Source organism: Cupressus sempervirens, chromosome 2 (assembly GCF_028749045.1).
Source record: "Cupressus sempervirens isolate cs-2001-9-10 chromosome 2, ASM2874904v1, whole genome shotgun sequence".
NCBI classification, from domain to species: domain Eukaryota; kingdom Viridiplantae; phylum Streptophyta; class Pinopsida; order Cupressales; family Cupressaceae; genus Cupressus; species Cupressus sempervirens.
This window is the reverse complement of record NC_143119.1, coordinates 399,113,217-399,257,395: the sequence shown is the minus strand read 5'-3', so window position 1 is coordinate 399,257,395 and position 144,179 is coordinate 399,113,217. Positions and strand designations below refer to the sequence as shown.

At 36.7% G+C, this 144,179-nt stretch overlaps 1 protein-coding gene across 1 annotated transcript; it reads right to left on the bottom strand.

Moving 5' to 3' along the window:
- Positions 1-25,908: 25,908 nt before the first annotated feature.
- Positions 25,909-142,709, bottom strand: LOC149572821 (clathrin adaptor complexes medium subunit family protein). Its single transcript, XM_089813898.1, has 8 exons — positions 142,457-142,709; positions 142,004-142,132; positions 111,149-111,481; positions 83,696-83,994; positions 82,669-83,570; positions 61,051-61,107; positions 26,553-26,600; positions 25,909-26,347 (listed from the first exon to the last, which is right to left on the bottom strand). Exons 1-8 carry the CDS (start codon positions 142,519-142,521, stop codon positions 26,276-26,278), a joined length of 1,905 nt encoding a protein of 634 aa, XP_089670024.1. The 5' UTR covers positions 142,522-142,709; the 3' UTR covers positions 25,909-26,275.
- Positions 142,710-144,179: the final 1,470 nt, after the last annotated feature.

Here is a 144,179-nt window from a genome sequence, read left to right as displayed (position 1 = left end):
GAGAGAAAAACATGTGGCATGCATCTTGAGCTGAGCCTAGTAGTCGTGTAGTCGATAGTAAGTTGGTGGTTGCGACAACACAAAGCGATTTGATTATCAATTTCGCACAGTTGGCGATCAACGAAGCAATTTCAGGCTAGTAGTTGCGATGGCACTACATTGTTAGTTTGGTGGTTTTGCATGGTTAGCAATTAAGGAAGTAGTTAACGAGGCTAGTAGTTCGAACCGTGCAAAGTGGTTTCACGTGGTTGGTAGTTAAGGAAGTAGTTTCACGCTGGCGGTTTCGACAATGTGACGCGGTTATTCTAACAATTTTGAATGCTCGCTCTAATTAGTGCGCAATTAGTGTTTAGAGCTGCAAAGACACAAGATAATGACATGTGGCATCGTGGGCCCTTCGAGCAGCTAAGGTGACAGATCCATGAGCCAATCAGGTAGCACCATGTGTCAAGTGGTTGGTCAACAAAGTTTGACCCAAATTGAAAATGGAGGAAATTTTTCAAAATTGCAAAAAATGATTTTTTATACATTTCCTTCATTTTGAACATACAAACATTTAAATCAAAATTAGTTTTATTATATAGTTTAGACTTTAGATTAAAGTTAATTTTTTGCAAGATTTCAAGGTTTGATAATCATTTTTGAACCTACAACTTCAAATGGTTGCCCTGGGCATTTCTTTGAGGCCACTATAGGCTTATCATATATCGTGAGAAAGCTCTCAAAGTCTACTTTCTAGATTTTCTAGTAGTTTTTCCATAGGTGTTAGAATATAAAATTTATAATAAGTTTTTCCCAAGGTATTCTTTTTTAAGTACATCCTGGTGTAAGCAGTTCATATTCAAATTATGGCTAAACGGTTATATGGGTATGTGCCAAATTTGGAGAAGTTCATTTTATCAATATTATTTTGTCTCCAAATTAGTTTCGTAGGGGATTTGGAAAATTTGGTCAAAAAATCATATATTTTACCAGACATGGGTTTTTCCCATTATTCAGAGAGATGTTTTCAGAGTTGGTTATATAGAATGATGGGATTTCATCCAATTGTCAATTGAAGAGAGAAGAGAGAGGTTTGGTGTCAACAGATAGAAGAATTTCAAGTGGACAATGACATCATCAGATTGGATCTGGGATTCCTCCCTTCTTCTATATATTTCTTTCTTCTTTCAATGTAAGGGTTTCCAAACTTTTGGACAAGTTTCCATAGTTGTGATACCACTAAGGTTGGATGTTGTTCATTCCAGACTATTAAGTAGAGCTCTAGCTACGATTCCACCATTCTCCTCAGCATTTTCTCTGTATGAACAAAAATGATGAAGTATAGACCATAGTTCTGTTTATTGTGTGTTTTTACGAGTCTTTCATGCATCTTGAATTTACTTGTTTCAAAGGAATGAATACAAAGAGCAACAAGTTATTTAGTTTCATTTTGAGTCTTGTCTCCTACCTCTATCGTTTGCAAACTTTTTTGATATGTGGACAAATAACATTGGTCCATTTGCATCTCATTTTGAGTTGTATATCTTGATCTGTTTTTCTTTTCGTTCAAAGAATCAAGTAAATGCTTGATATATTTTAATAGGTTTGCAGATTTCGTGAGAAGGATGTTCGATAAGTATGAGGTTCAGTATGAGGTTCAGTATGAACATTGATGATTTGATTCACAAAGTGATAGGATAGATCTAATATCTTAATGTATGTGATAGATCATTGATATCCTGGATGTATGTTGTGATTTGTGGAATACCCAATGGATAGGGCATTCATCAACTACAAGATCAATTTAGTTTGTTGTTGCATATGTGGGGTTTTGTTGATTCAAATTCAAATATATATCTTATTTATTTTCTCTTTCTATTTAGGAGTTGAAAGGATATGCTCACTCAGCTTGTCAATTTCATAGGTTTTGTAACTTATTATTGCATACCTTTGTTATTGTATAAGTATAGGAGAAATAAGGGTTTAATCTATTTTGTATAGATTCAAATGTATGTTTTAAACTAGTACCACCCGCCTAGGTTTTGCAAAACTTGGAGTAGAAGAAGGAGTCCAGCCTTATAGTTGACCTGGGTTCTTAAAAAATTGTGTCCATCATAGGAGATAACTTCCCTTAGATGCAATCTTTTCTTGTCTACCTAGTAGTTGAAATCATAGTTAAATCAAGAGCCAACAATTTGAACCTTTGGACTTTGAACATTGTGATGTTATCACAAAACCTAAGACTCCATTTGTCTTACGAGGTGCCACATCTCTTACATCTGATCACGAATCATTACTATTTTGTTGCAATGTTGTTACACATTCTCGTGCCAAGATAGTACTCAAAGGCCCTACACCTTATACTTTTGCAATAGATCAACACAAAAACAAACCTATTGCTGGTCCATCTGAAAAAAAATACAAAAATCACAACATCCTCCACAGTTGCAAACTATAGAATCTTTGAAAAATTGCAATGAACAAATGCTTAGATAAATATCTTGGAACTACTTCAAATCTCGCCTGTTGATAGGTAGATTCTTGACAAAGCCATCAATGAGGCAAGCGTACCTCAAGATCTTGATCTTGACAGGTTTCAATCTATGGTAGGTCACTTGACCTCACCTCATTATTTGTCCTTTTCTGAAGAGGACAATTATTTTGAGTCATCTTCATAATTAATCGTTGCATATTGAAGTCATGATACACCAATGTGTATGTCACGTGCTTATAGACAAGGAAGCTTGTCTTACTATTTGTTCTCCTATTTTGCTCAAACAATTGGGTTATGATGAAGAGTCTATTGATCCTCACCACAAAGTAACCATCAAAGCGTATGATAAAGTAGAATGCAAATCCCTAGGTCTTGTTGTGTTGCCTCTTCGAGTTGCTCCTATAGAAAGAGATGTTATATGTTAGGTCCTTGATATTCTTTTAGCATACAACATATTGTTAGGAAGACCATGGATTCATGAAATGCAAGCAGTACCTTCAACATACCATCAATGCATCAAGTTTTCGTTCCAAGGATCAGAAGTTACTATACCTGCTAATACCAGTTACACATGTAATTACAGTATTACCAGACAAAATTAAAATCTATATCAGGGATGGCCTAATTTATTTTAAAATAGTATCTTTAACCCCTTATGGACAATCTCCCCATCAATTTTAATATAAGAACTTTGAAAAGAAAGAAACATAAGAATTTTTAAAGACAAGCACCTTTCAATAGAACAACTCATCAATACAATTAATGTTATTGATCTAGAAACAATGGGTTTTGAAGGGTCCTTGAAATGTAAAGCAAAGATCCAAAGAAAATAAGCATTGAAGCATCACCTAGACAAAGAAACAAAAAGAGAAGTGTTGGTAGAAAGAAAAAAGACAATAGATACAAGGAAAAAAAGCCAAAAATATTTCATCACCAAAACAAAAAGTTGCAACACGAAAAAAAATATATACTAGACTCCATGTTGCAGCCCCAAGCTAACCCAACTACAATTTTCCTTTCATCTTTCCCTATGGGAATGAAGCGTCGTGTTAAAAGAACACTGAGGAGATTTCCATTTTTTTTCCTTTTACAGTAACCCAAACCTCTTCCACCCTTGCAACAACATCTTGCCAAGAAACAACGTATATTATAGAAGCATCCCCTCCCTAAGAAGGCAAGTGAATTCCCAAGGAAGGACCATCAACAGTAACATTTATATCATTAATAGGAGAAAGTGAAACAAAACTAGCAAACATAGCCCTATCATACCCTGTGTGGATAATAACATCTGCCACATTAGGGACAATCCTAACAATTTCAATAGTATTACTTAAAGAATTTAGTAGCGTAGCATTAGCAGAGATAACAACCTCCCTAACAGTAATGGATTTCTTATAAATTCTCTGGTCAAAGCTAGCAAACTCAAGTCTCTCTGCAATATGGCCAGGATTATTCTCCACCTGGAGTTCCACTGCAAAAGGAACTGCAACCAATGTCATTTTTGGGGCAAAAATAATAGTAGGATCTTGCACCTAATCTAAATCACCTTCTATAAGATTTTCTTCCCCTTGACAAGAATTCTCAACCACCATATAATGTTGTGAAGAAGCTCCCTTCCACTATGAGGAAGACATTTAAGGTTTAACTCTCTCCACCTCGCATTTAGCTGCAACATGCCATGTCACGAAGCACTTCTAGCATCTAAAATGGATACCCTCATAGTCCAAAGATTGGATCCAAGTACCCATAGAGGGCTTGAGCTGGGTTTCAGTGGGAAATCCCTTAGAGGCACCAATCTCCACCAAAATGCAAGCAAAGTTATAATGCATAATATCAAAGGATTCCTCATCAACCATGAGAAAATCTCCAAGAGCAACTAACAACTTCTTCAAGAAAAGAATCCACCCAGAGGTGAAGGGGTAGATAAGGAAGCTTGAACCCAAATAGATATCTTCCATAAGGATCCTAAAGAAGGGTTCAAATCCTCGTGCCAATTTTCGTAATCAAAGATAAATGATTCTCCCAAGTAAAGAAATTATTACAAAGAATGGCATGTCTATCCAGAGCTTCATCAAACTTGGAAACAAAAAATTCCCTAGCTAAAGGAAAGATATGTACCAAGGTATAAATGAGGGGCTCATAATGCATGGTAATACACTTATGGAGAATAGGAAGAGGGGTCCAAAAATTGCTAAATCTAAAAAATAATTGTTTGAGATGACAGGTCATAAACACCTAATTAATCGCAATCACACTATTCTCGTGCAATGTAATGAAAATAGAGTGACAGATGGAAATGGCCTCATCTCAGCTCTATCGGTTCTAGCCCCACTCATCAATAAAATTAATGTTAGTATTATAGAAACTATAAACATTCGAACCCTCAACAAACCTAAACTAGAAAACACTATGACATGTTGGGATGGGATTATAAGGAGAAAAGGGAAGCTTTAAAGCTCCCAACCATTATTGGCTCAAGGGATTTGATAAGACCAAAGCCAAAAAAGATATGCAGATGGACACCTCCCAAAAAAGGATGGTTTAAGTTTAATTTTGATGGAGCCTCCTGACGTAATCTACAAAAAGTGAGTATTGGATGTGTTATTCATAACTTGACAAAGGTCAGGAGGTAGCATCACTATCTGAACCCCTACAAGTAACAACCAATAGCTTAGGAAAAATACAAGCTTTAATAGAGGGACTCAAACTAGGTAGGAATTTGAACATAAACATGCTAGAAATAGAAAGAGACTTAGCCATCATCATTAATGCACTGAGGCAAGGGTGAATCCCAAATTGGAAGATTAACTCCTGAACAATAGCACTCAATTTTTTTCAACATACAACTTTTAACCACATTTATAGAGAAGGAAAATTGAGAGTGTATTGGTCCCAACCGATACTAAGAAGGGGGGTGAATTAATACCCACTTCAAAACCGATTACTCTTTTAACCATTGTAACTATTCTTAGTGTAAGCCACTTGAAAGTTAAAACCAAGATAAATATTGTAAGGTAAAATCATGTAAGTTCAAACACAAAAACATTCAAGTTGACACATATTTTTATATGTGGAAACCCTTGGCTAGAGGATTAAAACCATAATGGGGATAATATACTCACTAGCCCTTATAATGCATGTAAAGGGTTGTCATGTTAGGAGCTACAAGTGTTTCTTTTGGAAATGCATTCTATTAGGAATGCCTATAACCTGTCAGGGTTATGAAATCCTATGAAAGCTACCTCGATACAGGAGGTACAAATCTCCTTCTGAGAGACACCTTGTGAGAGTATTTTCAATTAAGATTAGTAATGAAGCTTGCCTTGGCAAGAGATACAAATAGATGCAATGGTAAGAAAGCAATCTAATGTACTTAGAGCTCAAATGTGGCAAAGGCTAGTCGTGTAGATCTCCACTTTGTATCCTCGAAGATGCCCTGGTTTCTATGTTCACCTGGTGAGTTTTCGTGTCTCGCTTCTCCCCTTGATTGTTTGTAAAAGCCTTTAGTTGTATTCTCTTATTTTGGAACCTCTCTACTTGCTAATCTTAGATCTATGTGTTCTCTCTCTCTCTCTCTCTCTCTCTCTCTCTCTCTCTCTCTCTCTCTCTCTCTCTCTCTCTCTCTCTCTCTCTCTCTCTCTCTCTCTCTCTCTCTCTCTTCAACAAATAGTTTCTTCATCAATAACAACAACAGTTGTAACATTTAGCAATTTGATGCTTCTATTCATTTTGCATTATCATGGCACAAATAACCATAACCAAATTATCCTGCTCATTTTTTATTTCAAATTTTGAATCCCATATCTTATTTGTTCACAAGAAACCTGTAACCCCTACACCTAGGATCTAGATTGGTAGCCCTACCAATCCATCTGTGAACAAATGGTAGCCTTTTTCCTTGCTTGCTTGCTTTATTTCACTCTTTACATCTGTCAAATCTTCTCTACCCATTACTCTTTTATCACATCCATGGTGACTCACTTAATCGATGACCTGGATCAGCTAACTTGCATACTAGTCTGTCTTCATTGGCATTGTGTACATAAAGTGCATATCAATTTTCTCTTCTACCGGTAATCAAAACTCCTTGCATCTTCTTCTTCCTTTGATTGGTCACCAATCAATGACTTTGTCCACCAATGACAACACTCCTTACGACCTTTATGCCAATGGGAATTATAAGGTCAACGATCTCCCACATTGGTATTGATGGAAAAACATCCTTTTACCAACAATCTCCCCTTTTTCTTTGTGAAATTTCCTTGATGGAAAAACCCGTCTTCTTATGTTTATCATTCATTCACCTATACTGGTAAAGACTATGTCATTGGTAGATGGACATAGCATTGTTTTGTTAGATCTCCCCCTAACAATGTGCTTGCCTCATTCCTTTCTCTCTTCTTTGCTCCATTATTCTGCTTCTCTTCATGTTTTGTCTCCCCTATCTCTACTCTCCTCTTTCTTTTTTCTATTTCATATGTTCTCCCCTTTAGCTACTCTCTCCCTTTTGCTCTTTTTTTGTATTTGTAATTCTCACCCTTTCTTTGTTCTCCCCCTTTTTATGTATTCTCACCATTTTCTCAATCTCCCCCTTTCAGCTAACTCTCCTCATAGCTAATTTATTCCTTTGTTATTCTCCCACTTTGCTATGATTCTCCCCCTTTACTACTCTCCCCCTTTTTTTCATCAATAACAAAAGGTTTTGTGGGGTGCCTACAAGTTATTAAATACATCTTTGTATTGATCCTATGTGCTGGGAAAATGGGTATCCCATGATGCCTTCAAGTTCGTGAGAGAAATGGTCTCACTCTTAATGTCATCCAAGACTGCTTCAAGTTCACTCATTGTGTTGTCTAATGCTCTGGTGACCAATGCATTTGCATTTGCAATATGTGCTTGAATGATGCCTATCATTGGGGATAGCTTGCACTAAACTTGCACTAGCCCAATTTCTCTTTTCTCTTGTTCTGCTCTGATCTATTGAATTAAATGTAATGTCCCTTGTGCTTGGGACAAATAGTCAGCTGCAGAATCGATGGCTACATTATAATTACCTTGTAGTGCATATAGCTCATGTTGAGCTTGTAGCTTTTGCTCTAATTTTGGTGAGAGTGAATTTGGATCTAACAACTTCTTCATGACCGATGTTGAGGTTTGTGGAACTTCAATCATTTTGTCTTTAGCCTCCTATAAAGTAGCCTTCTTCTTATCTACTAGGTTTTTCAATTTATCTAACCTTTTGCCTTCCATCTTCTTTTCTACTAGATCTTCAATGCTTCCTTGATTATCTTTGATATTATCAACCAAAGTGGTGAGTTGATTGATGAGATTTGTATTAGGATCATATGTAGTATCTAAAGCCAATTCAACAATATGTATGGTTATTACCAGTGTGTTTTCTCTCTGTTGCTTCTTGAGTTCTCTTTGCCTTTTTAGTTGTTGCATGTAATCATTACTTTCTTCTAGATCCATGTCTTTGATTACACACTTCTTCTCACCAATGATGACATATCGTTTCTCATTTTCCTCTACTACTCCAGCATCATTCTCAAGGAATTCTCTTTCATTTTTTAAGCTTGAGGATGAGGATGAAGATGATGAAGATTCCAGTATCTCATTGGGCTTCTCTTCTTTCTAGCATATTCACCTCTCATTGTCCTAGACATGCTAGGTGCTCTGTTTTGGAATGTTTTCCCAAGTAACCTACTCCCAAACACTCTTGATCTTGAGGATGTAGGCTCGACAATCATGTATTCTTCTTGTTGCTCTTCCTCTTCTTGCTCTAGTTCTGGAGAGTATTCCTTTTGGGGGCTCCTCATCTAGTATTTGGACAAGTTCTAGTGTATCCTCCTTTTCACCCTTGTCCTAGACATGCTACGTGCTCTCTTGATCTTGAGGATGTGGACTCAACAGTTCTTCCTTCTTCTTGTTTCTCTTCCTCTTCTTGTTGTAGTTTTGGAGACTTTTCCTTTGGGGGATCCTCATCTGGTATCTCAACAAGTTCTGGTGGATCCTCCTTTTCACCCTTGTCCTTTTCTAGAGGTGAATAAATAGTGATGGTGGTTACCTTGATTGTCTCGTCAATCTATTGTTGACTCATACATGCAGGTGACTTGACTTGCTCCTCTACAGTTTGTTTTCAATTTGAGGAACCGGTGGGGTAACTATCAGTTGTCCACCCTTTCTAGCTCTAGTTGCAAGTGCTCCTTCTTTACTTGACTTGGGTGCAATTGACTCTACTTGAGTCACATGTTTTCTCCTACTTCGGACTTCTTCCTCTCTAAGGACTAGGAGTTTTTTGTCTGTTTTCTTCATCTTCTCTATCTTTCTCAACTCTTATGCTTAGTTTTGCCTCTACTTGTTTAGAATTGGTTGCCTCTCTTGCCTTGGAACTAGATGGATCCTTGTTGTGTCCTTTAGGTTTGACTACCCATCACATAAGTGTCCACTTCTGGCATCATCTCTTTCAGATGTTGGGCATTGCTTGTTTGTGCCTAGTTGGCTCGACTGATTAAGATGTATATGACACCCTTTGTGTTTTTTTAACTTCTTTTGTATACTTCTATGCAAAATGCTTTTTTAGACTTGAATAGGTTTGGTCTTATTTTGATTAGAGAATCTTGTACCATCTTCTCACACTCATACTCCATTTCTCATTCAATTATTTTCTTAACTCCTTAGGCATCAACAACTCAATAATTTATGGCTTTCTCTCTATTTCTTTCATGCTAGCCAGTACAACATTTATGGCTTTGAATTTGTTTCCTTTAGAAAGCCTTGAAAATTTATTCCTTAAAATAGAATAATCATACTTTTTTTAATTGTATTTACAATTTCTCCAATAGGGATATTTTTAGATTTTTTCTTACCTTTCTTCGGTGCCCTTGATGCTTCTTCTTCCACCTCCTCGGTTACTTCAATAATTATAGTTACTTCAGCTACATCATCTTCTAATTCAGTCTCTTCTGCCTTTGGTTGATCCTATGGGGATTCCTCTTTCTCTTGAGCTTGAGTCGTTTGTGGGGGACTCAAAGCTAGCTCTTCTTCCATTTCTTATGTTCTCGTCATTTTCAATGATTTTATCTTGAATGGTTTAGATACCTGACTCATGGTTACCTTCTATGGAGTTGGTTGTTAAGATTTCTTCTTCTCCGTGAGAACCCTATTTCTTATCTCTCCACAAGTGCAAAATCTTGGCAAGATAAAACTTTCATCCAATGCTACTAATTGTTCTATGTAGGGTTGTGCCTCTTCCTCCTTTACTTCATAACCAAATGTTGTCAACCACTAAGTTCTTGGCTGAGTTGCATATAGATGCACTTGTTTGTGCTTGTCAGGTAACAAACTTGGTATTTGAAGTTATTGAAGTTATCCACCAATATTGTGGGTATCCTTTCTCTTTGATTCATCTCTTTCTGGAAACCCTTGAAGTATTCTCATAGTGTGGCATTCCCCTTGCCTTCCAATTCCCTGTACACTTCACATATTTGTGTCATGATTGGTAGCCTTCACTACACTTGATGAGTGGGGATCCAAACAATTTTCCTATTAGATAGAGAAATAGATCCAACCCTTAGGGTTTGATCCTTGTGATCATTCATGATCTTTCATAGGTTCTCCATTATTTGCATGTGTAGATATCCGCATAAATCAATTTATGATTTGTCGTGGATGGCCTAAACTACTATGTATGCGATGTTGTCAGGGATATAATTTTCTCGAGTGGTGTGGCACATCTTGTAATCCAATACCATGGTTGCAAACCTTATCTTTGGGTATGGGATCTCATTTGTTGTGCAACCCATTCCATCATGGGTTTTATTTCCTCTAGTCATCAAAGTCCCTTGCCTCGTCAATATTACATTCATTGACAAATTAATGCCAAATATATTGAACCTAGTTACGTTTTCTTCAAGGGCTTGTGTGATCCTGTATGGTTTGTACAACCATACATATTGTTCATGAATTCTACTCAAAACAAATCTTACCCATTCTTTATGAAAGAAATTGGGTATGTCCACCGCTCTTCTTAGCATGGATCTCTCCAGATCTTTGTGTTCATCCTTCACGGCTCCTTTGGAGAAAAATGTACTAAATAGCCCATGTATTTCCTTATTGCCTTTATCATGGATTTCAACCTAGAGATATGCACTTACATCTTCGATAAGCATAGCATCATCGTGAAGCAATGATAGTGCGATTCCATCTTCCACCTCTTTCCCTTTTTTTATAATGACCTAATACTTTGGATGATCGCTTTTTTGATTGTTGATCAAGTTGACCTTGTTAATTTCCTCTACCATTGTTCTTGCTTGATTTTAGAGTTATTTTTTGTGCAAGATTGTGAGAGATTCTTCTCAGAAGTGACCCTCTTGTGAATTCTCTTATGAGCTCTTAGGGTTTTGCAATTTTAAAACACAAGTGATTTCAATAATGTAAGGTATCAAATGACTCTCAATCCTCATATGCATGTCAAGAAATTGTAATGTTAGGGTTACAACAATCAATAAAAGATTTACTTACCAGAGGACATATGTCATTAATGCTATTGATCTTTCTACAACGGTTACTTTTTCACCTTTTGATCTTACATCAACAGGTTTGTATTATTTTCCTTGGCAGTAGCTTCTTCTCTTTTCTCATCTTGTGTATATCAGTTTAGACTAGGGGACCGGTTTATGAATATTTTGTTTTATCATCTAACCCATATAAGCTTCATGATTTTAGTCGGTTTGTGAGGTCTCATCACTGACCATAGTTTGCAACCTCATATGGCTTTGTTTCAGCCACTTCACTCTTCTTCGTCAACTTGGTGGGAAATTCATTCTCTGGTTGTTTCATGGTCTTATTCTTCTCTTTCCTGACTCGAGATTTGTTGCCTTGTCTTCTACTACTTCTACAAACTCTTGCATGATGATGAATCTTGTGGCAGATGTAAGAGGTCATTTGGGTACCCTTCCATGGTCTGATGTTGTTCCTTGGGTTCATCCTTAGCTTGCATTGTGTTGCATGATGACCTTTGTTTCCACTAGTCATGCAAATCGGTGTGGAAAACATATCCCTTCCAATGGGATGCATTGCCTTCAAAGACCTTTGATTGTCTCTAGCTCTTGTTTTGTAGTCTTATGTTCTATGTCCATACTTGTTGCCATAGTAGAAATATTTGTCTATCTTTTCTCATTAATATAGTAGAAATATGTGTTTATATTTTCTCATACACTATTGTGTAGTATGGTTGTAGAGATAGGTACATTGTTGAATAGGTGTGATCTACTTCAACCAACACACACCAAATATGTGCCCTTTCTTACCACAGAAATGACAAGTGGGTTTAGCAATAATCTTATCTTTTGGAGATGTGTGTCCTGATCTATTATTGCTTAGGTTCTTCACTCGAAAAGTCACCCCTTCCTCAATCTTGCTCTCACCTTGATAGTGGAGACCGTTGTGCTCTTGTTTCTTCATTGAGCCTCTAGCTACTCATCAATCTTCTCAAAAATTTCATTGAATCTCCTCATCTTTTCATTGCGCTAATTCATGCTTCTTAGCTCTTTAGTGAGCTTGAGTACTTGCTCTGTCAGTTCCATGAACTGCTCAATATTAGGATGGTTGCTCTCCTCAATCTTTTGCTCATCCTTTCTTATTGTCGATGTTTTTGCTTCAACCCTTGCTACAATGGCAACATCTCGTTCCACTTGAGCTCTAATAACCTGTTGGGTTAGCTCTTCCTTCTCCTTGTTCAACTGTGAAATGGTTTCCCTCAACCAGTCATTCAAAATCATCAACTCAAAGATAGCTTCTTCTAACTCCTCTAAATCACTATACTCCTTCAAATGTTCAATGGCCTCTTAGCTTTCGCTGAGCTTTTTCATCAGCTTCTTCCTCTTGGTCAAGGACTTCCTGAGTTTGTTCTTTAGGTCTTCAATGGTTTCTAGGGCTTTGTCCAAATGTCTTCTTAGTGATCCCATTAGATCTTCTGTCAAGTTTTTAGACTTGTTGCAATAGGGATCAGTGTTGAAGGGGAGGAGGCAATGGTGGTAGTGTTCTCTATGTTGCAGGTAAAGCCTCTCGAAGTGGAAGGATAATCTGGTAAGGTGGAGGAAGGAGAGATTGTTGAGGAAGATGGGGAGGACCCTTTCTTTTCTTGTTAGGCATTGAAGATCTCCTAACAACCCCCCTGGTGACTATGGAGAAAGAGCAAGTAGGAGTAGAACTAGAGGGTGTGTGTAAGGAGATTAAGGAAGATAGTGGGATAGATTTGGTGGATAAAGAGGTGTTTGTATGCTTAATTGGGATTTTGATGGATCCCCCTTCGGTTCCCAGTTGGTAGATTCAATGAGAGCCTCAACCTTGGCTTTAGCCTCCCCCCTCGGAGTGGACGAAGGGATATGGTAGACATAGAGAAGACAGACCAGAGTGTCAAAGAAACTGGATGTGGGGAAGGTGGCAAAATTGAATGAGGGGAAGGCGATGAAGCAAAATAGGAGGATGAAGTAGATGGCAAGGGAGGTGGCTAGCAATAGGCAACCAACCTTGGAGGCTACGACCAAGGGTAGGAAATGATTGTCCTCTCTTGGAATATGAGGGGGTTGAATAGCCCTCAAAAGTAGTTTGCGCTTAAACAACAGTTGTCTAATACTAGGGTAGATATCCTATTGATTTAGGAAGTTAAAATGACCTTGGGAAAAATCTAAATAAGATTGTTGGTTAAATTTGGTCGGGGGCTAGTTTTTGCTATAGTCAAGTGGAGGGTGCTTCGGGAGGGGTGGCCACCTTTTGAAACCCTCGTGTTGGTAAAGGTAGATTTGTTCACAGTTCTAAGTGCTACCTCATTACAAAGTATAAGATGGAAGAGATCTGGAATATCATTAATGTTTATGCTCAAAATTCGAGAAATGGCAGATGTCGGCTCTGGGAGGAGTTGACAGACTTCATAATGCAATCCAAGAACTCCTTTTGTATGGGTGACTTCAATACTCCCTTGTACCCTTAGAGAAGTTTGGGGGTGCGATTGATTTTACTGATAGTATGAATGACCTGGCAGAGTTTATAAATAATAATGACTTTATGGATTTAGAGTTGAGGGGAGTCAAGCTAACATGGTTGAATAACAGGAAGGGGGAGGACCTTATTCAAGTCAAACTGGAAAGACTCCTTGTCCTAGCTGGTTGGAAGGGGTTGACTTCTTCTACACTCACGGGTCTCCCTAGGACAGTCTCGAATCATGCCCCTATCATTTTCAACTAGAAGGAGGTGTTGTTGTTGTGGGGGTGGAGCAAGGCCTTTTAGATATGAAATAATGTGGCAGTCCCACCTAGACTTTAGAAAATTTGTGTAGTGGTGGAATACAAAGATAAAGGGTACAACTATGTTCAAGCTCACTGCTAAACTAGATAATGTTAGAAGGAATGTTTGCCCTTGGAGTAAGAAGTCCTTTGGAGATATCTTCAAAATCAAAAAGGAGGTGGAAGGGAAACTGGAGAATATCCAAAAGGCGATGGGGGACGGACTGGCCTTAGGTGATATGATTCTTGAAGAGGAAAAATGTAGGGGTTTTTGGAAGGACACCCTGGCTAGGGAGGAAATTTTTTGGAAACAAAGATCGAGAATCCTTTGGCTGAAGCTAGGGGATAGGAATATGACATTCTTCCATAGGTCAGCCTCTAATCATAGATGGAGAAATACGATTGAATCGGTGGTGGATGACCAGAACAATAAGCTGACTAAGATGGAAGATATTGGTGGTTGGGCAAACAATTTCTTCCAAAATTCCTATAGGGAGTAGTACAGAGATTCCAATAGGGAGGACAGGAAGTGGCTAATTGATTCCATGCCTAATGTGATCTCGACGGAAGAGAATGTTGGCCTGCTTCAACAAGTTACAGAGGAGGAAGTGTGTAAAGCTATTTTTTCTATGAAGGCCTATAAAACACCGGGTCCTAATGGTTTCCCTCTAGCCTTCTTACAACATTTCTAGGAAGTGATCAAAGTAGATGTGATTAGAGCTGCTAGAGATTTCTTTAGAACTGGGAATATGCTTTGAAGACTTAATGGATCATTTTTTGCCCTTGCCCCAAAAATTAAGGACCCAGTGGCTCTCACTGACTTCAGACCTATCAGCCTATGTAATAAAACCTATAAGATCTTCTCTAAGATTTTAATGAACCACCTAAAGCTATTATTAGACAAATTTATTGGTGAACCACAGAATGGGTTTGTCTTTGGTCGCCAAATTTTGGATGCTGCTATTACTGGTGCTACACTCGATGGATAAGAGTGGTAATCCGGGAATGGCTCTAAAGCTGGATATTTTGAAAGCCTACGACAGGGTCAACTAGTCTTTTCTCTATGAAGTCTTGGAGAGAATTGGTTTCAACCAAGGAGTTATTAAAATTATTTGGACTATGATCGAGACTGTGAACTACTCGGTGTTCGTGACTGGTTCGCCCTGGGGAAACTTTGACGTGGAAAGAGGTCTTAGGCAAGGGGATCCTATTTCACCATACCTGTTCATCATGGTTGTTGAAGTGTTGGATAGAGCTTTCTTGAGAAAGGCAAACATGGGGGATATCAAAGGTATCAAACCGCTCACCTCCCTCTCAACGAAGGTTATACAACAATTTGTTGATGATACCTTTTTGAGTGGGGATCTGTCGATGTCTCAAGCGAGAACCTCGAAACATATCTTGGAGATCTACACGGATAGTGTTGGTCAAAAAATCAATCTAGGTAAAAGTAAGATGTTTTTCTTCAATAGAGCCCGATATTCAAAGGAGGGTTCTTAATATTCTAGGGTGTGTTAGTTTGTGGTGACTAATCAGGAAAGTACTGTACATACTTCATAAATTCTTTGAAAAAAAATTGGGCTACTATTCGCCAATGGCACAAAATTTTGGGCTATTATTCACCAACTAGCTATTGTTTATATTCGCCAATGTATGGCCGACATGTTGTAACTAATTTTAACCCTAAAGTGGGAAAAATACTTGTATAAAAGGGCTTAGGGTTAGGGATTGTTACATAAGGTGATGCGAACATTGGTTCTTGCGGCGGTATTGAGCTATAAGGGATTACAGATGTAATCAGGTTGTAATAACTAGATCATAATAATATTGGACTCGTTGTTTGGTGGACGTAAACTAGGATTTGGGTGAACCATGTTAAATTTTGGTGTCTTGTGTTCTTTTTTGTGTGATCTATTGTTTTCTAATATTGTTTATATTTGCATGCAATTATTATTTATGTCTAAGGTTTAAACTTAACAGGGTGCAATATGGCCTTCCTCCCAGATACTTATATTGGTCTCTCGTTGACTGTTAAAGAGGTTTCTAATCAAATTTGGAATACTATCTTTGAGAAAATGCAAAAGAAATTGATTGAGTGGACAAGTAAACTCTTGAGTAGTGCAGGGAACCTCCAATTACTTGCAACCTCCCTCCAATGTATTCCCATTTACTTTCTTTCCCTTTTCAAAATCTCTCAGGCTATGGTGGAGAAACTAGAGAGAAAACAAAGAAACATCCTATGGTCGGGTGGGGAGGAGAAGAACCGGTTGAACCTGGTTAGTTGGGATACTGTGTGTAAACCTAAATGTAAAGGAGGGTTAGGTATCAGAAAGATTGCTGATTTAAATAAAGCTCTCCTTACTAAGGTGGGTTGGAAGTTGTTGAAAGAAGAAGCTAGTTGGTGTAAGATCCTCAAAGCTAAGTACCTTGGGAATACAAGATTTGTGTATTGTATTTGGGATAATGAACTTCCCTCGAGATCTAGGGTGTGGATAAATATCATCAAGAATAGAGGCCTTCTTAGGGATGGTTTGAGATGGTTAGTGAGCTTGGGTAGTAAAATCAGATTCTTGGAAGATTCTTAGTTGGATGGTAAACCTTTGGTTCATTCAAATTTGGGGTTCTCAAGGATTGTCTTCAGTCGATGAAGAGAAGTAAAGTGAGATTATATTGTGGTTGGTAGGAGGTGGAGGAATTTATATTTGACTCATAGGAATTATAATGGGCAGATCCTGGTAGGGGACCTTGATAAGTTGCTTAAGGGGTACAGAATCCCAGGGATAGTTTAGAAGGACACTTTCGTATGGAGGTACACCTCGTCAAGTGAATTTTCGATTGACTCTACTTATAAGATGATCTTAGAGAAGGATATGGCTCCTAAATGCTGGCAAAAGGTATGGTTTAGTCATTTGATTCCGAAAGTCAACATCTTCTAGTAGGTTACCATGCATGAGAAGATTCTAACGATTAACAACCTCAGAAAAAAAAAGACTTCCAAATACCCAGTAGATGCTATCTTTGTAAAGAGAAGGAAGAAAGCACTCGCCACCTCTTCCTGGACACTAGCTTCACCAAAACTATTTGGGGAAGACTTTTCCAAATGCTAGAAGGGGAATGGGTCTTGCATATGGGAATGGAACTTTTTTTGTGAATTGGTTGAGCCCTTACCACTACTCTCTCCTTATCCAACTGTGGAATGTGCACCACCCCCCCCCCCGGACCCATGTCTGCTGGGGTATTTGGAAGGAAAGAAATAATAGGGTCTTCAAGAATGAAGAAAGGAATGGGGAGGTTGTAATGGGATTGATTGTTAAGTTGTTATGGGAGAACATGCAAAATAATAAGTGCAAGAAACCATTGTCCCTCCCCATGTGAAGTGAACATAGGGTTACCAAGAATTGGAAACTCGGAGGGATTTGCGAAGGTCAATAATTCAAAACAGCTCGCTAGAGCAAGGACAAAATGGTGCCTCATTGGTGTTGGGTGGGAGAATGTGGTCATTGAAGGAGACTTGAAGGTTATCGTAGATATTGTGAAGGATCATATGAATGTGGGTTGGGCATTCAGGAGGGTGATTGAAGAAATGTGGCATTTATTAACGACTCTAAAGCGATATGACTTGCAACATATTTACTAGGAGGGGAATGCGGTGGTTGACGTGATGGCTGTGATGGGCATGAAGGTTCATGGCTTACGTTGTTGGAGGGATGTTGGGGTGTTATCAAATTTGGTATTACCTTTGATGAATAAAGACAACCACTCATGACTGGGTCTATGTGGAGTTGATTTGTTGATAATGGTGACAACTTAGGGCTGAGTAGACTGTTTGGGTGGTGTCACCTCAGATAAATGGAGAGAAATTATGGAAAGAGTACTCCCAATACTAAAGATGTGAGGTTCAAGTGGGAAAGAAAATTGAAGTATTATTTGAGTGTATTATTTATGATTTTTCTATTAATGAACTTGTACCTGCCTTCAAGTAATGATTCAAATTTCAAAAGCCATCGAGTTCTCGATGATGATGAGACAGAGTGGAATGTAGGAGGTGGCATATGGCACGTGACAATAGAGTCGAGTAAAGTCACGAGGTTTTATGACATTAAAGGCATTTATGAATTTGAGCTTTACTTAGTAGAGCATCTTTTTTTGCCAGTATGTTAATGTAGATTCAATCTACGTTTCTGGTCCATGACTCAGGAGGGCGTGAGCAGTGTTGTGAAGGATATTGCAATGAGGGGCGACCTACTTTGTATTGAACCCTCAGTGATATATGATAGTGCTCAGAATCCTCTCACCTGGTACATGTTAGAGGAAGGGGGTCTAGTCTCATTTATGGAGGCGATGAATGGTTATGATGAGAGTTGTTTGCTTCAGTTTGTGAATTTTTGGGATGACAGGAGAGTGACAGTGAATGGTATCACCTTTCAACTATTTGAGGAAGTCATTACTTTGGCTACAAGCCTTGCTCTTACAAGTAGAAAATGGTAGAAAGTGACCAAAGTCATGAATGAAGCTAGTTTGAACCGTTTCTTTCGAGAATGAGAAGAACGTGTTCACCACCATGGCGGGTTTCTAAGGGAAAAGCTTCCCGAGCCTCTGAACGATGTTTGTTTAGTGCTAATGAAATATCTCACTCTTGAAGAGAGGTATGGAGTTTGTTATTATTACCATTTTCCCCTCCTTAACCATTTTAGGAACCATGATAGCCTTTCAATTCCTTTCTTTTTGATGCATGAGCCAGTGGACACTATCATGGATGTGAAGGAAAAAATGAAGAAGGGTGCTAATACCACTATCTTGCACTAGGGTTTAATGTTTTGCCTCTACCATTTTCATTTAACCCTATTACCCCCCTAGAATTGTGGAGGTTGGCAAGATCCCTACTTCTCATGACCCTCGCCCTCCTCATGTCCCTCTGAGAATTGCAGGCCCTAAAGCTCCCAACCCCCCAACCCTCTCCTAGTGTTCTGCCTACTGAGATTAAGAGGCCCCCCTGATGTCCATTTGCAAGAGGGTGAGAATGGAGAAAGGGAAGGAGATGGACCCAGTTGATTCTAAGGAGGTCAGAGGTGGTAGAAGAAGGTTCGGGAGACTCACAAAAACAAAGGCTAAGAAGAGGTTGAGAACCACTATCTCGTAAGAGGAAGATGAGTCGGATTCTAAAGATACCCCCCCAAGCAAAGGATGAAATGAAAAATGACAAGATACAAAGCGGAGAAGGATGAGGATATAGAAATGGAGGTGGATATTCGAATTCCTCGACATCGGGATTGGGAGAAGAGGAAAAAGAGAACAAAGAGGTGACTCATGTTTTTGCGTCCCTCACAATGAATACGGTGGATCTAATGCGGGATCAATTCCCAAAAACGGTGGATGATAAGGTCCCCTCTCCCATGACGACCTCCTCCCTAGCTCGAGCAAATTCTAAAGGGAAGATGATTTTTGACTCCCCATTTTTGTAGGTTAATACCATCGAGGTGGACAAGTGCAAGTCGTACTGCTCTTTGGAGCAAACGGTGGTGGTTTTGAACGCAGATTGCTTCAAGGTAACCAAGATGAGGGTCTGAACCAGGAGGATTCCAAATTACTATTCAGGTTCCTAACGAAAGATTGGGCGAATGTCCTCCTCGAGGGGAACGGTGATGGGAAGGCTAACTAATGCCTTGTCCCCACGTTTAGTTTCTTTATGTGTTCTTGGTTTTTTTGATGGGTCACTAGCTTGGTTAGTTTTAAGGCAGTGATGTCTTTGTTTAACAACTTGTTATGCTTGAACTAGTGTTGGTTATGGTACTATGATATTTTGTCGGTTGTTTTGAAAGTTTATCTTAGGTTATTTGAGTTATGTTTTTGGTGTGGGTTTAGGTGTTGTTTTTTGTCTGCTTGCTCAGTTGGTAATCTGTTGGTTTTTAGTTAGTTTGACTGTTTGTAAGGGTCAAGCCCCTTGTTTTGGCTACTTAATAATTCAAAAATAGGGATTAGTGCTCTGATACCAATTGTTGGTCCCAAACAATACTAAGAAGGGGGGTGAATGAGTACCCACTTCAAAACCGGTTACTTTTTAACCACTTTCACGATACTTAATGTAAGTCACTTGACATCTACAACCAAGATAAAGGTTGTCACGTAAAACAAGTAGTTTCACACACAAAAGCATTCATCAAGTTGACACAGAAATTTTTATGTGGAAACCCTTGGTTACAAGGTGAAAACCATGGTGGGGATAATATATCCACTAGCCCTTATAATGCATGTAAAGGGTTGCCTTGTTAGGAGCTACAAGTGTTTCTTCTGGAAACACATATTATTAGGAATGCCTATAACCTATCAGGATTACAAAAGCCTATGAAAGCTACTTTGTTAGAAGACTTACAAATCTCCTTCTGAGAGACACCTTGTTAGAGGATTTTACATTAAACTTACTAATGAAGCTTACCCTATCAAGAGCTACAAATAGATGTAATGGTAAGAAAGCAATCTAATGTACTTAGACCTCAAATGTAGCGTTGGCTTGCCATGTAGATCTCTTCTTTGTATCCTCAAAGATGCCCTGATCTTCTTGTTCGCCTAGTGAGTTCTCACGTCTCACCTCTCCCCTTGATTGGCAACAACCTATACATGTATTCTCTTACTTCGCAACTCTTTTCTTGTTGGTCTCGACTATGTGTGTTCTTCTGCACACTCTTCTCTCTCTCTTTTTTCTTTGTTCTTCAACAACCAATTTCGTCATCAAGAACAATAACAATTGTAATATTTATTGTTTTTGCCGCTTATATTCATTTTGTGTTGTCAGTGCATAGTTACCCATAACCAAATTATCCCACTCATTTTAAATTCAAATTTTGAATCCTATATCTGATTCATTCACAAGAAACCCATTACCCCTACACCTAAGGTCTAGACTGTTAGCCCTGTCAATCCATCTGTGAACCAATAGTAGCCTTTGTCCTTGCTTGTGTCGTTTTTCTCTTTGTATCTATCACATCCGCTCTACCCATTACTCTCTTGTCACATCCATGGTGACTCACTTCATCAATGACCTAGATCAACCAACTTGTATACAACTCTATCTAGGTTGGCGTGGTGAACATAAGTGCATACCAATTCGCTCTTCTACCAATAATCACAACATTTTGCATCTTTTTCTTCCTTCACTTGATTGTCAATCAATGACTTTGTCCATCAATAACAACACTCCTTACAACCTTAATGCCAACAAGATGTGTAAGGTCAACAAAGTGGATGAACTAGCAAACCAAGGTGTAGAGGGGTGATAAACAATGATCCCTTTTAAGTAATTAAATACTAATGAAGCTTAGCAACCTCACTGAAATTAAACCATTAAATTAGCCCCACCCTATAAATACTGCCCACCTAGCATAATTTCAGTGATCCATATATTTAATAATGACTATGGATGTAAGATAAGAGGATTTCTTTTGTTTTACACCCATAGTTAGTATTAGGCATGAGGTGCAGCATCATGGAACCGTAGGGATATGCACTTCTTTCGAGAGTGTCTATCTCATTAGTATCATGTACTTTGGTTGAGTTGGTGGATTTATATGCTATTTCGCTCATTTAGATCTTATTGGCAATCACACTTAATAATCACCCTTATCACATGATGTACATATTCTCGATTTTGACACATAGCCTTTATGGATTATACCATCGGGCTTTTACGAAGGTGTCATTCACTAAAATCTCCACCCAAATTTTGGGTGCAAATTTCTTTATATTCTCTCAGTTCTCTTCATTTTAGCACTAACCATTTTTTCAAGATCCAACTATGGACACACATATTCGCATGAAACCAAGGTCAAGGGAAATGATAAAAGCCAAACACAGATTAATAATTCAGACAATCATGAAAATAGTGGGTAATGAGTTTTCCATGTTAGCAAGTAGACCCAAGACAAATACTGACATTGTAGTTGTCTTTGTAGCCACCATCTTAATATTGACAGGGCAAGGTGACGATTTTGGAGTTATGCCACAGCTTGTTTAAAGAAAAGTTTCCGAGGAATTGGACTTGGTTCTGCAAATTGTTAATGACGACCTCTACATTCCAAAACGGACCGAGTATGGGATTAGGAGCCTTACGGTGGAAGTCTTCCCCATACTAATCATCCCTAATCTCCATTTCTTTACGGAGCGGCTCCCCTTGGTTAAAAGGAACTGACATTTCCTTCTAAGCATTATGCATATTGAGGTGAGCCCAAAAATGGAAGGGGCTTGAATGGTTGGATAAGCTTGGACCACATTAATGACAAGACAGGGGAATAAGAGTTGGATAAGCTTTTAGTCTAGTTTTTAGATATGTAGAGGCTTCTTTAGAAGACTAAGTTGTTTTTTATATGTATAGATAATGCTAATACAGTAGATGGTTTCTGGACATTATAACGCTCATAGTTCCATTTTGTTGTTGATACGGGATAAACTTTGCGACCCTTAATTACTCTAATACAACTAATGAATATTAAAATAAAATGTATCTTGATATGTTCCTCTATATTTCCTTTCTATTGCTATATTGACAAATGAGTATACCAGTGTTTGTCTGTCCTTCTCTGTCCTTCTCTCCTAACCTAATAGCTTTAGCCTCTTTTGTGGGATGGTTGGTATTTTACTTTTAAGCTTATGATTATTTAAAAATGTAAGTCTTCATGAAAACAAGCATCCTAGGTATGTAACTAATAGAATGCTAAGGTGAGAATGCTTACCGTAGGATTATACTTTGTCCAAAGATTATGATCTTTTATAACTTGTATTTGGTAAACTTTTTGTCTATACAATTGGTGCATAACACTAAGTTAGATTAGGCTTTCTCTAAAAGATAGCACCCTTTAGCAATTGTTTGGCCTCCGCCCCTGATTATTATATAAGGGAAACTCCTAATCGGGTTATATGTTTATGTTTCTCTTTCGAATTGTCAGATTCACACATCTACTAAAAGATGAGTGTGGGTCAGTTGCACTTCAGTTTTGAGTTTTGATTATAACTAATAAGATTGTTTAATATGAATACGCTAGAAGTTTTAGGCTCCTCGTAAATGGAAGGCATTCGAGATACTTATTTTCTGCCAAAACTAATATGTATAAAAATCAGATGTTAGAGGTCCAATCGCTCTAGGCTCAGTTGTTTTTCCTTAAGAATTGACCCAGAATTATATTTAAAATGTGGGACTGGCCTGATTGAAGGATTGCTTTTACTTTCTTAGGATCATTTGGCTTTACCCTTTCCATATATCCTTTAGAACTGTACTCTTATGTTATACTATGTTTGTTCAAGGTGTGATGTCTAGCCTGATTCAATAAGTAGCATTCATAACACTTAATATCTGATGCTATCTCGTTGACAGTTCTTTACTTCTATTTTTCACGAAATAAAGGAGAAGAATTAATGTTGTGATTTTTTCCTCTTATTGGATTCTTTCTTTTGGACACCAAGATATCCCCGAGTTGGATTGTTTTTACTTTGATTCTATCTTTTCTCGGCCCTAATTTGTTGCAACCTTGATAATCTCTTACCTTGGAATTATCACACATTCATGGCGATTTCAAGACGAAATGTTAAGGCTACAAAGACTTCACGGAAGGTGAAGGCTACTAATGGATTTCTTTAACCCTAGCATCACTCCTACTTAGAAATATCCTGACAAGATTCTAACAACTACACGGTTTTATGATGATTGGAATTGAATGTTACTATCTTTTAATACTAACTGGTCTTAGATCATTGTGGAAGGTGTTTTATATGGCAGGATGATTCTAACTCCGGCAACTTAGTAGGAGGCAGCTCACAGAATAAAAGGAATATTTGAAGTCACCAAAAACATTGTAAATATAATCCCTCTACGATGTATTTCTATATCTCTAAATGTACCCTGCCAACAAAGGCAGTGGGATGTACGCAGTTAATCTGCAAATGACAGTGTAGAAATGTATACTTAGGCCAAATTCGTTTGCATATGACCAATATGACCACTAGTCTAGGACATATATTTGAAGTACTCATGTTATCAAGACTGAATAATCCCGGACTTCATTGAGGCAAGATTTTAAGGCAATGATATATATATATATATATTTCTTTTTAAATTTTCTAATTTTTCCTTTTCTTTTCATTGTCTGTGCTTATTTCTTTTTTCTTTTTTGGGCTTATTTTTGTGTTATTATGCTTTAGTTTTAATCTCCTGTGTTTGTTTTGTTTTAAACTCAATCTTTTTAACTATTTTTCTTTTTCTTATCATTTTAATGTTTTTTCATTTCTTGTTAGTATCTTGTGCACTTTTAATTAGTTTGATATCTTTGTTTTTATGTTTTGGCCGATTATTTTACTTTGTGCAGCTCTATTTTGTTTATTCTTGAATTGTCTTGGTTGGATTTAGTTTTTCTTTTTTGGTCTAATTGTTTGTTTTATTTTCATTTTGCCATCTCATGTTGTTTGCTCTTATTGTGTGTTTCAATTGTTCTGAGTTTTTTTTTCTCTTAAATTTAATCTTGGTTTGTCTTCTAGGCTGGTGGAAGGTCTTGTCACCATGGGTTTTGTTGTTTGTCTCCTCTCCTCATTTTTCCTTTCTTTTTGAATGGCCTCTTATTCTGCAATCTATCTCACTTCTCTTTAGCTCTCCATCATACTAATGATGGATCATGTAGTGTGAATCAAAACATTGATGAAAAAATATTTACACAATTGAACCCATAAATTCAACAACATTCTAATGTATTGTGAAAATCTTATAGATCTGCTTATAATTCATGTGTAAAACTAGTAGGATCTTCTGCATTTGCAAATCATAAATCTTGTTGCTCTCTTGAGATTGCACTGATACTAATCATATTTTATTATTTTTCAAACGAAAAGCATAGACAAGACTTTGACTTGAGAATTCAGCTAAACCTAGACAGAGCAAGTTTTGAATACATATATATTCTGCAATATCATCAATCTTTACAAACTTCAATACAGTACAAATTAACATAAAAATATAAATTCTAAGAAAGAAAGAAACACTGATAATTATAAATGGATCAGAACACAGCCGGCTTGCAAAAACCACTAAAAGATAAAAACCAAGCTCTCGTGTACTCTTTAATACATCAGTGATTCATCTAGGCTGGCGGGCCAATAGCAAAGCCACCTAAGCTGCAGCTTTAATGATGATCGCTCCCATCCTTGCATTATAAATTTTATATGGAAGTGGCCAAAGTAGTAAAACTAATTCTAGAAATCCAAAACAACTTATGCACCAATATTTTTGTGAAAAACTTGCTGACTGCTATTTTGACTGAAATTTTCTAATACTTGCCCAATATTTTCCCTATAAAGATTTCAAACTGTGATTTTCTTGCTATTTCAATTTTATTCAACCCTAATTTTCCTGGCAACAAAACAATCTAGCAGTCTCTAATGTCAAATGATTTTGATATCTGTATGATTGTTGAGGGAATTGTACAGCAAGAACTTGGGCAGCCACAACGTCTTGTGATAGTAGCTTGCACATAGTTATTGCTACACAAGCAATTTTTGTACAAGCTACAGTTGCTGCAATGCAAGTGGTTGCACAAGTCTATGTTACAAATAAGTCAGTATCCAGTGGAAGTAAGAATGTCTGAGCTTTGCCAAAAACCCTGCACATTTTTTAGGAAAGGTGTTATAATGGTGCTATTATAGAATGTTATGAGCACTGTAGAAACCAGATCTGTGTTGTAAGCAATGGTTTAGGATATGAAGATAGTATCATTGGCATTTATGAGAAACATAGTACCTTGCTATTTCTGCTAACTAAAGACTTATAAGATCGAACCATAGCATAAAGATTGAATAAACTTCAACAGATTCCTTTGTACTAGATTTACATCAATTTAGGAAGGTAGAAACCCTTGTATTATATAGTACCTTGCTATTTCTGCTATCATTTATGTTGTATATGATCACATCCACCTACCATAGGACAATTCAATCTGTTACCTTGTTCATATGAAAAAACCTTCATGATCTAGCATTACTTTGTATACTCCATTGAGAAACATCAGGAATTGCAGCCCCATAGCTCACTATACTACATAGCATCTAGCCTCACTGTCTCTGCCTGCGTTATGCTACTTTATAGCTTGATATTTGTAGTTTTTAGTGTGCAATTCATTTTCGAATTTAGAAGTCGAATAATTTCAAAATTAATGAGGAAAATCTGAATTACAGTATTCATGGTGTATACTGTTGTTGATTTTCACTCACTCTCTTTGCAATTTGGATGGCTTCAAATGTGAAAAAAAATCAGCTATTACTCTCTCTTTTTTAATTTTTGATTTTTCCACAATTTTCTGGGCCAGTAATAGCATCTCAAGAAATTTAGAATATGCTTCCAAGATATTCCCAAGAACGATATTTGCTTCTATCCTATTTTATATACATCCAATGGCAAACTATAAAGTTTGAAAACAATTCCTTGGATCAATGACACCAACTGGCCACAAAAGTGGTACTTTGGCTTACTCAATCAAACTATTGGTCACACCTTAGGAGATGCTGCATGTGGATACCTTCCTAGTGAATTCCATAGAATATATTCTCCTGCCAAGACCTGTTGGTTTGCAAAATTGCTATTAATAAAAAGCTACCAACTAATGGATTTAGCATCGTCACAAAGAGATATAGATCATATGATCAAGGGCACCATGCAAACATGAATTTTCATCACAATCACCAAAATCAATTTAAAACTTTACAAGATTCAATCAACATAGCTTTGTAATTAAGCATTTTCATTTGGTTCATAACTCATGTACCTGTGCTGAAAACTCACACGGTACTTTTGCAACAGGATATATTGTAACCTGCATGGAATCCAGGTAAAAGTTGTTAAAAACAATCTATCTAATCAAGAATAGAGGAGTTAAAATTATTGATCTGGACTTAACCAATGCACCAAAAAATAAAACCTTACTACTAATAGACCTCATCTTGCAAACTAGTAATATCAAATAGTAAAACATATAGGTTGACATTGACAAAGGAACCTTCACTCATAAAGCACAAGAGGAGTTTAAAATGACTGGATACTATATAATGCAATCTTCTTTGTGTAATATCCTGATTGTACAGATCACTAAAGCCTTAGGTCACAAACAAATAAAGAAAAATCTAGATTGAATGCATACAATGACTCTTCCCTATAAGCACATCAAATCAAAATATTGCCATGTCTTGGAATTGAAAAAACACAGGCACCAATAGTAAGACAGAGGTGAATTAATATAAGGGACTTTTTACTTATTCAAACTTAAGCAATCACAGATCAATAATCAACGATTCAAAAGCATCTTCCGTTCAAGTTATGGGCACCCCTTATGTTTCCCTTCATAATTGCTCTTCACTGATTAAAAATTTATAGCCAACATTTTTGAAAAAGTGACTCAATGTCAATTCCCTAGTTAGTTCTCCTTGTCGGATAACTACAAGTTAGTTAAGTCAGACAGTACTCAACATCAATTCCCACATTTGACTCTCTCCCTATCTTCTCCATCCTGAACTTATATTTTGTTTGGATGGTCCGTTCGGACAGAAATCAATTTGTTAACTTCTTTCCATTGAGGACATCAACCCCATTTAGATGGGTGATATCTTCAAAACCAGGGCCCTTCCCACACCCTCGCTCAGTGGATAAAAGGGCATATGTGTGTCAAGACTCCAACAAACTCCAAGGATAGCACTTAACTCTCTAACTTCCTCCACCAACAACAAACTATTACAGTTCCCCTACTATTACTCGGTCAACTACCTTTCTAGCTGAATTCTCCTTCCATTATCAGGGAGTTGAATTCTCCTTCCATTATCCATCTAGGAGTTACTTCCTTCAATTGTTAACTCATTAGGTCCTGGGTAGCTAACGAGGGCCAGGTAGCAGGTATTATAGTTGGGAGTGAACAATCCTTCTAAACTCTATTCTCCAATCAGCCCTCACCCCCAGTGGTGCAACGATGAAGGCTGGAGGGAAAGTAATGTTGGTGTCCACTCAAACCCACGGTTGGAGGAGCATACACTAGTTGGGAGGCAATAAGAAAATGAAAGCATGCTCAAGTAAGATCAAACAATTGAGAGCATGCACAATTGAAGTGGGGACCCTTGGGAGAGAAAACCACAGAAAAAATTGCTTATATTTTGTAAGAAATGATAATGTTGAGCAAGGAACGAGAAACAATCCAAGTAAGTTAAGTGTGAAACAATGTTACCATAAGATAAGCAAACTCCAAGAGCATACACCAAGATGGTTCAACAATGGAGACAAGGATTTATAAGGGGAAAGCAAAGAAAACCCCTTGTGAGTATTATGAATGAAGGCAAATGCCTAGAGAAGAGAGAGAGAGAGTGTTGGAGCAAAAGTAGCTCAATACAATAACATCAAGTGCTAAGAGTGTAAAGAAGAAAGGAGGAGGAGCATCTCTTATATAGAGATGAGAGAGGAGTTGCATTTGTAACTCTCATTTCTATGAATGCCACATTCATAATAGGTGTGTGCAAAGTGTCACAATCCTCTTAAGGAGGATAAACTAAATAAAGAAATAAACAAGAGTTGTCCTTACATGTGGAATAAAGGACAAAACAATGACATGTCCTCCATGTGTACAAGAGGAACAAACTACATTTAGGGACCCTTGGAATATCCCAATTAATATATCCAAGGAAAGATTAACCTTTCTAACACCCCCCCTTAATCTTTACTTGGGGAGCTTACATCAACGGGTTGTAAACCCAAATTTTTACAATGGAACTGAAATCTCTCCTTAGAAAGTGGTTTGGTTAAAATATCAGCCACTTGATCTTCTCCTTTACAATAAAGAAGAATAATTTGCTTGTCTTCAACTTGTTCTCGAATGAAGTGATGTTGAAGTGAAATATGTTTGGTTCGTGCATGATAAACTGGATTCTTTGCCAAGGCAATAGCACTTTGATTGTCACAATGTATTGGTGTAGGTGATTGTTGAGGTAGACCCAAATCGTCAAGAAGTCTTCTAATCCACAAAGCTTCCTTAGCTGCATTGGTACAACCTTTGTATTCAGCTTCAGTTGAGCATAGGGAAATAGAGTGTTCTTTTTTGCTTTTCCAAGAAATTGGACCTGAACCAACAAAGAAAAAATAACCACAAGTGGATTTCCCATCATTGGGATCTCCACCTAGATCGGAATAAGTATAGCCATGTAAAATAAATTCAGAATTTGCATCATAAAATAATCTCATATTAATAGTTCCTTTAATGTACCTTAAGATGCGTTTAGCAACTTTAAAATGAGTTTGTTGAGATTTAGACATAAATCGAGAAACTAAACCAACACTATAAGCAATATCAAGTCTAGTAAGAGTTAAATAATTTAAACTTCCTACCAATTGCCTATAGAAAGTTTCATCAACAAAAGGAGTATTCATATCATTCATTAATTTAGTTCCTAATTCACATGGAATTGAAACATGGTTAGAGTCATTCATCTTAAATTTTTGTAAAAGATCATAAGCATACTTGCTTTGAGAAAGAAAGATACCTTTAGGAGTTTGGAAAATTTGCATACCTAAGAAGTAATGTAAGATACCTAAATCAGTCATCTGAAATTTCTGTTTAAGTTGAAATTTGATATCAGAAATCAAAGTGTCTAAACTAGAAGTGAGTATTAGATCATCTACATAAACAATAACAATAATAATGTCATCGTTAGTATGTTTAATATACAAATTTGGATCATTTTGACTTCTAGCAAAACCTTGAGAAATAAAGAAAGAATTAATTTTAGAATACCATTCTCTAGGTGATTGTTTAAGACCATAAATAGATTTGTTCAATTTGCAAACCAGATTTTCACTACCTTTCTTAACAAATCCAGGAGGTTGAGCCATATAGATTTTTTCCTGTAAGTCACCATTTAAGAAGGCAATTTTAACATCCATTTGATGAATGGGCCAATTCATTTTAGATGCTAAAGCAAGAACTAATTTGATAGTAGGCATTTTAGCAACAGGAGCAAAAGTTTCATTATAGTCTAATCCTTCAATTTGGGAAAAACCTCTAGCAACTAGTCTAGTCTTGAATTTACTAATTTCATTATTAGTATTGAATTTTGTTTTATATAACCATTTACATGAAACTATATTCTTTCCATGAGGTAACTTGACTAAGTCCCAAGTTTGATTAGCAATTAAAGAATCATATTCCTCTTGCATGGCTTTCTGCCAATGAGGTTGAGAGTTAGCTTGATCAAAAGACTTAGGATCGTTAGAATTCATAATAGTAGTCATCAAAGCATAATTACAATAATTAATCCTTCTATGTTTAATTCCACCAGATCTAGAAATGTAATCATCACCTTCATTGATTAAGTTTTGAGCCCATTTAGGTTTACGTTTAGTTGTAATGGAATTATCACTAGAGGAAGAATCATTAGTAATAAAAGTATCATTAGTATCTACTTGAATATCATGAGGTGTAGTTGCAGAAATAATAGGTGGTACTTGATTTGAAGGATTAAGAGGAGTAAGGTTGAGAGAAGGAGGTTGGTCCTCCACCAGCACAATTTTAGTGCCACTGAATTCTGCATCATGTGTAGTAGAGCAATCATGGACTCCATTTTCTGCAATACAAACATCTCTAGCAACTTGAACTTTGTTAGTAGTGGAATCATAAACACGATAACCTTTAGTATTTTCATCATACCCAACAAACATATAAGGAGATGACTTAGCATCTAATTTATGCCTTTTCTGTTTAGGAGTATGAACATAAGCAATAGAACCAAAAATCCGTAAATGATGTAAATTAGGTTTCCTACCAGACCAAGCCTCTTCTGGAGTGATAAGTTTGAGAGCTTTGGTAGGAGTCCGATTAAGGATATAAGTTGCACAAAACATGGCTTCAGCCCAAAATTTATAATGCAGATTCTTAGCATGCAACATGCTTCTAGCCATTTCAACAATGGTCCGATGCTTTCTTTCCGCCACACCATTTTGTTGTGGTGTATAAGGAATAGTAAGCTCGTGTTTAATTCCACATGATTTCAAATAAGAATGAAAAGCATTATTCACATATTCCTTCCCATTATCAGTTCTAAGAATTTTAAGTTTAAAACCAGATTGCCTTTCAACATATAACTGAAATTCAATAAATATATCAAGAACTTGATCCTTGCTATGCAAAAAATAGATCCAAGTTCGTCTAGAAAAATCATCAACAAAGGTAAGGGCATACCGAGAACCTTGGATGGAGTTATTCTCCATGGGGCCCAAAAGATCACTATGGACAAGATGCAACTTATGAGTTGCCTGCCATGATTTTCCACTTGGAAAGGGCTCCCTATGCATCTTACCACTCATACAACCTGTACAGGCAATCTTGGAAGGAATAATGTGAGGCAAGCCATCAACCATATTATGCTTTTGCATGAAAGTAATATAATCGGAATTTAAATGGCCAAGTCTCTCATGCCATATATTGAAATCAATAGAAGTATGTAGTGAATATCGTGAACTAGCAAATTCATGGAATTTAAACAAATTGTCATTATCCATTTTAGCATGAGCAATCACTTTTAGAGTTTGAGGATCTATGATATAACATGTATCTTTGTAAAATTCAACTTTATAGTTCTGACATAACTGTGAAACAGAAAGCAGATTAGTTTTCAAGTCAGGTACATATAATACATCATGCAATTTACCATTAGGAATAGTAACATCACCTAATCCTTCAACTTTACAAGTCTGATTATTGGCTAACTGAATAGGAATGTTAGCAATATCAGGTTGTAAAGAATCAAAAATTTCTTTATGAGAGGTTACATGTTGTGATGCACCACTGTCAACAATCCATTCTAAAGGTCTACAAAGATTAAAGCTACAAGTAAAAGCATGACGAGAATTAAAACCAGTAGAGTTACCTTTTTTATGATTTGAGTTTTGATTATTGTTACTATTATTCATAGGTTTTTTATCATTTTGCTTTTTAAAACAGTTATTGACAATATGACCATCTTTGCCACAATAAGAACAATGAGGTTTGGAATTGGAATGATTCCTTTGATTATTAGTATTACGAGTGTTATTAGGATGATTGGTATTATTATTATATTTCGCATGAAATTTATTGTTGGAATTATTTGAATTAGTATTATATTGTTTGTGGTTATTATTATTATTATTAGAACGAGAATTATTATTTGAATTTCTAGACACAAATGCATGTTCAGTTGATTTAAGGGTACCAAACTGAATTAGCTTAGCTTCTTCCTGTCTTAATAAAGTTTGAAAAATAACATAAGTTAACTGAGAAGTTAAAGTAGGAATAGCAAGCTGTGCATGAATATTAGTTATAAACTGTTGAAACTGTCTAGGAAGACACTTTTTAAGAATAAGATGAATTAAACGAATGTCCTCTAATTGAACACCTAAGGCAATAATTTGGCTTTTAAGAGAATCAAATTTTAACAGAAATTCATCCATACTTTTAAAATCTGCATACCTGAGATCTTCAAGTTGATCCTGCAACTGTATTTTGTGGTATTCATCTCCACTGTCATACTTGGTTTTCAAGATGGACCATGCATCATGAGCCTTAGAACAGTGAGCAATTAACACATATAAATCTGAAATAATGAAAATACCAATTAACCCTAAAGCTTCTTCATTTTTAGATTTCCAAGTATCTTTCTCGTCTTGGGTAGCCGCTGAACCGGGTTCAAGAGAAGGATCAGTGGCTATTTCGAAGAGGTGTTTAAAACGAAAAATAAATGAGATATGATTTCTCCAAGAATGATAATTAGAATAATTAAGTTTTATTTCTGGAATTAAGGTTGACATGATTAGAAAAAAAAATTCTTTTTTTTTTTTAAAAAAAAAAACCTTAATTTGAAAATCAAATTAATTGAGAAAAAAAACCATGTTTTTTTTTATATATAAAATTAAGAATATATTTTTTTCAATTATTTATTTGAAAGAAAACAAAAAAAAATTTATAAAATGAAAAAAAATTATTTTTTTATTTTTTTTAATAAAAAAATGAATAAAAAATTATGTGATATAATAAACGTTGTATGGTTTTTTGTTTTTTTTAAGAAATGAAACAAGATTTTAAAAGGTCGGTGAAAGGGCGAGCAAAGAAGGCGGAGTTTTTTTTTTTTAAAAACGCGCAGTGCGCATGTGGAGGATGAGAGGGGAGCGGAGCGCAGGCGGCGGCTGCCGCGTGGTCAAAGCGGCGGAGGTGGTTGGTCGGCCCTGGTCGGTGGAAAAGGGCGGAGTTTTAAGTTTTTAAAAAACGGTTCAAAGAAGATATCGATGAAGCCGCTGGCGTGGCTGCGCATGCGGCGGTTGACGCGTGGCCTGAACGCAAGCCGCGCCTTAGGGTTTACCGCGGGTAAGAAGGGGGCGGCGGAAGTGGTGGATCAGCGGTGGAAGAAAAACAAAAAACGACAGAGGTTTATGTGCGCGGCAGAGGACGCAGTGTTGGGTGCAGGTTGCGCGCGGCAACGCTGATAGCGTGCGGCGGTGATGCGACGGCGCTGTGTGCACGCGACGGCGCTGACGGCTCACGGCGGTGCGTGGGTGGCACACGGGTGGCACGTCCGTCCAAACAAATGTGAATGCGCGATTTTAAAAAAAACAATTAAATGCAATGTATATAGATTTATAAGGATTAAAATCCTATGAAAATATCTATGTTCTATGTTTGAAATTTTCCAAAGCATACAACAAATAGATATAGAACAATATATTAGAAGTTTTTTTTTAAAGAGAAGGAAAAAAAAAATTTTAAAGGAGTAAGAAAATTAGAGACTTATTGAAAACTTTACTCATGTAATACTTCTTGTTTTGGCGGCATGCCTTCCAAAACAAGAAAAAAAATTGAAATTTAACAAGACAACCCTTTGGCGGCAAGCCTTCCAAAGAGGGTTAGTAAAAAAAATATGAAACCTGCATACACAAGATATGTTAAAAAAGAGCTAAAATCACAACACAAACTTCTTCTCTCAATAACGTCTCCAAATAAGGTGTGCTCCAATGAACGGCAACCTTCAACACAAAACTTAAAACAAGGATTAGATACCCAAGCTCTGATACCATGTAAGAAATGATAATGTCGAGCAAGTAACGAGAAACAATCCAAGTAAGTTAAGTGTGAAACAATGTTACCATAAGATAAGCAAACTCCAAGAGCATACACCAAGATGGTTCAACAATGGAGACAAGGATTTATAAGGGGAAAGCAAAGAAAACCCCTTGTGAGTATTATGAATGAAGGCAAATGCCTAGAGAAGAGAGAGAGAGAGAGTGTTGGAGCAAAAGTAGCTCAATACAATAACATCAAGTGCTAAGAGTGTAAAGAAGAAAGGAGGAGGAGCATCTCTTATATAGAGATGAGAGAGGAGTTGCATTTGTAACTCCCATTTCTATGAATGCCACATTCATAATAGGTGTGTGCAAAGTGTCACAATCCTCTTAAGGAGGATAAACTAAATAAAGAAATAAACAAGAGTTGTCCTTACATGTGGAATAAAGGACAAAACAATGACATGTCCTCCACATGTGTACAAGAGGACAAACTACATTTAGGGACCCTTGGAATATCCCAATTAATATATCCAAGGAAAGATTAACCTTTCTAACATATTTGAATGTTCTTACAACTTTGTAGGCTTAAACTCACAAGAGACACCAATCCCTTTGAATGAGAGGCACCAACCTCCTAATCTCTGAAAATAGAGGGCACCAAACTTCAAAACACAATAATATAATATGTTTGTGACTTACCCTGGGATCTTCCCTAAATCAACTTCAAAAACTTCTTGGAAGACCAAAATATGCCTTAAAATTCTGCTCCCAAATCTGTAAAATATCTCCACTCAGATCTGCAATATTATTTTCAATGAGTGTTCATGAACCTGAAATAAATTTTCACATAAATATAACTATGTTGATCTGCTTTAATATTGTTAGTATAGGTTTTCATTTTCTTAGATGAGTTACTTATTTTCCTATAGTCTTTCCTACACTTCAATAAGCTTGCTCAAATTAATAAAGCATGTTTACCTACCTTGGTGGGTGTTGAGGTATCGCTCTCTTCCTTGGGATTTACACTTGCTATTATTAGCACTTCCTAGTGGTCACTATGTTGGCTAAAAAATTTGTAAGTCACTAAAACTGCAACTTGCAAAACTATGATTTTAGGCAACATGTCATGAGATTTTGAAATTACAAAAAGGGGCAATGCTTTCAATCAATTCCTCTTTTCTCAAGAATGATTGACAAACAATTACAACTTTCAACTCTACAAAAAGTGCCTATTGCTACATTAATACCGGTCGCTTGGTGGTTAAAGTAAGAACAACTCCTAAGACAGCAGTTAATTATAATAATTTAGTGAAATGACAACAAGAACCCAACGTTTCCTGCGACCAATTAGAATTTATGATTCAACTAGAGTAATTAACAAGGCACAAAGTCTCTTTCCAATTATCTTTAAACTGTAAAATAAACTACTTCAAATTAAAGCACAAAGTCTTAAGCTCTTAGTAATTTGCAATGACTATCCACTATAGCAATTTCTTTCCTTGAAGCTCAAAATCTTCAAGAAACTAAACTGATAACTAAAATGATTCACAAGGGAGAACTATAAATTGAAATAAAGCGAGATCGATTGATGTAATGTACGAATACACCAATTAATCACAAGATCAACAACACAAAAATTGGAAACTCTTGTTTCTTCTACTCAATTCAGAAAAGTTTGCATCATGAAACACAAAGTTTTCAAGACACGAGATTCCAGCATAGTCTTCTTGCCCAAAACTAAAGATCCATATTTACAATGAGCTCTCTTCTTTATATAGGAAAAGAGGAGAGAAAAAGGTGGAGTAGAGAAGAGGAAACCTTCAACCACCTTTACTTATTCAAAAGAAAACTAACTTTGACCACAAGGGTTAGACCACTTGCAATCTGATTGCACGAAGTGACTATATAGGTAAATGTTTTCCTGTATATACAAAGTATTTGTGCTCTACATGCAATCTGTCAATAAAACTACATCTATCATGTAAAACATAAAAGAATCAGCACCCAAGACACTTGAGAAGTGTCTTCAAAGAGTGTCAATAAAAATCTCTCACTTCTGCAGAGACTCACATACAACTGTTGGATCCAGTTCACCTGTATGTTGTGCAATGCCAGTTACTTTCCGAACTGTGCTTGCAGCTTCAGAGATAACATTGTTATATTGTGTCAGTTTTCCTTGTAGACCAGGCAATGAAGTTTTATAGCTTGTCGATGTATCAATCATGCTGAAACCAAAATTATCCGCCTCAAGCTGTAGACGAAAAACTCCTAAGAACTTTATCAAAAAATCTTCCTCCTTGATCAGCTCACCATTTTCAGGAATTAATTAAGTTATCATGTTTCGTCCCTACACCCCCCAGACCAGCAGACATTTGAACTAGTTCGACGTTTGGGTCTGGTTCGATGTCTAATCCAAGCAGGGTGCAAAAATTTCCCTGCTAGTTTGAACTGGTTCGAAAGAAGTTCCAACCTGGGTGGACAACTGCATTAAGCATTGAACCAAGTTCAGAACAAAGGCATTTATGGGCCCCACGAACAGCGATAATGTGTTTTGTTTGCAAAGTTTAATTAGTTTGTCGTGTCCACAACACTAAAAGGTTGTTATTAAATGCTTTTCATGGCCTCTTATTGTCATTTTTTTTTCCAAACAGGTTATTTTGTCTTAAGCAAGAGCAAATAGGTGGTTGAGCAAGAGTTTAGTTGTGCAAAAAAGAGTTCGAAGATTTGTTTGTGGGTGTTCTTCAAGTGTTTGTGCCTCATTCCTACACATTTGCAAGCATACAATGGCTGGAAATGGTAAGTTATTGTTCCATTTGCTTTTGTTTTTGTTCTAGTTTTTTATTTTTCCATTTCCCTTTCATTCTTCATGGGGTCTTTCCATTTTTTTCAGAATTTTTCATTTTCTTGCATATAAATTATAAAATGAACATGCATCTAATCTCTTGCCATAGGAAAAGGAACCACAATGGCATCTACCTCTTCATCAGTAGCCAATATTGAACATAGAATAGAACCCCACTCTGATTCTCCTCTATGGAAGTATGTAGATATTATAAAACCCCTTCCAAGAGGTGGTGCATTCTGATGGAGATGTTGGGGTTGTGGTGTAGAAAGAAATAGTTCTTACTATCGTATGATAGATCATTTGTGTGGATACACCGGAAGAGGAGTCAAGAAATGCCCTAGCAAAAAAGATGCCCCTATACCAAATGAAACCGTATTAAAAATATATTGAAGAGCATGAGACAGAAGAAAAGAGAAGAATGTAGGGCAACTGAACTCAGTAGCAATAAAAGTAAGAAAATAGAAAAGAGAAAGAAACCCCCCTAGAGGTTATGGTACAAGACCACCGCAATAGACACTAAGACTAAATCTGTACCCCTTACACACAAAAGAAAGGAACCACTAAAAACTGCTTTTCAAAATAGGAGTTAGGAAATTGTTGACATTAAGTTGGGAAGATGCATGGGTTGTCCTTTAATGTCGTTTGCTCTCCATTTGGAAGGACATGTTGAGGGGTGCCAATGAAGCTCAAAGAGGGTACTGTGGCCCCAAGTTTGAGAAAGTACGCACCACCTTGTTGGATCAAGAGGTCCAACTAATTAAAGATCAATTGAAGGCCATAAAGGATGCATGGCTTGAGACAAGAGTGACAATTGTTTCAAATGGGTGAAAGGATTCTAGGAACTATCCCTTGATCAATGTCCTTGCGGTGTCCTCTAAAGAGGCAATGTTTCTAAAAGCAGTGGACTGTGAGGGCCAAGTAAAAGATGGGCCATTTATTGCTAATATCTTAATTGAGGCCATTGAACAAGTTGGTGCTAGAAACGTTGTACAAGTCATAACGAACAACACAAAGAATTCTAGAGCTGCTTGTTTGTTGGTTGAAGTGCGATATCAACATATCTTTTGGACACCTTATGCAATCCATTCATTCAATCTTATGCTACAAAAGATTGGGAACCAAATTGAGTGGATCAAAACAATGTATGAAGAGGCTGAGGATATCCAAATGTTTGTCAAAAACCATCACATGACTCAATCCCTTTTCAAAACCTACTCAAAATTGGAGCTACTGAAGGTAAATGAGCTTGAACTCAAGTTAGTAATTTAATATTTAATATTTGACAATTTCTGATTTTTCATATTTTGCTTGTGTAATGTATATGCTTTTCTAAAATTTGCATCTAATAGTTGTTGTTCTTTGCTCTATTTTATGTCACAGGTTGCTAAGACCCATTTTGTATCAAATATAATTGTCTTGAGACAACTTGTGCAAGTGAAAGAAGCACTGCAAGGTATGCTAATCAGCCACAATTGGGGTGTATGGAAGCAAAGGAACATTGATAGGCAAACAAAATAAAGCAAAGGGTATTTAATGACTCATTGTGGTAATGTGTAGAATATCTCCTAAAGTTCATTGTGCCCATTATGACCATTCTTAGGTACACTGACATGGACAGGCCTTGCCTTAGAGAGATCTATGATGGTATAGACTCAATGTTTGAGAAGATCAAGAAAAATATAAATGACAAGGAGCAAAATCTGCAAGAGACCTTCAAACAATTGCAAGCAATTATTGTTGACAAATGGAATAAAATGACCACTCCACTACATTTGCTTGCCTATGCCTTGACGTCCAAATACTATAGCTCTCAATATTGTGATCTACTAGGAAGGTTACTGCCCTATAGAGATATAGAAGTGTCTGACTAATACCAGGCATCATTTAGAAGACTCTATCCTGATGATGATATGAGAGATGTAATCACAGATGAATTCATAGAGTTTGTGAATGCTAAAGGTCTAAGTAACGATGCTCTTCGTAATCGGTTCAGGAAGGATGCTCGTAGTTGGTGGTACCTCCATAGCCAAAGATTCCAAACATTGCAGCCCTTTGCAATCAAAGTTACATGACAATTAAGTTTATTTTTAAAAGTCTAGCTCACTTTATCTTCAAAGTAATCACAAATAAAAAGTAATTTTAAAATTTTTACAAGATTGATTGTGCAGACATATGGGGATTTTCCTCTCCAAATAACTTATTATTATTATTTTACTTCTAATTTTTTTGTAGATATTCATATATTTTTTCAATGTTTTCTCCTTCAGCTATTTCTTTCTTATCACTTTCCAATTTACTTGTTTCCTCCTTAATGCTCCTTATCCTTTCATGGTACATTACGTAGGGTCCATGTCACACATTATTCAAGCGATCTATGTTGTAGTTTATGGAGTGTTTGGTCGCCTACTCCTCGTAACCTGGTTCTGCCGGTCACTATGCATTTACTTATTCTTCCCAGCCTTGTTATATGCAAGAAAACTGTCTCTCTCAAGGATTCCATGTGGATTCTTGGTAAATGTGCGAGTGATGTATCAGTCTGGCTTTTCTTCAGCATTCTCATTGTTTTGTCGATCACTTACAATATATGGTTGTTTGTGTTGATCTATTAATTATGTTGGATGATATTCTAACCTTCGTAGACTGCAATAAAATTACAAAGACTGTACTTTTTGTTTGATGTACAAAGTATGGCAGGGTCTATCCACTATACCCATCTTTGATTTTTCTGCCTTCCTTGTTCGTATATCATTTTGATATGTCCTTTCAAATTCTTGTCTTTATTTCTTCTAGTACATTTGCAGTTTGGCTCTGATAACATGTTGAAGTAACATAGATCGTTTCTGCAAATGTAATAACATGACCATTGTAATTGATGTCTTCCAAATGCAAGTTTGAAGACTCATAAATATGAGAGGAGACATGTCTCTATAGTTACTCATCATTAGTTAATATATTTATTATATAAGTAACCATATGTATAATATATATTATATTATATATATAATATAATATATGTAATATATATATAAAATATTTATCTAATGATGATTTACCATCAACAATGTATCTCATGATCAAATCAATCTAACTACAACTACAAACTTAACAAATTTTCCCTTCCGCTAAAAGGGGTCGTGCAAAGCCTTCCCTCTGCTCATGAACCCTAGGTTTGCCTCTATACTAAAGGAGGTATGTGATGGTTTAGAGATCTCAACACTCAGCGGCTCTCCAGGTGACCCTATAAAATAGTAGGGTGCCATTGTAACAATTTGAAGGTAGTTTGATTGGGACATGCAGCCAGTTGAGTTAAGTTCCTCTTCTGGAGCAAGGTTTCTAGTGATCATGACTTGAATGGCCCGAATGGAATAAACCAATGGTCACCCATCCACGTCATAATAGATTACCGCCTTCAAGATACCAACTATACCTTTCCTTCAATGGAGGTCTGGTTAAAACAACTTGCTAGTGGTGAGGATATAGACTAATGTTTATACATTAACGTATACTCAATACATTTCAATAGATGAGCTAACTGAATACATAAGCCGAATGGGCTAACTAAGACAATCTCGTACAAAGACTTAAAACTACCCTTTCAATATACTGGCGAAGAATAAGGAATAGGATGTGGAATGGTTAGTAATAGCAGAGGATTAGATTACTCCGATATACGAATGCGGAATGGTTACAATCGTTAGGAGGATGGTTCCTTCAAGGCCCGAGTTAGTTCTTTCGCAATGGACTTGTGTACTAGAGGGATCAAAACCATTTAAGAATGAGTCTGACACCCTATTGACCTCATTATTACTCAATCGGTCATTCACGTGATGATGCCAGTTGTTGAGGCAAATAGCTTTGGTTCAGAAAATTGCCTTGATCTCATGAGACCATACTCATGTATATATACATGTCGATATGCAGAATATCAATATGTATATGTACATGAATATTGTCTGAATATTTTAATGAAAATCATAGCATTTAGAACTGCTGATGCATATTATTATTGAAGTAATATCTCAGATTTGAATTCTAGAAACAATCGTATTTATACTGATTGTTATCAATTGCGAATAGACTTAGCTAAAGTCTTAAATGGAATTAGTTCTTGTTATGACTAATCATCAGGTGTGACCATTCCACTGATCAGGCACATCGGTGAATGGACATGTCTCCAAATGGAGATATGCCCATTCAACCATGTACCCGTCCACATCATATATAATGTATATGCCGCCCGATATTGCAACATAGTAATTGATTAATGTGTGCAGATCGAAGGCATCTTAGATGCTGATCTTGAATAATATTTATCATCATTTTGCATTGAGTTTTATATATACTGCACAACACTTGTATACTTCATTGGCATTGACTGTACCTGCAGGAAATATACATAATTCAGTAGCGAAAAGGAAATCTATAAGTAAACTTTACACCCATGCATCCCCCCCCCCTCCCCCCAATTCTACCTCGATTCTAGCCCTTATTACAGTAGCTTAATCTAGCAACTATCGAGTATTGATGCGCTGGTGGGCTAGCAAGTTATTCTAGCAGGCTGCCTCCCTCCCAATTTTATCAACTACCCTTACTTATTCTAGCAGACTAATTAATTTACTGGGGTCCTCTTAAATAATATGAGAGGGGGGTCATGTTCACATACATACCCCTACAATAATAGGCGAATGGGGAGCCCTATGACGTGTAAGGACTAGGCCCCCTTTCACATTATTGAGAGGGTCTCTTTCATATTATTTCTAGCGAGAAAGTTTAGTTTAAAGAATGGTCAAGAGGCATGCAAAGAAGAGTTGTGACTTCCTCAACACAAGATATAAAAGGGAGAAGAGTCCAAGAAAAAAGGGCCATGGATGGAGTAAGGAAAATTGGAAAATGAAATAAGGAATAATAAGGTTGGAATTGGATAAAAATTCAGAAAAAACCCGAATCAGAAACAAAGAATGACAATTAAGATCAGTTAAGGAGTGACTAAAAAAGTGGAAGAGACACTGCTCTTGAGGAGAAATATTAAGAATTTGTAGAGTGCATTTGGAGGGAGCAAGAGTTTATTTAAGACTTACATTTACAGACCTTCAAATGATAAGATAAAGCTACTGATTTTCATGGATCGCTTGCAGATCTAGTAGCACTGCCATATTGGTATGTGTTTTCCAAATGGCAGCGACCCCTTATTTATTAAGATTATATTAAGAGGAGACATGTCCTTTCATGGGACATGTCTATTCATTAAAATGATAACAACATAATTACATATATAATATCTCATATATATATAATTTATTATTTAATTAACTACACATGCAAATATATATATATATATATATATATATATATATATATATATATATATATATATATATATATATATATAGTGTGTGTGTGTGTGTGTGTGTAACTTCAGTTTAGTCTCATGAGTTTATCCAATTGAAGCTACCAAACATCAACAAAAGGGAAGATCATCAAAGAAAGGTTGAAGGCACGATTATAAAAAGAGTTTATAACAGAAGTATAAGAAGAGTATATCAGATATAAAAGAGGAATATATGCGGATATAAAAGAAATGTATACGCAGGGATAGAAGAACATGCTGATGCGAATTGAGATGACAATTACATGCAAACTTCATGGAGAAGATACAGTGAGGTGGTGTAAATCAAGAAACAATTAATGGAGATGAAAATAATTAAGTGAGAGGTTGTGACAATAGCAAAGGCAAGGCATGATAAAGAGGAAAGAAAATTTTGAACTTTAAAAATTATAAAACCACACAAAATATATAGAGAGCAAAAATCAAAGTTCTCATGGAAAAGCCTTACAGGTGAAAAACTATGTTCCACAATTTCATGGACAGGAAACAGGGGACGGTATAGTACGCATTTTCAGGAAGCTTCCTAAAGAGCCAAAAATAGGGGACGGGAGTATACAAATTTTTAAAAACTGTGTATGCGTGTGTGTGGGGGTATGGATGAGAATTTTTCAAAATATATTAAGATATTATAGATAAAGAGAAGGAAAGAGAAATATGCATAGTTACACCGCCCTAGGAGACGAGGGGACGAGGGGACAGGGGGACAAGTTTCCGAGACGGGGGGACAGAGGGACCTTGATTTGGGGACGCCGAGGGGACGGCGGGGGGACGGCAGCTAGGGACGAGGGGGTGGCGGAGGGAGCAGGGGTGTATATACTATACATATGATACTTAAAATGCTAGTTATGAAAAGATGTACTACAATTATACAATATAAGATACATAGATGTAAAAAACATAAACATTGAACATTGCACTGAAGTTTTCAACTAGAACGTCATGATTCATGATCAAATAAGTTATAACAAACAAACAATGAACATTGAACATTGAACATCAGAAAATATTCAAAATAATAAATATTAGTCTATAAGACTATATATCAGTCTTTAGATCAATAGTATGAGTATCTAGATACTACTATCTAATAGTAATCAATGATCATATGAGTCATGACTCATGACATAAAGATGATTACAATTAAGTATCATGTACCATGAACCATGATATCAAAATAAGTATATAATGCAAACAAAAACTACGAGTCTCCAAGAGTTCAAATCAAAATGCCAAATCAATGATCATCCCCTGGAGGTTGAAACTCATCGCCACTGGAACTATCAGTCTCTCCAAGATCAAGAGCTGAAAAGGGAACACCAACTAGCCCTATGGTTGGATCTAAAGCATCCTCCTCATCAATCTGCGATGGCTCCTCAGGCTCTACATCCCATCGTGATGTTGGGCTTTCCTTGTACACACTTGTGGTGTGGTCATTGATATGCAACACATTGTGTACAGCCACTAGCTTCTCTACTCTTTGAGAGGTAAGTCTATTCCTCTTAAGAGAGTGGATGAAGCTATATGTAAACCAATTCCCCTCAGAAGCTGAGGAACTAGAAACCTAAGATGAAAAATAATTGGCTGATGTAAGACTTGGGAATTAGAAGTTGAACAATGATCATTGAACAATAAACAATAAAAAGTTAAAAGTTGAGGAACTAAGTACCTGGGACAGCAAACGAATAGCTAGTGTGGTGGTTGTAGATTTCAATCCATAAGCTGACCACCACAAAATGGGATCCTCTTGTGCCATAGTCTTGATATCCGCCTTTGTCGCTTGTCTGTAACCCCTCAGAGTAGCAAATTTGATCCACTCAATGCGAACCTTAGCTGCTGTCTCAAGGTCATACATCTTGTCTATGCACTTGAAGAACCCTTCCTTCACCTAAAAAAATTTTAAAAGTACAAATTATTAGCAAATAGAAGAATCAAGATACAAGTAATGTAAATGATTTTAATTTATAAAATGATAAGAATCTAAGTCTTAAAGTGTTATATAATAATAATATAAATCACCTCATCATCATGAAGTGGTGTAACTCTACCAGGCCTAGTCATGTACCACCTCGGATTCAATGCATATGCAGCCATGTGTAAGGGTGTGTTAAGTTTGTCCCATCTACGCTGAATAATAGGCCGAATGTGATCATTGTAGAAGGCTAATGTGGGGTCCTTCTCTCGCACAACTGCCCTCATCTGCCCAAGCATAGAATCAATGCACTCATACACCTCTCCAAGTGTGGGCGCATCCCCATCTCCATACCTGATCACCTCGAAGACTGGCCTAATAATAGAGACAATGTATTTTGCATCGCTCCAAAATTCATCACTCTTAACTATATCCTTCACCCTCATCCCCTGCTCTGACCTGGAACCATCCCACCTATTCCATTCATTTGTCATAACCATTAGTTGCAATGGCTCCTACAAATCAAGCATTCTCTCCAAGAGAATGAAATAGGATGCATATCATGTCTCAACTAGCTTCAAGAACTCCTTGTTGGCGAAGTGTTAGGAATAAGGTGTCTCAACCTTGTATAATTCCTATTCTTATTATTTGTTTTGTAAAATTGTATTTCTTGCAAATAATGTTGATGTGTCGACATCTTGAATTGTGTGTAAGGAGAACATGACTAAAACAATTATGACAGATTCCTATGACACGTAAGAGCTATGTTAGGAAGATTCAATGACAGGTGAAGACATATGGCAACTAAGATATTTGAGTACTGTACACTCTACCCCATTTACCTTTGGGAGTAGCCCTAAAGTGAAGTGCATGTTATAAGTGTTTTTAGGGTTGCAAAGAGATGCGATGCGAACGAAAAGGGTGTATTATTGGTACTACGAGTAGCTACTGGAGTCTTCTGTTGTTGATGTTGAACTTGCATTGCAAGTGTATTGTAATCTTGTGTTGAAGATAATACATTGTGCAGGTTCTGAAGGGGTGGGGTTGTTTTACCGAAAGGTTTTTCCCCACCGGCAAATCCTTGTGTTATGTGTTCCTTTCTCTGTCTATTTTCTGTATGCATGGTTGGCTGCAATATTGTTGTTTACATGATATTGAATCTGTAAGTGTAGAAGATTTTAATAGGATTTGCATCATACTTTCCTTATGAGATTAGTGTAGGAAGCTGTTTCCGCACCTGAGTTTCCTTACACGAAGCTCCTAAATAGTGCATATGAGGTGTGGTGGTTGCAAATATACACTTGCACATCTCTAGCATCACTCACCACTCCCTTTATCCAACTAATCTTCCCCATGTCCTTTAGAGCATTGTTCATAGCATGCACACAACAAGGAGTCCACCAAATATGCTAATATGTGGCCTCAATAAGCCTCCCTGCAGCTCTGCACACATGAGTTGCATCTGTCACTACTTGGACCACATTTGGTGGCCCAATCTCCTCAATGACTTCCCGAAGAATCTGAAACTGAAAATCAGCATCTTTTCGATGCCCCGAACAATCAACCGCCCTAAGAAAGAATGGGCCCTCTATACATGTGACTATGACATTGATGAGTGGACGGTGTCTAATGTCCGTCCACCCATCCATGACAACGCTACACCCCAATTCCTCCCAAACAGCCCTCATGGTCTCCATGGACTCACCAATCTTGGCATACTCATCATCCAAGATTTTAGTCCTCAATTTGTGCTCACCTGGTGGCACATATGATGGTAATCCCACATTCGCTACTTTCTGAAATGCCTCCTTAAAATAAGGAGACCGAGCAATGTGAAGTGGAACGCCATTGGCAAATAACATTCTCCCAATGTATGCATCTAACTTCTCTCTCGTCTGGGCTGCAAACAATTTTGCTATAGGGTTGTTGTCACTAGACTGTGCCCTGCGTTTCCCCTTGCTCGTCTCAGCTGCTGCTAGACCTATAGAGCTATAAGTAGAGGAAGGTACGGAGGCCGCCCCTGGCAATGAAGTAGATGAAGCTCTACGCTGTGGTCTAGAAGAAGACATGCGTCGATGTTGTTGCCCCTGTATTTGTTGCTCATGCACCTCCTGCATAGTCTGAATCTGTTGCCTACCAGCCAAAGTAGTAGGCACTGGAAGGCCCAAGTCCTCTGGAACTTCCCAAAGCTTGTTGAATGCAACTCTAATCTTCAAGTTTGTGGATTCACCCAAAAACTTACATGGTTGGACACCTTTACCTGTCCAAAAGAGGAAGTGTACATTCACTCTAGTGATGCTACCATACCAATCTTCACCACAAATATTGCATCTCCACTTTCTTGTGCCACCTATTCCTTGTCTGCTTGTTATTCTAGTGGCAAATTGTTTTAAAGGAGATTTTGGATCAAACTTACCCCTAGCCCACTGTGCCAAAGCTGGGGAGGGGCAATCAGTAGATGGAGTACCAGATAGTATAAAACCAGTACCCATGGAAGTGGAACTAGTTTGGGCCCCTTGCTGATTTGGCCCAACCGGAATCGCAATGTCACTCTCATGGTCACCCCTCTCAACAGTGTCATCATCATCCTCAGCCCCAACCTCAGGCCCAGGCTCATATTCTGATTCACTGCCACTATCTGAATGAAATTCCATCTCATCATCACTATGAGTATTCATTGTGACACTGCATTTCACAAAATGAAAAAACAAAAATTAATAATGCTAAATTATTGAATTTATAAATGATAATCATAACCGACGACTTCCACTCTCTTCCCACTATATTTGGAAAAATATTAAAATTTAAAAAACAAAAATTTATAATTAAAAAAAAAAACGAAAATTGACTTCCAATGGTTCCATAGGATTTGAGCTTTTCTGAGCCGATTTCAATATGTAAGAATTAACAAAAAAAGTTTTAAAAAGCCCAAATCCTACGGAACCATTGGAAGTCAATTTTCGTTTTATACTCTGTTTTTTTTTTTTTTTTTTTTTTTCCCAAATATAGTGCGAAGAGAGTGGAAGTTGTCGGTTTAAACAATCGAAAATAGACATTTCAAACAGTCCAGAGATAACAGAGGTCGTCTAAACAAACAAAAAGTAAAACATTCATAAACATGCATTTCAAAATCATACAAATACGTTAGAAACCCTGCCTTTTGCTTTAAAAACTTCAACAAGATTCGATGAACCGGAACCCAGAACCACCCTCCTCTTCTTCTTCTTGCTCCTAAGCTCTCCTTTTTCACTTGCAAACACTCTCTTCACTCTTGCACAAACCCTTATCTCAGCTCTTCACTCTTCTTCTTCTTGCTGTTGCAAACAATGAGAAATGCAAATGTGAATCAAAATGAAGAATAGAAGGGTTTTAAACAGAGGAGGAGGAATGGATGGGCCCCACAATCCAATACAATAAATAAGAAACATTAAAACATTTTAAAAATGAGTTCAACTTTTTGTTTTTTTATGTGTCTTTTTTGCTTGCCGCGGGAGACGTCCAGGCGTCCCCCCACAACAGAGGAGACTCCTTGGCGTCCCCCCGCACCCGTCTTGGAGACATCTCCCCGTCTCGGAGACGTCTCGCCGTCTGCAGTGGCGATGGCGCTTTAAGTGGCGCCGCCCGAAACTTCGAGACGTCATCCCCCCATCCCAAGGTCGTCCCCTTCTCCAAGACGGCCTAGATTTTGGGAGGGGACGTGTCCCTGTGTTACACTGGAAATATGTCAATAATTGATTATTAACAATACAATATTGTTATATCCCAATTTTTGGTCCAATTTAAAAATACTCATAACCCTTGAGATTTCATGTTATGGTGTTATTATAATGCATAGTTATACTGCCCTAGGGGACAGGGGAACGGCGAAATGGGGGACAAGTTTTCGGGAAGGGGGACAGAGGGGTCTTAATTTGGGGACGGTTGAGGGATAGCAGGGGAACGGTGTTGAGGTACGAACACTGACGATTTAACACCAAGATGTTCCCCATCCTCCATGAAGGTGGCAAAATCTGGTGGCACCGCTAGGGATGGGGGAACGGAGTCCCCAAGTCCCCAATGTGTCAAGGTCTCCGGGACGTAGGGCAAAAAGAGGGGGGACACATCCCCATGTTACTAAGTTATAATGTTACCTTGAAATCTCAGAAGTTGGTTATTCATCATGAATTCATGGAAGTGAAATGGTGGTTAGTTGTTATGATGTTTTATGAATAATAACTTGTTATAGTAATTGTGATTATATTGAGGAATATGATATTATTGTGGAGAATTTCTTCCTTGCAATAGCATGTCGGGGGGGGCGCATTGCTAGGAAGGAATTGGGCATAAGCGCACCACCTATATCTGGGCAAATAAGAACAAAGTCCTGAACCACCATGGCTAAGGGTAAATGGCTAGGCAAGCAGGGGTATATGTTGGATGACCATGAGCTAACCAGTTAAATTATATATCACTTAACAACAAAAAAATAATCATTGAGCATTTAATTAAAAGGACAACTTGTTACCTTTTTATTTGAGATTATTGTGGAGCCTCCTGTTATGCTTATTATATCGACACCATGATATCAAGATACCTATACTTGCACATACATGTATTTATATATGTGCATAAATCGAAATAATGGTACAAAAGAGATAAATGATTAAATTTATGCACATGTATGTATACGTGTACATACAAAGTAATATAGCTACCACAATGCCTATATATTTTAAAATCTTTTGGAGGGAGAACCTTTATAATTATCTTTAATATTTGCTCCTTGTTGTTTTGAGCGATTGCCCATCTTTCCATTGGGCTTTTATTTTTAAATATTCCAATCGATGGAGTTACTTTTTTTTAATCAATTGGAAAAGTAATTCTTTTTGAACCAATAGCTGGCCTTGCTTCCGCCACCTCTACCTTTTCCCGTAACTGAGTGTGTGCTTGCAGGATTGTTTCATTTATGTACTCACCAGGACTATGCAAGCATTCATTACCCAAGCTTCCTTTATGCTCTACGATTTTCATATATATCTCATGACAATAAGCCAAGGTCTGCAGTACTCCGTTTTTATTCAAGAGACTAGCATATAGTCTCAAACCTGTCAAACTTCGTTGCCATCATTTTACAATGTTAGCATTCGACCTGTCAGACGGGGACAATGATCTCAAGTCTGCACTAGGCAACACAACTCTTATAGCAGGTTATGCATTCATTGTTCCTCGTTAGATTGATATACATAAGGATTGTTGGTGTTAATATTGTTGGGAAAATCATAAGTCAACATCATGATCACTGCAAGTAATCCATATTTATATTCCACTTTCAGATTTTTTGTATGATATGTTTTATGCAAGCACCGAATACTTATTGTGCATATTATTATCCGTGTTGGCTTATACAGAGGTGCTAGCAATATGCCTCTGAGATAAGAAGAACATATGGTGCCATGAAAAGGATTTTGTACAATGACATTGAATATAGAATATTCAAATTGATGCCAGAATTGAATATCATCTCAGGATCTCCTAGGAAGCACCCATAAGACTGAAATGGTCAAGCCAAAAGGGTGGGAGGAGAGAACATCCCTGCAAGAAGAAAAAAGAATCAGAAATGAAAGTTATCTAAATACAAAACTGCATAAAGAAAACTAAGTCAGCTTCTAGTAGTCCAATGTTTAAATCTTGTTGTCAAGAGAAGCAATGGTTGATACTTTAGCACCAAAATGCTCAGTGGCTAAACAAGGTGTCCCATGTCTATTTTTGGGTAAGGAGGGCACTTCTCAATTGAGATTGTGTGGGGTTACTTAAGGGTCTGCAGGTGGGAGGTTAAGCCCTTGACAATGCTTCTCCTCTCCACCAGATGCCAAGGCTTGCACAAGACAAAGATAGGATTTGCATTCAATATCTTCTGGTAATAGGTATTTTACTTTTGTGATATTTGAAATCTCAACTTAAAGAAACCTTAGATGGTTAATATCATTTAATCAATTATTCCTTCCAATGCTTAGAAATCAATTTCCTTTTAAATGTATTAGGAAATCAGTGAAATCAGTTGATTTTATAAATTGATCATGAAATTTAACTGCATGTATGAGATAGGCTTACTTGATGATTGTTATAACTGTCCTTCATTCATGCGAATAAAAATATAGACGCATCTCTTAGTTAATTTTAATTGTCATAATTAGCAATGGGAAAAATAAATGTTATAGTAATTGTATTCCCTAAATGGTATTGGTTATTACGATACCGTGGTATAACTTTTGTGCCCTAAGCATATATGTGGACTAACCCAAGATTTTGCAGGAGGATTCCAGTTTCGGAATTTAGGGTATTGCAAACTTAAAATCTTCAATTTAGTTTTATTTGATTATGCCTTCAATTGTTAGTTATGATATTTTAGTTAGACTAATTGTATCCATTAATCTCTTTCACATGAATGTGGAAGATAATTTTGTTATCACTGCCTTTTCATGAATGTGAAGTCGTAATTGTATTTCGATAATATGCTAGTTGTTAGCTAAGGCCCGGAAAAAAGGGATGTTACAAATATGCAAACAAATCACCAATTCACAAGTTACAAAAGTAGTATAACAACATAAATGATAATAGCAGCACTATAAATCAGTACAATAGTCTTGAAAATCAAAACCATGGTCTATCAATCTAAATGTCCAAATCAAAACATCTCAAACATGTATCCAAAAGTCTCAAACATCAAAATATAACAGGCTACATGCACAACCTATGAAACTAAGCCTCATGTTAGAAAAAAAAATTTAGCATGTTTTTTGTTTTTATCCATGTTTTAATGGAAAAAGCTTATTTTCTTAGTATGTAAGCTAACTAAGGAATACTTCTAATTTTTTCAATTTTATTTTTGTCTTTCCTCTGCTTTATGCTTTGAGGAAGCCTATATTATTATAATTCTTTCATTGTAATTAATGAGAAGTTTCATTTCTCATCTTTTGTTCTGAATTTTTTCTTTCTACAGCTGCATATTTTGTTCTATCATTCTAGCTAGAGTATTTGCTAGTTAATTATTTACACTTCATTCTGGCTATAAAATTTCCAATCGCTTAGAATCATATAAATTACTATCTCCCTCTAACAGATATGGATTATCCAATGAATGTCTAAAATTTAAATTCAATGGCCTTACAGCTTATCTGTGTGTGTGTCTCTAAACAATATTACTTGAATTGTTTTTTTATTCTAATAATTAAATATTTAAAAGCTAGCAATTACTATAATATATTTTTCTTTACTATCATTTTTTTAGCATATGTTTATTATCACATTGTGATGAATATTAAAAGACTTAAATAATTAAATTACATATTAGATTTAAAATTTTAATATATTCTAATTATTTATGATTTAATATATAAAATTTTAAACATATTTAATCACGAATTTTATTTTCCGTGGGCAAGAATTCAAACCTTGTGGGCTCCTTACATTGTCAATTTGGCAAAAAGAATTTTTTTGAAAAAAGTGTTTTTAATTAATATTTAATGCCAGCAATCATCTAAATATTTTTGGCACACTTTATGTTTCGAGGATGGATCAAGGACATTTCCAGCGTCCCTTAGGCATTTTGAGGACAAATTCTCATCCCCAAATGTCAAGGAACATTTCCTACAATTTCCTATTTTTTTTGAAATCGAGGATCGTTGGGTAACATTACCTTTTCGTCCCATTGTCCCTGAAACATTTTGGGGATGAAAACAAGTCCCCTAGGGATAGGAAACATGTTGCCCTCTAACATAGTTTAAAAACTACAATACATCAATAACTTTCATTAATGATATAATCACCAACACAAAATTACATAAGTGAGTACCAACCCTCCTCAAAGCACCAACTTCGATTACCTAAGGCACCAACCTCAGTTTGAGCACCAACTCAAAAATCAACATCTCAAAATAACATAATAAGCAATTTATAAGAGTGACACTCAACTCATTCGATCCCTAAGATGTATATACAACAACACACATCTCCTTGAAAAATCTTCAACTCAAAATCACATCCCCAATAAATACTCATTCACCACTTGCAGTCTTGTTCGTTCAATATAGTTATGTCCAGTAAACCCGAACCAAGAAAAAATAAACACCCATCATTATGCAACTACAAGGAAGAATCTTCAACACCCTATAACAAACTCAAATACTTCTTACTACTAACTGTTGATGTCAGTTTTGTACCACTACATAACATATAGGAATTGAATACTTGATATGGAATATCAAACACTCAACCTTCTCTTGAAAAGTAAATACTCATGACGAACATGAGAAAAACTCCAAGGTTCCTTACACCTGTGGATACTAACTTAGTAATATTAAAGTGATTTGTTGGCTAATCACGTAGGCGGGCTTACGTTGTTCTTTCAAGGATGTTGGACTTTTGTTGTGATGTTGATGAAATCTAGCTTTGCAATGTATATTAGCGCCAAATGATGTTGATGGCGATGATGGAGTGTATATCTGCCAATGATGCTTTCCCTTTTCTAACTTTCTTCTTGAACGAACTCCAACTACTAAACTACTTGCTACTTTACCTCTACTCCTATGAATGGAAAGATTAACAAATGGACAGGGATCAAATCTAATGAAAGCTTACCAGCGATGCTACCTCCATAGATGCAATGATTCAAGGAAAAAATACTAGATTACCACGCAAGGCTTCCTAACAAGCTGCTAGGATGCTAGTGGCCTAGTTTATGGATCCCTATCAAACATCCACTAATATCACCATACAACTATCCATCTATTCTTACTCTTGCTTAACAACTTTCTTGAAATAAAATCTACTTTAACAACTTCTATGAAATTTAACTTTAACTATTGGAAGTAAAAACCATGCAATAACACCAAGTGTTCTTAATCACTGTGCAAGTCACAACAATGATAAGAGAAACAATTTTGGTATTATCTTAAGTAACAATTTTCTTCAACCCTTTACAAATGAGAGTAAATGGCCTTATATAGAGGCCAAAATTACAACCAATGGTAGAGATTAAGAGGCAAAATCAACAATCCAGATCAAATCCCGGAAACCCTAATTGGGGTTGCCACCCCATCAGCCAATGAGAAGATGTCATCTCATTAATGAACCAATGAAAAAAAGGAAAAGTGACAACCAATGAGAAGGCACCAAAATGGTAGCCAATCAGAATCAGACACCTATCCTACCCAAGAAGAAAGGAGAACTTGCCACTTGGGCTTACATCAAATGATCTAATATAATTCTACCCTTTTCTTTCATCTTTTTAGCCAAGGCAATGAACTTGGCTAGCCTATCGTTTACTTCCTTCATGGGAGGTTAAGGCATGTGCTTCATCTTGAGCTTACCTGAATTAATCAAGTTGTTCGCTGCTTGCAATGTCTTCTCATGATCCTTCTCATATTCCTTCACATATCCAATAAAGGCAATGAGGGAGGCAAGGGTGCCCAAATATTTCTTCTTGATGGCAACCTTCACCAACTCATCCAATCTCGATCCAAACTCTATCTCATTGACGTTCTCTTCTTTGATATCTTCAAAGTGCAACCCCAATATCGCCCAACATGGTTGAAATGGAGGTGTCAACGCCTAGGCTATGTTGTACAATCTCATTCTGTATCTCTTCAAGTATCCTCAATCTGATGGTCAAGGCAATATACCAAGACTCCACCGTACTCATTCCTCCTTCATCCACCAATTTGGTTCTTTCCAAATATCTCTCCAATAGCCCAATAAATGTTCGTAGCCTAGGAACGACTAAGTCCTTGACTGGAAGGAAATCCTTCCACTCCCCTTCAAATGTTCTAAATTTGTCTCTAATAACCACTACTGACCTAAATGCCAAGATAAAGGAAGGCAAAAAAATTCGCCCATCTTGAATTATATCACCGATCCAATCCTTGATTTCGTGTAGCTAAGCCGATATCTCTTCTATGTTGCTCCCGCTATCTTGCGAAAGGGTTGCCTGATGCAACTGTTGGATAGGCTAGCAATCTCTCTAATACTTGTTTTTAGCCTCCAACTCTACAATCCTCTTGTGCGCCTTCCTCAACCTTTCTCTAATTGAAACCATGCCTTCCTAGATCTCCTCACACTCCATGTCATTCACAATTCTTCCCAAGTTATGCTCTACTATCTCATACTCCTGGGCTACAATCTCATCCACTGCCTTGCTAACCTTTGGTATAGCAATCTGAACCTTTTGGTGACCCTCATCATCACTCCTAATTACCTTTGCCACCGTTTTTGCAATTTGTTTCTATTTCTTACTATCTTCCTTTTCCACTAACCCCTGAATATTGTCAATTGTTCTGACAGTCACCACCTCACCTCTTGGCATAAGCATTTGCTTTAACCATAATGGTGCAATGCATCTCCCCAAATCTAGATTTGGTTCAACTATCAAAGCATCACCAACGGCCTCAAGCGCCAGGCTTACTTCCTCAATATCAATTGGCCTATCCTCTTCTACACTAGTGACTATCATACCATCTCCATGTTGGTTCTTCGAGAGAGGAGAGTATTTGATACTGTCACTGTAACCACTTGATACCGAATCAGAGATCACCTCTATCAAGACCCTTTGTCCACTTGTATTAACCTCTTGGTTCCTAGCCTCAATTATGCTCTCCCTTGATAGCGCTGCATTTTGTCTCTTTGCTGGAGGCTCCTAATGCTCTTTATTTTCTCAACCTCCAAATTTATCTTCTTGCTCTTAACTGCTCTTTGTTGCTAGCTACTACCCCTACCTTTATGTTCGACTGACTCCGCTAGACCTTCTTCCTCTAGTTTCATCTTCTCGTAAGTAAGGCGTACCTTCCGAATTTGCAATTACCTTAACTTCTCATTTTTCTATGACTCAGTGTGTAGATCAATTGTCCTTATAACTGCTTCTAAGGAAGGATCCTGATGATCAGCCCAATCCACTAGACCCAATTTTGTTCCATCCACTATATCATAATCTTCTCTTAGCACATTTTCATCATCTTCTAGTTGATCAGGAAAATCAAGGCCTCTCCATCTGATTGCCCTCATCATGCCCACTGACAACCTTGAGAAAGCTAGCTTTCTCACATGAAAGTCATCCTATGCATTGGCCCAAAAATCTTCTATAGTAGGAAGATGTTTGAATGTGTTTTCGTGAGATGCCTTCATAAGACCATTAGGATCGAATCCCTATCTTGCTCTATACCATCCTAGAGGATACCATTCTAACTCCTCTGCAGCTGCAAAGGCGACAAGATTGGGGAAAGTATAATTGCCTACTCCAAATGAGAAGGTAATCCCTATCTCACCTTTAAGTTTCATCATCTTGTCATAATGCTCAATTTGCCTAGCCAACTTCATCAAAACTATCTTGTCGGGTGGGTACCTTGGAAGTCTCTTGGGACAAACTGTACTCCCTGCCAATCTAATATATGTGAATTGCGGAAATTGGATGAACCAACTCCCATACTTCTTAACTTTTACTTCGGCTCCAATGAGAGCCTCCTAGCAGGTGTCCCTTGTAATATTCTTACCATCTTCATGGAAAAGGCATCATAAAACATCTTATGATCTTTGGTGGTGTCCAAATGAAGTTGTGGATAGCACTCATGCACCAAACATTGCCCCAGCCCATTACCAATCACTCCTAAGGCCTTCAGTCCAAGATGTTCATATAGTCTCGCAATCAGATAGAAAAGATAGAACCCATGTAGAATTGCTTTTAATGTTGCACTGTCCTAAGTTGCAACTCTAAATTCTCACTTATAATTCTAGCCCAATCAAATTTTCTCTTTCCATTTTCAATTTCATCAATAAAATAGTACATCCAGTTCTCGAATTGCATACCTTGAGCCACGCCCATGATCTGGTTGAGAAGCACAATAAGGTCACCATACTCTGATTTGAAATCTGACCGGGTGAGCTTTGACGACTTGGTAACTCCCTTCTTGCCTTCGTGTAATCAATTCTACTTTAGATGAATGAAGTAAGCATCCTAGTTATCCTGAAAGAACTTGGCCGCCTGATCCATCATTACCACTGTCATGCCTTTATACTAGGGAATATTGAATACTTCTTCGACCACTCGTTCACTAATGTTAACCAACACTCTCTTCCCTTCATCAAAAATGATGCACTTGGTAACAATATAAAATCGAGATGCACACTCCATTATCAATTCTAGACAAGGCAAGGTAGGAGGAAAAGTCGTCACGTGTACAATTCCACTCTTGTAGATCTTCTCCATGGGGGATTGTCCTTCCTTCAATCTATCCTTCAATTGTACCATGTTCATGGTGTCGATATTGGTGTCACTTAATCGCCTCACTTTCGAAAAGTTGGTCTTAAGCATTATGTCTTTCTTGTCCTTTTTGGTATTCGTTCCCTTTGGGTTCTTGCTTGCACTAACATCTACCATCCTAAACATTTATTTTTGCCCTTTCGTTCTAAATGATATAGACTACACTTATCAATCTCCAAACTTCTTTCTATCAATGGAATCTAGCTTATTTCTACCTATCCAAATCCTATCTCTACACTTATCAATCTCCAAACTCCTTTCCTAAGGGTGGGACTACCACTTATTTTTGTCTCTTTGTTACCTTAGGATGGACTACATTTATATCTCCCAACTTTAGTCCTAGGGCGATCTAGCTTATTTCTGCATCTCCAAGTGTCCTATCATGAAATCTACACTTATCTCCCAACTTCAATGGAAATAATGAAGTGGTGGATGAAAAGTGCAAGAAGAATATAAGGGAAACGAACCAAGCAAGAACAAGGAATAAAATCCGCCTTTAAAACCAATCTTCACTTTAAAAGATAAACAAAAATCTTACCTTAAATCTGCTTTCTACCAACAATCGGGCCTCTTCAAATTCAGATCTGATCTCAAAAATTTCAATCCTTCTCCAAAATGTGATGCCCTAGCAAATGAATTACTTGCAAAAATCTGCTCCTCTCCAAATTTCAACCTCCTTGAAAAAATCGTCCAACTTGAAGGAAAATCGCTGCCCTATGGCAAAAAAATCTGCTCCAAATCAGAATCTCAACCCTCTAAAATCACCCACACTTGCCAAAAATCAAATCTCAAATCACCTTACCTCTCCAAATAAAATTGCCATAGCTGGAGAAAAATCGCTGCCCTAGGAGGAAAATCTGACCCCAAAATCGATGTCAATCTTGCAATAATCAGACCTTCTCCTCCAAATTCGCCTTAGGGCAAAAATCACCCATCTCCAAGGAAAAAATCGCTGCCAACGAGAAAAAATTAGACATCCAAAAAATCACTGCCAAGGACAAATTCGCCCCTTTGGAAGAAAATCGCTCAACCTCTAGCAAAGGAAGTGGAAATGAATGAGGAAATAAGAGGGGGGAAGACCCTTCTTATATCCTCTTGTTGATCTCCAAAGTGGACCGCCTTGCCTAGAGGGAAACAAAATTCAAGTTCAACACTCAAAGATGGCCCAATTTTAAATTAAACATGAAGATAACTAAGCCCTATAGCAAAATTGGCCCATTTAATTGCCAGTTTGACCCAGAATTGCAAAATAGAAATAAGGTAAGCCTAGGAGATGTCAAAATTTTCATTTAACAACATTTTGGCAATTAAAATATCATTAAAACTGAATCTAGCAAGCCAAAATCAATTTTTAATTCTAAATTACCAATTTCCTTTAACATTTCTAAAATCCTCTAGGCAAAATTTCAACCAAATTAATGAGATTTTGCAATTTAATCCAATTTCAATTTTTTAACAAAATAAATCCTTTTCCTAGCAATCAAAATTCAAACTCCAAATTCAATTTCACTATCAAAATTTATTTTCATCGAAAAATTTCAAAATTTCCAAAAAGACTAAATCTAAAATTCATTTTGAAAATGCTCAAGCTTATACAATTATATCAAATTTTCAAAAATTCATCTAAATCCAAAATTTGCAAATTTTATTCTGCCAAAGATCATTTTAACCATCGAAGAAAATGTTGTTTGAATTTTGTTTGGCCTAAGGACAAAATTACATGTTCTGGAAATCAAATTTAGCACCTGGTGAAAACAAGCCAAATCCCTCCTAGAGACCAAGATGTCCAAGGTGTAAAATTGCCAATTTGAAAACCTCTAGACAACTCCAAATTTCGCTAAGGCAACCAAAAAATTCTCAACACCCACGAAAATTGCCAAAGCTTGCCCGAAAAAGGGGTTCCCTAAAAATTTTGGGGCGATGGTGTGAAAACCTCACAACACTAGCCTATGATTAGAATCTGTTGTCAAAAACATGGCTAACAATGCTCAACTCAATCCACAACCTCATATGAAACCCCTTTTTTATACCTCGTCTTCTTCAATCAGCTCCCACACAAAAACAAGTCACTATAAAAATATATGCAATTTTCAAACTCTCCTTAGTTATGTCTCGTGCTCACACCAACATCCGATCAATTACGAATATCCTCACGTATTCCTCTTGTCAAACTTTATCCCTGCCCAACTTTTTCTCCAATAAATGTCTTCATTATTTTATTTAGAGCACGATACCATCATATTCAACTACTATATTAGATACAAAACTTCATCATTTCCAACACCCACACTTACACAAATCGGCAAAGATAATTCCTCTACACACAATCACCCTTATCAAGCCAACACAATAAACTTTCACTAATTATGCTTGCCTTTTTCTACAAATAGAAATGGAACACGAATATTGTGCAAAAAAAAAATTACAGCCCATCAATAATTAAACCATACCTCAAATTATCATCAATTCATAACTACTCAAACCAAAAATACACCTCGAACACAATATGCAAACTGTTTCATTGAAAACGATTCCATGAACGAAGGCTTAGCTGATGAATATTTTCATTAATTGTTGACTTGGCAATCTAACCTAGCAAGACAAGCCAGCAAGCAGGTGAAGTGGACAAGCAACCAGCTGAAGCCACAACCACGCAATTCAAGCACACAACTAGGTAGCTCAACCACACAAACAAGCCACTGAAGCACGCATCCAAGTATCTCAAGAAGCTCAACCAAGTGACCAAGTAGCTCAACAAACAACCAAGTAACAAAGCAGCTCAAGCACAGAACCACGTAGCACAAACAACTCAAGAAAACAACCAAGCAGTTGATTCCAGTTCTCTATTACTTTGAGCGATCCTTCAGAATTTATACAACCTTGATCATCAACCTTCAAGATCAATGACAAGCTATTCAACAGCTTATTTCCTCAAACTGGCATTCCAATTCCGCTCTGATTTCAAGGAAGATGAGGAGATCTTGAATGAGCTCTACAGTCATAGAGCAGATGATGCCTTAATGTAGTGTTTAAGCACAGACAGTCCACAAGGATCAGATTTTTAGACTTGCACAAGGAGATATATTTTCTCGTGGTACGTGCAACGCAACTTGGTCATCATTGTATCTAGGTAAAAATCTATTTAGCATCATTTGGATTTAAAATAAAAACTTTTCCACTTTAATATTATTATATTAAAATTTAAAGGTCTTTTTGTTATCTCAAATTGATGGTGGGAAAGATTTGGTACTAAGATACCAAATCTTCTGAGGGTAGTAGTTTGAATGTTGTGTCAACCATGCAACATTTTGTATTGTGAGCACACTTGGAGTATATTTGAGCACATAAACTCCAAGAAGTGTAATTGATTGTCCATGCAAAGGTTGAACAATCTAATTTATGTTCATAATCCTAGAAACTGTCTTCACCAAAAACAAATTTTGGGCATTGACTTATCCCCCATAATGCTAGAGGAGGTCGATCCACAATCCGATTCGATTACTAAGGCTGTGGATCCTATCTTTATTGATAAAGACCTCAATTGGGTTGACCAAGTGAATAAAGAAGCTAAGGTAGTAGCTATGGCAGAGGAGGATAGATCACAAGCATACACTTTGGATGTCAGTGTGTGTCACTGAGTCTTCATTGAGCCATAGACTTCTAGCTTTTGTTTTGATATTTGTTTGAAAGCTTTGGTGTCATATAAATCATATTCCATGATTTTTGTATACAATTGATAATATTTATATATCTAACTGTTTTATTTCCTTTAGCTATAATTTGTGTTTATACTTATTTTACCAAAGTGTATGTGTATGTGATCAAATTAGATTGGATTAGATGAAGTTAGCATGTCTTCAACAATTTTTTATTGAAGGGTATATCAAACAAGTTTTAAACTCTGCAAAAATAATTGAATTTCTTGGGATTTTCAATTTGCTGAGACTAGGCAGTGAGTTCGAGTTCAAATCCAAAATCAGCTTGCTGAGTCCAACTCAAGTCAAAGTCTAATTACTATGTTGTATACGGACTACTTTGGTCTATCACTATGGCTGAACTTACATTTTGACATATATATATATACTCTCAAACCAATTATACAGCAAACTTCTAAGTTTCTAATTTTGTTTGATTCACAGTTCATAAGTTACCGGTACAAATGTTTCAATTTTCATACTCTTGGGCTTGCAGCTCTACCAAAATGTTGAATTTTGAAAATATAATCACCATTAGAATTCCATATTTTTTTAATTAAAAATACATATTATATTTATCATCCCATCTTCCTAAATCCAGGAAAAAAATCATCATGACAGAAACACATAGCCATCCCCCTCCTAAAACACAATTAACTGACAGTAACATTCATATGCTAGTTCAATTTTTCTACAAAAACCAATGCTAAATTACATTTACAAGCACTAAAAGTCAACACTGTCAATGCATATATCATAAAATGTACATAAATTGTTCCAATTTCTTTGGGTAATGTAACACATTTTGTGGACGACCAATCTTTCACATGCATGACTTCTAGGGCCAACTGCATCAATTGTATATTGCCAAAACACTACAAAAAAAGCACGAAAACATTATATATAAAGCCGATGAATCAGTTTTTCCAATGTTAAGACCAATAATATAATAGTGTCTGAAAGTGATATGTTTTCAAATCAGCTATTAGATAATTGAGCCAGAGAAGATGAGTTAAACAAAAAGAAATATAGTAAAAGAAAATCTAAATAAACTAGATTAGAAAAGAAGATGGGCATACAGCTTTTGGATCAACAGACATTCCTGACATAGTACCCCCAAGAAGCTTAAACGACACCTGTAATATGCATAATTTACACACAAAAAATAGGGTTAGCATTCCCACATATTAAAAAAGTACTATGTGCAGGAATCACACTAAGTTCTTGATCAAACAAATGACATCAAATTAAAGAATACCAAACAAATAAAAGAAATCTCTTGTATTGATGTGTAATTTGCTCAGTCATACCAATGACTAATTCAAGTACATAGACCATACAGAATCTTAGGACTTAAACTACTATGTATGTAATTTGTTTAATAAGCATAAAGTTATCCAACTGCAGCTCTTAGCAGAATGTAGAATTGATTGTGAAAACATCAAAAAGAAAATTTAGTGCAGCAGTGTATAATGTCCTCACATTTGAGTTTCACCTGGGTTCACATTAATAACAAAATCCAATAATAGAAAAGTCCAGAAAAGTCCAACTATGAGCAGTTTTATCCCTTGGCATCCCAAAAGCAGCAGGAGTGTCCAACACCAATTCAATCCCTTGGGGTAATCAGATTGCCTCTCGGCCCACAAAAGGAACAAGCATCCAGCTATGTTCCTTGAGATGGCATACTTAGTTCGAAGGAACCGGTAAACCACATCTCTATTACGATAATAGATAACTTCTATTATTAGTTAATGGTTATCTATCTGTAAGCAATTGTAAATATTAGAAAGTTTCTAATATTAGTTAGTTTATAGCTTTCTTTTAGCTAGAATACAATGTTTCTATTATTTATGATCGTTTCCTAAGGAAACATTGTTCAATTCTTTTGAATATATTGACCTCTCGGTCTCTGTTAATAAAAAGCAAGTATTTTACCAATTACATCGTAATATGGTATCAGAGCTAATTCTTTGAATTTTTTTGAAAAATATTATAATTTCTTATTTGAAATTATCAAACCAATATTTTTCGAAATCATTTTCTGTGATATCTGCCTCTTACGGCCATTTTTCTACAATTGTCGTCTGCTTTTTATGCACATTTCCACCATTTTTTGTGGTTTTTTTTGCAGCAGGACTGTTTTTGTTCAAAACCCTAATTTTTGTACCAAATCAAAAAAATCTACAGATTTTTGGTGGGTTTTTCGAGATCTCAACTATTTGGGTGCCTCAATTTTTGTGTCTCAATTTTTGATCTAGCAGATCTAGAAACCGACAACATATTCTTTCTGGGTTTTTTGAGCTCTCTTCTAGGTACCCCTTCAAATTTTCTGCGTCTTCCATTTTTTGTCTTGAAGTACGTGCCTTTGCAGATTTTCACGCTTTTTCATTGAAAAACATGCTATGGCATCTCTAACTAATTTTTTGCTTGAGAGCAATTCAAAATTCAATGGTCGAAATTATGAGACTTGGAAGTAGCAAATAATAGCAATTTTTGAATATCAGAATACTGATCATATTATTCTGAGTGTTACACAACATCGACTGCCCTTGGTACTGATCAGGATACATGGGATCTGAATAATCGGGAAGTGGTGATGCTTCTCAAATTATCCATATCTAATGATCAGCTCTCTCAGATTCCATCCGGCAAGGCCACTACCAAGATATGGGCGCATTTCAAGAATCTTCATGAGACTTTTGACAAAAGTAGAGCTTTCTTTTTTAATTACACTATGTTTTCAATTATCATGGACGAACACCACTCTAGGCTCACCTGAATAGAATTCAAGAAATTCGTTATCAGTTGTTTGCCATTGATCAGAAGATGAAGAGGACATTATGGTTATCACTCTCCGAAGTTTACACAAGTCCTGCGAGCATTTTATTAAGACTCTCAAGATCACCTCTTCTGGTGTTGATCTGAAATTCACAGATCTATGCACAATTTTGCTTTAGTAAGAGCAATGGAAGCAACACTTTGGTAGTAGTTCCAACTCCACCTCCACATAGCAAGCCTTTGTTGCTAATCCTTTCAGAATGATAAAGGCAACTCGTAGCAAAAGTCCTCGCACTAGCTTCAGAAGGCTCTAGGAAGAAGAACGTTCAATGCAACTATTGCCACAACTTTGGTCACATGAAGGTTGAATGTCAAAAATGCTTAGTTGCCCAATCTAAGCAATCGGGTTCGCAGCCAAAAGCGAACTGTGTAGAGCACACTAAGTAGACGGAATCTACCTTTTACACCTTCATGGCTAAAAGGTCTGTTGATCATGTGAAGTCGTCTACTTGATACATTGATTCAGATGTCTCTCGTCATTTCATCCCCCGCAAGGACTGGGTCACTGACTACCAACCTTATTCAAATTCTATTATTTTTGGTGGCGGAGAAGAGTATATCGTTGTCAACAAAGGCAACATTCAAATTTAGTCTGCTGGGAGGAATCTCATTTTCCTCGATATGTACTACGTTCCAACGATGGAGCTATAACTACTCTCAGTCAATCAGTTGCTGTAACACTCTCCACAATTGGATGTCACCTTCAGTTCACATCAGTGCACCATTAGTGATAGGGCAACTCACTCTATTGTTGTAGTGGGTCTTGAGGATGATGGTCTTTTCTGACTTGCTGATTCAGGTGATTCTCGGGACTTAGCTATGGCTTCTCAACGGTCTTCTGTTAGCACACTTTGGCATTAGTGGTATGGGTACTTAAATGTGCATTATCTCTCACAGCTTGGTTGGGAAGAGCTTGTCTTCGGTTTGCCAGAGATTCAAACTCAGCAACATGTAGTTTGTGATGCATGCTAGGCTGGGAAGCAACATTGCACACCTTTCACCAGTGGTGATTCATGGCAAGCTTCTCAGGTATTTCAGCTTGTTCATGCCGATATCTTTGGCCCTATAGTTGCTAATATTCTTGGGTTTAGCTATTTTTTGTTGTTCATTGATGATTTCAATAGAAAAATGTGGATATACTTTCTTAAAAAGAAATCAGTTGCACTTATCGTATTTCAAAAGTTTAGACATTAGTTGAAAAAGCATCTAGGAAATCTATTAATACTCTTAGATTAGACAATGGGGGGAATTTTGTTCTAATGACTTCTCTAACTTCAATGATACTCATGGCATTAGGTGCCAATTAACCACATCCCACACACCACAACAAAACAATGTAGTTACGTCGGAACAAAACAATCACCGAAATGGCTCAATCCATGCTAAAACATAAACATGTTCCAAAGAAGTTCTCGACATAAGCAGTTAACACTGCATTTTATCTTTTGAACCGGTCACCCACAGTAGCGGTCAAAGGTAAGACTCTAGAAGAGACCTGGTCAGATCGCAAGCCTAGAATCAATCACCTGAAGGTTTTTGGCTCTATTGCTTTTATTTGGATCACTAATGCGTCTCTCACCAAGTAGGATGTCAAGAGTCAAAAACTCATTCTTGCTAGATATAGTAGTCTTCAAAAAGCCTACCCCTTGATTGACACTAAGACATCTCGTCTCCAATACAATCGTGATGTAGTCTTTGATGAGCAACAAGGACCATTCATGCATATTTCTCATGTTCTCGATCCAGCAAACCAACCTATGAAGGCTCATGATTTGGGAGTTAGACTTCCATTAGGTCCACCTGATGGAAGGACTCCAATAGCTCCTGCAACTCTAGTTATACCAGTGATCCCTGTATAGACACCTTCAGCTTCTCCTGCAGGATCACCCAGACTCATAGATGTCTCACCTGAGTTTGATCCAGATTCCTCTAATGAGAAACCTAATCATAGAGCATCTCCCCATACTCATGTTGGTCATTCTCCTCTTCGGCCTAAGTGGTGGGCTAAGACACTTGCTAATCTTCGTGATGATGAGCTCATTGATGGGAGAACTGCTCGAAAAATGAGCAAACCTACAGAGTCTGATAACTTTTCTCTCATGGCCAAAATTCATAGTGTGTTTGAACCTCAAACATATTCCGAGGCTAAAGGAATTCCAGAGTGGGAATAGGCCATGATATCTTAACGCTAGAGCCTGCCAAAGAATAACACCTAGGTCCTTTCTGATCTTCCACCAGGGAAGAAACTCATTGGCTACAAAGGGGTTTACAAAATCAAATATAAATTTGATGGTACTTTGGATAAGTACAAAGCTCATTTAGTTGTAAAAAAATTTCACAACGTCAGGGTATTGATTATAAAAAGACCTTTGCTCCTACTGCAAAGATAAGCACAGTCAAATTAGTCCTAGCCATGACAACACAGTTTGGCTAGAAGGTCCATCAAATGGATGTCAAGAGTGCTTTCCTAAATGATGATCTCCACCAAGAGGTCTACATCACGCAACCTCCTAGTTTCAAGGTTGCCAGTAAAGAACATCAGGTTCTCAGATTAGTGAAAGCTCTCCATGGCTTGAAGCAGGCCCGTCGGGCATGGTATATCAAAATTGATAAGTACCTCAGTGATCAAGGCTTCTAGAGGTGTGTGTGTGTGTGTGTGTGTGTGTGTGTGTGTGTATCATCCTTTCGGTTATTTACATGAATGATTTGATCATCATTGATACTTTGGCATCTTTGATTCAGGGAATCAAACAAAATTTATGCCAGTCTTTTGATATGACTGACCTTGGACGCATGCACTATTGCCCAATTGTTGAGGTTTGGTAGCAATCTTCTGGTATATTCATCTCTCAATCCAAATATGCTAGGGTTTTGTTAAACAAATTTCGTATGCAAGATTGCAAGCTTGCATCTACACCCATAGACAAAGGTCTCAAGTTATCAACCAAATCTAATTCTCCTCCCGTTGATGATACTACATATAGGCAACTAGAAGGCAGCCTCATCTATCTCTCTACTACTAGACCTCATATCAGCTTCACAGCTAGCTACATCTCACATTTTATGACAGCTCCTAAGGCTGATCATTGGATGGCAGCAAAGTGTGTGCTTCGTTATGTGAAGGGCACTACAGATTTTGGACTTCTTTACTGGTGTAGTAGCACCTATCAAAAAGGAACAAAAAGAGGATGCGTGAGGATGACATACTTTATCTTCTAAATGTATTTTGAGTCCATTCGAATCAATATGTAAAGCTAAATAAAGCCATTTGTAATAGATTGCCCAAGTTGTCTAGAATGGTAAAATTATGAAAATAAACCCATGGAAGAGTAAAATGTCATCAAATGTCATATAAAGTCTATTTTGATATGTTAGTAGGGGTTTTATAGAGTTGAAAGGTCATTTATCGGAAAATGCAAAAGTTTATTAAAATATTGTCATAAAAAGTTGACAATATGTAAAGTTGATGTAAAGAGGAAGGTCAAGAGTCATTAGGAGGTAGACAGTAGGTTAAAGGAATTGAAAAGACATTAAAATATCATGTAATGCTCGTAATTTATACATTTAAATGGTTGGAGAATAGAAATGAGAGGAAGTTTTGTTTCGCAAGTTTTATGTTAATTTTTTGTATAATTTTCCACAAACTCAATTGTTGTTTCTATTAGTACAAATTCATATGAAAAGCTACAAACCTGAAATTTAAATTTTCATAAAGGTATTTTAGTTAGCTTTATTTTGGTTTTGGTTTGGTCGAATTTCATTGTGATTTGACGAATTTAAAAGCATTTGAGTGCAAACTGGTTTGAACTTGATGTACGCAATTGGAAGAAGGGTAATAACTTTGATTATGGTTATCATTTTGAGCTATAACTTTGGAAAACGTATTTAACTAATATATATACTCTCTCATAAAATGAATTGGTTTTATCTCTTCATTTGTGAAAGTTTTTGATAAGAAAAACAGGTTTTGGAGGGACTCTGAAACCCTTTACAAATCTAGAAATTTTCAATGAAGCCCAAACCAAACAAAACAACAGACCTAAGGAGAAACAGGTCACGGAACAAGACATAGTGACCAGAGTGGCATCACAGATAACACAGTACTCATCAGCCACACAAACAGGTTTTGAACGGGCAACTGTAACCTGAAATTCAAGGTGAGACATGTCACCAAGCAAAAGAAGACCAAGGTGGTAACATATAAAAACCAGTGTTATGGGACTCGGACTCGCCTCTGACTCGGAAATTCAAAATCCGACTCGGACTCGGACTCGGCCAGGACTCGGCAAGGACTCGAAAAATCATACAAGTATAATAACGAACTTTTGAAGGAAAAAATTGAATAACATAATATAAAGTTGAAGATTTAAGATTCAAGATTCAATCCTTAATAGATTCTTGACATGCCACATCATTTTCAGAATTCATATACATTGTAAAAAACATCTTCCGGAAATCTCTATCTTTTAAATTTTTTTAAAAAATTTTAAAAAAAGAGTCCTGGGCTCTGGACTCGCCCAGGACTCGGCAGAGTCCTTGGACTCGGCGAGTCCATGTGGACTCTGCCAGGACTCGGCCGAGTCCAAGTCCAGAGGCAGATTGCCTCGGAAACATGGACTCTGCCTCGGACTCGCAGAGTCCTGGCATGACTTGGCAAGTCCCGTAACACTGATAAAAACACTACAGCCACAAAAACAGGTTTTAACCGGGCTCTTGAAATCCCATGGTGAAACACACTACAAAGAACAATAAGCCAAAAGAGCCAAGGGACAACTAGAAAAAGCCAGGAGAAAGGCCAACCACTTCAAACTTTCCCTTTTGAACCCTTCTTATTTGACCGTAGTGCCATATCAAAAGAGGGAATAGATGGCTTTCCCTTTTTTCCTTTTACTGTAGTACATCCATCCTCCACCAAACTAGCAGCCTTCTACCACTGAAGATCATCACCATCACAACCAGAACCTATAACCCCCGAAGCCAAGGAAAAGGTCATAGAAGAGGAAGAGACAGCAGAAACCCGAGACTGAATATTGGCACCCAGAGAAGGAACCACAGGAGGAACTGTCTTGGATACACCAAAAGACAGACTAGCAACCACCACACAAGGAGCTTATTTAATAGTTTTTTGAAGAGTTTATATTTTGTCCTAGATGATTAAGTGGGTAAAAGTTCCTTAATTGATGTGTAAAAGCCCAAAGTTGAAGCCTCTTGAATATTAATCCCAAAAAAGATATTTTAAAAGGTGTACCTCTGCATCACTTACTCTCAAAGTTATAATCCTAAACTCGGTGGGTTCACAAATTCAGAGTGGGCAAGCTCTATTGACGATAAAAAGTCAACTTCTGTATATGTGTTGAGTTTGGGATCTGGTGTCGTCACATGGACCAGTAAGAAGCAACAGGCAATTTCTCTCTCCTCCATAGAAGTTGAATACAGAGGGAATTTTAAGGCGAGATGTGAAGCTGTTTGGCTTTGTCGGATGCTTGGGGATATGTAGATGTCACCAGCACGACTGACCACTTTGTTTGTTGATAACAAAGGTGTTCTCAAATTAGAATAAAAAAAGTCTTCCATGAACGAATCAAGCATGTAGATGTTCACTATCACTACATACGAGAGCTGGTTGAAGACACGATAATAGACTTGCAGTATGTTCCTACCACGAATCATACTGCACACATTCACCAAGCCTCTTGATCGTGATAAGTTTGTTAAATTCAGAGGACAGCTTGGTGTTGTGGATAAATTAACCATTAAGGGAGGGTATTACAATAATAGATAATATTACAATAATAGATAATTTCTATTATTAGTTAATGGTTATCTATTTGTAATCTATTGTAAATATTAGAATGTTTTTAATATTAGTTAGTCTGTAGTTATTTGTTAGCTTTCATTAAGTTGGAATAGAATGTTTCTATTCTTTACGATCGTTTCCTAAAGAAACGTCATTCAATTCTTTTGTATATATTGACCTCTCAGTCTTTGTTAATAACAAGCACGTATTTTACCAATTACATATTAACAATATCCCTACCTTACTTCCTCCAACTCATACATGATTGATTACAGAATTGAGAATACATATATGCATATATGTAAACACGTAAAAAGAGTATTAATCCTATTACAGTCAATAACTTATAATGTGTATTACAGATCGTTGGTATTCAGTACCTAGTAATACATTTGACAAGATTGATTTTATATAGGTAGATCAAATGCATCACTATCTAAAATTTGCATATAGGCAGATCACATGTATTATTATTTATTATTGCACCAGGCAGATCTAATACATTAAACACTTAAGTTCGATACAAATTTATGGATGCAATGTGTTGTGAGGTTTTTACCCTCGCCCCATTGCATATGGGGACCCCCTCCTTTTGTTTAAGAAGCGGTAGTAGTGGTCTTAGATGCACTTCAATGGTCTTAGGTAGACTTGGTGGTGATTTTCAAGTCTCCAAGTTGACGAAATGATTTTGGGCAACTTTGGCCTACTAGAGTAGTCAAGTTTATCAATAATATGGGTGAGAGTTGGGTTATGCTAATCAAGGATATGGAGTTAAAACCAAGAGATTTCACACAGAATAAATTAGAATCATTAGAATCTTGAAATTTTGCAAATGACATGCCAAAGGCATGTCGAATATTGAAATTTGGCTTTCTAGAATTTTGAAAACTCCCAAAATCTTGAATCTTTATTATAACTCCTACTAAGCTAAAACCTATTTCAAACATCCTAAAAATATTTATATAAAATATAACATAAGTATAAGAAATGAAATAAATGTAACTAACATAAATCCCCTCATCCTTTGAGCTAAAGAAACTAACATGCAGAATTTGGGAATTTAACTTATAAATGAAAAATCCTAGCTCTAAGTTGGAATTTGGCCATGTCCTAGGATATATAATTCTAATACCCCCCAAAATTTCAAACCTTGTAACAACTTTCAAGCACAAATTGTTGAAAAAATGAAAGAAAGTGTAAAATGGTGTTTTGTTGAAATGAGGTTTTGAGACAATGAAAGAATCCTTCCGAGGTGGTGGAATCTGCCTAACTCCTAGGATAACCCAACCTACAGAAGGTAAGATTTATGCCTCCTTTGAACATGTGCAATGTAAATCAGACCCAATCCAAGTCAAGGTGAGATCAACCAAAGAAGAGATAAGAGGTGTTGCAAGGCAACATTGGATATGAAGTGAACTCGACAAGAAATTTCCTTTAGAGGTGGCAGATTCTTCCACCCTCCAAGGATTCTCAATCCTCCCACTCACCTAATTTCCACCTAGCCATGGGGATGAGAAATATGGATATATGAAGGGGTGAGGTAGAGGAAAAGATGCAAAGTCATGAAGAGTTTAGAGAATTCTAACCAAGAGTAGAGCAAGACAGAGTGATGAGATGGTCATTTTCAAAGTATGGTTAGACTGAATTGGAATCGATGACGATAAAAATGAAAGAAAAATCCTTGGAAACATGAAAATTCTGCCTTAGTGGATGCAATTCAATGATTTGATTTAAACAAATACAAAAAAAACTCAATAGAGGCATGATCAAAGCATGAGGAAGAGTTTGGAAAAAAGCAAACTCCTTTGGAGGTGGCAGATTCCACCACCTTCCAAGGATTCATAATCCTCAAGATCCACTTATTTTCACCTTCAATCTTTAGCTATGAATAGTACTATGTTCACAAACCTACATAGGTGAGGAGACAAAGTTAATGATGAACTTGCAAGTTGAGGAGTTGGAATGAAGAAAAGAGAAGATAAGAATCAAGACTCAACTAGAGAGGCAATAAGTTTGGCAAAATGAAAGAAGAAAAAATCCTTTATCCATTGGAGGTGGCAGATTCCATCACCTTCCAAGGATTCAAAATACTCTAGACTCCTTCAATTCCGTCTTGCATGGAAGGTGGTGAAAGCATGTACTAAGCTCTCCAATTTGTATTGTGAGGAAGGAACATAAAACAGTGAAGAGTAAAAGGAGTAAAACCAAGGTTTAGAAAGTGAAAATCCTCAAACAATCATGATTTTTTTCTTGTCTTCATAAGGATTGAAACACAAACTAGGTCTTCAAAACATGCAATGAGGACGGAACGAGAAAGCAATAACATGGAAATGATAAATAAGATCAGTTTTGGGCCAAAGCCAGTTAAAAAGGCATTGAAGTTGGCGATATTAAAATCAATGAAATTCCTTGACGGATGTAGGATTCCGTCATCCTCCAAGGATACACCCTCTAAGATATTTAGCTTCTGCCTAGAGTTCATGCTTAGTTAATAAGAAGATGAGGGTGTGACTCGAGTGACAACTAATAACTCATGCATACCTTAAATCCCTCCTAGATAACTTGGCTTGCACAAGGGAGGAACGAGAATGATGAATTAAAATGTTTAATTGCCCAAACTAAAGAATTGGCCCCTTGTAGAGGCATGCCCCTTCAAAACATTCAATCACCTCTATAAGGAAGGCAAGGAGTCATTTTTACAATCAACAACAAACAGATTTGTTTCTACCATTTACAACGCTCCTTCCTAGCATAAGCAGTGAATTATCTCTTCATTAGCAATGGTTTCCTCCTTAATTAGTAGTGACTTCCTTATAAATAGCAGCAAATTGTCTTCTGTACGCAGCGAACTATCATAACGAAGAAGTGAATCATCTATAAGAGGGAGTAAATCATCTCGAGGAGATGGCAAATTGTCTTGTGGAAGCAGCAATTACATCCTTCGTCAACAATTTGAAACATCAAAAGGAGTTGATTTTGGATAGTTAAGGCTGATTTTCTCTAAAAATCAGAGATAAAAGTAATAAGAAAACAAGAAATCTGGCCATGAACGTGCATTTATAAATCATCTTAAGTCCAGATTTTAAGTGAATTCCTATCAAGTTGCAAGATTTAGATAAGTTTATCTAAGTAGCCAAATCGAGTACGAGTACATTTTGGAGGAGGGGTTTTGCGTACATTTTGGGTACGTCCATATGTGTGTGTGCGTATGCACGCACGCTACTAAAATACATGACAATACCAATACAAGTATATAACAGGGTATTATAACTATCTGTGCTGCTAAAAAACAGATTTAAGTTTAGAATTCACATACCAATACATATGCTAGCAGCTAAAAAAAATGTCAAAAGTTCAAAGCCATTAAAAACATCAGATTTTGAAACATAACTAATTTGAATTGAAATTCAGTTTTTTATATCAAGATCGAACTAGAGTCCCATGATAAGATAAGATAAGATAATCTTTATAATCTTTGTTTATCATGGAATAATACTACGAATCACTGATCAGTTCACTAATCAATACCATATGGGTCATCAACAATATCAAGACCATCATCAACATTGACATTAGATGATTGAACCCCACTATTACTTGTACTAAAAGCATGCTGGCTACTTGACTCCTCCATTGTTAAAGATTGTGCAGCAATAGAAAGATCCAAGTCAGTCCGCTCCGGTTCTACATCCCACAACTTTGCTGCCCCTTCCTTGTACTTGTCAGTTTTGTGAGTAAGAAGGGACAAGTTTGAATGCACATAGACTGAATCCCTAGCTTTGCTTGATGCCAACCGATTGCGCTTCACTAAATGAATGGAGTATGTTCTCCAATTTCATTCAATGGAGTATGTTCTCCAATTTCATTCATCTGAAGATGAACTAGCAACCTATTGAAGCAAAGGCAGATCTCATTGGTGACTAGAATTTAAATAAATTGTGTAATTTCAAAATGACAACAACATTCAGAGTGGACCAAAATTCATAAACTTTCTTGTGATAAAACTTTGATCACGAGGACTTGTGTTGCGATTTGTGGCCATTGAGGTACCACCAAGAGTGAGCATCCTTTGTATACTTGTCATGTAGAGCAGCAGCAGCACTAGACCAATGGATGTTGCAAAATCAGAAAATTCACTTGTAACTACATCTTCCATTTCATTATCAGGATTGCGTTTCGAAACAGCTTTCCTAAACCCATCACCTAGTTCTGCATCACAATATGGTGGCACCCTTGTTGGTATAGCAAGAATAGATAAGTAGTAGATATTTTTCACAAGAAGTCAAATTATGATATTGCTATTAGGATTTAACTGTGTAGTTTTTGAGCCAAGTTCATTGACCCATGTTTCATGAGTAGTGATTCACACAAATCTATCTCTCATGAGAATAAATGGAACACTTAGGACTCACTGGATCTAGGTGAAGCATTGGTACAACCTGGGAGATCACCCATCCCAGCACTACATCTTAAGGGCGCCTAACTTTTGTAGCATTGAGCATCACCTAGATTCACTGAGTGCTAAGTGTTCCATTTATTCCCATGAGAGAAGGATTCGTGTGAATCACTACTCATGAAACATGGGTCAATGAGTTTGACTCAAAAACTACACAGTGAAATCCTGATAGCAATATCATAGTAGGAAGAATCTCTCCACTATAATATTTGAGACTCAATGAGAAAGCAAGAAGATGGAGTGGGGTGGTTATGTTGTTCCATCTCTCAACACAAATTGATTGCACTTCTTTAAAGAAGGTTTCTTTAGGATTTTGCTCTTTTGCATTTATGATTAATCTCATATTCTCAATCATTGAGTCTATTCCATCATAAACCTCCCCCAAACATGACTTATCCATGTTAATAAAGCAAATCATACCTAAGATGGGCTCTATGAAATTAAGACGGTATTCCAGACGATCCCAAAAAATGTCATCCAAAATCCTTTGCTTGACATGAGTTGCTCTCTTAGTATTGGATTGCCTCCATATGTTCCATGCTTGACATTTGTTGCTCTCTCGATACAAATTCAAGGCAAGATCAAGATGGAGTTCAAGAAAGCAAAGGCATATTGAACATCACCCAAAGTTTCTTTCTGTTAGTGTTTTTTTTAATTTCCTAGTGGGTTATTTATTTTTCCCTATATTGCTAGGCTTTTCCTACACTTTTAATAATCTTGCTTAAGTTAATAAAGCATGTCTTATTTAGTAAGTGGTTGCGAGGTGTCACCTTCCTATATGTGAGCATCCATTAGCTATCTTAAGAAAATACTTTGCTATCTTTAGTCCAATAGATGGTTGCTCCTCCTTGGTCGGTGTTGTCACCTCCTCCCTCTTCCTAGTCTATATAAGCATGCTACCTGGCTTGCATTTGTACTCGATTTCTTTTGCATCCTCTTACTGCTATTTTACTTCTAGCATTTGCATTACTCTCTTGGAGACTAACTCTATGTTGCTATTTTGATTTTGTATCATTTGCGTTCATGGTTTAGATATCTATTCTTTGCACTAGTTTTCTAAATCTGAATCTGTGTAGCCCACCAAATCAAGCTCAATACCTATTGCATAGAGAATCCCATAACTGTGAGAACCCTAAATGTAGTGAAGGATCCACTTGGTTGCTTTCTAGTGCAGCTCATGAGGCTCCTGCATGAATCGAGAGACCATGCCTATAGCATAAGAGATGTCAGGTCTCATATGAGCCAAATAAATGAGACTCCCAACAAGTTGGCGATACAAGGTGCCATCGACAAGTGGAGAAGAACACTGAGCCTCAATTTTGACTCCAGAAAGGAAGGGGTCGGAGCAGGCTTACAGTCAGCCATATGAAACCTCGAGAGTAAATCTAGAGCGTACTTGGACTGTGTGATGGTGATCCCGGAAGGAGATTGAAAGATCTTAATCCCAAGAAAGTAATGCAACAAGCCCAAGTCAGTCATCAAAAAACTGTCCTGAAGGGCAACTTTGACAGTCTTAATGGTGGGTGAAGAACTTCCTGTGATCAGCAAGTCATCAACATACAAAGCCAAAAATAGGAGTGAATCGCCCTATTGCAAAATGTAGACATTAGGATCAATATGGCACCGAGTGAACCCAACTGAGAGAAGGAAGGAGTCCACCTTGGCATACTAGGCTTGAGGAGCCTGTTTGAGGCCATAAAGAGACTTCTGAAGGCAGCACACAAGTGAAGAATCCTAAAGGAAACCCTTTGGCTGCTCCATGTAGATCTCCTCATGAAGGTCACCATGAAGAAAAGCACTCTTCACATCCATTTGATGTACTTCCCAATGATTAGTTGCAGCAATGGCAAGAACAAGTCAAATGGAATTCATTCGGGCAACTGGCGCAAAAGTCTCAGAGTAGTCAATCCTAGGAACCTAGGAGAATCCTTTGGCAACCAAGCAAGCCTTGTGCTTGTCAACTGACCCATCTGTTGCAAATTTTGTCCGATAGATCCACTTACATCAAACAAGTTTTCCTCCCTTAGGAAGAGGGACAAGATCCCAAGTGTGGTTCCTCATCAAGGAACTATACTCTTCCTACATAGTTGTATCCCACTCAAGAATACCAGAAGCCTCATGAAAGGATTGTGGATCTAAGGCAGTAGCAATGAAGACATGTAGAGCATCCTGGAACTGTGAACGAGTCTGCCTAGTGTCTAATGGATGCCCAACCCAATCACCTGCAGATTGTAAGGTCTGTCTAGCCCAAAGTGGACCGGATGATGGAGAATCTAGAGGACAATCATCAACCTGTGAATGATGACTAGGAGAGGAAGGAGGTGAGTCCTTTGAATCACTCTCTGCATGGGAAGTGGAGGTAGAAGACTACTCAGGTGAATCTGGCTCATCAGAAGATCTGTCATGTATTCCAAGTGACTCCAACGTCAAAGTAGGAGTTGGAGAAGTGATAGAAAGGGAGCTTAAAGATCCCTCAAACTGAACACTCCTCTCAATGAACAACTCATTTGTAGTAGGGTGGAGCAACCGAATACTCTTCACACAATCAAGATGACCTACAAATATGTAAGGTCTTCTCTGTAGATCCAAGGCTTTGCGTTTCTCTAAAGGAATGTGGGCCCATGTAGGAGAGCCAAAAACTCGAAAGTGCTTAACTGATGGTTTCTGACTACTCCAAGCTTCAAAAGGAGTAACTCTCTTCAAGGCTCGATGAGGAACACGGTTCTGGATATAACAAGCACAGTTAATGGCCTCTGCCCAATACTATGGTGCAAGAGATCTAGAGTGAATCATACAGTTTGCCATTTCCTTCAAGGCTCTATTCTTCCGTTCTGCAACACCGTTCTGCTAAGGATTGTATGGAACTGAATGTTGTAAATCAATCCCCTCTAAAGTGCAAAATCTTTCAAACCGATGGTTGACATACTCACCACCATTGTTTGTGCGCAAAACTTTGATGGATTTCCCGGATTGCTTCTCTACAAAAGTTTTGAAGTTCTGAAAATGTTCAAATACCTCTAACTTCTATTTGAGAAAGTACACCCAAGTATATCAAGTAAAGTCATCAATGAATGTGAGGACATATCAGGCCCTACTGAAAGAAGGATGCTGAAATGGACCAGCCAAATCACTATGAACTAACTCTAGTATCTGTGAAGCTCTCCATGCCTTACTTTTGTCAAACTTTTCCTTAGGATGCTTACCAAGAATGCAACCCTGGCAAACACCGCCTGAGAATTGAACTGAAGGCAACCCTATGACCATGCTCTGCTGGTTAAGCTGATGCAAGTAGCAGAAGTTAAGATGGCCAAACCGCTCATGCCATAATTTACTCACATCATTAGAGTGAGTGAGCAAAACAGTCGAAGGAGGATCAAGAACAAAGTGAGAAAACAGATAGAGTCGTGACTAATGATCTGCTCTCCCAACTGCAACTGTAGAATCATTGTGCAACTCACGTATCTCCAATGAATCAAGAGTGAACTCAACCTGCTTGCCTGAACCTATGTGAGTGATCTGGTATACAGATAGGAGATTAGTTGATAATGAGGGTACACAAAGAACATCATGGAATGTGCCATCCCCCACATCAACAGACCCTCTCCCACACACCTCAACAAGAGTTTCATCACCCGTCAAAATAGAAGGCATAGTACACGGCTCCAAGGATGCAAATTCTCCCTTAGATGAAGCCATGTGGTGCGAAGCACCCAAATCAAGAACCCAAGTGGATGGTGAGGAAGCAATTGCAACAAGGGCCTTGCCCTTTCCTTTCCCCTTGTTTTCTTTTGCCTTGTTAGACCCTTCATTCGAACTTTGTTTGATAGACTTAGGAACACTGATATTATTCTTCTCAAGAATGTGTGTCAAGTGATCAATTTGTTTCTTTGAACATTTATGTTCATCATGACCAGGTCTTTTACAATAGGCACATTGGACCTTTTCTTTCTTAGGCTTATCGCCCTTGGAAGATGGGGTATCAATAGTTGCTTTTGAAGCAACTAGTATCTGATCCTTCTTCTCCTTGCTATTCTTTTGTTTCTTATCCTTACTATTGTTGTTACTACTTTGTCCTTTTTGTTCTTTTGTGCCTTGGTTGGCAACCAAGGCATGTGACTTAGAGGACTTAAGAGTGTGCATCTGGATTAGCTTGTCCTGTTCTTGAGTGAGATTGACAGCAAAATCATCTAAAGATGGCATGGTGAATTGAGTACCAAGTGTACCCTTAGTAGCATAGAAGGTAGAGACAAACACAGAATATTTTGAACTTAGCTTAGAGAGAATACTAAGAATCAGTTGTTCATCTTTCTTTTCAATTCCACATTGTTTTAACTGCAGCCTTAGTGATTTCAATTTCATGAAAAAATCCTGGATTGTGTTGAAATTGCCTGGACTTAAACTAATTAGTTCATTTTCCAACATGTGACCCCTCACTGAATCTTGTGTGCCAAATAGTGTTTCTAGCTTTGTCCATATTTCATTTGGTGTATCCAAAGACTTAATGTGAAATAGCAAGTCAAGAGAAACAAACAAACACAATGTTTCATATGCCTCATCACATTTGTTAAACCACTTAGGCTTATCTTCATCTTTATCAGGTTCAGTTTCAAGTCTCATAGTTATCCTATTTAATCCAACTTTTCTTAAGTGAATTGTCATACGTGATTTCCACTCGAAATAATTCTATGGAGTTAGGATAGGCATATTTCTTTGATCCATGATGAAGAAATGCAGAAAAGAAATGCCAAAAAAAAAAAAAACCCAGCCACGACAATGCCCCTCCTTTTTTACTCAATCAAAGAACCCCCCCCCCCCCCCCCCAAAGAAATATGATTTGGCACTTTATTTTAGTGCATTTAAAACTACCACTAGCAAGAAATACTAAGTGATATTGATTTCAATGCATTAAAGAACTCTCACGAAAAGCATATTCTAAAAGTGAAACTTGGGCAGAATACTCAAGGAAAGAAATAGCACCACTGCAATCTACTCGAAAAATCTTGCACTTTCAAAAAAAGGATAACCTCGATACAAGTTTGTATGAGAAAGTTATGATCCTCCGAAGTTTCCAAAATGAAAATTGTGCAAAGTCACGGCCAAGAATCTGCTATTTCTGAAAAATTAATGCATGAAAATCAAAAAACAATTGCACTAATAGATAGAGCACAAAAAATAGCTAAAATCATAACAAGAATCGTCAAAATCAAAGTCTGTATGAGCAAGAACAAAGCATTTGAAAACTGCATTCAAATCTGCGACTGCCAATGGAGAGGGGTATGGTTGTAGCTTTCCGTGCTCAATTCTACAAAATATACAGATTGCATGCAAAATCTAAAAGATTTTCAAATGGTTCTTTGATGCTGCAAACAAAACCCAGAAAGCGTTTTTCTTACTGATGTACAGAAGATGTAGCTATAGTGTAAATCACACCTGTAACAACTAAAAACGGCCCCAACAACCAAGAAACGACCCCAGCAACCAAAAGACGACATACAAAGGTTGAATCAGCTACCTAAGTCAATCAATGGCATGCTGGAACCTGCAATACTGATTAAAAACACCAAATATGCAAGTTGGTTGTCAGATTTGACATTGAAACCCCAGAGATTAAAAATGTTTTTGTCAAACTTTTCTAATTCTCAAGATCATCCGAAGATGCAAGAGAAGAGCATACTGGATTTTTCAAAACCTATAATAAGATTTATTAGCCCCCCGCCCTCGCCCCCCCAAATCTCTCAAATAAGGAAACTAAAACTACTCTTGCACATAGAAAAGCTCTAATACCATGTTACAATCTAAAAAGACTGATAACCCAGAAAACTAGTGCAAAGAATAGATATCTAAACTATGAATGCAAATGATACAAAATCAAAATAGTAACATAGAGTTTGTCTCCAAGGGAGTAATGCAAATGCTAGAAGAAAAATAGCATTAAAAGGATGCAATAGAAATTGAGTACAAATACAAGTCAGGTAGCATGCTTATATAGACTAGGAAGAGGGAGGTGGCAACACCGACCAATGAGGAGCAACCATCTATCAAACTAAAGATAGCAAAATATCTTTAGTACATTCAGCGTACCAAGGGTCTAACATGTCAACTGAAGAGACTGTCATGACAGCCATGAGAAATGAAAAGACTATAGTTACAAATGAAAGCATCTGCCAATATAGAAATACATCTACAGTGACTGTGTTGCTTCAACTTCAACAGCAAATACGTTAGCAATACAAAACAGGGTTGACTTCAGCAATATTTTATTTAATTTGAATTTAGGAAAGAAAGATAACTCCTAACACCATAACATCAACAAGCATTACACATGTGATGAGCTCCTTACTTACTACACTTCTTATCAATGGACTGAAAAATATAATATTGTCTTATGCTTCAGCATTTAAGTAGTTTAGAGATTATTGCAGAGAGTTCATAGTTTAAGTGACATTATCAACCAGAAATGGTCGTTATGTATATGGATCTCTCAGCATAAATGCTTGTCCTATGATATCTTCCCTTAAGACTTGACGCATCCATACTTATATCAAGTGCATGCTCATTGTAAAGAAAAAATTATTTAATCTCTATATTACTGGCCATTACCAACAATCTTGAATCAACATTTTGCTGGATAGGAATAGTTTGTTGTTAGTCATTTTGTTCAAATAATATATTAGAGATGATAGTTGATGTGTTTTCCTCTAACAAGATTCATTAAATAGAACAAGCGATATAGTATTTGGTCATTTTAATCCACAGTTTCAATAGCCAACAATTAGATTGTTTGCATTTTACTTAAGGTTTTTAGTATAGGTTGATATATCGAAGTATATTTTATAAATTGACCTTCATATTATGAGTATCAGTCTATCAGACAGATTATGGAATCAGCGGATTGTTATTGCGTATTCCATGCACTCTATTTACCATTTTCTTCTTACTTTTTAAAGTTTGTTTAAATTATTTTTAGGTATTTATATTTTTTACATTTTTTAATTTAAAGGTTAATTTTATATATTATTTTATAACCATCCCCAAATTCCAGAAAAAATTGGCGTCCATGAGACTCAGAGAAACACGAACACAATCTATTGTTTAGAAATGTTATTGTAAATTGATGTTATTGCAAGTGTATTAAACAAAGGAAATGAAAGCTCCTTATATAGATTTACAAAGACGAAGATCCTAAAAGAAACAATCGTGAACTAAACACAGAAATAGAAACTACCTAATAAACTAAAGATTCACTAAGATGACCATTAAAAAATATTATAATATTCTAATACCCTCCCTTAATGGTCATTGTCTAACATTTGTCTTTTGGTCACAAATTCTAAAAACAAAAATTGTTGTTGTTGACACGCTCCCTGGATCTACAAAATGTAAATGACCAAGAAGCCAAAATCCACCCAAAAACGAACACTTAAGGGTGCCCCTTATTCAAAATGCTTTGCAACAAGAGACAAGAGCCCGCCACTGACTCTGCCATTGAGATGAGTCTACCACTTACCCTCCCAAAATCAGCATAACATCTCACTAGGAAACATCAACAATTTATCCAACCTAATGTTGGATAACAAAGTTGCTTTTCCCTAGAGACAGAGACAAACACTGAGAACAGCTAGTATGATTTTGAGGACAAATCGGCAAAGCCTTCAAACTTTGCAGATGAGCACGATGACCCAAAACAAACTGCAAAAAGCCATGATTTTTTAGGAGAATAATCGAAAAAATCAAACACGATTTTTGAGGTGAAAATTTGATCAAAACCCAGCATGATTTTTGAGGTGAAAAATAAATCAAACCAAACAATACAAAGCTTCATTCTTTTTTGGAAAAAATGGTAAAACCCACCAAATAATTTTTGACGAAAAATTTATACACCCACAAAGGAACCCCATACAACTTTGCAAATTACAAAATAAGATTTTTTTTTGAGGGAAAATTTATGAAAACCCATCAAAAATATTTCAAGGGGAAAAATAATGAAGACCCACTAGAATTTTAAAGGGTGGCAAAACACGAGACTTCGCATGGTAAACCAGAACATGCAAGAACATGCAAACCTCAAAAAACAGAGACTTTTGCTGCAACCAAGTAATCACAAGATCAAAACCCTTAACCAGGCTTGCAATTTCCAGCAAAAATCCTCGAAGATGAACCACAAAAGTTTCATAAAATAACTCTTTAACAATTTTTATTTCTAAAAATCATTAAGCAAATTTGTGGAAAAAAATCCAGAACAAAAGAAACTTGAATTTTCCTTAAAAAATCTGCCAAATTTTATGAAATCCCATCAATCTGCTATAATACCATGTTATGGTAAATTGATGTTGTTGTAGGTGTAATAAACAAAGGAGATGCAGGCTCCTTATATAGATTTACAAAGACGGTGTTTCTAAAAGAAGCAATCGTGAACTAAAGACGGAAATAGAAATTACCTAATAAACTAAAGACTAACTAAAATGACCATTAAAGAAACATTAGAATATTCTAATAAGAAAGGGGTGTCTATAGAATGTGAATTTCACACTCCATATCTTTTTAAGGTGGCACGCCCTTTGGATTTTTAAAAACCTTTAAATTATTGCAATAACACATTCATTTTCTCAGTTCTGTCACTCTTTGTTCTACACAAAATTTATTTAGCTGTGGTTGCCACCAGAAGTCAGAATCCATTTGTTTCTTGACCTGAGGCTGCCTACAATCAAGTATTCTGACTATAGTGCAACAGATTAGTATTTCTGTAGAAAACATACATTAGAAATTTGATTTCCTTGAGAACCTTCATGTTCAATCAGGTTTTTGCCAGTGCCATGAATCACAAGTAGCTTTGCCTAATCCCTTTCTTATCCTATTGATATCTAACATAGTAAAATTCAAACAAAAAAATCTTACCTCAATGTTTTCATTGCCTGCTTAAGTGCCATAATACAAAACAAAAGATCAAACTGACCTAACATGAGATCCGTGTCCTTCGAAGTTTGCAATATGATTCGGCATATTAGCTGTATACATTTGTTTACAAATATAACTAACACTACTATATTTTTCCTCAGGTCCAAGCAAATGTAGTCAAGGTAATGTTTGGTCACTTTGCCTCAAGAGCTCTTACAACTATATGTGTTAGTGAAAAAAATGTACCATATTACCAAATTCTGGAAATTTGTAGTGATAACCATTACAAAAAGAGAATTTTCAGGCCATGCTCAACAAAACTATAAGAACATGTAGTGGTATCAAACGCAAACAAACACTCATGCCATGTTCAGATTGTTTTGATAACTGGAAGGTTTAGGAAGAAGGCTTCCTATTTAAAGCCATGATGGAGGGAGTGAAGATATTCTCATGCAACTCGAATCTGAATTTAAACATTAACCTTACCAGTTCTATCCTTCAAAAGATAATAAATTACAATGATTGTATTAACTTGCACAGTATTCACTTAATAACAAACACCAAGATTCAAACCATAGAAACAGAAAGCCCACAAGATTAAGGAACTAGATTTTGAGATTGAATCCCAGCAGTGCCTTAAGAAAAATTAATATATATTCTCTTCCAGTGAAAAAAATAAAGTGACGGAACTTTCAAGGTTGCTTAACTTACTTTTGCAAAGTTGTAAGCTTCCCAAGTAAAAGGCTCCTCTAATTCAACTGCATTGAGGTCCTTGTTCATTTTTTCTTCCAAGAACTCTTCTATATTGTTCATACCATTTGAACCATCACCCTCAGAATCACTCTCCTCTTCAAACAAAGAAACTTCTGTTAATTTTGATCTGTGTGAATATCGATTAGTAGTCTTTGGTGCAAACTTAATTGTGCCTGGAAAAGTTGCTTCTATGGATTTTGCAGTCCCACTTCGCCCACTGACAATGATCTTCCATTCAACTGAATGTTCTGTTGTTGAAACTGTTCCTACTGAAGGATTTCCATCAATTAAAACTATTTTGCGCCTTGGAAAAGGCATAGTTACCGAACAGTACTCCATGACAAGAGGTGCCTTGTAGCCTTCCATTAACTTCAACTTGAATAAAAATGCACCTTCATCTTCTGAAACCATTGAAAGCTGATAAAACCCCTTGATGGGAGGACTTAAATTTGAAAGAGAAGCCTGATAACGCACTAACACAAAGTTTCCGAGTGGTGGTGAAAATACTAGAGCTTGTTTATCTACACCCTGCTCAGAAACCTGGGCACATGGATGAAAAGACACTGCCTCAACATGAGCAGCATTCATGCCTGTTAAGGGGAGAGAAACGTCTGGCAAGCCTTCTAAATCTGCACGACAGTTTATCTGGCCAGAAATGGATATAATGTCTGGAACATCATCCCTATCATACATTGCTGCAGACACTAATTCATGAATCATAAACAGTATTCTTTGCTTTCCTCTAAAGAGATATGGCTTCCATGCTGGCTGTTTCAGATCTGTAGGAGGTAAATCCAATGATGAAAATCCGTTTGCTCTCATAGTTGAAAGATTAGTGACACCAAGATCCAAAGGAGTGCCTGTATAACATGCAATTTTGATGTCAGCATCATCTCAATGAGATCAAACTTCATATAAATGCACAAGGGTCAAAGGCAATTCTAGAAGTAGAAAGGGAACTAATGGCACACAAGAGAATGCTGACCAAAGGGCATTGAACTACTGATGAAGTTCCTCAATCCATCTTTATCAACAGATCTTGAGCTAACTTTGCTACCAGAAAGGTCTGATGCTATGGTGCCTGTGGCAGCCGAACTAACAGTTGCAGTAGCTGGAAGAGGGGCTGCTACAGGCTTGGCCCTAGCTGCAATGCCTGTTATTCCCATGCTTCCTGTTAGAGAGTCTAAGAGGCCTCCAACAGAAGGTGGCGGATTTACAATCATCTCTGGTTCGAGAACCTCCCCAGTAACCACATCTCCCAGGGCTTGCGCCACCATAAATGCCCTGTAAGCAGACAAGCGTCATAGTTAATGGAATGTCCTCACAAGAATTTTCTTTGAGTTACACTTTATAATACATCACCCCAATATAATCAAAATGATTGCACAGAAATGCACAATGCATGTGAATACAATAAAATAATAAGCCTGGCTACCTAAAAAATCGCTAGATATGCCCACACAATCAGTTGAGTTGGTAATCCTAAGAGAAAGGACCAAAGTTAGACAAACCTCAATTGAGTACATCCTACATTGTAAAAAACTGAAAATAATATTTACTTAAATACAGCAGCAAAGAAAGCGACATATGATATGAAGCAGAAAATTTACTTATTTAACAATAAAAAATCAATCTTCAAAGGAGAATAAATGGAGCAATATAAAACACTTCTGCGAATTTTTGAATTTTAACTTCTCAAATAGAAAAGAGAGTTGCAACTTCAGTTTTTCAATGAGAATGGAAAAGCAGATTTGAATAGCCAAACACTCACAAGAAAAGTTTAGTCAATTCAAGTGAAACTTTTCCTGATTGATATCATGCAAATTATGTTTGGACAACAAATCTAGGAATTTTGTGAGTCTGAAAAGCATTTTAAAATAGGTTCTCAAATACAGGCTATAAAAAATACCAGCTCCAAATGGATGTTGAGATCTTTAAACATCCGTTCATAACTTTCCATATAATACCACCATGTCTTCAATCAAATAATGTTATGCTTAAAATAGCACATGAGCTGGTTGCATGCATTCCACACAAAAAAATTAGCTCACTGAACCTCTCCAGAGGTAACAAGTTAGTTGAGAAAAGATGCAGGGTGCCTACATACAAAGTTTGTATTTAGTGATTTATTATGTCTAAAGTTGTAAATCGTGATCATAAAAACGTGTTGCAATTTTGTATCAATATGTGGGGAGAACTTCTCAAGGTTTCATATTGTTAGCTGATTTACTCAAACTGTGATAGTTTAGGGTTATAAACTTATATGCATTATATAATCTTGGCATTGGTAAAAGAAAAAATCTCCAATTCATAATCATCAATGATCAATCCTTATTTGTAGTGACAAAAATTCCCCACTTTCAGTTAAGCATCAGAGATGATTTCTTCTATTTCAAACATGGAAATGTCATCCAGCCCTACAGGAAGCAGCTACCACCGCCATAAGGTTTTTTCTTTTTAATTGATGTCATCATTGGTTTTAGTAATCTTAGCTTCTGCAAGAATTTTGATCTCTGGAGTTGAAATATTCATCATTTTTATGAGTGACTTTCACCTCCTGAATTACAAAAATCTTATATCAAATATACAGGAATTTTGTAACAGTCACAAACCATGAGATGTGCATTGGTCCTGGGAAGATGTTTGAATTTTTATTTTTATTTTTATTTTTAGGTAGTGATTGTGTATAGACCCTTACTGACATTTGATCAGGTTGCTTCCACTGATCTGCTGGTAAATTTGAGACCACAATTGTGCCTCCAAACTTGTCATCTCTTCAAGTTCACATCGATGAGTGGTCAGTCTATGAGGATTTGCTCAGAGCATATGTCTGGTCTAACAGTCTCTAGAAGCCTGTGGAGATGGTAAAACTAAAAAAGACCACATAAGACCACAAAGGAAATACCTTTCTTGGAAGCATGTTAGCCTAGGCACAAAGCAGACCAAGTGTTTTGCAAGTATTGTGATGTGAAGTTTCTAGAAAAAGGAATTGTTTGCCTCATATACCCACCGTGCTCCCATACATAGATGTAATGTTTCATTATGCCTGATTGTTAAGCCTAAGCTTGTGAGGAAGGTGACAGTGAAGTTGGAGACCCTCATAGAAATTTATAAAAATAAAAATAAAAAACAAGTGCCTAGAAGTAAAACTGTAAAAGTGAATCAGGGTTTACTAACCTTTCACCTAGAGTTTACAATTTGAGGAGTTAGGTTGTGCCATGTAATACGGATTAATCCTTGATTGGAAATTCTGCCAATCTATTCCCCAAAATATCAGAGGTTGTTGGTTGACTTTGGTCAACAATTTTTAGGAGACTTTTTGGCGACTAATTGTTAAGCATCGTCATTACTCCTTGCAAAATATTGCAATTAATCCATGCAAAAAATTTGCCAGGGAAAAAACCTAAACCAAGCCAAAAACTGCCCATTTTTTCTATTCAATCGCCACGCCTTAAATCCCCAAAAACTAAACACTAAATTGTATTTTTAACCCCTTTTGTCTTGATTTATTCAAAAAATCCTCCTCTAGTTTGCCGCTTTATACCCCAAATAGTTTAAGCTCCTTCAGTTACAACCGCAACCACAAAGTAGAAAGCAACGCAACCAATGATTTTATTTTTGCAACCTTCCTTTCACTGCAGTGAGATAACATTCTTTTTAATTCATTTTTACAATAATTTGTTAGTTATTTCAGTGTTTTGTTAAGATTTATATTTTTCAATTTGTTTTTTTTTACTTTTGTTTTTGCTTTTTAAATTAATTAAAAGTTGTTTTAGACCCCTTGATGGCAATGCTTGACGCAAAAGCCATAACTGGTCAGAAATTCAAAATCCTTTCTGTTGATGAGTTTTAAAGATTAATTTTGATAAAAAAGGAGGCCAATATACTGTGAATTATTAAAGACATAAGAGCTATCTCGATAAAAAGCTACATTATCAACTCCAATGGATGTATTCACAAAAAAATTGACACCGGTGTATTTTCTAGTTTCTTCTTTTGCTGGCACAATCTTCTTAAAGTCAGTTGATACTTCAAGGAAGATCAAATACAGATCATGTACGTGGGTTTTGGAAGACATTTGCCATAAGTGACAGTGGAAAATGAAGTGCATCACTAATAATGCTGCTGCAGGTAGATTACTAATAGATAGACAGCCCAAAAAAATTCTACCTTTTAAAACACAGTGCATTGCAATGATTATATGTTGGAAGACACAGTGCATTGCAATGATTTAATTCTGTGGAGCATGCCCAAAAACAATTGCAAATGCATTTATAACCATGCTTGGGTACTCTCTTATAAAGAGCTCACATGGTTATAAATGCAAACGTTTGTTGCAGCCCAAAAGATTTTTTGAGGCAAACGTTTGTTAGTGAGTTGCAGTGAATCTACTGTTGGGATCAATGTAATAGAATGGGTAACTGATGAACCCAACTGTTAAAAAGATAACATTAGTCAGAATTCAGGAAAATCAATTGAGATAATATATGTATATGTGTGTGCATGTATACCAGTTAAACATGTGAACTGATATACATTCACACACATATACATAGTATTCTGTCATAAATTCAGATCTTCCTCGAATTAAATTAATCGATCAAGTACAAACATATGATCATGTCTCTCAGATCAAAGAATCGTGTGTATGATCAAATCTACAGATCGGGGGGTATTTTAAATGCAAAACAAACTTGCCCTTAGGGCTTTGTCATTTGATTAATTAATTACACTCGATCAGATTCAGGTCTCTTGGGTTAGTTAATATAAGTCTTCATGCCCCCTCAAATGAAACTTATCCCCAACAGTTATGCCTCTTGAGGAATATATTTATATTGACCGATCATGAGATAATAGACATTGAAGACAATAAATATACTCTTCTCTACTGCTCGGCAATAGCAGAATTATCAACTCCAATATTGATATTCAGATTTAATCTACAGTATTGCAATATAGTTTCAAGCACCTGCAATAATTACCTGCAAAACAATTAAACCAAAGTCAGTACTCTGTCCAACCGTTTTGTCATTACTGTCTGATCATAAGTTCAACTGCAATTATGCCTACTCTTGAATGCCGACAAAAGAGATTATAAGTGTAAGTCTTTAAAAAAATATAGTTTTTGTTTTTCAGTGCCTAAATAAGTATTTTATCCTTACAACATAATAGTTAGTTTATGTTGCAACAAGACTATTTGACTTTTGAAATTTTGTAGGTGACTGAGTCATTAGTTTTTTCACTTGATGAAAAAAAAATGAGAATGTAATGTCCCCATGTCCTACCCTTCCTGAACATCAGCTATTTTCTAGAGATTGGCCTATCAGTAGGCCCTGTACACCAATTCGACAAATAGGAAATCCATCCAGAGGTTGCAAATTCACACGGGACATCTTCAGACTGCATTTCAGCAGTTTAAATGATGTCACCAGGTGTCAAAGACAGTTACATAAATTCTAGGAGGGGGCCCAATTTTGTTGAGACTGGCAGAAAGTTTTGTGATCCATTTAGATGCTTGGACACAATTTCCTATACTTTAGGGAGATCCTTAGTTTTTAGGAGTCTATCAATTGGCATGTTACTTGTAGACATCACCAGGTGACCATGTCTAGCATCAGTTTTCAATTTCAAGTGTTCAAAAAAAGGGGCATTCGAATAAACATTAAACATTAAAGTTATTAAGTAGAATGTTTAATTTAAATCAGTAAATAAAAGCACTTTATAATGAGCACTTAATGAAGGAATAATAAAGTTACTTTAATATCATATTTTAAAGTGACTAAGAATAATAAGGCTATTTTAGTAAAATAAAATAAAATGACTTTATCATTATAAAAAGTTACTTTACTAAAGTACCTTATATTACTTCTAAGTTACCGGTTTGGGCTCAGGGGCGTATTCGGGTTCGTGAGTTCGGGCAAAAACAAGTCCCATTTGTGATCGTGGGTGGGTCTGTGGGTATACATACATACATACATACATACATATATATATATATATATATATATATATATACAAAAAAAAAAAAGAGAAACTCATGGGTCCTCCCCGGTTCGCCACGGGTCCTCCTGAGTTCACCACGGGTCCTTATTTTGGACAATGGGTCCGCCCAGGTCCAGACAGGGTCCTTTATTTTGGATTGTGGGTCTACTCGGGTCCTCGTTGGCACGGACATGGGCAGACCCACAGTCCAAAATAAGGACCCTGCTTGAACCTGCAACGAACTCAGGCGTAAATCCGGACCTGGATCAGGGCAGGAGGGTCCGAACCCAGTAACTAAGTATTACTTTAATAAAGTGATGAATAAGGAGCCTCTAGTGGTACAGCCATTCTAGGGAAGATAATAAGTTGTTTTGTAAAAGTAAATAACTATTGAAGAGGCCATGAAGTGTGTGGCAGTGTCAAGGAGGGAAATTAAGACTTTTTATTTTATTTATGCAATACCTAAAAGTGGCATACCTTCTTGGAGGAGATTAAAAGAGGTTGAGGGGCTGCATTTTGGACCATTCACAAGTTATTTTCAGCATTGGCTTATTGGTTTGGAGCTCTTGAGAAACAAGGGTTTTCGGCCTTGGATACTGATGCGCAATGGTCCAGGCTGAAGGCGGAGGCGGAAGCTAGTCGAGACGAATGTCGGCACGGATGTGTCTGGATGCTGACCGAGAGTGACTTCTGGCCAACATCTCAATGCATCTAGGAGCCTCCGACATAATCTAAATGCCCAAACATGCTGAAAAGTGCTTTTTTCACTTAAACTTTTCAAGTTTTTTTCAAAAGAAATATTTGAAAAAAAGACAAAGAAAGAAGTTTAGCTATCTATTTTAATTGTTTTCTATCATTGATTTACACTTATATACTTGACGTTTATAGTTTTTTTCTAATTTAGATTTATTTAAATTCTTATCATAGGCATATCAAGAAATTATATTCTATTGTGGAAGAATGGCCAAGACTAGTAGTCAAAGTTCAGCAGGAGGGCAAGAAGACAATAGTTTTAAAATTGATGTAGCATCTCCTTTATGGAGACATACCACAAGAATGTCATGGACTCATAGGTTTCTGGAGGTGCATCGTATCTTTGGAAGTGTAATTTTTATCAAAGCAACAAAGGCAAACCATTCAATAGCTCTTATTCTCGGATCAAACTTCATTTTATGGGTCCTGCTAGTAAAGGATCTAGATTTTCAATGTGCAAAGGCACAGATGGGAGGGAGCCACCTAATGCACAAATAGCTTCATTAGTAAAAGAACAAGAAGTTGTTGACAAATTGTTAGAAAGATCAAAACAAAGTTTTTGTCAACCTCCATCCTCAAAGAAAACGGTGCAATTACCCATGGAGCCAATTGTATCCTCCAAACACTCATTCTTACAAGTACCTATACTAGGAGTGGAAGTGGAAGAGGAAGAAGTGGAAACTATTGCCCGCAAAAAAAGTCCATTGGACACCGCATTTAAAATGGAGGCAAGAGGCTTGGTTTCAATGCCAACGGTCTCTATGCCAACGGTCTTCCTTTCAGTTTGGTAGGAGCACCATATTGGAAGGAAATGGTGGCAGCCATAAATAAAGCACCGGTTGATTACACAAGTCTTGAGTATGAAAAGGTACGTACCACTTTATTGCAAATAGAGGGGATTTGTGTAGAGCGCCATTCAACCAATTAGAAATTCATGGAAAACTTTGAGTGTTTCTATTGTTTCGAATGGATGGAAAGATACGAGAAACCAACCATTGATTAATGTGATGGCAGTGTCACCCAAAGGGGCAATGTTTTTTAAGGAAGTTGATCGTGAAGGGGAAGCGAAAGATTCACAATTCATTTCCAAAATTCTCATTGACGCAATAGAGATGGTGGATAGTGAGAATGTAGTTCAAGTGATTACAGATAATGCCAAAAATTGCAGGGATGCAGATGCTTTGGTTGAGGGCCAGTATGACCATATTTTTTTTTAACCATGAACCATACATTCCCTAAACTTAGTCATGCAACAAATTGGCACCCAAATAGATTGGGTGAAGCAAACATACCAAGGAGAGGAGATATTAATGTTTGTGATGAACCACTACATGTCACAATCCATTCTCAGATCATTCTCCAATTTGGAGTTTCTAAAGGTAATATTTAAATATAGTTTTTGTCATGTTCAATTATCAAGATTCAAATTGTATATAACTTTTCTTAATATTTATTGACATATTGTTTTGATTAACTTATTTAGGTGGTTGAAACTTGATTTGCATCTCATACTATTGTTATGAGATGACCTGTCAAGGTGCAAGGTGCACTAAGCAAATGGTTATTTCTAGCCAGTGGGGTATATGGAAGGCTTTGAATTCAAAGAGGGAACAAAAGGTCAAGGCATTGATCTTGGACGATAGTTGGTGAGCTTGTGTGCAATTTGTATTAGATTTCACGGACTCTATCATGACTATGCTCTGCTTCGCTAATTCAAATCAGCCTTGTTTGAGGGATGTCTATGATGGCATGGACACAATGGTAGAGGGTAAAACTTTCTATATAAGCACATGAGGATGGCCCCATAAAATGTGAAACCTTATGCAATCAACTTGAATCAATCATTCATCATCGTTGGGAAAAGATGACTACACCATTACACCTCCTTACATATGCCTTATCTCCAAGGTACTATAGCAAGGAAGTACTTGGTAAGCCAAATAGAATAACACCATCTGCGGATGAAGTTAGTGGGTGCTACAAAGCTTTTGCAAGACTCTTCCTAGATGATGAGACTCACAAAAAAGTTAAGACTGAATTTGGGTTATTTGCTTTGGGAGCAAGACTTGGTCCTCTGCAATAAAGGACCATGTGACATGGGAGCTATTACATGGTGGTACCTCTATGGTCAACTATTTAAGCATCTACAACCTCTCACCATCAAAACCCTCTCACAAGTAAGTTTTATTTGTTTTTACCTTTTTCGTTTACCACATGCATTCTACAATTCTTCAAATTGGTTTTCATTTTTATGTTTTACCTTACTAATTAATTTTATAATTGTGAACATTGTCTAGGTTGCAAATTCTTCTATTGTTGAATGGCATTGGAGTACATACTCCTTTATCCACTCGATGAAGTGTAAACAGTTGAGCTCTAGAAAAGCTAAAGATCTGGTTTCTATTCATACCAACTTGCATCTTTTGTCATGTAAAGAAGATCACTACAAGGAAGGAGCAGCCAAGCTTCAGGATGTAGAACCTGAGTGTACAAACTTGGATGCAACTATTTAACATCTTACTACAATCACGTATGATGATGCTGATAACATCATGACACATGGTGTATCTAATGCAAGTGGAACCGCTTTCGGTTCAAATTATTTTAAACTTGCAGCAGTTGAAGGAGTTGGAGATGATGAGGAATTTTTTGTGGATCCATATGATTCAGATTCAGATTGATAAACATTGAAAAATGAACTATATTTTGGTTTTGTAATTGTAATGATTTTCTAATTTGCACTGGAATTGTTAACATAGACGTATATGATATCATTCATATGGTTTATAATCTTATTGAGTATGTGAATATGTATTTGTTACATTCCAATTTTTGGCTAAATTATAAATGTTCCTTTATAACCATTGAAGCTTCATGCGAAGTTGAGTGATTAGTTAAATTAGTTATTCGTCATGATTTCATGTGAAAATGAAGCATTGGTTGTTCATTATGATTTCATGTGAAAATGAAGTGTTGGTTGTTCGTTATGATTTCATGGAAAATTGGAATATTGGTTAATCCCTATGATGATATATGATTTGGAAATGGTTGGCTAATATGATTATATGCTATGATAAATTTGACTTCACAAAATGACGACAAATATGTTATTACTATGGTAAACTCTTTTCTTGTAGGAGCGCGAAGAAGGGGGGAAACATTGCCAAAAAAGGAATTGGGCATGAGGGCACCACTTGTCAATGGGTCCTAAACCACCATGGCCGAGGAAAATGGACTGGTTAAGCAAGAGTATGCCTTTTTTCTTTGGCTAGCCGCCCGCCCCTAACCCCATGGGCGAACTTTCACAAACCCCATTTGTTGGCCGCAAGTTATTGTAAGGGACCTTCTATTATATAGGCATGGCGTATACTCAATGAAACTACGAAGTTTCAGGGCATCTTCTCTATAGTAGGGCATTATTTGGAGTAATGATTAAAACCACCCCACCCGGACGTTCCCTTCAAACTACCCTTCATCTCATTCCTCTCTCACCCCTACTATCTCGCTAGGTAACTCGAAAGGGACCAAACAATTACCATGAGCTAACCAGGTCAACACTTTAATAAAATAATACAAGTATTTACTTGAGCAAGAAACAATCTAAGAACAATGGTAATATATGTAAATATAGTAGGGGTATACTGTATCATTATAATAAAATATAAAGAGTAAAATTATTATTTTCATCCTTATGTCAACGTCTTATGAAGCTATTATTAATATTTTTCCAACCTTGGTAATGCTTTTAATATTATTTCATGAGCAGCCATATTTCTTATATTCTTTCATCAGGCCCTTATATCTTCTTCTGTGGCCATTTTAAATTTTATAATATTGCCACATGTGTTGTCGATGACTCATTGTTTCTAAGTCTTTGCCACCTTTTACTTTCTTGCTCGTAACCAAGCATGCAACTGAGTAAGACAAAGACTTTATTTGTGTGATGGTTCCTAAGGAGAAGCATTCCAAAAATCATAACAAATATATCGTAATTGCATACTCGCATATTGTCCACATTTAATTCATATTGTTTCACAATCACATATTGCTTGTGATTTCTTTCATACCACTTCACTGTAGCATATGGTTGCAATTCCATTTGCCTTGATTATTGAAATATGCATCATTGTTGTGCGATCAATTCACCATGAAATCTCTTGCATATATCGCCATACTGCATTCGGCATTCTTACTGAAGATATGATCTGCATTCAGTCATGTTCTATTAACAGGTATTTTACTTTTATGGTTTGCAATTTCAATCAAAGATACGTTTAGCTGATCAATATTGATTAATCAATTATTTTCCTTTCAATTGTTTAGGATTCAATTATTCTATTGTAGTTGGTGATTCTCTTTCATCTGAATATGTAAAGTAGTTGTAACTGCCTTCTCATGCTCATTAATATGAAAAGTAATTGTGTTCAATGATATGATAGTTGTTATTTAAGATTGGGGAAAACAGGTTGTAACGTATGGTATCAAAGCTCTGGGTTAGACACTGAACCTTGGGCCCAGCACTATTTCAGGGAAGCTAAAAATATAATGTTGAATGAGACAAGGTGAGTATTTACTTTGTGTAACTGAATATTTTATAATGTAAGTTGGAAAATCATCCAAGATGGCCAAGAAGGGCTAAGATGAGTGGTGTACTCCATCTGAACTGGACGGATGGATAAACCTACAAAAATAAGAAAGATGAATCAAAACTATGAAAAATATCATAATTGGAATATAGTTTCTCTGTCAAGTTAAGCGGTGGGTGATCGTGTACATGGCGTCCATTGGAAATCCCTGGCCAAGGTAGGTTCAGTGGCACAATTCCTGTTGTGATCACTAGAGGTCAGGGTTGCTTGTAGTTGGTAGATAGGTTGATGGAAGTTATCCATAGCCTAGTTGGCTGCCTAGCCAACACTCAAACACCAAGATGCTCAAGTGGCAAGACAAGATGGTGTACACGTGTCGTATCCTGGGTAGGGAGGGCCATTCTTAGTAGAAAATGAGTGATGATTACACTATGTCTAGATGCCTAGACTTGCACAATACAAACCAGTTTCTACTTCCTTGATGCAATGTGATTGAAACCTTGTTAATAACTAGTTATTTCTTCTAGTCGCATGTTTATCTCAGTTTCAGCATCATACTTTATGAAATTTCATTCCTGTTCATATGAAAAGGTAGTTAAGATTTAGTTATCCATTTTTGGACTTGAATTGAAAATTGTGAACCGTGATTTTGAGATTTCTTTTGATCTTTAAGTTGCTAGGGGTGTCTATATGTTGCTAGTTATGTGATGTAAAGTTAGTTACTCTTCTAGTGATGATTAAATGGCGAGAAGGCCATACATCAGATTTTTGTGCTCCTGCATGGAGTGAGCATACTTGCATAAATGAAACTATCAATGCTTATTTATTATAAATTTTGTTTGAAACTATCAATGCTTATTTATCATAATTTTTTCTTTTGAAGCATTATGATGACGAGATAGGCATGAAAGTCTAGGTCACATGAATGGGAAAAGTGGATTCCCAAATCTTTATAGGTGATTGGCGAGCATGCCTAGATGATCTACCTAACCGACAACAACGCTATGTTAGATGGCATATATGACTAACTTGCTTCAGATACCTATGATCAATTTATGATCTAAAGAAGTTGTGTTAAGAAAATTTCAGCTTAAAAGATAATGTTTTTCAATATGGAACTTAATTGAATGTTAAGGGAGTAGATTGCGAAGAACATACAAATATTTTTTTACTTGCATCTAAACATATGAATTATGTTCCTATTGTTATAAAATGATCAAACTAAATTAGTATGCACATAGGTGCATGGATTGGAGACATTGCATTAAACTTGTTTGAAGCATATTATTATGAACTTGAATGTGAATAAGAAAGGGAAGCCAACCACCCTATGGTTACGATTTCTATAAGTAGAATACCAAAGAAATGTAAGTTTTGTGGATAGATCAGGCCCAAGGTCTGAGCCCCAGTTGGAACGTTTTGTGGAAAGATCATACAAGCGTTTAGGTCACACTCTTATCTCAAGATTTGCATGTGGAAGTGTAGTCCAATGGCTTAGGAGACTGGGATACAAATAGTGTGCTACCATGTTTATTACAACCTTGGTGGTCTTGTTTGGGCGTATTATGAATTTATGATCTTTCATAGTATATTATGGTTATATTTTTTTTGGATGCATTTTTATAGATTGCATAATACAAATGCTATACTAATTCCATATGAAGTATCATGATGTATTGGGATGCTCATGTTCACATTGATGAAATGTGAATGCTTAATCATATCAAGATGAAAGAATTGTAAGACTCATATTGTCATAGAGATCGAATATATTTCTATCATAAATTGACTTTAAAAAATAATTCTATTGAAATATCCACTAACCATTACAAGTGATTTGTGAGCCTACAAGGATGCTCTACTCATTTAATGTGTGCCACATACTAGATGGTATGTATGAGCAATTTAGTTACTTGTGATCAAGTTATGATCTAAAGCATGATAGTTAAGGAATTGCGAGTTTTTGAAGGATTATCTTACTCTTGAATATTGAACATTGAAAATTCTCTTACACAAGCTATTGGTATGAGAAATGAACTAAAAACATTGTAAGTGTCTAGATGAGTGAAACAGGAACATCAAATGGAATATCCTAAAACGTGATCAATTCAAAGTGATGCTATAGCATGGTGAAGGAAGCACAGGTATAGTAAAGAAAACACACATATGTGTGTTTGCTTTTGATTTTACGGTATTGTATAAGCATTTTTTCTCTCTAAAAGCATTGAGATAAGGGGATGATGGACTTTGATCTGATCATAGCTCAGATTGTGAATAGAATGAGATGATTTCATGATGTGTGTGTATATATATATATATATATATATATATATATCTTGTATTTTGAATATTCTTATACTGTTTAAAATTACAAAGTTCATCGAGGACGATGAAACACAAGGGGTAGGATCTATATATATCTTGTATTTTGAATATTCTTATACTGTTTAAAATTGCAGAGTTCATCGAGGACAATGAAACACAAGGGGGAGGATATATATATATATATATATCTTGTATTTTGAATATTCTTTTTAGTGTTTGAAATTGCAAAGTTCATCGAGCACAAAAAAACACAAGGGGAGGATATGTTACATCCCAATTTTTGGCTTAATTACAAATGCTCCTTTATAATCGTTGAAGCTTCATGCAAAGTTGGGTGATTGGTTAAATTGGTTATTCGTTATGGTTTCATGTGAAAATGAAGTGTTGGTTATAATGTTATGATTTTATGGGAAATTGGAATAATGGTTAAACGTTATGATGATATATGAGTTGGAAATAGTTGGCTAATTTGATTATATGCTATGAAATTTTGACTTCGTAAAATGATAAAAAATATGTTATTACCATGGTAAACTCTTTTCTTGCTGGAGCACAAAGAAGGGGGGGAAGCATTGCCAAAAAGGAAATTGGGCATGGGTCCTAAACCACCATGGCCAAAGAAAATTGACTAGGTCAAGCAAAGGTATACCAAAATTTCATCATGAGCTAACTGGGTCAACACCTTTAATAAAATAATAAAAGTATCCACTTGAGCAAGAAACGATCTAGGAACAATTGTAATATATGTAAATATAGTAGGGTATTATTATAATAAAATATAAAGAGTAAAATTATTATTTTCATCCTTATGTCAACGTCTTATAAAGCTATTATTATTATTAGTTCCCAACCTTAGCAATGGTGTGCAGCCATATTTCTTATATTCTTTCATCGGGCCCTTATATCTTCTTTGGTGGTCATTTTACATTTTATAATATTGCCACGTGTGTTGTCGATGGCTCCTTGTTTGTAACTCTTTGCCACCTTTTACTTTCTTGCTCGTAACCGAGTATGCAACCAAGTAAGACAAAATTTATTTGTTCAATGGTTCCTAAGGAGAAGCATTCCAAAAATCAGAACAGAGATATCACAATTTCATACTCGCATCCTGCCTGCATTCAATTCATATTGTTTCACAATCACATATTGCCTATGATTTCTTTCATACTACCTCACAATAGCAATATAGTTGCAATTCCATTTGCCTTGATTATTGAACTATGCATCATTGTTGTGTGATCAATTCACCATGAAATCTCTTGCACATATCCTTCCATACCACGTCCGACATTCTTGTTGGAGGTCACAAACACAAGTGTCGTGAGTAACATTGGAGGCTGTACCAAATATTTCTCTGCTCTATGTTTGCAATCCTGGCTTTACATCTACCAGCAATTGCTTAGGGTCCAATTTTTGCATTCAAGGAAGTTATATTCCAGCCAAATCATGCAATACTTCTGATTATTTTTATTCTTTACAAATTGATATAAGAGGCTCACAGATCTTAGCTTGGAAGTAAATAAGGCAACGATATCATAGATAGAGACTAGCTCTTAAATGAACTATTTATTTCACTTTTGCCTAAGTTTGCAAATATGCTCAAACAGACACCCAAGGAATTCATCAAGGAAGACTAGCAAGGTCGCGACGACAAGTGTGTACTAATAATCATTGAACCACAGGTTATCCCTACATGTTAAGAGAAAGAAATCAGTAACTAATAAACAAATATTAAATACAAGTAACTTAACAAGCTGAGTCAACTCACGGTGGTCTAAGGGTATGATTCTTGTTGTGAAGCCAGTTTTGGAATGAGACTCTAATACGTGGGTGCTCAGTGGTAGGACCAAGTGTGCCATGCCTAATCCCAAGTAGGGAAGGCCCTTCTCAGTTGAGATTGTGTGGGGATACTTAAGGGTCTGTGGTTGGGAGGTTAAGCCCCTGACAGTGCTTCTCCTCTCCACAAGATGCCAAGACTTGAACAAAACAGAGATATGATCTGCATTCAATCGTTTTCTATTAATAGGTATTTTACTTTTATGAATTTGCAATTTCAGTCGAATATATGTTTAGATGATTAATATCGTTAAATCAGTTATTTTCCTTTCAGTTGTTTAGGATTCAGTTATTCTATTATAGCCATTGATTCTCTCTCATCTGAATACGTAAAGTAGCTGTTGTAACTGCCTTTTCATGCTCATGCATATGAAAATAACTGTGTTCAATGATATGATAGTTACTATTTAAGACTGGGGTTGTTACAGTATTGATGAAGTTACAAGCCATCAAATGTTTTAATTTTGTATATTTATTTCATTTCTTTGCATATACATAGTATAACTGTATATATATATATAGACACACGCAACTGCACTGCATCCCTCAAAAAAATTACACACCCGCTTCCTGCATCCGCTTCCAGATCTGCATCCGAATTGGTAACTAAGTTTTCAGCAATGATTGCAACCTTTGGGAAAGAAATCTCTCAGAGTTTGGAGGGCTTGCAGGTATCAGAGATCATCCCAGGGCAACCATCCAACTATCATATAGGTAACTGAATTACAAGCTACAGGCAGATTACTATTTTCAGACTCATGTCATGAATTTAGCAGAGGATTTATAGATATCATCAGAATTATAATTCAGATCTGTAATTTTTTGCACAACACGGCCATACCAGTTCTTAATTAGCTGGCCACTCCATTATCAGGAAATGGCAGTTGTCTAAAATGTCGAGTACAAGGTCTTTAGAGCATCAGTTTCCAAATCACGATAAATTCTGCAGAGGAATTCAGATTTAATAGTTACAACAGGATTACCTTCAATCGGCAAATTATCCATTCTTCCTGTTGGGCATTGAAGATAGGATATGTTCAGATTTCAACCATCACAAATAAACCCTTAATTCATCATTTCCAGAATTTGTATTGTAGGTTAAAGCTGATGTTTTTGTTTGCTATTGGATTCCTTGAAATGAAATCAAATTAGGATGTTAAGTTGAAGTTTGATGTGTGTTTGGAATCATGAATTCATATCATTTTTAGGTGTATATTCTTTAGCATTTATATTGCAATCAAAAAGAAATAAAAATCAGCGAAGTAGCTAAAACCAAAAAAATCAAAATCAGAAGCTCTATTTCCAATTTGGGGGTGGGATATTACAATGGTGTCTAAGCACATATTATACTGCCATCTTGTGCTTTCAGCAATTCAGAAATTAATAATGAGTTCATATGAGCAGAAAAACAGGGAAGAAATACTTAGCATGTTTGAGGAATAGGATACACTTCCTCAAATTATCAGCGGATTTCCTTTCAATAGTTTCATGAGCCACCATCCGAGAATATGCTACAAGACTAAGTATGCAAAGAGAGAGTATCAAATGATAGCTTTTGATCTTTTTGCTTAGGAAGAGGATAGAAAAGCTACAAGTGAGGAGTTTGAGAATGTCGATAATGATTCTGATGACATCTATGCACCTACCATTGATGAGTTTGCCCTTCAAGAAGAAAAATAAGTAGTTGAGGTTTTGCATAATGAGTTCCTTAATGTTTCTTATGGAGCCCGTGTAATGTCCCCTTTTGGGACATTAGAAGATTTAAAGACTTATTCATATAATATTAAAATTATCTATGAGAGCATGAACAAAAAGGGGCAATTTAATATTATAAGGTGGGCTAAAAGGACAAGGAGGGATAAGACGAAAAGCCAGGAGGGGATCCGAAGAGTCACAACTTTGTGGATTAAAAGGAGAGAGGCTCATTCAATCAGGCATGCTTGGTTTTATGATTCAGACTTCAGTTTCTCTCTTGCGAAAGTTATTCAAAAGTTTCAGCTTTCAGCTAATGTGAGGATGCAGCCCCTCGTGCCAGCAGATACTGGACACAAACCCATTGTCCGTGGAGAGATCACTTCAGGTGTCTCCTATGCACTTGTAGGTTCTTCTCTTAGCATTCCAATCCGACTGTAAAACTGTGTTTAAGATTGGACTCTGAATAATAGTTATTGTATTGCTGTTGTATAATACAATAACCTGTTTTAAGGTATTTTTTTGAAAATCTACTGGTTTCTATTGTTGTTCCGTAATACTTCTGCCTATGTTTAAGTTATGAATATTATTCTGAGGAAACAACCGGGTAAATATCTGCTGGGAATATTTCAGCCAGTGATGTTGTTGAGTGCACTCATGTGCTTCCAAAGGAAAAGCAAATGAAGACTGAAGAAGATACTGTCATTGAGATCATAGAACCAGCTATGATAGATCAGCTACAAGGAGGTATAAAGTCATTTGGTTTCCCTCTAATGGAATCTAGCATTGTTTCATCACCTTCGCCTCATCTTGGCAAGGAATCAAACCATAGTTTGGGAATTGTTCAGTTAGATATGTTCATGCACATGATGGAAATTCGGAAAATTTGGAATGTAGTGAACAAAAGGGCTTAGATCACACATCCCCTGAGCAGAGTAATCAGCAATATTGCAATCAGGATCTAGCTGTGATGGATTCTTTAACTGACATAGCTCTCTCTTGTAATGGACCTATTTATGACTGTAGTGCAGTGCTTATTTCTTCTTGCCAGTGAGACACAAAGAAAGGTATTAATAACAGTGCTGATGTCAAAAAATTCCTTTTCAGATTTTTGCCAAGATTCCTTTCAATCTCTGGTGTCAGCACATGATCTAGTACAATTTGAAAGCTCGCTATTTCCTGCAGAGTTGTTGGCTGCAATGGAGCCCCTTTTTAAACTTGGTTTTTATAATAATAATAAATGATTGTTTCTGCAGGTTATTTATTTGGTGGTGGCCATTTTTATGGTTTTCACGGATTTTTTTTGGCATAAAACACTAAATATGAAAATTAGATTTCAGGTTGTGGATTTCTGGGGTTTATAATTTTCTCCCATAAAACATTATCGTTGGTTTTTCATAATTTTTTATCCTTAAACAAATTCTGAGGTTTTTAATAACATTTTATCCTTTAAAAAAATTGGGGTTTTACATAATCTTTTCCCTTAAAAAAATTCTGGAAGGTCTTAGTAATTTTTTCCCCAACAGCTATTTGGTTTTTCACCATCAGGTTTCAATGATTTTCTCTAGCTTTTGCGGTTTGAATAATTTTTCCTATAAAATATCCAGTTGGGTTCTATATTTTTTCCTGAAAATATTCAGTTGGGTTCAATATTATTTCCTAAAAATATATTTTGTTAAGTTTTAATTTATTTTTTCCTCGTGATGTGTTTTTTTCAATTTTTCCCTTTAAATTTTATGGGTGGGTATTTTAATAAATTTTTCTCCTTGAAAAAAAACTATGTGGAGGGTTTAGGTTTTTTTCCTCAAAAATCAAGGCCTCAGTCCTGTATGCCCTAGTCAAGGTTTCTGTAGTTCGGGATGGTTCTCCAGTTCTGGATAGCCTTTACCATTTTTCCTTAAAATGATATTGTGTATGCCAATCTATGTCTCGGATTCTCTACTAGCTATCTGTTTGATTTTGGTTGTTGTTTCTCCTCAAATATCATTTCTAGTTTATGTCATTCATAAAGTTAGAAAGGGACTTTATGTCAGGGTTTTATACTTTACGGTTGTTCCTATTTTTATCTGAAAAACATCGCTTTCTAAACTTCAAATTGAAGTATCTCGCAATCTGTTTTGGGGTATCCTGCTTATTTGCAGTAGTTTGAAGGGCTTTCTGATTTTCCTCAAAATTGTGTCACCTGTTCTCAGTGTGTCTTTGTGTACAGGGAAGGGTAGTTTTGTTATCCAACATCAGGTTGGACATTTCGTGAATGATTTCTAGTCAGAGGTTTCGCAGAATCTGAAAGGGTTAGTCAAACACTCATCTCAGTGGTAGAGTGAGTCGCACTCTCTTGTCTCTAATTACAGGGCAATCTGAAGTAGGGGACAGCCTTCTCTGTTTTTTTTGGCTACTCTTGGTCATTGACATTCTGCAGGTCCAAGGAGGGTTTCAATAGCAGCAGAATGTTTTGAAGGGTTTATGACCACATGTATAGTCTTTTGCAAGCTCGTTGATAGAATGACCATTAAGGGAGGGTACAAGATTAGTTTTAGCGTCCTAGGTTCTTGGTCTATTTAGCTCATTATTCTAGAAGCTTAGTTAATGGTCATTTAGGCTTATTTTTAGTTTTCTTAATTTGGTCTATTTTTAGATCTCTTTATTTAGACAACATTGCTATTTAGTTCACCATATTTTCAGCATGTGTAAACTCTACTTAAGTGTGTGTATTATTAATACACTCTGTTCCGATTTTTAAAGTTTCAATATGCAGGAATCTTCTACCAATTTCAGGAAATAAGCACCACAAACAAACCAAAAAAATTATTGAAAAAAATAGGTATATATTAACAATGTCAGCACAGCATTAAAAAAAATAGTTGAAGTAGTTCTAGCAGTTATCATAGCTCAGATTAATAGTATGTGGACTTGCATGAATGAATTCAATCCGGGGGAGAGGCAAACAATTCTCTAAAAAATAATCCCGGGCAGTATTTTCCTAATGAATTTCAGCCTACAATTAATTTGGAGTAATTTAATCCGGGAAGAGTCTCGAAGTTTTCAGCATACAATGGCTTGTCATTTTTTTCCGCATGTAGAAGCAGAATCAAAGATGATTATTGAATGGGCAGGTATCTTTTATAAATTTCTGGAAATAAGGTGAGCAATTGAACCAAATATCATTGAAGAAAATAATTCAACTAGACAAGTAATGTTAACGTATAACATTTTACAAAATTGTAAAACGGTGTAAGTGATTGCAACAATTATTGAATCTCAAACTATTAATAGTTTAGAGAACGTTAAAAATAATTTCCATCAATGGCATAGGCAAATAATTATCTATAAAAATCAACCCAAATCAACCCGGGAAGAGTTTTTCTAATAAACTTCTGCCTACAAATTAATTCTGATTATAATCAGCAGGAAGGATCTTTGAAAGTTTTCACATTATAAGGTTTCTCATTTCATTTAGAAGCAATGGCTCTAGAAGACCATCATGATTAAAGTAAGTCAGCAAAATAGACTTTTGAAGTTTTCCAGCAAAGCACTATTGAAGCAAGCTACCACAGTTTTGCACAAATATTAAACTTACAGTTTGTAGAGGCCTAGGCAAGACAAGACTAGTTTTCTATTTTCCATTGAAAACACATTAGGAGATAAAGGAACATGTTCAAAAGGTCAGGTATGGTCCAGTGAAGGAAGAAATAAAATCAGAAAATGCAGCATTTGTACCTTCCCCGTAATCAGATGCTAGTACATCAAAGACATCTTCTCCATTCCCTTCTTTCACAAGGTTTCATGCTTAAGTTGTAAACGAGTTAGCAGAGATGTCATCTTAACTAAAAAGGGTGATAGATATGGTTAGTAAATCATAATGGATATTTTGTAATCATTGCTATATCATTTTTGTAATAAAACTGTTCAAGATTTTGTCTTATTATATAGGTTGGTTGGGTAGTATGGTATATATTCCTATGTATCAGTTGATATGAGATGATTTTGGTCCAACCAACACAATTCTCATCTGACGTCACAATGTAGTGTAATGTCCCCACTATTAGGGTTAGCTTGGGGTAAGTAATGCCTGCAAACCAATTGTTAGAATCATAATAATAATAATAATTAATCTAATTATACTATTCTACCCTCTAATTTAACCCCGACCTTAATGACATCTCTAGATTGGGCTTCCTAACCCTTAGCTATTCCACCATCTTCTCATGGAGTGCTCCCATTTATGTTTTTCTCGGACAAGACATCCTTTGTCCAAGGCCAATCACATATGCACATGTTGACATCATTAGAATATTCTGGCACATGGAGATTGTCTATTAATCCTAGTCATGATGGTCAAATGGAGACCTTAATGCCTCACATACCCCAAGATAAAGATTCCCTATCTCCATGGTGTCAATCCAATGGACTAACTCAATATTACTTATTTCTCATCTAGCCATTCATACAGGGTCACTCATCTCTAGCACTAGCATGATAGCCATTCATACGAGGATCTCACTTCTTGCAATGGCACTATGAGAATTTAATCTATTATTTATGTGTATTGAACTAATCAACAATATTATCAAAATAAATAATCGTAAGTATTATTGCCTTGAACTAATGTCAAATTATATACTATTTGTATTACATAACCATTGTGTATTTAATAATAGATTATATTTACATAAAAAGATATATATATATATATATATATATATATATATATATATATAACCACACATATTTCATAATCATAATATCTATTTTATCTATAAATGAATTGAAATAAAATTAACATAAAATATACCTTTATATATTTACCTTAAGTTGTCCTTTTGCCCCTTTCAACTTTTTGGTTGACTTAATCTCCTTTTACTGTAACACACTTAAGGAAGATTTGATGTATTTTATATACTTTACTAGGATGAATTCATTTTTGTCTTATTGTATACTCTTATCTTAGTCCACCATCATTTATACATAGTTCCTTGTCTTTATTCAGTAGTTTTTAGTGGAATTGTAATTCTTTCTTCTTCTTTTTTGGTACCCTTCATATATATGTCTCATGCAGTAATTTTTTTTATTTCTAATGCAGTTATAGAACCCCTTTTATATGTTTTGTACATTAGGGTCACGACTAGTGACTTTCCATTATGTCAACAACCTACATAGTGGTTTATTTAGTTTTAGTTTTTTATTAAATTTAGTTTATTAGTTTATTATTATATTTCGTATTATATTTGCTTAAAATTTTATATTTGTTTAGTCATTCATATTTGTTTTATTTAATTGGATAATAATATTATTATTTAATTATGCAATTGATGTTATATTAATTTATTTTCTAATAGCTAATTAATGCTTTCATTTATATATAGTATGCTTTTACAATTAGGTATATCAATTATGGTTTAATAGTAAATTTTATTATTAGAGGGGGTATTACATGTAGCTACATCTCCCAGTACAAAAGAATATATTCTACTGACATATGGATAAAGAGGGGTTCCAACTTTTAATATTACTTGCAATTTTTTTACAGTGCTACTTCTATGATCTAAGTTGCTGTTTTGAGAGTGGACGTGGATGTGGGTACAAGGATTAGGTGCACGGATGCATGATTGCTTTTTTGGGGGGCTCAGGGGGGTTGGATGCGTGAATATATTAAATAAAATATAATATGTGTCTATGCACGCGCAAAGAAATGCAAGAAATATACATAAATAAATCATTTCATAGTATAATACCTCACTATTGATCAAGATTAAAGATATTTCATATTTGATAGTTCAACTACAAACTTCACAAACAAAAATATACAAATTGAAACGATTTCAATAACTAATTTGTAAATTACTCATGTTTGAGATTCAAATGCAATTGGAATTATAAAATCAAAATTTAGTTCATGAGTCAAGGTTGATCAATCAAGACTCAAGACTCAAGACTCACTAATCAGATTCTGAATCATAAGAATTCTCAATAAAATCCACATTCTCATCATCTCCAACTGCTGCAAGTTCAAGATCATTTGAACCAAAAACCATTCCACTTGTGCTAGATGCACCATGTGCCATGATGCTATCATCATTATTTGCAATTGTAGTAAGATCCTAAAATGTTGCATCCAAGTTTGTACATTCAGGTGCTACATGCCAAAGCTTAGTTGACCCATGTATTTATCCTCCTTAGGTGACACAAGACACAAGTTGGTATGAATGTAAACCAAGTCTTCATCTTTCTTTGAGCCCAACCGGTTGCGCTTTACTGAATGGATATAGGAGTACATACTCCAATTTCCTTCAGCAACAAAAGAACTTCCAACTTGGTTAGTGCTCAAAAAATTAAACATACAAATGAAAAGTAAATTAAAGAATGTTAAACACTAAATTGTAGAATACAACTGGTAAACAAAAACAAAAAAATTGTGAGAGGATATTAATTGCAAGGAATTGTACATGCTTGTATGGTTGACCATACATGTACCACCATGTGATAGCTCCAATGTCATTTTTGTCCTTTATTGCATATCGAGTAAGTTTTGATCCTAAAGCAAATAAGCTGAATTCTAGCCTCACCTTTTTGTGCATTTCATCATCTTGGAAGAGTCTTGCAAATGCTTTGCACCACCCAATAGCAACGTTTATATCCGCTTACGGTGCAAATCTAACTAGCATAGCAAGTATTTCTTGGGATAGTACCTTGGAGATAAGGCATATGCAAGGAGATGCAATGGTGTAGTCGTATTCTTCCAACAATGATGAATGATTGCTTCCACCTTATTGCATAAGGCTTCACATTTTGTGGGGTCATTATCATGTGTTTGTATGGAAGGTTTTACCTTATCTACCATGGTGTGCATGTCATCGTACACATCCCCCAAGAAAGGTGAATGTGTATCAGCAAAGCAAAGCATAGTCATGATAGGCTTGGTGAAATCCAATACAAATTGCACACAAGCCCACCCGCTGTCATCCAAGACCAAAGCCTTAACCTTTTGGGCTCTCTCTGAACTCGAAGATTTCCATATACCCCGTTGGCTAGAAATAACCATTTGGCTCAATGCCCCTTGCACCTTAACAAGATGTCTCATAACAATAGTATGAGATACAAATCGACTCTGAGCAACCTAAGCAAGTTAACAATATATCAATAAATATTAAGCAAAGTTGTATAAAATTTGATAATTGAACACGAACATAAAGCTTATTCAAATTAAATAAACAAATGAAATATGCTAATTACAATTTACCTTCAGAAAACTCCAACTTGGAGAGTGATCTGGATATGGATTGTGACATGTGATGGTTCGTCACAAACATTTGTATGTCCTCTCCCTATTGGTATATTTGCTTCACCCTATCTATTTGGGTGCCAATTTGTTGCATGACCAAGTTGAGAGACTGTACAGTGCATGTTGTCCAGAAAATATGGTCATACCGACTCTCAACCAAAGCACCTATACTCACACAATTTTTGTCATCATCTATAACCATCTAGACCACATTCTCACTACCCACCATCTCTATGGCATCAATGAATAATTCTAGAAATGAATTGTTAATCCTTCACTTCTCCTTCGCAATCAACCACCCTCAAAAACATTGCCCCTTTGGAGGACACTGCAATCACATTAATGATTAATCAATGGTCAGTTTCTTGTATCTTTCCATCCATTAGACACAATAGATATACCTGAACTTTTCCAAGAAGTTCTAACTAATTGAAGTGCTTTCTTTATAGAAGTCTTCTCTTTTTGCAATAGAGCAGTACGCACCTTTTCATACCCCAAACTTGTCTAATCAATTTGTGCTTTATAGACGGTCATCGTCATTTCCTTCCAATATGGAGATCTCGCCAAGTTGAAATAAGGGTCATTGGCATAGAGACAACATGTAATGGCTTGATCAGCGAGCTCTCTTGCCTCCATTTCAAATGTGGTGTCCAATGGACCTCTTTTGTGGGCAGTAAGTTCTACTTCTTCCTCTTCCTCTCTTGGTACAAGTGCTTGCAAGAATGGATCTTCGGAGGATACAATTGGATTAGTGGGCAATTTCATTTTGTTCTTTTTAGATGGAGGTTGATAAGAAGATTGTTTTGATCTTCCAAACAATTTATCAGCAGCCTCTTGTTCTTTTATAAATCCTGCTAATTGTGCATCAATCATCCCCTTTCCATCTTTGCTTCATTTGTACATTCCCATTCCTTTACGTGAAGGGCCCATAAAATGAAGTTTGACCCAAGAATATGAGCTATTGAATGGTTTACAATGACATGCGTTACATTTACAAAGTATGACCCATCTCCTGAAACATGTGCTAATCTTGTGGCATGTCTCCATAGTGGAGATCCTATGTCAATTTTGAAGTTAGCATTTCCTTTCCCTACCACTGAACTTTGACTACCATTTCATTTCCTTTCCTATGTCAATCTTGCACAATACAATCTAATAAGGAAATATAAAAATTTAAATTAGAAATAAACTATGAACATCAAGCATACAACTACAAAAAAATGATACAAATATATTAAAATAGATAGCTAAACTTGTTTCTTCATTTGTTTTTAAAAAATGGGAAAAAAACTTGTAAAAATTCTTCTCAAACTTGAAAAAAATCATCAAGATCTTCAAAAAAATCAGTAAAAGGACTCAAGAGTGGGATCCAAAGATTAACTTAGATGTGTATAACTCCTTTGTGGAAGCTATCTAACACCCCACAAATGATCATCTTCACAAATAATCACCTTGCCTTCAAAATGCCAAAATGGAGACCAAATGAGAAGAGTCCAGCTGCAAACAAAATGAGAAGAATAAAGAAAGAATAGCATCTTTTAGGGCCGTTTTAGGATTTAGGAGCAAAAATAAAAGAATAAAAAATAACAATTAGCACATGCTAAAAGGTGTTCTCAGTTATTTTCAAAGCCCAAAAAGCATCCAAATAGACGTTGGGCCCATGGAAGCCTCCAGATGCGCTCAAATGCACTCAAGAAACGCTTCCTAGGCACATTTGGAGGTTTCCGCGGCCCCAACTTGTGTGCATCCATAGGGCACCCTAGGCGCATCATGTGCCAACATGCATTGCTACGCACCGGTAACGTGGTCTTTGATCTATTATTTACAATTATATCAAATGGTATAACATTCACCATTTTGCCAAAGCTATTTTGGCATTCTTGAAAATCATAGGCCCGACCAGCCACTCCACCATCTTTTCAGTTTTCATGTCTTGAAGCAAAGTCCCAAAGCCATCAACAGTATTTTCCTATACGAGGAAAATAATTCTACATCTGACAGCTACCATAATCCGGTCTTTTATCTGCTACTTGGCACAAAAACTGATCTGTTGCCTCTAGCATGTCAAAGTAAAGATATGGCAAGAGGCGTCCTTTTCCTATAGAGGATATGCTTATCAAGTTATCAACTACAGATGCCACTTTCCAGATTTGAAAACTTAAATATTTTCCCAAACAGCTCAATTCTCCTGGTTTCACTTAGTCTCTTTATCCTCTGCATAGTGTAATATCCACCAAGTCCGCTGAAATGCTCTGATGATGACATAATGATAATTAATAAAGTCGATGTGATGTAAGTTGTTGCCATGAAATCATAACTTCTCTTTAAAATATATTGAAACCATGAGAAGTATGAGGGGGTAGACTATCTTTTGCACATAGGCTTAGGAAATCTTTACTTTTAATAGAGAGCTCAAGGGTTATTAAAGAGAACATGTTGCTTTAGTAGGTAATCAGCAACATATATGCCCCTCACCACACAACAACAAGATCTGATGGTGAGATCGTTAGTTATAGAGCAGCAGTCCTTAATGATTTTATGATTTTTTTCTTTAAAATATATTGAAACCATGAGAAGTATGAGGGGGTAGACTATCTTTTGCACATAGGCTTAGGAAATCTTTACTTTTAATAGAGAGCTCAAGGGTTATTAAAGAGAACATATTGCTTTAGTAGGTAATCAGCAACATATATGCCCCTCACCACACAACAATAAGATCTGATGGTGAGATCGTTAGTTATAAAGCAGCAGTCCTTAATGATTTTATGATTTTTTTGGGGTGAATCAATGATAATTTGAGAATAGCATTTTAATGTGAGATCCATCCAACTTTTTCATTTAACAATGACCTGGCCCCACTGAAGAGCTCACAGTTCAGAAAAGTTATTAAAAGAGAAAACCAGGACAACCTCAAAAAAACATCATCTGGTCCTGCTAAGCCTTTGCTACCTTCAGAATCTTAGAGGCACCATCAAAGTTTATCTCAATAATATGAATTTCCAAAGTTGTTCATGTATTAATGACAGCATTCACCTTTATCTAGCTAATCCATTATCACTCATTAACAAACTATTGCAACCTGAGAAACAAATAAATTTTCTTCCTTCTTTATCTTTTTCTTGAATTTCTTCCAAAAAGAAATAGAGAAGTATTTTTCAGTAAGAATGTCAGTCAAACAAAATGCAAATAAATGAGTCATGTGAGCGTTTGCAAGCTACCAGAGAACTACACAAATTAGTGTTATCTAATGGAGTGGTAAAAAAGAAAAGGTTGGTATTAGAGTAAATGTCTGGTGACGAGCATAGCATAACCCTTTTCTAAAGCACACAAGTGAAAACTTTAAAAGCTACAAACCCCAGAAACATTTAATGCCACTACAATTTATACTCAAAGAAGATGAATTCTAATTAAAAGCATGTCATTTTTTTTATCTTACACACTACAGTTCTTGGCTCCATGTACAATCCCAACAAACTCTTTCCAGATTCGCCTCCACACCTCAGAAAGGAATTCATTCACATTAACAAAAAGAAATCTAAGAGTGTACCACATTATCCAATTATAATCCGATTCAAACATTAGCAAGCGAACAGCAAATTCTATATCATCTTATAGTTACATATTTGACCACTGAATCAAAAAATAAGAATTCCAACAAATTTCAAAGCTACTGCTGCAACTGATCATGCCGTGTTAATCAAATCACTAGGTTATCCAAGTCATGAAAGTGAAATAGGAAAATAATAATTCAAAGCAGAAAGTTAAAATAAAAATATGAATTTGTAATGCAACTAGCTGTGATGCAAATAGGACTAAAACTTTCAATTCTGATTCAACATGTCTTTAGAAGTAGAACCCAGAATTACCAGTGTTTAAAATTTAAATGTTATTGAACTGAAGGCACGAAAACAATTGCAACAGAAAACATGATAAGTGCACTAGTAATCAAAAGCTATAAAAAGGTGTGGGTGGGAACTCACCATACCCTGTGATGCATGGAAGATTGAGTAGAAGAGATGATAGACTTTCACTAGGTGAACAATTTTCCTTCACTTCATTGGGATTTCCACAGTCAGACCTTTGACATATTCTCACATATGCCATCAAGTGAACAGGTTCTACTAATGGAAGAACCAGAATACGATATTGCCCCTTGATGTGCAAAACTAGAGGCCACAAAAAATATTCACGAGCATCTTCTGCGTTTCTGTCAATTTGAAGACTAATAATATGTCGAGTAATGGGATCATCTACCCATGAATCCGAACCTTTACTTGATGAAGCAATGCGTATGCCATATCCACAGACAGAACCATCTCTGCTAGAGAAAACAATCAACCAAATCAAATTATTTATTTGGGAATAAATAAATAAAAGAACATATTTGGCCCAGGCTTATGTACAAAGATTTTGAATCTAAATGAAAAAACAAAGGCAACTTAGCATATGCAAAAGAAATAATCACAAATATACATAAAGAACTCTTTTGAAGAAGATTATCAGCAGTTACAACAAGCAACTTTGAAGATCTATCTCTGCCTGGGTACAAGCTCCCCACAAAAAATGAGATATACAAGTAAAATAAGCCCCTAGTTATTTAGTGTTGGCTTATTGGTAAGACACAAGAGTAGATGCATAGCAGTTACTGAAAATTGCAAATAACTGGGAAAAAAGTTGTACCCTGATAAAAAAAAAAAGGAAGGAAAGGAACAGCTTTTTTAACATAGCATTGTAGCTAGCCCAACAAAATGGTTACCCCATCCCAGTTACAACCCACGACAAGAAAGAAAAGCTTTACACATCTAGTACCAAAATATTATAACAATTGATTTTACCATAGTACTAAAGAAAGAAAACTTTTAATTGTTATCTACGAACATTTCTCTTCCAGTGTCTATCCATTCTCAAGGTTAGCAAAGATATTGGATATAAGTTTCAATGTAAGCTTGAGCTATGAGGGAATAAAATCAATTTATTAGCAACAAGCACTAGGTATAATTATAATATATATGACTAAACTTATTGACTACTTGCAAAAATTTATTTTCCCCCTTCTCCTTTAGTTTAAAAGAGGAGCCCACAGCTCATGAAAATACATATTTTATTACTGTAATCACTAAAATAAAATGTCAATTTCAAGATTCTGGTTAAAAATCCGGCGGTTGCAGGTTTGGGTCTAATTCAATATCAAAGACATTTTATCTTATTTGTTTCATTTGTAAGTCATCTTAAGGGTAGACATTATTACGAAGTAATTGGAAAATATTTGCTTGTTATTAACAGTGATCAAGAGATCAATTTATACAAGAGACCGAACGATGTTTCCTCAAGAAACAATCGTAAAGAATAGAAACATTCTATTCTAGAAACAGAAAACTAAATATTAGAAACATTCTAATATTTACAGTAGATTACAATAGATAACCATTAGATACTAAACAGAGATAATAGAAACTATCTATTATCGTAATAGACATCCATGTTGCGAAATAGATTATCCATACTGTAGATATGAAAACTTTGCTCCACTCTGTTTGACAAGAAGATTGTCAATCTAGGCAACGCAATGGAACAAATTAAATGTTATGCACTGTGTCTAGCTATAGTTAAAAAATTTAGTGTTATGCACCGTGTTTAGCTATAATTTAAAAATTAAGTGTTATGCACCGTGTTTAGCTATAATTAAAAAATTTAGTGTTATGCTCCCTGTGTAGCGAGACTTGGTTTTAATTCTAGTTCATAAGAATAATGTGGTCTCCAGAATTTAGATTGATAAGAAGCTGTAGAACATTCGATGAGAAACTTAATATTTTGCATTTATATGAACAATTCAATATTTTTTTTAATGGTAATGGGCCGAAGCCTCAATTATACATTATTTATTATTATTATCTGTTGAAATTAATTATTGTTATGTGTTAAGTTAGAGTAGATTTCCACTTTAGGTGGTGTATCATGTTATCACATTCCACTTTATGAGTTGACTTCGCCTTTAGTGCACTTTATCATGTTATCACTCTCCAACTTTGTTACACTTTGGAGGATGATCCACCTCTAGTGGACATGTGATTCCATCTTGAGTGGGTAATAAGGTGTCTCTTGATTATCATGTAATGAAATGACACTTGTCCTTGTCTCATTCACTCCTTTCTACTGATCTTGGCTATATAACCAAGGGGTTTCCTATGTAATATCCAATTCCAGTTAAGTCCAACTGAATCATTCCAGCTGATCCATTTTATTGCATTATTGATAGGAATACAGTTTATTCTTGTCATGTTAATTCTCTCTTGTTATTGTTCTTTCCCATTGCCTCTAGATCTTTGGCAGCAACCTTCATAGCCAAATCTTACATTGTTCAAAGCCTATCGGGTGCTATTTGGATGGTCTCTTGAGAGATTTGAGTGCATATTTTGGGGGGTCCTCTTCATGACTTTCTATTGCAAAGTAAAATTGCAGCTTGTTGCTGCAAATCAGAGGTTGGCATCACATTAAGGGGGTCCAAAAAGCTCGAAGTCGACTTTTATTCCATCCATACCAAACACCAAAGGCTAAATCTATAGCCATTTAAATTTTGGACTTGCAGCAACAATTGAAACACTATAATTACATAGGTGATTTTCAAACAACGAATTTTCAATCATCCAGATTCTTTTTCTCAATCATTTTTTTTATTTGGGTTAGAATTTGGTGCTCTAGACATTGGTACAAGTAGTTTTTAATTTCAATGGTGGAATTTTACATACAATTGCATAATCCCATTTATGCAACTTCTGAGGCCTCGTTCAAATTCATATGGACTCCTTTTCAAATACATTTTTTTAAGTGCATGAATTGATCTGCATCTAACAGTTGTGCTATCTATTTACAACGATCGTGATTAGAAGTTGTTTCTTTCAAACTTTGTCTTTAGTTCGGCCTTTTGCATAGTGATCTACGTCTCTTAGACTGATTTTTATACCTATTAAAACAATCTGTCTTCCAACCCGTGGCAAGGGGGCTAGTTAGTCCTATGTTTTCTTGGCATATCAGTCCAATTGGAGGACATCATCAGCGATCATTTGCAGCACATTCTTGGTGGCATCATTATCAGTTCCCAACTTTGCATCAATGTTGTATTCTCTTGCAAGTAGTTCAAAATATCTCCGAGATATCTCAGATAAGTCAACTTATCATGATAAGTTGCAGATGGCAATAAAACTTGTATACTTATTGCAGACTTATTTTGCAGAAAAGTTTGCAAAATATCACAGATATTTGAGGCACTTAACGGTAATATATCTTCGAGTTAAAGCGATAAGTTGATAAAATAGCACCCACACCTGCAATTTGGACAGTGACAGCCCAGCAAAAGGCAAAATTCAGTTTTTTGGTAAGCAACAGCAGATTTGGAGAAAAGAGGAGAGAAAGAGTTGGGAGGGCAGCCACAGCCACAGACACAACAGACTTCTAGGGCTACACTCCCTCCCATTCCAGGAGTTTTTACTAGAGTTATTGGGAAGGGGGAGAGGAAGATGTAGACTATTTTGATATTGTACTTGACAATTGTATTTGCTTATAGTTTTTGAAGGACATTTTCTATTTCTAGTTTGATTTAGAGTTCAGACCAGCAAACTATGGCTAAGAGCCATCAGCTTGTTTGGTTTGTTTACTCATTTACTGTCTCATTAGATGCATTTCATTAAGTCTCGAATTTTGCAAAAAAATTCTATTTCTAATTAAATTTAAGCAATTTTTTGTTCCCAAGAAGTTCCAAACTTATCAAAATATTTGCTCATATCATTTTTTGTCCTCGGTGATATATTATCAATAACTATATTTTGAACTATGCTCTTGCATGTGCTAATACGAAGAGTCATTGTTCTTTGTACTTCGTCATTGGTAATATATTTAATATAATCCTTATGTACTTAGTAGATAAGGAAGTATCTTGTGAGCTTGGTGTGTGGTTACAATCCGTACTTAGAATAAACCAATTTGGCATTGGCAAGTACCCATTTGATGCTCAGGTAGGTGTCCCCATGCCTGATCTCCATCATATTGCAGTGAGAGATTCATCATCAGTTCTGCATCCACATTGTTACCTAGTTTTGTCACACTTCAACATTCTTGGTGCAGCACTGACTCTATTTTCTTCCTATTGAGGAGGCATTAGTCGTCATCTTGGACCATCTCTGTACGAGATTCTACGTTGAGGGGGGAGCTTCATGGTCTTTCATTTTCTCTCTTATAGAGGGACTTTTTCCTCACATGAGGTCTTGTTCTTGTCATACATCATTGAGAGTATTCTTTGTTTTCATCTCTCTTTTGGAGGGGAGTTTTCTCCTACATGGCTTCCTCCCTTTCTCCATTTGTGAGAGATTGCATTTGCACTTGTAGATGAGTACCTGACATGGTCTACCAGTTGGGACCCATCTTGCATTGTTACTTTTGTATATTCTCCCTAAGTTGCACTTAACAAGGGGTTTTTGTCTAGTTAAAGCATTTTACCTTGGTTAATTGTACCTAGGTCCTAATTACACTTTACTTAATCTTACCTAGAGACCACATAGGAGCTTTAGCGTACTTATCAATTAATCACTCGACCTTTAGCGCACTTATCATTTTATCACTTCCCACCTTTGTTGCACTTTGGAGGCTGATCCACCTTTAGTGGACATGCGATTCCACCCTGGGTAGGTGATGAAGTGTCTCTCGATTATCATGCAATGAGACAACAACACTTGTCATTGTCTCATTTACTCCTTTATACTCACCTTGGCTATATAACCAAAGGGTCTCCTATGTAATATTCACATCAAGTTGATTCCGATTGAGTCAATCATTCTAGTTGATCCATTCTATTGCATTATTAATAGGAATACAATTTGTTCTTGTCATATTGATTCTCTCTTGTTATGGTGCTTCCCGATTGCCTCTAGATCTTGGGTGGTTACTTTCATGGCCAAATCTTACACCTTTCACTTTGATGGAGACCCTGCAAACAGATAAGAGATCATTTATAATCATAACTCATAACTAGATATCTTAAGTTAGAAATGGAAATGTAGATGAAATTACTGGATTGTTCAGACCAATGTTAAGATGGCTCAACTGCAAAAGTGATAAGATAGCCGAGTGGATAAGGTGCCCTTAAGACCATCTACCCTAGGCCCAAGAGTGGATATAACATTCATCTTGGCCTCATGTGGCATATGACATCCACATGAGGTGGAGTGCCTAGTGAGGTGTCCTATCACCATTACCCTCAATCTTGCTACTTCTATCTTACTTCCAATGATTGAATATCTTTATGCAGTCATTTACCATGATGGATGTCATGAGGAGCATTCACAATAGGGTGCCCAAAAGACATCTTTCCTAAGCTCAATGCAGTCACCTTTTGCCCCTTTGACCCATGGGACTCTCCAGTCATATACCATGAGGTGAAGGGCTTAGAAGGTGATGTCATCACCGTTTTCCCACCTGTAATCCCTCATTTCCCCCACCATTGCTGGTTGCAAAAGTCAAAAAAATATGTAGTACTTCATTCATATCTCCTAGATTAAAACATACCTGAGTCAGCAACGAAATGCATATTAAAGCAGAAGCATGCAGATATATGTATATATGTCTGTATGCATATACATGTAAGCAATCACATACGAATATCATATTCCTGAAGTTTATACATAATTCAACATAGAGGAGTTATAAATAGATTTTACACACCATATGTGTCACGGGATACTCATACCAGGGATCGCAGATCTGAATTTATTATTAGTATCTGTTCTTCCTCCCAGATGTTTTTTCTTCTCCTTCAATGATATTGGAGAACGTGTTTGAACTTCCTTTTATCTCATCTGATGGGAAAGGATGTGATTCTAAGGGATGTTTCTCCTTAGATCGCATCTCCTCATAACTTGAGTATACTGATTTAAAATGCAATTCACACCTCTTCATATTATTGATTTCAGCCTTTACTTTTTACTATTAAATATGTTTACCAAAGCTCAATTGAACAAAATTCCCAAGCCCTCAACTCTTCAACGTACAGATCAAGGGCAAGAAAGTTCATTCGATGTGAACACTCTCTGTGACAATATCTATACCAGTTTTTGACACTCTAAAGGCTTTCAACATTGGGGGCATACTCACTGAATAAGTTTTCCAAGCATAAACAACTCCCCAATTGCCACCACCACCTCCTCTCAACAGTGTAAACATCTTCATCCATGTTGTATAATATTGATTGTATGATCTCTTTTCTCATGAAGTGAAGATGAAATGGAATCAAATTAAGAGAAATATGTAGGTTTTATATGTTGTTTGAATGTCTGGAATCAATTATTGAATCTTTTAGGCTTGACTCTATTCAACGTGTTTTTAGACTCTATTTAACTCGTATTTTGTTTCGTATGAATGCAAGATAAATTGAACAACGTTTATGGTAACTTAGACAAGCATAGCCAAAGACCACAGGGCATAGCTTCTGCAATATGACCAATTTTATTTTCCTGTTATTAACATCTTCCAGCTAAAGATTGTACAAATTATGGGGGGTGCAATCATATTCAACCATAGGATTGAAATCTAGTGAACTTTATGGAAGATTCCATTTTGCCATGTAAGTTACATTTAAAGCTAGGATACTGAATCGCTTGGGGAAAGCCTAGAGGCGAAGGCGAAGGCGAAGGTGGATGTAATGACCCTTACTATAAAGGCCACTGAAACCCTCAAACTGGACTTAGGAATTTTGTCAAACAGTTGGCATGTACCGAATAAGGCTGCAATATTACTAATTGTTGTACAACAAAACCTCAATATATGATGCCAATCTGTGTCACAAGGTTCGCCGAATTTTCGGCTTGAAATTCGAAATTTGGCGAACCTTAAAAAATAAATTTAAAAATCAAAAAATTCGCCTCAAGTTCGTACGGCTATTATTTTGTTGTCGTTTTGCATAAATATTATTTTATTCTGGGCCGTTTTAGGGTTTTCGACTTAAAAAAGTTGTTAAAAAAAGCTTTCCGTCATTGCAAATTATTGGGTTTGGTGTTCGCTGTCTAAGGCTTCTAAAGCTATCATTTGAGCGCTAAAGCTGAAACGCCCACTGGTCATCTGCTATAGAGGCTGAAACGCCTGTTTGTAACGGCTGCTGGGGCTGAAAAATCCGTCTCCAGGCTGGATGTTGGAGTGCAGGCTGGACGCTGCAGTGAGTCGTGACTGGTTCAACCTCACGCGAACGGCAGAGGGAAGAGGGAGGCTCACGTGGACGGCAGAGGTCTCAGGTAGGCAAAACCGTTCGCCATTGTTCAAACTTCATTCCTTTCCTTCCTGCGTCCTGCGTCCTGCGTCTGCATTTGTTTTGTAAAGTTTTATAAATGTTATAACATTATAATGTTTTAAAAATTTTGTTTTTTATTATTATTGTTATTAAATTATTGTTATAACTTTTAAAATTTGTTTATTTTAAAAAGTTTTAAAAATATTATAATGCATAAAGAGTTATAACTTATAAGCTATAAATATTAAGATTTAAAAAAAATAGAATATTTTAATAAAACATTATTAGGTTATTTTAATATAAAATATTAAGATTTTAATCATCAAATAATATTAGATTTGTATTTTAATATAAATATAACAATATTTATCATAAAACAATAATAAACAATAGAATTTTATATATATTAAATTATTATATAAATTTTTAAATTAAAACATTATATTAATATTCATAAGCTTTTAATATTTCCTTTGCGTAATTATTTAACTGTGTATGTATTATTTATTTTTAAAGCAAAGTGCAAAATAGTTTGATTTAATATCATTATTTGTTATTAATAATAAATATTATTAATTTATTTATACTATATACTTTTTATTTATTATTTATTATTTGTATATAAAATAAAAAGCTAATGTATATTAAAACATTAAAAAAGTATTATGTATTTACTTTATATTTTAAAACAATTAGATTTTACTTAGTTTTTAAGTTTAATATTTTTTAATTTTAGAATATTTTAATTTTTTTATAAGAGTTTAAAAGGGTTATTTTAGTATCTAGTTAATTAAAATAAAGTTTGGTATTTATTCATATTTCATTACCGAGTTTGAAATAATTATTTCTTATATTTCCTTTTCACGTTTTCAAGAAAATATTGATTGTTTTTTAATATTAATTTTCTTTTGCATCATGCAGGCTGTAATTGAATGGCTCCGAAAAAATCAAAGTCTGAAGTATGGAAATATGTGACAAAAGATGGTGCTAAACTCTATTGTACTAATTGTACGAAAGATTTTACAGGAAGTCTAACAAGGGCAAGAGACCACTTACTTGGTATCAGTGGGGGTACAGGAGGAGGTGTTAGAGCATGTCCAAAGGTCACTGATGCAATGGTAGCTGATATAGAGAGAGAACTAATCCTTTTGAGTGAAGCTGATCGAAAAAAGATACAGAAAAAACAAAGAATTCAAGATGATGTGTCTAGGTTCACATCTGTGTCATCCTCTAGTTTTCTCAAGTCTACATCCATAGGTTCAATGAAACAGAGTGGAACATTAAACAGCTTTTGGAAACCAATAGAGAGACAAGAGGTTGATGATGCATGGGCTGATTATTTCTTTACTGGTGCTGTCCCGTTCAATGCGGCAAGGAATCCCCATTTCCGTAATGCAGTTGTGAAAACAGCAGAGTTCGGTAAAGGCTACACACCTCCATCTTCAAAAGCTTTGAGAACAACTCTTTTGGAGAGGTCCAAAGGCAGAGTGACAGGAAAGTTAGATGTGATCAAAGCCTCTTGGAAGGCAACAGGTTGTACTGTATTGAGTGATGGGTGGTCAGATATATGTCAGAGGCCTTTGATTAATGTATTGGTGGCTTCCCCTGAAGGAGTTGTGTTCTTGAAAGTGATTGACACCAGCGATCAAAAGAAAACTTCAGCATATATTTTCCAGATATTAGAAGAAGCTATTATTGAAGTGGGGGTAGAAAATGTGGTTCAGGTGGTTACTGATAGTGCAGCGAATTGTGTGGGAGCTGGGAAGCTGATTGTAGAGAAGTACCCACAGATTTATTGGAGCCCATGTGCAGCCCATTGTTTGGATTTGTTGCTTCATGACTTGGCCAAGTTCCCATGGATACATGAAGCAATTTATAGAGGGAGATCAGTTGCAAATTTCATTAGAAACCATCGTCTCACCTTGAGTCTTTACAGGAAACATGCATCGAGAGAGTTGTTGAGGCCTTGTGACACAAGGTTTGCTTCATTCTATATCACATTGAGGAGAGTAATTGAAGAAAAGGCAGCTTTGAGATCTGTGATTTGTTCTAATGAGTGGGAAGGTTCAACACTTTCTAAAAGTGCTAAGGGGAAGAACATAGAGCAAATCATTTTAAACAGCAATTTTTGGGAAAGTGGATCAAAGGTTTTGAGCATATGTGGTCCAATTGTTGAGGTTCTTCGTATGGTGGATGGTGATGCTCCTTGCCTTGGCATGCTTTATGAAAGCATGGACCGTTGTAAAGAATCCATTCAGAGAGCATTGAAGAATGTGGAAGCAGACTACATGGAGATATGGGAGGCAGTTGATTTTAGGTGGAAAATGATGCACACACCTCTACATGCAGCAGCTTGCTATTTGGAGCCCAAGTTATTTCGTATTGACAGACAAAGTGATAGTGAAATTATGGTAGGGCTTTATGATGCCATTAGCAAGTATGAGCCGGATCAAAACATTGCAGCTTTGATCAGGGACCAATGTTGGAGATACAAGAAAGCAGAAGGGATGTTTGGAATGCAAGCAGCACAATATGACATGACACGAGCTGAGGTAACTGGGTCTAGATGGTGGATGAGCTATGGGGCACAAACTCCTGAACTACAGCGCTTTGCTATTAGAGTATTGAGTCAGGGAGCAAGTTCATCAGCATGTGAGAGGAATTGGAGTTGTTTTGACCACATTCATTCTAAAAAGAGGAACAAGCTGCTGTCCGGAAAGTTGGGAGATCTTGTCTATGTTCGTAGCAATTTGAAATTGCTCATGAACCAATCAGCAAAGGACTCCACATCTTCCTCACAAAAAGGAATTTCAGAAGACATGGCAACTGGACCTCTAGAGGAACCAGACTTCTTGGATGATGAGCTAAGTAGTGACACTGATGATGATTCTAGAGTAAATCAGCCAAGTGCTCTCGATAACCTGGAGCTTTTTTGAAGTTTAATAGTATTGACTTTTGACTATAATATTTTGACAAGAACTATCTTCGTACTTTTGCTAATTTTGAGCTATTTGAAGTTCTAAACTTTGAAGTATAAAACGCTGATCTATCTTTTGGATAGTAAAAGAACTTTGTAATCATGATTTCACATGTTTCTTATGGGTTATATCTTATAAATGTGATATCTTTTGTTGTAATGATTTCAAATCTATTTTGTAATCTCAAACTATTCTGATTATATATTGGATATATTGTTAGACATGAAAAGATGTTTTCTATTGTAGTTATGAATTGAAAAGTTCCTTGCATTAAACTCAAACATACAATAATAATGATAAATAACATATTTTTTGGAGAATTACATGAGGCGAATTTAATGTCGAATTTTTTTCGAGTTTTTTGACTTGTCGAACTTCATCCGAACTTCATCCTTGTCGAACTCGAACTCGAACTCGAACCTTGTGACTTAGATGCCAATAATGTATGAGCAACAATTCCAGATTATAACACTACCAATCTAAGAGATAGATGACAATCTGAAACTCAAATATGAAGTCCAATGCAATTCTGATTTTATGACAGCAAATAGAACTGATTACAATGAGAGACTGTCACAACTATGCACTTCTAATACATCAAGCTCTTGACAATGCAATGTTATGACATGAACAATAACCCAGTTCAGATTTGGAATGCAAATGACGAAACTTTTACAACAGTTATTAATGACTGGAAATAACTATTTATGCAATGACAGTGCTGACTGTTCTAATCCATAACATGCAATATTTTGGCAATCAAAACTTCAGTTTGTGCACCTGGAATAGCTCCAATTTTGCCGGATATGAATGCTGAATTAATGCCACACGAAGACCTCACAATCTGCCCCAAACCGACTCACAATATTGCTGCTGCTGCCCAACTGACAGGGCCGTACAGGTACGGCCTGGTACGGCTGCTAGATAAAAAATATTGCAGCGTTTTTTTGTCACTCCAAAAACAATAAATCTGGGCGCCTAGGGTTGCTGAATAACCCCCTAAAATATGAAATTCATCCGTCAAGCCAATTAGGAGTTATGAGCAAAAACGTGGGTCCAAACCCTGGATTGGCAGTTTGAAAATAATGCACAACTGTGTCTTCAAACCCTGTTAATCAATCCACAAATGCTAGGGCACAACTGAAACCCTTATTCCAACCAAAGTAAACCCTTATAACTGAATCTCAATGAAGTCCAAATGAGATGGCTGAATTACCAACTCCTCAAATGCAACAATTCAGGTGATATTTCACACCCTCAAAGTCGCCAATCCAAGGGAGTGATTCGTTCCCAATGATCAAATAATAATTTGCAGACCCAAGAGACTACAAATTTGCTCCACAATGGAAGAAGTAGAAGAAATCTCAAATCCAAGCATGTCCAAAATGAGAGGCCCAGCCCTCTATTTATTCACTTTTCTAAGAAGTTGCTAGAACTTCTAGAAACATCCTTTATAAAATCTCATTATAATGCACTTTTTCTAGAACTTCTAGAAACATCCTTTATAAAATCTCATTATAATGCACTTTTTATAATAAAGTAATTTTATAAAATAAAAAGTGCAACTCAACTTAAAATTATAACATGTAGGCCCCAATAACACATAATAATAAAATATAACCTCTTAACACTTCTTCAAGAGCAAGATATGACCCTCTGATCCGCAGAATTGACTCTCTCTCCACACCATTTGCCTACGAGAGTCTGGAATAGGCAAAATCCATGATCAATGTCATGTCGAACTAAAGAGGGGACATTACAGTGGACGGGCACATGGAGGTGAGTGGGTACCCTGCGGGTGCCGCCCAGATGCCACCCACAAGCATCCGGATGCAGACGGAAGCCTGTTCATTCGCATCCGAATGCTTATGGGTGGCATCCAGGTAGCACCTTCCGTCCACATCTAGATCCCTATGGGTGGCATCTAGGCAGCACATGTAGGGCATCTGGGCACTTCCGAATGCCTCCACGGAAATCAAACAAAAAAATGCTTTCTCACCTAAACACAAATTAAAACGTGTGTTTTAGGCTTTTAACAACTTTTTTTTGCCAAACCCTAAAATGGCCCTAATAGAAGCCTTTCAACCATCATTTTGTTTGCAGCTAGGTTTGCTCTTCTCATTTGGCTTCCATTTTGTCATTTTGAAGGCAACTTGATTATTTTCAAAAAGGAGCGATTGTAGGGTGAGAGTTGGCTTCCAAGTTCATTAAAACACTAAGAGGTAAGCATTTTATCCCATTCTTGAGTGTTTCAATGAACTTTTTAGAATTTTTGATGAATTTTTTCAAGTTTGTGCAGAAATTTTTCAAGTTTTTCTAGTTTTTTTTTTTTTAAATTTAGAAACAAGTTTAGGCATCTATTTGAATGGTTTTGTATCATTGTTTTTTACTTGTATGCTTAATATTCATAATTTTTTTATTGATTTAAATTTATTTAATTTCTTATTATAGAAAGAAACTACATTGTATTGTGCAAGAATAGCTGCCACCGACAGTCAGAGTTCCATGGGAGGACTAGGTCAGAGTTCAGTGGCAGGGCAAGGAGGGGATAATTTCAAAATTGATTTAGGGTCTCCTCTATGGAGACATACAACAAGAATATCATAGGTTTTGGGTGGTGGCTCCTATATTTGGAGTTGTAATTATTGTCGAAGTAACAAAGTAAAGTCTTTCAAAAGCTCTTATTCTCGGGTAAAACTTCATTTCATAGGCCCTACTAGTAAAGGTTTTGGAATGTGCAAAGGTGCAGATCGGAAGGGGTTGTCCGATGCACAGATAACTTCATTTGTAAAAGAACAAGAAGTTGTTGATCATTTGATTAAAAGATTAAAAAAAAAGTTATTATCAACCTCCTTACTCAAAAAAGAACAAGATGCAACCACTTGCCGAAATGGAACCACTTGTATCTTCCAAACATCCATTCATGCAAGTGCATGTACTGGGAGAGGAGGATGAAGTAGAAAATAATGCATCAGCCCGGAAAAGAGGCCCCCTACACTTTGTATTTAAAATGGAGGCAAGAGACCATGTTGATGAAGCCACTGCATGTTGCCTCTATGCTAATCGCCTTCCATTCAACCTTGTAAGATCACCATATTGAAAGGAAATGGTAAGAGCCATCAAAGAAGCACCAAACATGTAATGTCCCCTTTTTAGCATTTATAGCATGATGTTGTTGTTAGCCTATTTCCCCACGGTCCCATAGGCTAACCAGGACATTAAAGGGACTTAGAGGCCATTTGGCCTAGATAGTTTCAGCTGCAGGTCTTTCTGTGGGGTTTTGAGGCAACTTTGGGCATACTTACTATTTATAGTAAGTCATCTTGGATATGGTCGGATATCCAGTGGCAACGGTATGTCGATGGTAATTGTTTAAAATCGACAAGAAGACTTGTTTATCATTTATAAGATTTGTTATGCATTGATAAAGCTATTTTATAAAGTTAAATTTAAATATTTAACTTTATTAATGCATAGACTATAGTTTGTGGGAAATATTTAAATTAAAAGAGTCCCCTTTATTTTATAACACATTGAAGACATAAGTTACATAAAGAGAGTGATGTTTTATCCCACATGTAGAAAACGAAGGATTGAGGTCTTATGAGAACACTATAAAAGAAAGGGAAGAGCTTCTTTTTAGTATACTTGGAAATATAAAAGAAATTGGGAAATTTTCTAGAGATTATGTCTCAATAATTTGAAGGAAGAAATCCTTTCAAGCTGGAAATCTTGACGCCATTGAAAGATATGATCTTGAGATTTAACATGGTAGCAGTCCGAAAAAGTAGATACGAAAAAGCAGTCCGAAAAAGCGGAACCGAAAAAGCAGGCTAAAAAAGCAGTCCGTAAAAGTAGTCCAAAAAAGCGGAACTGAAAAAGCAGTCCGTAAAAGCAGTTAAAGAAAAGCCGATCCGAAAAAGCAGTTCGAAAAAGCAAAGCAGAAGGGGCAGCATTGAAAGAAATTATTACAGCCATCTACAACCAGGTTCCCTTGTTAGTATTGGTTTTTAAAGTATTATAAGTTTCAGCTGTAAGTGTGCATTATACCAGCATTATCATTTTGTAATCCCTGTAAATGCCAAAAGTCTTGGCCATATTTCATGAGCATTATATTTGAAATTTCATTGCAATTAAGAAGATAATAGTTGTTGGTGTCATTTAAGCAATTCAATATCATTATTTATCAGCTAGTTAGTTTGCATACCAACTGTTTCTAAAAATGTCAGTTGGTTGTATGTATTCATTTTTCATGCTTAGATCATATATATGCACTGAATATTATCAAAATTAGTAGCACACTCATGTTAGGTCATTGTGTAGTCCATTTGGAGTCTTCTAGCACAAGATTCTCATTGATGCAAATTGAAGAAAGAGTCATTTAAAGCCAGCTAAAATACAATATCAGTCATACGTCCCTTGCCTGTGAATTGTTTGATGAAATTCCTTGAGCTTTCATTAGCATTTTAGAGAGCAGATTTGAGGAGGGTCATTACAGTGGTATCAGAGCTTGTTTATCCTGCCATCCTAGTGGGTACAAACACAATGAACAGGTGGTGATATGACAGATTGGAGTGTTCAACCTTTAACTCATCACTATAATTTAAGAAGAACCAAGGCTCGTTTAAACATAGGACAAGAGGAACAGGAAATCTAGAATACAAGTGAACAGGTTATTGGCAATATGGGAGACAGGAATGCTCGGGATCCTGGAGAGGAAAGATTCTTACAGTTATTAGAGACCTTGGCACAAGGACAGCGATTAGTAGAACAGAGGGCACAGGAACAAAATCAGAGAATGGAGCTTATGATGCAGATGATGGCTCGTCAAATGGGGTTGAACGCTAACATAGGTGGAGGAAATAATCAGAATGGTAATAATCAGAATGGTAACAATCAGAATGGGAATAATCAAGATGGGACACATAATGGAAGTGAACAAGTTGGGAACAATTTCGGTCATGCACCCCAGCAAGCTAGGACAATGAGTTCGAGGCCCATGATTCCCACATTTCCTCCTAGAGCTCCAGAGCAGCCCCTACCAGAGCCCCAAATCACTGATATATAGGACCAGCTGAGGAGAGATTGCGAAGTCGGAGGTCCAAATTTTACTGCTGCAATCACCTTTAGGGAGTATATAGATGTGCGGATGAAGCATATGCCACGTGGACATGACAAGAACCAGAGCTATGAGCTACGGAAGAAAGTAGGGAAACTTCAATTACCGTATTATGATGGCTCGAGGAAGTCTACAACAAGAGCTTAGGTTCAAAAGCTTGACACATACTTTCAAATGAACCCTATGCCTGAGGAAAAAGCTATTAAGTATGCAGCAATTCACGTAGATGTGTTAGCACACGAGTGGTGGCATCATGGTATGGTCACTATGGGTCATGCACACATTACCTCATATGTAGAGTTTACGGAGAGACTGATTGAACATTTTGATAGGCCTAAGGATCGTACCTTCCCTATGACAGGCAAAAACTTGTATGAGGAGTTTAACAGACATGTTGATTCGATACAGGGAGACATTAGCACATCTTCAAGTAATGATTTATCTGCATCATCTTCACAGGCAGAAGGGGTTACAAATGTTGTGCAGGTTGAGCCAATAGCATCAGAAGGTGATATCACAGGTACACCAGATAGTGTGATTGACACAGATAGTGATCCCAGTACAGTTGGGCTGGATGAAGTTACAGCAATTGAGGATACTGTCATGCTTGAGGATAGTACAGTTGATCAAAAAGTGAGCATTCAAGACTTTGCGGAAAATGAGTATCAAGCACAGTTGGATGCTTCTTCACATGAGATAGAGGCTAGTAGCTCTTTACTTGGTTTGGCAAGCCAGCTGAAGACAAGGGACAAGCATATTGTCACGGCTTTATCTCATCATGACAGGATACATGGATTGATTGAGAATCACATTTGGATGATTCAACTGCAGGAGAGACAGAAAGGAGTCACAACAGGTTCTTCTTGTGACAACTTACAACAGATCAAGGAAGGCATGGAGGCAATGAAGGTAAGTTACATACACCTACTTTCAGATCGCGATCATCTCCTTAATCTTGCAGGGATCTATTTAGATGCATTGAAGAAGGAGGAGGAGGTTGATCAGCTTTCTCATGAGCTAGAGGATACTCGGAATTCTTTGGTGTGTATTCAGTTGGCTCTCCAGGATTCTGAGAGACATGTGGACAAGCTTTGTCTTGAGGTGAACTCAGTTCGGGAGTTAGCGCATATAGCAGGGACTCGGTTTTCTTTTATAGTCAGGTCACATGTTGATGATTTCTCAGAGATGATAGAGTTTACAGGAGAGTCCCAGGATCTGAGTATTACAGATGATAGCTATTCTGAGGTTACTCCTTTGGACAGTGTACTAAGGATAGAGTATAGGAGTTCGACCAGTTGGCACAATCATGTGTCTAGTCAGCTGAGAGTTGGCAAGCGAGACATTTCTATCGCTTGCGAGCATTTCGACGATGTTCGTCAGTGGTTAGCAGTTTATGGATGGGGTTCTCCTACTAGTGATGAGCAGGGAGGCAGTTATCTTTCCTTGACAGAGATCCACTCTTTATGGGAGGCTATCCAGATTCTGAGACAGAATTATATGCAGTTGGTAGCCGACAGAGATTATCTTATGGAGTGGAGCAGTACAGCATATGACGCATTATTGGTCAAGGAAGATGAGGTGAGTAAGCTTACTCGGCAGCTCGAGGTGACTTCTGAGTTTCTTGAGAGTACACAGTTGGCTTTCAAGGAGTCACCGTTTCATTTAGCTAAGGTGACCATGGAGTTAGAACGACTTCAGTCTTTACCAGATTCTGTACAATCACGAACCGTGGTGTCTGGTGATCCACGGATGTCCATGGTCGAGGTTGATAGAGGTAGTGGAGATGAGGATATATCTGTCCACAACACTAGTATTGGCATATTTGGTCCGTTTCCATTGGAGGCAAGTTCAACTGAGTTGGGCGCTGCGGCTGAGCATTGTGATATGTTTGACTTGGAGGGCACAGAGACTAGTGATGTTGTTGTTGATTCTGCACTCTTGGCTATATCATCCTCTGACTTAGCTGATGATCAATCACAGTTGGTTGTATCACGTCTGCAGGATGAGTCTTTGACTGGGATTGGTTCTTTTTACCGGCATTATACTGTAGGATTTGTTCATCAGTTTGCTTTTGATCCACGTGTTGAGGAGTTGATGGTAGACAAGTTTGGTCTGGGCTCTCGTTTTTGCTATCTACCGTGTAATGACTATTCACCATCAACAGTGCATGGGTGTTATGGTTATGAGACAGTGACCGGTGATCTACAGAGTTGTGTTGATTGCAGTGGGTGTGCAGTGTGTGGATTCTCTGTATTTGGTACAGTTTCATGCGGGAGTATTCATCTTTGTTGCAGAATTGTATTGTACATTCCATATAGGCTAGTGGGATGTGTTGATGGTATTTACTATGTTGGCAGTTTGGGTTATCTACTCTACTTGGGTTTTGATATTTTGTGAGCTTGTTTCTGATGGGTTCCTGACTTTGGAGTTTGGGTGAGTTGTATTCGCCAATTTGATTATGGATTCCTCTTGGTTAATTTTCAGAGGTTGTTGCAGGAGCCTATGTTGAATGACAGCAGTATAGTTCATGACTACATTTGGGATCCAGGCGAATTGATTGGGTTGTTGTTCGACCATTGCTTGGGGACAAGCAATTTTGGGAAGGGCGGACTGTAATGTCCCCTTTTTAGCATTTATAGCATGATGTTGTTGTTAGCCTATTTCCTCGTGGTCCCGAAGGCTAACCAGGACATTAAAGGGACTTAGAGGTCATTTGGCCTAGATAGTTTCAACTGCAGGTCTTTCTGTGGGGTTTTGAGGCAACTTTGGGCATACTTACTATTTATAGTAAGTCATCTTGGATATGGTCGGATATCCAGTGGCAACGGTATGTCGATGGTAATTGTTTAAAATCGACAAGAAGACTTGTTTATCATTGATAAGATTTGTTATGCATTGATAAAGCTATTTTATAAAATTAAATTTATATATTTTACTTTATTAATGCATAGACTATAGTTTGTGGGAAATATTTAAATTAAAAGAGTCCCCTTTATTTTATAACACATTGGAGACATAAGTTACATAAAAGGAGTGATGTTTTATCCCACATGGAGAAAACGAAAGATTGAGGTCTTGTGAGAACACTATAAAAGAAAAGGAAGAGCTTCTTTTTAGTATGCTTGGAAATATAAAAGAAATTGGGAAATTTTCTGAAGATTATGTCTCAATAGTTTGAAGGACGAAATCCCTTCAAGCTGGAAATCTTGACGCCATTGAAAGATATGGTCTTGAGATTTAACATGGTAGCAGTCCGAAAAAGCAGATACGAAAAAGCAGTCCGAAAAAGCGGAACCGAAAAAGCAGTCCGAAAAAGCGGAACCAAAAAAGCAGGTTGAAAAAGCAATCCGTAAAAGCAGTTCAAAAAAAGCCGATCCGAAAAAGCAGTTCGAAAAAGCAAATCGGAAAAGCAAAGCAGAAGAGGCAGCATTGAAAGAAATTATTACAGCCATCTACAACCAGGCTCCCTTGTTAGTATTGATTTTTAGGGTATTATAAGTTTCAGCTGTAAGTGTGCATTATACCAGCATTATCATTTTGTAATCCATGTAAATGCCAAAAGTCTTAGCCATATTTCATGAGCATCGTATTTGAAATTTCATTGCAATTAAGAAGATAATAGTTGTTGGTGTCATTTAAACAATTCAATATCATTATTTATCAGCTAGTTAGTTTGCATACCAACTGTTTGTAAAAATGCCAGTTGGCTGTAGGTATTCATTTCTCATGCTTAGATCATATATATGCACTGAATATTGTCAAAATTAGTAGCACACTCATGTTAGGTCATTGTGTAGTCCATTTGGAGTCTTCTAGCACAAGATTCTCATTGATGCAAATTGAAGAAAGAGTCATTTAAAGCTAGCTAAAATACTATATCAGTCATACGTCCCTTGCATGTGAATTGTTTGATGAAATTCTTTGAGCTTTCATCAGCATTTTAGAGAGCAGATTTGAGGAGAGTCATTACAAAACAATTACACAAGTCCTAGGTATGAAAAGGTGTGTACAACACTCTTGCAAAAGGAGAGAGTTTCTATAGAGAAAGCACTTCAACCCATTAGAAATGCTTGGAAAACTTTGGGTCTGATAATTGCATCTAACGGTTGGAAAGATACAAGAAACGGGTCATTAATTAATGTGATTGCAGTGTCCCCCAAAGGGTCAATGTTTCTAAAGGCAATTGATTGTCAAGGGGAGGTGAAGGATTCACAATTCATCTTTAATATTCTCATTGAGGCCATAGATATGGTGGGTAGTTGATGGGGACACAACCCAAGAACAGAATGAACACAATAGAAAAAGGGAAATTGTATTAACTGAAAAATAAGCTAGTACATTCAGTACAGAGAAAATAAACTTCAAAACATGCCCTAAGGGCTTACAATAGCATAAATGTGGAGATAATTTCTCCTTTCAGTACCTCCTCTCAAACTCCACTCCGAACTGCCTTTTACAATGCCAGGAATCTCCTTAAATAGACCCCGGAGGGTTAAGGACTAGGAATACATTCTAGAAAGTGCTAGTAGGCATCCACTGACCAAATAGAAGGCTCCAGAAGCTACGTTAGAAGTCGGCGCAAATCTAGAAGAATCCAGAAACGGTAACCGAACTTCCGAGAGGCATAACTTTTGAACCGTAGCTCCGATTGACGAACCGTTTACATTTTCGGAAAGCTCTCGAAGCGCTCTATAGCCCTATGGACCAGCTTCACTTGTCCCCCATTTTTCGGCCCTTTTCGAGGTCATTTAATGCCCCTAACCTGACTTTGAAGCATTCTTAGGAGGTCTCCAAAACCCGAAAAACTGCAATAACTTTCAAACCGTGGGGCCTTTTGACCTGATTCTTTTTCTAGAATGCTCTAAATCACAATTACATTCATCTGGTCAATTCACACCTTCTAATTTACCAAAATGATGGCCCAATTACATACTCCTATTTTTTTGAGATTTACTAGCACACTGATAGTGGAACTGTGAGAGTTGGAACCTTTATTTGACCCAAATGGGTGTTCAAAAATGAAAACACATGAAACAGAAACTAAGTCTAAGTACATTTTTTTGGGTGACACAGGATTGCCCTTATACCTCTGGATGCTCCTGCATCAGACACCCAGGGTAGATTGAAAAGTGACCCTGTCACTTTATGAATGGTAGAGGAAATCCCAAATGGGAAACCTCAGCTGCTGAAATCCAAGTTGAGTCCTCGATCGATCGTCCTTTCCATTTGACCAAATACTCTTCATACTGCTTGTTTCTGATACTCCTACCCACACGATGATCTAGAATGTCTTCTATCTCCTCCTTCTTAGAAGTAGGAATTGGACATGGCTCTAACACCAGCTCCTCATCTGCACCATCATCATGATACTCTATTAAATCTGCAATGTTGAAAATGGGAGAAATGTGAATACCATCTGGCAGCTCCACCTCATATGCATTTCCTGAGTCATGTTTCTCCAAAATTTTGCAAGGGCCAAATTTCTTCATTTTCAGCTTGTTGTAAGTACCGGCTGGAAATCTTTCTTTTCATAAGTGCACCATGACTAGATCCCCTACTTGGAATTCCTTATGTCTTCTCCTTTGATCAGCCCTAGCTTTATATTTTTGATTCATCTTGGTAATGTGTGCCTGAACCTCCTCATGTAGACGCTTGATATGTTCAGCAAATTCTTCCGCTTCAGCACTTGTCCTCTCCCCTTGCTCTATCTTCCTCAATTCTGGTGCAGTTCTTGGGCTATTCCCATATACAATTTGGAATGATGATTTTCCAATACTCCTATTTATAGAATTATTGTAAGCAAACTCTGCTTGTGGTAGAATCAAATCCCATCCCTTGGGCTTATCCCCAACTAAACATCTCAGCAAATTGCCCAGACTTCTCTTTACCACTTTTGTTTGGCCGTCAATTTGTGGGTGATGCGTGGAAATGAATTTCAAGTCAGTTCTCAACTTTTTCCACAATGTCCTCCAGAAATACCCCACAAATTTAGTATCTCTATCAGAAACTATACTCCTTGGAAGTCCATGTAGTCTTACCACCTCTTTGAAAAACAAGTCTGCAATATGGACAGCATCATGAGTTTTGTGGCATGGAATGAAATGTGCCATTTTGGAGAACCTATCAACCACCACGAATACTAAGTCATTACCCCTTTGTGTCCTTGGCAGTCCAAGAACAAAATCCATACTTATGTCCTCCCATGGCCTTGATGGAACAGGCAATGGCTGATATAGGCCAGTATTGTGACTAAACCCCTTGGCAACTTGACAAACTTGGCAACTCTGTACAAACTTCTTTACATCCTGTGAAATTTGAGGCCAAAAATAATGTTCTCTAAGAATGGCAATGGTCTTATCTCGACTGAAATGTCCTGCCATCCCTCCACTGTGTTTCTCCTTAATCAGATTTTCCCTCATGGAACTCCTTGGAATGCACAATTGACTACCCTTGAACAACATGCCATCCTGAATCAAATAGTCTAACCACTTGGTTCTATCTACAGCAACAGGCTCTTTACAAACTTTCCATGCTTCAGCAAAATCAGGATCCTTAGGGTACAAATTCTTGAGTTCATCAAACCCAACTACTTCAACCTGCATTACTGTAAGCAACAACTGTCTCCTACTTAGTGCATCTGCAACCCTGTTAGATTTTCCACTTCTATGCTTCAACACAAATGTATAACTCTGCAAAAACTCTACCCACTTCATATGCCTCTGATTCAATTTACCTTGGCTATTTAAGTACTGTAATGCCTAATGATCAGTATACAAAACAAATTCCTTTGGCAACAAATAATGCCTCCATTTCTTTAAGGCCTGAACTATTGCATAGAACTCTTGATCGTAAACAGAATACTTCTTCTTTGCATCATTCAATTTTTCACTAAAATATGCAATAAGCTTACCTTCTTGGCTTAATACAGCCCCAATAGCACTGCCACTAGCATCACAATCCACCTGGAACACCCTTCTAAAATCTGGAAGTGCCAACACAGGTTGTTCTGTCACCTTCTTCTTCAGTAATTCAAAACTTCTCGCAGCTGCTGCAGTCCATTTGAACTCTTTTCTATCCCCTCTTATTGTGTCAGTTAGGGGTGCACATATGTCACTAAAATTCTTAATAAACTTCCTGTAAAAACTAACCAGACCATGAAATGATCTTACCTCAGCAGCAAACCTTGGAGTAGGCCATTCCAAGATGGCTTTTACCTTCTCTGGATCCATTTTGAGACCTTCGGGTGATATAACAAACCCCAAATAGACTAATTCCCTTTTTGCAAAGATACACTTCTTCAGATTAATTAACAGTTTCTCTTCCCTTAGCCTTTCAAGGACACTACGAATATGCAGTAAATATTCTTCCAAAGTCTTGCTGAAAATTAAAATATCATCCAAATAGAAAATAACAAATTTTCCCAAGAACTTCTTAAGTACCTCATTCATGAGTCGCATGAAGGTGCTTGGGGCGTTCATCAATCCAAAGGGCATGACTAACCACTCATAAAGACCTTCCTTGGTCTTGAAGGCTGTTTTCCACTCATCTCCTTCTCGAATCCGTATCTGATGATAGCCACTCTTGAGATCTATCTTTGTGAAGTACTGAGCTCCACTCAAGCAGTCCATAAGATCATCCATCCTTGGCAAAGGAAACCGGTACTTGATGGTTATCCTATTTATAGCTCGAGAATCTGTACACATCCTCCACTCTCCATCCTTCTTTGGTGCGAGTACTGTAGGTACTGCACATGGACTCAGGCTCTCTCGAATCAAGCCCTTCCTCAACAGCTCCTGAACCTGTCTATTTAGCTCCTTTATTTCAGTAGGAGTCATCCTGTGAGCAGCCTTGTTAGGCAAACTAGCTCCTGGAATCATATCTATCTGATGACTAATTTGCCTTACTAGTGGCAATCCATCTGGAACATTATCAGAGATAATATCTCCAAACTCCCCTAGTAAATCTGAAACTTCAAGTGGTATTTCACTACTACCTTCTTTATCTTTCTTAGGAATCAAAGCATAGCACATATGCTGATGTTTCATGCCATCTAAAACCTTCCTTCCATCAACAAGACAAATCCTAGCACTGCTACATACCTTTTCACCTTCCTTTTTCATGGGCTTCAATTTGTGGCGAACTCCATCCTTTGTCAGAGAGTATGTGTTTGCATGTCCATCATGTACTGCATGTCTATCAAACTACCATGGTCTACCCAACAATAGATGGCAAACATCCATCGGAATAACATCACAGAGAACTTCATCATGGTAACTCCCAATTTTGAATTTCACTAAACATTGTTCACTTACCAGGACCTTATGATCATCTTTTACCCAAGCAATCCGATAGGGCTGGGGATGTTTCTCCCTCTTGAGCTTCAGCTTAGAGACCATCTCTTCTGATACCAAGTTATCAGTGCTACCACCATCAATGATCACGTCACAACATTTATCCTCACACTTGCATCTGGTACAGAACAAACTCCTTCGTTGTCCTGGTTCAATCTCACCACTTAGTAGGACTCTTTCATTTACCAAAGTCTCTCCTCTTTCTGCATTCTCTGAATGTGATGATTGTGCATCCTCATCCATATGAGCAACCCTAGCTTGGCCCTCAGCTCTCCTATCTGTCTTTCCTTGTCATTGAGGGCATTCAAAGGCACGATGACCTTCTTCATTGCAATAGAAACAGGTACCACGGAAGCCTCCTCTTCCTTGTCCACATCCTCTACCTCTTCCTCTCTGATTTCCAAAGTCTTGATCATGGGAGTGGTTGAAACCCTCATTCCTCTGGTTCCTGCTAGTACCCACATCTTCATTTTTCTTTTGGGTTTCATTGCGGCCTCCAGATGATCTACCGCTTCCCCTTCCTCCTTGACCGCGCCCTCTTTGTCTTCCTTCAAACCTTTTATTCAGCTTCTCTTCAACTCGTAGGGCAAACTGGTATGCCTCTTCAACACTGGTCATTCTTACCAGACTTAATTCCTCCTAGATGCTAGGTCGCAACCCACTGATATAACGAGCAACCTTCTCCTTATTTGCTTCTGCATGCCCCGCTCTAATCAAGAGTCGATAAAATTCCTCTGTATATTCTTGGACTGATCTTCCTGCTTGCTTTAACCCATGCATCTTCTTAAACAAATCAAGCTCGCAGTCCACAGGAATGAACTGCTTCTTCAATTTGTCCACCATACGATCCCATCTTGTAATCTTCTCCTTTCCTCTTCTGTTTCTTTCCAATTGAACCTCTTGCCACCAGATTTTGGCATGGCCTTTCAGTTTGGCCTTTGCAAACTTAACCCTATCTGAGTCCCTGATATCCTCATAATCAAAGTATTCTTCCAGTTCATTGATCCAATCGATCAACTCATCTGGTTTCAGATTTCCTGAAAATACACCCACTTCAATTGTAGGTCTTTTCCCAAACTTAGTAATGGCCCTAAAAAGCCTTTCCTCTGCATGATTCAGAACTTCCCCGTCAAATTCCCCTTCTGGTCCCATTTCTTCTTCTTCATTGTCATCCTCACTGTCGTCACCTGCGGCCACATTTGCTCCTCTACGGAGCTCCTCTTGCAATGCCTGTACCTACCTTTGGAGGGCTCTAACCTCCTCAGGATTAATAGCTCTGGCCCTTCCGCCACGCTCTCTTCGTGGAGGCATTTTCTAACTTGAACCCACAAGCACACAGTCCTAGTGCAAACTGCCTCACAGTCGACGCTCTGTCTACACACTCAGGAAAACCAGCTCTAATACCACTTGATGGGGACACAACCCAAGAACAGAATGGACACAACAGAAAAAGGGAAATTGTATTAACTGAAAAATAAGCTAGTACATTCAGTACAGAGAAAATAAACTTCAAAACATGCCCTAAGGGCTTACAATAGCATAAATGTGGAGATAATTTCTCCTTTCAATACCTCCTCTCAAAATCCACTCCGAACTGCCTTTTACAATGCCAAGAATCTCCTTAAATAGACCCCGGAGGGTTAAGGACTAGGAATACATTCTAGAAAGTGCTAGTAGGCATCCACCGACCAAATAGAAGGCTCCAGAAGCTGCGTTACAAGTCAGTGCAAATCTAGAAGAATCCAGAAACGGTAATCGAACTTCCGGGAGACATAACTTTTGAACCGTAGCTCCGATTGACGAACTGTTTACATTTTCGGAAAGCTCTCGAAGTGCTCTATAGCCCTATGGACCAGCTTCACTCGTCCCCCATTTTTCGGCCCTTTTCGAGGTCATTTAAGGCCCCTAACCTGACTTTGAAGCATTCTTAGGAGGTCTCCAAAACCCGAAAAATTGCAATAACTTTCAAACCATGGGGCCTTTTGACCTGATTCTTTTTCTGGAATGCTCTAAATCACAATTACATTCATCTGGCCAATTCACACCTTCTAGTTTACCAAAATGATGGCCCAATTACATACTCCTATTTTTTCGAGATTTACTAGCACACTGATAGTGGAACTGTGAGAGTTGGAACCTTTATTTGACCCAAATGGGTGTCCAAAAAAGAAAACACATGAAACAGAAACTAAGTCTAAGTACATTTTTTTGGGTGACACAGAATTGCCCTTATACCTCTAAATGCTCCTGCATCAGTAGTGAGAATGTGGTCCAAGTTGTTACAGACAATGCCAAAATTGCAGGGGAGCTAGTGCTTTGGTTGAGGGGTGATATGGCCATATTATGGACACCATGCACAGTACACTCCCTCAACTTGATTATGCTATAGATTGGCACTCAAATAGATTGGGTGAAGAAAATATACAAAGAGGTAGAGGACATACAAATGTTTGTGACTAACCACAACATATCACAATCCATTTTTAGAACATACTCACAATTGGAGTTGCTGAAAGTAAATTAATTTTTTGCAATTATTAAATTTCATGGATTTGTAATTTCATTTAGTTTATATTTATAATTTTATTGTCAATTGACATATTGTTAACTTGCTTAGGTTGTTGAGACCTGTTTTGCATCTCATACTATTGTTATGAGACAACTTCTTAAGGTAAAAGATGCTTTGGGCCAAATGGTCATTTGTCCTCAATGGAGTGCATGGAAAACTTCAAATACAGAAAGAGTCCTAAAGAATAGGGTACGATCTTGGATGAATGTTGGTGAGTTCCTTTGCAATATGTATTGGATATCAGCAAGCCCATCATGACTATGCTTTAACCTCTTCATCAACATATGGTGTAATTCTATCTAGTATAGAAAGTACCGCCTCGCTATAATACCTCAGAGATAAAGCATATGCAAGGAGGTGCAATGGGGTAGTCATCTTCTCCCAACGATGAAGAATTATTGCTTCCACTTTACTTCATAAGGCTTGACATTTTGTAGCGTCACTTTCATGTGCTAGTATAGAATGCTTTACCTTCTCAACCATGGTCTCCATGCCATCATACACATCTCTCAAGCAAAATATATCCCCATTGCACCTCCTTGCATATGCTTTATCTCTGAGGTATTATAGCGAGGCGGTACTTTCTATACTAGATAGAATTACACAATATGTTGATGAAGAGGTTACTAATGGGTGCTCCAAAGCTTTTCCAAGATGATGAGATGCATGAAAAGGTGAGGCTAGAGTTTGGCATATTTTCTTGCGGAGAAAGGCTTACTGCATTTGCAATTAAGGACCAAAATAAAATGGAAGCAATCGCATGGTGGTACATGTATGGTTAACCATACAAGCATTTACAACCTCTTGCAATCAAAATGCCCTCACAGATAAGTTTTGATTTTTGGTTTTTGATTACAGCTTGTATGCTACAATCTAGTGTTTAACATCTGTCATATTGTCATTTGCTTTTCATTTGTATGTTTAATTTTTAAAAATTAATTTTGTGAACATAATGCAGGTTGCAAGATCTTCTGCTGCTGAAAGGAATTGGAGTGCATACTCCTATATCCATCCAATGAAGTGTAACCGGTTGGGGTTAAAGAAAGATGAGGACTTGGTCTACATTCATACCAACTTGCATATTTTGTCATGAAAGGATGAGGAATACATGGATGGGGTAGACAAACTTTGGGATGTACTCCCTGAGTGTGCAAACTTGGCTGCAACACTTAATGATCTTACTATGATGATGGATGATGGTGATGATAGGTCCATGATACATGGTGCATCTAGCGCAAGTGGAACCATTCTTGGTTTGAATGATATGGACCTTGCAGCACTTGGAGATGGGAGGATCCAGATTTTTTTGAGAATCCTTATGATTCTGATTAGTGAACATTGAATCATGAATTATGTTTTTGATTTTGTAGTTTGGGCATGGAGTCTAGAACATGAATATTTGTGCTGATGAATTTTTAATTTGAAGCTTGAACTATTTAATTGACATATGAAATATCTTGAATCTTGATCAATGGTGAAGTATCATATGATACTATCAAATGATATATTTCTAACTTTAAGTTCTTGTATTAATAAGTTTCTTAATTCTTTGCATATATATTAATATTATATGATAATATACATACATACATACATATATATATATATAGACGTTTCCAAACACATCCATACCCAAAAAAAGAAATCCCACATCTCATATCCGCTTCCCGCATCTGCTTTCGATTCCGCATCCAAATCGGTAACTTAGATTTAAAGCCATTTCTAAGAATGGCCATTGAAGTTATATTTTGATAGCAATCTGTTTCCTCGGGCACCAGGCTACACTAGAATGCGAATAATTGTAAATAACACACTTCTCAGATGTCTTCTCAGATAAATAGGTTGAATGGCTGTAGTTTAATTGTTGAAAGACATTTTGCTTCTTAAAAAGATGATAATCAATTGTCTAAGGTCAAAAATGAAGATTAAAAACAATCACACAAAGAAAGATAAGCATAAGGCAAGTCTCAAAAGTTTGGACGGAAAAATTCTAGTTAATTCCACAAAGTTTTCACAAGCTCAATCAATATAAAATACTGCTCATCTAGAAGAAAGATGCAATATTCAATTCATATTGTGTGATTTTATATTTTTTGTTATTCTGACTATTTTTTAATAATTTTTCCATCCATGTTATAAAGTTCATTAAACATCTATTTTAATCTTATCATTTATAATTTTATTTTATGATTTAGTATTCATCCAGAAAAACTATGTAACTTATGATTTTGTTCCATTTTAGACTTACTAAGTTCACAAAGTGAGGAGGGAGTTTCAGAAAATTTTGATGGATGTTAAACTTAAGAGGAGTAAGCTAGAACTCTTGTGATATTAGACTCATCTTCAACTTTTTTTTATTATTAAATTTATTGGAATTCTAGCTGCTTGGATCTTGTTGGCTGATGCCATTCAATTTTTATCATCTTTCATGTCCTTGAAGACTTTAAGAATGTGAAAATATAGAGGGATATGATATAACCATATAATTCTTGTAATATGCCATGTCCCTGCCATAAAAAGACAATCCTTGCGATCTGTTCAAAAACTAGTGAGCAATAAATAAAGGGAAATAATGACTTGAATCAGCCTCTTCAAAATCTCCTCTCTTCTAGACATGATCAGCAATAAGTTATCTTTCCCCAGTCTCAAAGAGCCCACATTTATAAAAAGGCAGCAGTCATTGGAAGAGACGCCTCCTTTAGCAGTGCAGCAACCTTCAAAAAGGGATATGTCCATCCGTCTCACTTAAAAGATATACAAAGCAGCTCTTTACTTGAGGAAGGCTGATTCAGGCAATCAGCAAGCATCAAGGAATCAAATCAAGATTACTTATCTGCTCCAAGCAGCTCGCAATCTTCAGCGTTAATTCCGTGAATTCAGTTAACTTTATTAAGCAGCATGGTAGTATACTTGATATATAATCTCTCTTATACGGATGTGTGCAATATGATAATATATTTTACTCTCTTATACATAATGTGAATATTTAGGTTGGGGTTCTCCCCCAAGCCTGAACGATCGGTAAGGGCTAAGGCTTTGGGTTCTTCCCATCTATGTCCAATGTCACTGCCAGAACTGTCTGATGAGTGTGGATTGCAGGCCGCTGCACCCATCCCTAGAGGACTAGTCTCACCTCATCTTGCCCCGTTGGCTCCCCAACTCGGTATTAAATAAGTAAAACCAAGGTAACGTCTGGTAGGAAACTGGTATGAGTCGCTGAGATACCCCTCAAAGATCAAAAAAAAAACAATGAAATATTTAGGTTTCCTAATTTATACATCAAACTGCTGCAAGCAATCATGTGGAGGTGAGGAAGGTAATACAAGAAGGGTGAGTTGATATGAGATCCTCTTCTAAGTACACCGCCTCATGATGGATGATTGGCAGCCTAACACATGGGGCCAAGGGGGGCAAGGTGTATCCCACCCTTGGGCTTGGATGAGAGAGATACTCCAAGAACTCTATTGTGGCTTCCCCTCCAACCTCAAGAATGATTGATTGTTGGAATGAATTTAAAGAAGTCCTAATCATAGGAGGGTGAGTAAGGTGGCATGAATAGGGAGGGCGGAGACAAGATCCCCCATTAAGTAAACTACCTCGCGATGGATGGATGGATGGCAGCCTTCCCGCATGGGGCCAAGAGGAATGGTATATCCACAATTGGCTTCAGTGAGAGGTTGCTTTGGGCACCCTGTCATGTCTCATAATCCAAGCCCTGTTATGGTTGTACTCCAATACTGAACTATAGATATTGTATGATTTATTTAAATTAAGATGTTTATGAATATAAATGTGCCATATGCTAGTTATTCTTTAACCCTAGTAGAAATTATTGATTTTATGAATTATATTTTTGATGTCTAAAGGATCTCAACCAGTATATATCTTGATTAAACATTTTTGTTGATAATGTTATATCCCTAACTATATCACATATCTTGTTCTTATTGATCTTGTGATTCTTGTAAAAATATATAGGGCAATCCCAAAAGGAGACATTTCATAATGTTAGCCTCATCTTCAACCATTTTTTATTATTAAATTGATTGAAACTCTGACTGCCATGACCTTGTTGACTAATGTCCATAAATATTATATCATTTGTCATGTCACTGAGCATTTGACAGTGAGAAAATTACCTGACTGTAACAAAGATTTACCCTCACAAATCTATTGATGTATCCATTGAACCTATGGGTACAGCTGTGAGTAAGTACTCTTATTAAAAATATACCTAGAGTTCAAAATCGTCAGGTGAATAGAAATCAACATTACTCCCAACATTGATCTCAACAGCAATCATAGTTTGATGTTTGGCATTAAAATATACCTAATGATCAAAACCTATAGAATTCTACTATAAATTTGTCATCAATAGCCATGCAACATTGACCTCGGTAGCAATCGTAGCTAGTGTTTAATTTCCCCTATGCCTTGGGGGACCTTACAGAAACACGAAATTTCAAATATTTGAAGCAAGTAGAACTATATTTCAATTGTAACAAAACTTAATAGATTATTCAATACGAAAAATACAGATTCTACGTTACCCACCTCTGCTTCCGATCAACAAAAGCCTTAGCTACCTCCCCATCGTTTGGAAGAGGATCAAATACCAATTTGTCCTCGTGCTCTTGGTTTTTACAGGCACTACGCCATCGTTTCTCCACAACGGGAAAGCGTCTGCTCCAATCACATACATAAAAGCCAATAAATTTAGGGGAATAAAAGCATATTTTTGTTGTTGTCTTTTAATATGTACTAAACTAATTAACAACACTACAAAAACCTATATCTAGAGAAATAAAAGAATCTACACCAATATCAACAGATGAGCATGGGAAAATTTAACATATTCCATCCTACAAAGGATACTCGCGAGTTTGGATTGGATTAATAATTTGATATAGGGGAAAATGGGTTCGTCTTAATAAAAATCATATTGTTACAGGAGTGGAACGTCATCAGTTTTGAAAATAATTGGATTGCGGGTCTTGAATTTGTGACCTGGAAAAAGCTACGGCATCGAGATTGTTAAGAATCCAGATAGCTCGGATGCTGCACCCGCCCATAATTCTTGATTTATGCACTCTGCGATTCAGCTCCTGATCCTTTAAAATGCACTGAAATTGATATATAATTTGCAAGCACCTCAGCACACGTCAACCTCTTTTGCTTCTCTCATTTGTTTGCGATGTCCACATCTCCACGTTTTCCTTTGGTAGAACAAAAAATCAGCACCCTCGATGAAACAGAAGGCAAATGTGCAAAAGGGCAAGCAGGCTTTAGACCGAAACACTCTACTATAGATCACGGCATCACTCTCATCACTCTGAGACACTTGATAGAAAAAATTTGGGACACTCTGGGGAACGAGGCTTTTTGTTGTTTCGTAGACTTTAAAAAAGCATTCGACACAGTGCCACGTAATAAATTATGGGATAGAACGGAAGAGTTGGAAGTTCCTAAAGAACTTAGGTCAGCTTTTTACAGATTATATGAGTAGGTCAAAGCTAAAATCAAAACAACAGAAGGGCTATCAGAAGATTTTGACAGCAACATCGGGGTTAAAAAAGGGTGTCCGCTATCTCCAACATTATTCGGACTCTATATTGACAAGTTAGAAGAGTGGATAAACAAGACCAATGGTGAGAGGGTGCAGCTGGCCCATTTTGTGATAAGATTGCTCTTATATGCAGATGATCTCATAATTCTTGCTAGAACAGCTAAAGGTTTGAAAGAGCACTTGAAAGCACTAGAAATTTTTTGGCATGAAGTAAGAATGCAAGTTAACACTAGCAAAACGAAAATTATGATCTTCTCGTTGAAGAAGAATAGGGGCATACAAGACAAGTTTCTGTTTGAAATAGCCCCGTTGAGATTGTGGAAGAGTACAAATACTTAGGCATCGATTATACTTGCAGATCAAAAAGGATCCAAGGGCACTAGAAGGCGTTATACTCTTTAAAAACAAGTGCAGGAATGCAGAATTATGGGATTGGATGACTATGAAAAATCTTTTTGGTTTGTTGGTCACTCCAATTATTCTATACGGATGTGAAGTGTGGGGCGGTAGTATGTCCGAACAGAAATGGCAGCAAGTATAAAGAATTCAAAAACACTTCATTACATGCAATCTTAAAGTCAAGACCACAGTTCCGTATGAGATCCTTTTGGCGGAGGTGGGTTCCTTTCCATTAGAAGTCGTCGCATTGGTCCGGATACTAAGCTATTTAAAGAAAACCCAAGGTCTAGAAACGCATCGTTGGCCCAAGTTGGTCATAGAGGAAAAACTTGTGAGGCGAAAAAGCACATGGATGAAGCAAAATGACAAATGGATGCGAAAATGGGATATCAACATCCAAACTTGCCTGGATAACATTAAAGAAATAAAGAAGTTTGTCAATGAAAAATTTTGCAATATTCTGTGGACAAGACACATAGGGCGAAAAAAAACTTATTACATTAAAGAATTTAATCCCACTTCTAGTCATGATGAAAAGGCCTATATAAGAGCACCTATTAACTGAAAAGCAAAAATGTTGATGGCACAAGTTAGAACTAGTTCACATCAGTTGCGATGTGAAACTGGTAAATGGCAAGTTCCAAAGGAAGAGTGGGCAGACAGAACATGTTTATTCTATAATATGGGAACAGTTGAGACAGAGCAGCACTTTGTCAAGGAGTGCTTGGCTTACAATGACATCAGATTTGGTTATACAAAAATGCT

Excerpts from the sequence above, each read along its gene's own strand:
- LOC149572821 (XM_089813898.1), bottom strand. The coding sequence starts at position 142,521 with ATGGGCGGGTGCAGCATCCGAGCTATCTGGATTCTTAACAATCTCGAT. Across the intron at positions 111,482-142,003 it reads TTTGTTGATCGGAAGCAGAG|AGATGGTTCTGTCTGTGGAT; the intron begins GTGGGTAACGTA and ends TTTCTCTAGCAG. Across the intron at positions 26,348-26,552 it reads CGTGTGAGTTTTCAGCACAG|GTCTTGGCAGGAGAATATAT; the intron begins GTACATGAGTTA and ends GCAAACCAACAG.